This window comes from Tetranychus urticae, chromosome 2 (assembly GCF_039701765.1).
Source record: "Tetranychus urticae isolate SD_2017Ah chromosome 2, NJAU_TeUrti_SD_1.0, whole genome shotgun sequence".
In the NCBI taxonomy this organism is placed as follows: domain Eukaryota; kingdom Metazoa; phylum Arthropoda; class Arachnida; order Trombidiformes; family Tetranychidae; genus Tetranychus; species Tetranychus urticae.
In genome coordinates, this window is record NC_142959.1 from 21,921,169 (window position 1) to 22,065,347 (window position 144,179).

Consider the following 144,179-nt stretch of genomic DNA (forward strand, 5'->3'; position numbering starts at 1 on the left):
AAAAATCAGTGTTCAACTGCAAACTGTTAACAATTAACTGTCAAAAAGTTTTACATGCAATTTTCACACAACCTGTACATGGAAGACAAGAACAAAGGATTCAATACGTAATTGATGAGTATTCCTGCGCCATTATTTTTGCCTCTCTTCTCCTTCTTTGTCAATTCATCTTTCATTTCTCTTCATCATCATCATCATCATCTTTCACTTCTCTCTCTCCCCTTTAATCACTATTATAAATTTTCCATTGCGCACACAACATATTCTCTTCTTTTTCTCAATTTGACTATTTTCATCTCATTTTGCATCCTCATCACTCCCTTAGCATCCCACTTTACTCCCAGAGAGTTGCCGAGTGAGCATCTTCTAATTGCATATTTTCCCCTCTTTGGCTCTCTCTCTCTCCTTTCAACTTTGGGTTTAGTATTATTTCACTTTCCTGTCAATTTAGATTTAATTTTAATCATCACAACTGCTGCTTTTTTTGTTGGCTTCACAAGCATTTCTTGCTTCACATAAATTCATACATTGAAACACATTGCTTCAGTTACTCAACGAAAAAACGTTTTCATTCAACTTTTTGTTGACTCTCTTCATCTGTTTACTGTGTCAGTGTTTACACATCCTCGTGTTGTTGTCTTTTCCCTTCAACAGCTGATCATTTTGTGTATACTCGTGTTTACTGTGCAAGTTTCTTACCTTTTCTGTGCTTGGTTTATCATCTCACTTTATCCATCTTCTTCATCCATTTGACTCTTCGGCTTTTCCCTTTCAACTCACAACGGTAAGCAACTTTGCTAAATTTGGGTAAAAAACTTTCATCTTTCAAGTTGTCAATGAAAATGTCTTGTTACGTGCGTATGAATTTTACCTTCATTTTCCCATTCAACTTGTTTGTTTATCACTTGGTCTTCAAATGTTGGCTGAAGAAGATGAAAACAAATATGAAGAGAGGGAAAAAAGAAAGATTATGATGAATAAAGAAAAGGATTGAGAGTGAGTTGTGAGTGAGAAGATGGTAATGAAAGGCAAGAAAAGAGTTGATGAAGGAGAGAGAGAGAGAGCAAAAAAGAATGGAAAATGAGAAAAGAAGAAAGAGAAATGAGAAAATAAAAAGAATTGTGCATGTTAAGTTGAGTTTATATTCGAGGAATGATGATGAAAGTGATGATGATGATGATGCAAAGATTGTCTCATCAATCGGTAGAGACGATCGATATTGGGAGCAAATTACTTACAATTTTAGTAAAGTGAGTAAAGAGTGAATGAATGAGAGAGAGAATCGAGAGAGAGAGTTTTCTGGGGGGAAAAGGTTAAAGAAATTAAGTGCAAAAAGGAAAATGAAGAAAGATTGAAAAAGAAAGAAAAAATTAAAGAAAGGCGGGAGTTGAAAGAGTAAAGGGGAATTAAAGAGGGAACTTGAAAAATAATGAAAAGTAAATGATGATGAAGATGAGGATGATAAAATTAGTGACTGCCTTATGGTTGCTTGTCATCAAATGAATTCTTTTCAAATGAGCATTCATCAAGAGAGCAGAAGAAGACGAAAAAAAGTAAGAATAAGTTTTACAAGATGAAGAGAGAGAGAGAGAGAGAGCAAAGAGAATCTCAATTTTCTTGGAAAATCATCATTCAATTGAATGCTGTGTGTCATATCCAATCCAAAGCCAATTAAATACCTGTCAACTTGATTCAACTGAGCCTTTGAAGAGTAAGAAGGAGAAGAAAAAAAAGAAGCCGAGAAAAAAAAGAAAGAGTAAAAAATGGTTCAACAAAGTATAATATTGTATAAAACGGATAATGAAAGATGATGAAGGTGGAGTTTAGGTGAGTGAACGAACTGGCGAACAAATGTTGGAATCTGAAGAAAAGGAAATTGAGCAGAAATTAAATATCAAGTATTATTTAGTTTTTCTTCTTCTTCTTCTTCTTCATCTTCCTTTTGCTCCAATCAAGAACTTTTTGCCTGCTCAAAAAATGCATTATTTTATGTTCATTTGATATCATTTTTTCTTCAACCTCTTTTTTTTCCTCTTGTTTTTGCCTCTTCGATTGTGCCATTTCGATAGTTAAACATGATTGTTATCAAGAATTGAAATTGAGAATCAACTCATTTTCTCTTGGGTTAACTTTGTTCGCTCCACTTTTTCTTTTTTCTTCTTCCAAGTTGTCAAATTTTCTCATGTGTTACAATGTCAATTGTTGATTTATCAACATTTCCTTCTGTTCATCATGGTGTAACATTCATGCTAAACAGAGTTCTACTTTTGCATCTCTTTCAATCTTTATTTACAATACAAATGTTTCTCAATGTTAATCATCTTTTTTTTTATTTCCTTGTCATAAACATCTTTTTTTGCCTTCTTTTGGTTCTGCCAATTGCAACAATATTGATTTCAAGTCTTATGCTTTTTTAAAGCCTCTTTTTATGGCAGTTTAATAATAATCAGTTAATTATTTTAATGTGAATATAAATGATGACAATCCTTTCTTTTTTACTCTTTTTTTGAATCATTAAGCGTGATCATCATAATGGTGTAGTTGAGTTCATTTCAATCAACTTATTTTTGTCACCAGATGATATAAAATACTCTTTCTCTGGTTTGGGGAAGATCTGGAAGAAAGTAATCAGAAGGAAAAGTTATTGATGATAAGAGAGTTTCAAGAAATTGAGAAAATTGGAAATTTGGTTAAATTCATTGTGAACATTGAATAATAATGTAAAGTCAAAAGTAGAACACAGATTGACATCGATCGATTTAAAATCGATAAATGGTTAGAGAGAGTAAAGGGAGGAAAGAAGAGAAATGATGATGATGATGATGATGATTTAATGAGAGAGAAAAAGGGAAATAAATGCAAAGGAAGAAAAAGTTTTTACTCTCAATTAAATGATATTTTTTCCTATACAATTGATGCTAAAAGTTATCAAGAGAAGCCAAAATATTGGGAAAATCAGTCAAACTGAGGCAACTCAATGAATTTACCATTGATTGGAATCACTTGCAAAATCAAGTTCAACAAGTTCAAGACTACAAAAGATTTTACCCAATTCTATCTTTTAAGTATGCAAATGATTCTTTCAAAATTCATCACTCCCAAAGAAATCAAAGGGAGTCATTTAAATCCCTTCAAATCCGCCAAGAATTCTAACAATTTCAATCAAAAAATATTCTATTGAACATCTTTGGTAGAAATAATTTAATCACGAAATTGAGGCTAAAAATGACATCGATCTGAATATTAGTATCGTGATTTCATTTTTGCTCATAAATTATAAACCTTTACATTTTCGTTATTCATTAAAATTGTCTAGATTTGTGCGTAAACTAATTTTAACGAAGTTGAAACACTGGATTGTATTCAATGTTCAGTTGTGTTTATGACGAGATCAGAAATTAAATATAATAGTTTAATGAAAAAAAACTAAAGCTACTCGTTGACGAATCTCCTGCTTCTGAACTCAAAACTTGGAGAAACATTGAAAGCTTTTTTGGAAAATGTTTCATTTGGTTTGGCTTGATGCAAGCTTAGAAGTAAGGAATAAACTAAACGTCAAGTAATCAATTGAAATCGAGAAAGTCAATGGAACAGTGTTTATTCAATTCAAAGATCAATTAATCAATGATTTTAGCTTTAAAATGCAAGTTAGTTTAGGTTTTGATCAAAGGCAACTCCAAGTTGAACCTTTCTCAACCTTGGAAATCTTGTAAAGTCAGATTTCTCTTACAATATTCTTCCCTGATCTTGATCCTGACTTTTGTCACCCAAATTGTCTTAAATAACAGAGAAACTTGAACAGCATAAAATATATCACAATGATTTTGCTCTTCGCTAAGGATCACTTCGAAAGATACATTTTCCCTTTCATATAAGTCTCACAGTTTAAGCGAAGAAACGAAACTCAAAGAAAACTTAGTTTCGATCTAACGAAATCACAAGAAAGCTTTTGCACCAGGGAACTGCGAATTAAACGGTACATTCAATGAATATTAAATGTTTGGGTTTTCGTTCTTTCCATTTGCCTCTACTGTTGCAATCGCAATTGCAGCGTACAAATCTATTTGTTTATTGCTTTTCGTTTTATCACATTTCATAGTTTTTCGGCAATGAATCGAAATATTATTGTATTAAATCTAAAATCATTATTCGGTCTAAGAAAAGCATTCAATGTGCACATTCAAGTGCTGTTATTGATTATGTTTAGCAATTAATTGAGAAACCGTTGATCAATCAACCAATTTGAAACTCGAGTAAAATTACTTTTCCTATTCCTGAAAAGTAAATGAGTGCTAAATACGTCAACACTTTTTGCATGATTGTGAACATAATGTTGAAGAAAGAAAGAAAGCAGAATTAAAGTGAAATGTTATTCTGGTGATGAAAATGTCAAAATGTCAATATTGGGTAAAAGTGAACACGAATATTGTTGGTAAATGTAAATTAGATTTACAATTGGTAATCACAATTGTATAAAATAATTGGTTGATAAAGAGTAAAATCAATCAACAGAGTAAACACAGAAAATGAATCAGATTTTTCCATGTTATATTTACTTGAAATGTTAATACAAAATCAAATCATTATCGATTGAGTGAATAATAATAAAAGAAGCAAAGGAATAACCAATGAAACATTTTCCATTGAACCAAATCAAAATTTTCATTTTCATTCTAATTTACAATTTTCCCAATTGAATCCCAATCAATGAAACGTTTTACAAATGAAATGGGAAGAGCAAAGAAACAAAACCAAAGAAAGAACGAAAAAAGAAGAGCAAAATTCAAACTTGAAAACTTGTATTATTTACTGATTAAACATTAAACTTGAGTTTAACAAATCAACAAATCGATCGCAAAGCTGCATGAAAATTGAACACAATTGAAATTCATAAGTTTTCCTTCCTTCACTTGATAACCAAAGTCAATGACTAAAAAGGTATCAATAATCTTTAACTTGGTTTACTTTTACTGGACTCAATGAACTTTGTTTTGCTTCTTTCCTCTTCAACTATTTCCTTCTCTCTCTCTCTCTCGAACTTTCTTCCAGTGACCTTGACCCAGTCTCTATTTTCATCTCACCATTCTTTATCATCATCATCTTTTTCTCTTTTTCTTTCCTTCTTTTTCCATGCTCTGCTCAGTGTGAAGATTCACAGGAAAAGTGGTTAACTTATTCTATTATATGCTGTGGCTGCCTTTATGGGTAGTAAACAACTCGGAAATCTGTCAGACTGTTTAGACTGACTTAACGAGTGAAGATCAAAAACATTGTGCAGTTTTTTGGGGCATTTTCCGTTTCGACTTGAATTTTGATTTTCTGCATTCTATGCGATCGTGCTTTCCTTCTGTAATGAAGATTTTCTTTGGGTTTGCAATCAAGCGATCTTATATGAGTTTATTTTGTGAACAATTTCAGTTCATTTCAAATTGCATTGTCACTTCATTTGGAACTCAACTTTGAAAATCTTTTAGCTGCATTGATGGATTTAAAACAAAGATTGAACTTACAGAATCGAGAAAATTTACTTGAATTAAGAATCATTTAGGCATCAACTTAGTTCAATGATCAGAGGTTTGTGCTTTAATTGTACGCCAATATATGCAGATGCAAGAATAGTCGAATCAAGTTGTGAACAAATGAGAAAAGCAACAAAAGCATGACTTCGGGAAATATCAAACTTCGTTGGATTACGCTATGCAACTCATTTCTAAGTTGAATTATTGATTATCATTCATTTTACAATAGAAATTTGTTTTATTTTGAATGTATTTCGATTGTAAAGCGAGAATTAATCGAGAGTTAAGTTGCATATTGTTTGAGGCAAAGATGCAGCTAAATCATGTACTTTTGAGAGAATCAATGAATTTAAAACTCATCTTTGGATGCAAAAGGCAATAAAACCTCCGAATCTCGTCTTTAGCATACATTAAAACTTTAAAGTCACACTTTTATTGATTTTGCCTTCGTTAAACCACTTGACTCTGAAAGACCAAATCAAATGCCGGCTATTCTTGACTCCAGTGCATTTGTGTACAATTCAAGTAACAACCATTAAACATCATATAATTGTACTTTGTATCCATTCGATGCTTATAATTGCAATTCATTCTAGAGTTTCAATCAATAATTTCAAGAGTTAGTGACAATCTCTGTCTAAAGAAATGCACAAATATGTAGTTGTATTATATTCAGGCTCGTATAACGTTCTTACGACATTTCAGCATGTATACGTTATAATCATTCTATTGTAGCTATTAATTGTGAGCGGAATGATTCACAATCAATGCAATACAAGCGCAATAATAAGCTAATTTTGAGTTAAATTGATGATTGATACAAAATGACTTGTTAGTTACGCTGTTAAAAGCAAAAAGAGTCATAAGAACGAAATCATCAGTTCCCAATTCGTAGTTTATTCATCGTCACATCATTATGGTATTAAGCAAATGCCTTGTTATTTCATGCCTTATATCGCATTGAGACAATCAAATAGCACGATGGAATACTAATTTCTTTAATAGAACTATTCGAATGATATTCAATAGATTATTTGACTAGACAAACCTGAGTCTCAGCACATGCAATAAGCTGAATGGCAAGCATCATATTTGATCATCTTAGCATCATTACCATTGCCGTCTACGTATCAAAATTGATCTGCGACTCCACCAGAATCACTCACTCTCCGCAATTCAACAATTTATCAACCGAATATTCACTTTCTCATTCATCTTTTTTCCAAAAAATTTTTCATTTTGTGCAAAGAAACTTTGATGGTTTAATTCCCTATCTAATTTCAACGTGAATGCTACAAGAATTTCACAAAAGAATCATGAATTAATATTTCGGTGCACTTCTTTTTGCATCAACAATCTTATTTTTCTGTGTCATAAATTCATCTAATATCTCACGAGACTTGAAACTTTGTTGGTAAATTTCATGAAAAGCAAACAAAATGTTTACCAATGAAAAGGTTGAGCATCAATTGATACCAATTGTTGTGATCAAGATTGAATGAGTTGCCACAAAATTGGCATGTTATGAAAATAAATTGAATGCTTTTGTTATTCAAAGCAAATGAACATGTTGAAACGTGTTTCATCACCTTTCATGAGCAAGTAAACAATTCAATGAAAAGTAAAATTGAAAAGCAAGTAAACAATAATTTTGTCACTTTTGGCGCGTAAACAAAAAGAAGGAGAAGAAAAAAAGTTGCAAAGTTTAAACTGATTTCCCATCAGAATATCAGAACGTGTTGACAACAATATTGAAAAGACGTATGTTGGAATAAGCTGAAAGAAGAAAGAAAATGATTTCAATAATGATCATGATCATGCCAACGATGATGCAGATAGTATTAATAAAAGGCTTGAAAAGGCAATAATAGGAAGATGAAGTTAGACATGAGAAGAAAAAACTGAAGGCAAAAGAATTGAGAAAAAAAGAAGGAAAAAAAGAAGAAAAAAACAAAATATTAAACATAATAAAAATCTTCTTTTGTATCTGTTAAGATGAATCTTGATTTTACCCTTTACTTGTACTTTGCCATCATTTTCATCTTCATCATCATTCTCATCTTTTTGTAATTCTTTCTCGAACTATTTTTCTTTCTCTTTCAATGAGTAGCTTTAATTGGGAATGATTGAATATTTTCTCTGTGAATAACTTTTCCAGGCTTGTTAGAATAAGAATAAGAAATAATTATGGGATTGAAAGCTGGGATGCTGAGAAGAAGAGAAATTGGGAAGATGAAGGAAGAAGAAGAAGAAGAAGATGCTCAATGAGTGAATCGCAAAAGTTCTTGTTTCTTGAGAAACGAAAGGGAAAAGGAAAAGATAAAAAATGAATAAATTAAAATGAGTGAGCCAAAGTGATGAGAGCGCATACTAAATGAATTATAATATACACAATGAGAGAAGGAGAAAGAAACAAAAATGAGAATCATGATGATGATCAAGATAGAGAATGGAAATTGAAAATATTGAAAATGATTCCAGTTTCTTTTTTTTTCTCTTATTAAACTTTTTGCTGAATCTTCTCTCTCTTTCTCACTGGGAGTTGAAATGAGTCTCTGTTTCAATCAACCTCCCAGTTGTGATAAGTCTTAATATGAATTTATGCCCAACTGTATAGATGAACATTTTCAATGCATTTGGCTCTTCTTCTGCCAATAGTTTTAGTCGAAAGTGAAACACTTTTTTTTCTGCGTCTAAATTAATAGAAATTAATTTGATTTCAAGCCAAAAGTTCTGATTAAATCTTGATAAGAGATTCAAGATTCTGTTCTCAATCATCCAAGTGTCTGGATAATCTGGAAATGAAGAAGAGATGAAATGATAAAAATTACAAAACCATTGACTTACATATTTATATTTATGTAGAAATGGATAAATTTATATACATTTATTGATAAATGAATACATTGAACAGTTTAAGTAAAAGATGAATTTTCCCGGCATTTATAATCGAGAAAATTACTCTTTTCTCTTTCTTTGCTTTCTCTTCTTCTTCTTTTTTTTGCACTGCGATTCCTTCCTAATCGATAATAGTTAATAATTAGAGATGCAAAATGGAGGGCGATGAGGGAACTGGAAGTGGGTGAGTGAGTGAGTGTGACAGGATGATAAAGAAGCTGATTAGATGTGGAAAGAAGGGAGAGAAAAGTTTTATTATATTTATATATATTTATGTATTGAGAGGGGGAAGGGAATATTGGGAGATCATTGGGAATGGGGGAAGAGCTTTTGAATTTGATTAGATGCGCGATCATATGAAAATTATTACTATCATCATCATGATTCTCTTTCTTTTTTTAACTCTCTTTTTGCTCTTTCTCTCTCTCTCATTCCCTTTCTATCTTTCAATCTCATTGATTAGTGATAAAAGCAGAATTGGGAGTGTGTCGATTGAACTGGGAGTGAAAAATATTATTATATCATCACTGGGATTGAATAAGGTAAAAGATAAGTTTTGTTAATAAAAAGCTAAAAGGGAAAGATGAAGATGAAATAATCATTCATTCATTTACACAGAGAGCAGAGAGAGCAGAGAGAGTGAACACACTTATAAATACAATCATATTTTGGCAGTGAAGGGGTTTAGGGATGAAGAGAAATGAAGAGGGAAAACTGGGAAGATAAGGAGAATTGAAAAAGAAGGGAATTAAAAGATGATGATTTGGGAGTCGAGAGAGTTGGCTTGATGAGAGAAACAAAGAAAAAAATCAAAGAAGGTAAATTGAAAGACAATTTTTGGTATTGTCTTCTCTTTCTGCTTCTCTCTTTATCATCATCATCATTTTTCTCTTTTTTCTTTTCTCCCCCTCAACTTATCATCTTCAACTAATCGATCGGTTTTTAGTTTTTCTTTCTCTTCTTTCTCTTCTCTCTCTTCACTCTCTTTCTTTGCTGTGTTGTTGCCATGGAATCAAACAATTCTCTTATGGGTATTCTTGCCAATCCATAAGGTAAACTTCGCTGGATATGCTTATCATCAGACTTTTCATGATTAGTTGTATTTGTAAAATTAGTGAACATTTGTCAGTTGAGCAACAGTCGATAACATGGATTGAGCAATTGTTTGCGTTTACATTCATTTTTTACCTTGTTCAGTGTGATAATGTCCATGAGATAATAGTTCAAGTGTTCAACAGACAACTTGGATTCCTTTCAACAGAAGGCATCCTTTTTAGGTGAGTTTACCAACTTGTATTTCCCTCCAACCTCCCATGTGTTCCTGTGTCTTGCTCTCTGTTAACCCACAACATGCCTCTAGACACACTCAAAACAAATCACCAGTCATCATCATTATCTTCATACTCGACATAAACAACAACAAACATTATCATCTCATCATTGTCATTATCGTAAACACACTATTTACCAACAACACTGAAGGGAATCAATTTTTTCTCTTTTGTTTTTTTCTTCTCTTTCTTCTTGTTCCATTAATGGATATCAATGAAAGTTAATCAAGCCAATAACACTTTTGGTCAGAAAATTAACTTGCATGTTGACCTTCATGTAACATGATAATGAAGTGATGACAAAGACAATGATCAGATTAACCTCAGAATAGGAAAAGTTTGTTTACAAACAAACTCCATGTTTTACCATTCACCATAGACTTTATCATTCCTTTACTTTCCTAATCTCTTTTCATCTTTACACATTTCATTCACATCATGAGAAGAGTTTCATTCACAAAAACACATTCACATGAAAAGACAACATTCAACTTTCGAATGAAAACATTTTCTTTTTTTCCCATTTTACTTTTATTCTCAACATTTTTCAGATTAAATGTTGTCCATGAATTTGAATTGTTGCCAGCATTGGATGAAAATTTTGCTTCATTTTCTGGTTCTATTGAACACTTGCAATTGAAAGGTTGAACAAAAGGCATTAAGCATTATTGAAATGTTAAACACATGCGAACATTATAAATGCATTTTCATTAATAATAATAACTTTTTTATTTGGTTAAAAAATAGTCTGCCCTCTGTTGATTTAAGAGGAAACTTTTAATGAGCATGCTGATGCATGATAATAATGAGCAATAATAATGATACATCAATAATGAGTTGATAAAAAAGGTTCAACTTGGAAAAGGAGAGGAAAAGGTGAGACAAAAGAGATGAACCTCGACGAAAAGAGAGACAAAAGAGGCTTCAATTTTTCACTCCAAATTATCGATTAGCAATGAAGAGTTTGGACAAAAGTCTCTTTTCACGATTCTCTAATCAATTTATCAATTGGTTCAATTGATGAATCCAGCTTTTGGTCAACTTTGCTCAACAGCTGATTTATGGTTCAATTGTTTACGCATGTTTCCATAGTTTCCAAGGTAAACTGAAACCTTTACCAAACTGACCATGTTATTGATAAACAGTAAATGTCCCAAAAACTAATTTTGTTTTCTTTCAATTTAATTATTTTCACTTTTTCCACTTTTCCTTTTTGTTATTCTTTCTCTTTCTCTCTCTCTTTCCTCTTCTCGCTCTTTGCTTTTTCCTAATGATATTACAATAAAAAATGATCAGTTTAGCCAATGTTTCAAATCAATAATTTATCCGTTCATTTAGCAAATGGAAATACATAAATTATCAATTTTAATAGGAAAATTATCCAAAGTCAAAGTTGCTCAAATGCGCAACCAGCCTTTAAAAGTGAGAGAAAAGTCCAAAAATGTGAGGCTGCTCGAGACTGGTTGCCTTTCAGTTTTCAACAACTTTCGAATTCTGATCGAATTCAAGTTTTATCGAGACGAAAGAATCATTTTTAAGCTTTATGCGGAAATATCCGAATATGCCGCTTTACCAGTCGGATATAAATCATATTCATAACAGGATAGCAAATGAGGTTTCAATAAAAGTTGGGAGTAGCATAACTATAATATTAGTATCCAAATAGCGCGTTTTACAGTCAGACGATAAATAGTATTCATCACAAGGTAACAAACGAGGTTTCAATAAAACTTTCTTTTGCATTGAAGTTTTACATCATTTATCGGATGGTGTTTTCCACATTTCTCACATTGGACAATTTAAATAAATACATGTAGCATGATTTACACTTACCTTCGGAGCAAATTATTAAATCTATTAATGTATGTATGTAATCAAAAATAGCCAGCAAACAATCATCTGAAAGCTCATTGATTGACATAGTTAAAGCAACTTAGAAGTAATAACTTTGATTGACTATACTGTGCGTTTATTTTATCCTTGACGGTCGTTTGTGCTCATAACTTTTAGAGGTCAGATCTGGATGGTATTCAGTCGGTATATGGAATTGGATAACTATAAATTCAGAGGCTCGAGGTCATGCTAGGTCATTCAGTGATTTGACCTCTAATTGACTTTTGAAAGTCGTTCTCTTAAAGTTCAAACTTTTTGTTGATGTTTTGTTACATTCATTCACTGAACGGTACATAAACACTCATATCTTTTTACTCACTTGAGTTATTTTTGGTGCAAATTCGTTAATCTTCCCAACGATATGAGTGATCAACATGTAACAAACATCAACCGGTGTGAAAAAGTTTGAACTTTCAGAGATCGACTTACAAAAGTCAATTAAGGGTCGAATAACTAAATGACCTTGAATGTCCTTGAGACTCTGGATTTATAGTTCTTCAATTTCAGGAATTATGCTGACTGAATATCATGCAGATCTGACCTCTGGCTCGAAAGTTATGAGCACAAACGACCGCTAACAATTAGTGCTCTAATCAAATAGTTGATTTAAAATAACAATTGCTTTTACTAGAAGACCAAACTCTGCAACAAAATCATCCAATAAATTGTATCCAAACAGACTTTTATAAAGGCATCTAAAAGTTCACAGTCAATACTCAAGTTTCAACATGAAAATCGAATGAGAAAAAATCATTTATATAAATGTGTCAAATGATTGAAAAGTTATCACTATTTACAAAACAAATGATTGGAACTTTCAAAACACAAGTATTTCTAAAAAATTCTGTTTGTCCTTCCAACATTGGATCCAGAATGGGCCTTACATAAACGTCTTTAACATCGATAAGGTCGACTTTGAATTTTCTCAATTCAACAATAATTGCTATCCAGAGTTGAAAGATTGTTATTTTTGTCAGATCGAAATTCAAAAGATCTTATTTGATGAATAATCTAATAGATTTTTCCTGCTCCACAAAACTCGTAATGGTCAATATGATGTACAAATAAATGCAAAAAATGATGAAAAATAATATAAATGCATTGCACAGAGCATAATATTTTTACATCTTTTCACTTTGGTCAAAGAGAGATGAGCAATGGAGAATGAAAATGGTTTTTTGCACTTGAAAACTTCAATTTGTCAAATTTTTCATCTCCTTTTTCATCCTGATATTTCTTTATTGCACATCTTTTTATCCTGCTTTGGTCGGGATTTTTCATTCTATTGCTTCTTCTTCTTCTTCCTACAGATGATGCTAGAAGTTGAAGCAAAAAAATTTATCAACTTGTTCTCTCTTCCTTTTCGCCTGATGACGATAATAATGATAAATTATTTGTGGTTCACATTTTGAATGAAATTAGATTAAACAAGATTTAAGTGATCTCAATCAAATTGAAATGAACTAATTACCATAATTGAACAATGTCCAGTAATTTGCTTACCTTCCGGTTCAATCTATCATAAGAAGCTTTCGTAAATCATTTAACCAGTAGAATGACATTCCTGTATCACAATTACCAACATTGGTCAACATTCTTGATATTCATGGCATTCAATATTATTTCGTTTTTTTCTTCTTCTCCTCTTTTCCTCTTTTTTCGACTTTTCTTTTGTATTCAGATACTGATTATATTGAGGTATGTTGTCATGAATAACACTGAATCGAAAGAAAAGCATCTTTTATTTACATAATATCATTTTTATGGTAAAAAATCAACTTCATTATTCATCTTCCCAGACCCAGATAATGTTGAAAATTTTGACCAATTTCTTCTTCTCTTTCAATCGTATTTCTGTCTTTCAAATCATTTCCAAAAATCAAAATCAATCCAAAAACAATTATTCGATTTTCGTCTTTTTCATCAAAAGTTTCATTCAATATTCATTATTCAATAATTACTTAATTGCAACTAATTATCAGTGTTAATGGAAAGAAATGTAGATTTAGCACAATAGATGGAGCCACTGGATCAAATGAAAATTAATATTTACTTTTGAATGTTGTTTCATCTGAATCCTTGAAATTGATTGTTATTCATGTAGAGTGTTTTCTGGTCAAAATTCATCTGCTTCAACATTTACATTTGTCGTTGTTTGCTTTCCTTGGAAAACTATTTTTCCATCTTTTCTTTTCCTTTCTTTTGGGCAACATTTTTGGCTTTAAATGTTTTCCCAATTTTCATCAAAATGACTTCTATGATAACAGTAATGATAATCAGCAATAATGTTGCATGAGTTGTGGTCGGCTTTTGGCTGGTTGTGTAAAGATGGCCAAATGAGAGGTTAGGAGATTGATTGGAAAAGACTTAAGAAAATGTTGAGGAATGAAAATGATGATGAACAAAGTAAATGAGGCAAGGAAGATGAGGAATGCGAAAATGACAATGATGCGTTATTGTGAGAACATGATCATGAAGAAAGAAGATGCTATTGTAAAGATTGGAAAAAGATGAGAACAAGTTCCAGTAAATTAAGAAAGAGATACTCTTGACAGTTTTTTTCTTCTTCTCTCTCTTCTTGACCCAATCAGCTTTGTACACAGATTTAGTTTGATTATTACAGATAGCGTGATCTTGTCTTCTTCTTCTTCTTCTCTTTTTTTATCATCTTCATTACAATCGTCTTAAAGATCACAAAGAATCATTGAGCCTCTCAAGATGATTTAAAGCTTTAGCCTAATGACTCGCAAGAAAATCCGGAAACTTGGCCCAAAATATTGGCATTTTTGGTACTTTTCATCTTTCCTCATCTTTTCTTCTTCTTCTCCTCCTTTTTGTCAATCTCTCTTCTTCTCTCACTGAATTTCCAAAGAACATCATCTTCTAATATGTTCATGATGAACACTTAGCAACTTAGTCTCTCTCTTGCCTCCATTGGATGACTGATTCCTTAAACAATTGCAACAAGCCTAATAACTTGTACTCGGATTGATTTACAAACTATTTTCACTTCCGTGGACTTTGCTAAACACAGACAATTGGACCTCTGTAAACATTAAAACAATCATCGTAATCATCATCATAATCACCACATCTTCCCATCATCTTCTTCTCATCAAGAGAAGAAGAAGAAGAAGAAGAAGAAGAAAAAGTGGAAAACAATTAACCTTCTTTTACTCTCTTTCTTCCTTCCACTGATTCCTATTAAACAATTCCGTTTGCAAAACATCCCAACAAATGGATAAACATTTATCAATCTATTAAAAGCTAACAAACAATTCTCAAAATTATCACGGATAAAACTTGAATCACGATAAAATTGAATCAATCATTTTCAGATTGTATTGAAAGTTATTCAAAAAAGCGTGAAAAATTGAACACAAATTTTCAACAACACTTGAAAGATTGAAAAGTTCATTCGATAGAGTTGAGCGATCAAATGAAAAGTCGAATTTCAATTTTTAGACATTTTCAAATTAAAATTTAATGCAAAATTTTCTCTTTTCTTCTTCCTCCAGAGCAAATCATTGTAAATATGAATGGATCAAAATGAGAGACTCATTTTCCATCTCAAACTATGCTTTATCATCAATATTCATGGAATGCAATTAACGACCAATTAAACATCTTCCAAGACCAAGCAATCAACAGCAACAGATAACACCAATTACGCAGCAAACGAAAAGAGCAACATTTTGATAAATTATTTTTTTCTCGAGGAAACCTCAACAATGCAAATAACAATTACCAATTGAAGTAAGTATTAACCATTTGACCATTAAACAAGCAAACAGAAAGAGTTGCAAACAAAATGATTCTTTGAGTTGTAATGTAACAACGACCACACAGTACAGTTTAACCTTAAAATTATCGATATAAACATTGTTGCAACAAATTGCAATCAAAAGATTTTTCTCTTTCCATTCCAATGAAAACGAAGCAAAAAAACAAAGCAATGAATTGATAATGACCAGTATGAGGTCCAGCAAGTCGAGTTGGAAACACACATTATCTTTCTTGAATCAACATTCAATAAAAATCTCCTGCTGATTGTGTTTATTCACCAGCAATTTTGATAAACAAAAGTTTCCCAACATCGAAATCGAAATGAAAACATTCATGAATGGATTCAATTTGAAATGAAACTTTCAAAATTATTTCAAGACAAAATCATCAATAAAAAGCTGTAACAAGGTTAACCATGAAAATAAATGATCAACTTTTTTCCATGTAAACAGAGAAAGGAAAGAGTGAAAAAAGGGTTGGAAAAGGAAACTCTTCTTACTTCGAAAAAAACGCTCATTATTTTAGCGAAAAAAAAGTTCGAATTCTATTGCATTTCTTGTTTCTCGAGATGAGGTGAAGTGATAAAAGTTTGATAACTTTATGGTAAAAAGAGTTAACTTAATGATTAAGAATCAACAATGATAAATATTACATGAGAAGGCGAAAAGAGTTAATTTTTTGCAAAATATTATTACCATTGTTATTAACTCTGATTATTGTTGCTTTACAATGTTAACTCTTTTCTTGCGTTTTCATGAGAAATGAAGAAAAAATCAAATGATCATTTTGTCTCTTCTTTCATCTTGAACATTGATTTTACATTAAATAGTCTTTACTTTGCAAGTTAATTTTTCATTTAAGATAATATTGCAAATCTTGAGAGATTACAATTGTTAATCGTAACTTAATCTTGACTGAATTAAAAGCTTTTCCTCTTCTTTTCTTGTGCCAACCTCGACTTTTAATGATTACATTCAATTTTTGACTCTTTGCTCGACTTTTTTTCTCTCACTCAACTCTGCCATGATAATCATTTTGAATCATTAAATTGATGATACTAGATTTAATGTTAAAGGGATCAACCAAGAACCAGGAAAACCAAAAACAAGTCAAAGAAAAAGTTTAAGCTTTTTTTGTCACAAAAATTAAAAATGTTTTCCTTCCAAGATTCAACATTTGCCTGAATACTTGATCATTGATAATTCCTCTGAATGTTGATTAAAAATTTCATCAAATAAAGATGATCATTTGGTGAAAAATAAATGAACCTCATGAAAGTGTAATCTCGTGTTTAATCGCAATTTCGAGTTCACAATAATTCCATGAATTTTGTTCATTTGTTTCCAAAAAGACTTGCAACCAATAAAGATGACATAAGTTCATTGAAAGCTCGAAAAATTGAAATCCATTTTTCCTCAAAACTTTCATTCGAAATGCAAAAATTTTCGAAATCGACTTTGTTTTTATAGAAATTTTTTCCTGAATCGGTCATCGCAACTCAGTGTTCTTTCATCAGAAATGCCGCCAACTTGTTCAAGTTTTATTTTTGATGAGAATCGAAATCTTTAAGGTTCGAAATTCAAGATTTTCATGGAAAAATTTCGACTGTTTAATGGACAGTTTTGGCATTTCTGGATGCTCTGAGTGTTTCTTCATTATTGATGAATTTCTTTTCGACTTTTGGATTTATTTTGTTTCTGTGTTTCAATGAAAAAGAGAGTAAATTGAGTGTAAAAGAGAGAAAAATGTTGAGATGATAATGATGATGAGTAAGGATAATCAGTAAAGTGATATGTTTTCATGTTGATTGGCAAATAGGATTTAGTTGCAATCAACTTTTGAAAGGGAATAATAATCTTTCTTCTTGTCTTTACTTTACTTTTTTGTGTTTTTCTTTCCAAAGAGTAAAATAAAGTCAAAGAAGATGATGTTGATGATAATGTTGATAATGGTGGTGATGATGATTGTTTACTCAGAGAGTGAAAAGTTAATGGACCAAAGGTATGATCATCATCGTCATTATCACATGTCTATCAGTGACCAATAAATTGGACAAGTTGACACAGTTAACTGACTTTTCAACTCAATTACTTGAGCTTTTCAAACTTTGTTAATCCAGTCAATATGTAATAACTGTTTTTCCATCTTCTCTTTTCTTCCTCTCAACACTGACCAATGGTCACCTTCAGGAATACTTTTCTTCATTCCTCTTCTTCTTGCAATGATTTAGTGAAAGTTGTCTTTGGATGATAACAAATATAAAAAAAGCAAACTTTGAATCTTTTTTTGATGAGATTGTTTCTCTTTACTAACATGGACAAAGATGAGAGATAAAAAAGGATGAGAAATGGACTCTTCTTGTTCTTCTGTTTACAGTTTTCGCTGTCGACCAGTCTTGACCAGTAAATTATGTTGTATAATTTAATATAAAAGGCAAATGGTAAACATATAAAGAAAACTGTTTCGAGTCGATATTCGTCTTGAAACTGTTCAAGTTGTTTTCCTTCAAAAGAAAATTTCTTTTTTTTTTGTTTTTCCAAAATTACATGTAAACATGGAAAAGCTATTCACATTGGAAACTCAACTTTAATCAACTTCATGATGAATGATGAACAGTGTTTTAGTTTCATCGGCTAATCAAATCAATGGTAAACATTGCGACTTGAAATTGACTAAAGTTGATTGACACCATTTTCACATTATAATGCAATGTTAAACGATTCAAAATTGAAATTGATAAAAATATTTGCTTATTCATTTCAATCAGTTCAGTGGAGCTTTTAATGTTTCCATGAAAAGAAAGAGAGAGAGAAGAGTGTCAACTGAAAAAACTCTGAATGTTGAAAAATGTTAGCAAAAGTTCGAACAAAAGGAATCAAGTTAACAGTTTTTTTCTTCTTTTCAAGTCAAAATCTTGTTCCCAATGAAAACCAAAGCAATTGGTCAGGATAAAGCAATAAAATAGATTGACATGGAAAAGAAGGAAAAGTGGTTAACATGAGGGAATTTTTTTCTTCTCTTGCCAGTTCATTTTCGAAGTGAGAATAAAAAAAAAGAGAGAAAAATTTTGTCCTCATGAAGAGAAAAGAATTGACCAACAAAATGTATAAAAAGAAAACCAAAGTAGGCAAAACTTTTTCTTCTCTGCTTTTTGATCATTTTCTCTATTTGTTGTTGATAACATAATTCATTGACCATCAGAACAAGTGCTCAAATGATAACATCAACAGCAACAATGATAACAATAATGATAATGATGATGTACAAGTGATGGAGATAAAGCTATTGAAAGGCGACCAACCAGTTTTTATTCACCGACCATTCACTTGGACTATCGAAATGCGAAGAGCAAAAAGAGAAAAAAATTCTTCTGTTGATGAAAAGTTAATGGATAAACTGGCGTTATTGAAGACAGATTGAAGTAACAAGAGCCATGAAACCGGAAAAATAACAGAATCTCAGGGTTGCAGGGATTGTCAGATGAAGGGAAAGCAGTGAAAAAGGGCAAAGGCGAATAAAGTGAGTGAAGAAAAAATTGAAAGAATGAAAAGTTCAATAATGTTACAATTGACCAAAAGAAGGTGATGGAAAGAAAAGTTGTCATCATTTGGTAAGTGACCCTTCAGGGTTTCTCATGTCATCAATTTATCGTTTTTTTCAAACAATTCAGAGACTTTTTTCTCTATTCCTTTCAATGTCAGATAACTTTTTCATCGCCATCAATCAATCATAATTTTGTAAACTTGTCCTTTCAAACAAGCTACTTATAAACATGATCCGATTTGGCTTATTGAATGAGACTTTAAACTTATTGGAAGAAACAAGTTTTTTCAATGTTTACCGTTTTTTCAATTTTAGGTCAATTTTGGGTCAAGATTCAATTTTTTATGGAAAATCACACATTCCATTCTCAGAAAATTTATGGAATCCAACAAAATCGTTTCGCATACACAATGATACAAACCAACCCAAGAACATGAATTGATACGGATTAAGATTGAATCAACACAAGACAGATTCAAAAAACTATCAAAAGTCAATTCATGAATCGAAGGTGAAAAGCTGAAAAACATGAGAAACTGACCAAGAGATCGAACATCAGTTCTTTGGTTGTAATTCGAATCTGGGATTTGAATTTTTAATCGAAATAGATTGTGACCGAACTGTTTACCTTTGAACTTATCAACTTGAGACCCTTTTAGCTTCAACATGACCCGAGCGAGAATCTTTGCCCTGAAGCTTGAAAGAGCGAGCTTTAAAGAGAGAACCATTAAAGGGTGAAAACATGAAAAGTTGGTCAAAAAATGAAACACAAATACAGTTGATTCAATTAATTCCTCACTTGATTAAACATTTATCAAAATTTTTAATCCTTTTCAATGAAAATATGAAAACAAATTTACATAAATAATCACAATTTGACCAAATTGAGTAAATATTTTGAGAGCAAAATTTTGACAAAAAAAAGGATTATTAATTACAAGCTTGTCCAGTGACCAAATGGAGCCTATTAATGTTATTAAATAATGATGAATGTTGATTCAATTGTTGACCCATTTTGGTTTGAAAGGGTAAACGAGAGAACGAAAAAAAAGATTTTGATTAAAAGATATTTTCATCGGAAAAGTAAACACGAAAAAAATGAATAAACTTGTTATTAATAAACGAGTGAAATAATTCATTGGGCGACAAAAATGTTGAACATCAATTTATCTTCAGTTGACCGCATGCAAACCATGCCAGTGATGAACAGTTTAATTAATTTCATCAACTCATTCAAAAGAGATAATCATCTTTCATTTATCCTGTTGATGGGCAAAGACAAACAAAATTAATTAGATAACAAGATGTTTGATTTGTATTATCATTTTTGATTAAGGGTAACATGGAATGAATAAACAGATGATTCAGATAACAGTCCAATAAACTTATCACTTTTAATAAACTAATAATTAGCAAATGAATGACAACCCAACTCATCAAGAATAATCATCTATTAAGGGAAACAATTTCAATTTAATGAACAACTTCGAACAAAATTTTGTCCAAGTTTACAGTTGGTCAACATAAATGGCTAAAGATGTTACCTTTCATCACTCAACATTCATCATTTATCATGAACCGATCACAAAATTTATGCTCGGTTTACCTGCTCTTCCATTAATGCTATCAAAAATGGTAATAACTTGAACTCGAGCGATCAAAATGTTGAAACTCTTTTTGTCTTTTCACTATTTATCATTGAAACATTCATCTCGTCATGAGCATCAAAAGTTAATTTAACAAATTATCAGAATGTTGTGCTTCTTCCAAGTGATGACCAAAAGTATAAAATGTAAACTTGCTTTTTCGATGTTCATTTCAAGTTGACTGGGAAGGAAAACATGTTTTTGCAAGCAAAAAATGATTCCCAGCATTTGATAATGGTTGATGAAACACTAAAAGAGTTTGCTTTTCAAACTCAATGGATTGATATTTTTTAATTATTATCTGAGTTTCTGTGGAAGAAAAAAAAATTCACTCTTTACTGAGACTAAATGACTAAAAGTCATTTGCTTACATGATATTAATGATGATGAAAATGAACAATTAGTAACTAAATTAGAACCTTTTTTTCACTTCAATTTTACAGTAAACTAAACTTGTGGCGGAAGTTTTTTTTCTCTTCTTCTTCTTCTGGAAATATCATCTAAACACATTAATAGACCAAAAATGGGCATTTTTTCATCTCTTTCTTTGTCCATGGAACAAGTAGAATTTCAAATTGGATTCATTCAACTAGATTCATGGTTTTGTTGCTCAAGCTTTTTTCTCTCAACTTTTCCTTTCCTTCCTTAAAGTTCACAAAATCGCTAATTTTTTCTCATCCATAACCAAGATGAGTATTCATTGGAACCACTTGAGTGGAAATTTGTCTTTTTTTGACCCTTTTACTATCAATCAATTATGGTCAGAATTTGAAACAATGAAACAGTTTTCAGTTTCACTTCTTTTCGCCATTCAAGATGAAGATGATGAATGTGGAAAATTTTGAAACTCGAAATTCTGTTCGAATTGAAATGGAAAGAATCAAATGGCGAATGGAATAGAAAATGAGAAAATAGAAAATTTCAATTGCAGAATTTCCACGTTTCAACCGATAGATGTCACTCTGTGATGTTATTTTCCAAGAAATTCATGAAATGGTTTAGAGTAAAAAAATGTTCAAAATCATTTTCAATCAATTGAATGGAAAGAAATTGCAATCAAATTCAATTCTAATTGAATTATATTGTGAATAATTCCCTGAGAATATTTATTGAAAGAGATTTTATCAAATATTCTTTTTTTTCAATTATTGGACAGAAAAAAGCAAAACATTTCTCACCTATTTGCTATTCATTACAATTGAATATCAGGCGAAATTATCTTGTTTGTATTAATAAAACTCTTTTGGGACAACAATTGAAACTTTTCATGATAATAAGCAAAATTTGGTTACTCAATGGTACAAATGGATTGAAGGGAGAGAAAACTAGAAAAAATAGAAAAAAAGGTTTTTTCTCTCAAATATTGTTGTTACATGAAAAATTGTGAATCCAAACACGCAAAGTTTCATCTCTGTGATACTCTATATTTACTTGTTTCAATGTGAGTATCAAATTTACTGGTCTGTTGACCAATGAATGAGTCTCATGAGAGTTTTACAAGAATTTTTGTATCGACGAATATTTTTTTCTTTCCATTCTTTGCGATTCACACTTCTTAATACAAGAACATTTTCTCCCTGGAAAAGTAACCAAAAGAAGAAAAAACTTCTATTCTCCTTTATTCCAAATGAATTTCTCTCTACTTTTTAATATCGCAAAACTGGACTGAATCTTTAGAGGATTGAGAAGACTGAATTTTCAGAGTTCATATATTTATCTAATATTAATGATGATAATGATGAGAGTAATGATAATAAATAAAATGGTAATAATGATAATGATGATAAAAGAGAATTGCTAAAAAGAGGAGAGAAGAAAAAAATGACCAGAGAAAAGTCATCAAACTGACCAATTCGTTTTCTTCCTTTGGCTGGCCAAAGTTGACCAGATAAATAATGTAATAATAATAATAATAATCCATTGAACAGATACGAACGATCAAAATGGTAATAATAAACAATAAAAGGCAATAATGTTAATAATGTTAATCTAATTCAACTTTTCACCGGATTATCAAATATTATCAAAGAAGCAATTGTTCATTATTTAATCGTATCATGATGATGCATCATAACCATTTGTGAGCTGAATTTCAAGTTTTTTTTTGTTTCTTTTTTTCTCTTTTTTGCTGTTATTTATTGTCGATTCTGTTGATTCTCAATTATCATTATTACCATTGAATATTTACTTGAATCACCTTCCAATGAAGTAACATGGTAATGAGAAGGAAGAATGAGAAAAAAAGATTGAAATGTTCGGAAACGGAAATGGCTTTGGATATTGTCTGGCTTATGATTTTTTTTCATTGCTTTCAACAGATTTTCATTGAATCGTAAATTTTTCTGAATCAAATGGAAATGTTGAATAATTTGAGCGAAATGTAAATTGAATGGAAAATTTTTTCTGTGAAGTTTGGAGTCTGAGTCTTTGCAGGAGAATCATGAAAGTAATGAACATGTTGATGGATCGAAATTGCGTGCAAGTCGCATCTTTGATGGTCACACAATGTTGCAACGAACTTGTTCAACTTGTTCTTTTCTGGCAACAATATCATTAGTTCATCTGTTGATCATGTTGACCTTTCTTGCTGGAAGGAGTCACTTGAATCTATAGATTATTTATGAGATCAAGTGGTGAAGTTGACCGATGGTCGACAGTAAAGGTTGAAGGAAAGAAATGGCTTCTCATTCTCAATGGACAGTTGGACATTTCAACAAGTTTATTAAGAAAGAGTTGGACTCGAAATAAGGTAAAATGAGAAGAGGAAAAGGTTAAGCAAATGGCTAGTGTTTATTGGTTCCTTTTATTTGGACACAAATTAATTGTTCAGTGGTCAAGGGATTTTAACTTGAAACCTTCAAATTGTTGCTTGTCGCTTCTTTCACTAAATTTACCCTTTCCTTTTACCATTCAATGTAACATTTCTTATTCAAACAAACAATTAATTTTTCCGCTTGATAAATGAAATTTGTTTCCGATTATTTGCTTTACAATATAAATCTTACCTTCTTCTGTCAACATTCAGTAGAAAGGAATGAAATTTTTATTTATTTCTGTGCAAACATTGAAATCGATAACAGGAAAATCTCGAGAAAATTACATTCATTTCTTTTGATTAAAATTCAAGAAATCACAAGAAATTTCGCCGAAGAGTCAAAATTTATTGACTTAAAAACTTAGATTCATCATCGAGCTATTGTCTCAACAAATCGATGAGTTTCTCGATCGAGGTGACTCAGACTTTGTTTCAATTAAAAAGGAAAAAAAATCAGCAAATCATCTAGAAAAGACAAAAACTGATCAGAAATTAGAGTTGATTTGATTCTAATAAGAACTTTTTTCTCTCGATCTTTTAAGTCGTTATTTGACTGATGAATGAAATTGGTGAGTTTACCATTGAGCTGCAATAGATTGTCAGTTGGTTTGATTGGATTTTGACGGAAAGAGAAAGAAAGCCAAATGAAAATGTTAATTATCATGAAGATGAAGGGAAAATGAAAGGAAAGATTGTTCATTGAATACATTTTCATGTTTTCATCTGTTTATCCATTTAAAAAGATGATTTGCAAATGACGAATAAGTTGCCTTTGTCATAATTAAAGATAGCATGGTAAAGTCTTTCAATTTGCTTTGCTGTTCCTCATCACTTGGGATCATCAAAAATTTGACTTCTCTTCTTCTCAATCTCATCATGCAGTCACCCTCGTCCAGATACAATATACTCATGATAGACTGTTAATTAGAGATTTATTTTTGTCATTCACATCAAGCAACTCTTCTTCCTTCTCCATTTCACTCTCCCAACATTCACCTAACTCTCTCTGCATATGATGCCAGGGATAAAATTACTCATGTGGAACAGCATCAAATCAACATCTAAAAAGCAATGAGGAATAAGATGAGCAGAAGAAGAGCAAAAAGAAGATGAACAAAAAACACAGAAAATGCTAAAGATGCTAAGTGATTATTGCAAAGGGAGAGAGGATTAAAAACATCATCAGCCATCAACTTGTTTGATTTGTGGCTTTGTTTCACTCTTCATCCTTTTCTTCCTCATTTTTTCTTCTTCTCTTCCAAAGACAATTCTCATTGATATGGATGCAATAATAATAATCATGAAAATAATGACGATAATCATTCCTTATTACAATCTTTTCTTTGCATTATAATATTGCTTTGTACATTATTTAAGTTAATAATATTAGAAAGAAAAGATGAAAATGAGAAAAATGATTTTCTCTTCTTCCTTCTTCTTCTTTTTTATTATTATACAATCGAGATGAACATTATCTGTGTCACCATTTCAACTGAAACATTGATGTTTACAGCATCCGTTAGTGGAAACAAGAAAACAAATGCAATATTCAAAGTGAAATGTTAAACTTGAAACTGCAATTTGGAAAGCAATTTTTCTAGTTTCAGGAAAAAAAGTAAAAAATTGAACAATTTAAAGATGAAAAGTGAATCATGAATTACAGATAAACATGAAATTTACCAAATTGTTCAATTTACAAACGTGTTTCTCATTGTTATTCAAACGATTCCAATGTTGAGAGAAATGTTGAAAATTGAAAGTTGCCAAAGTTTATCGGTTCTCTTGTTGCTTAAATTAGAAATGAATTTATAAATGAACATTTCGAGTTTACTTTGCCTTTTTGAATAATCGTTCATGTTGATATCATTTACACTGAATAGACGACAAATCATAAGACACAAATAACTTGAAATGATGTTAATGATGATAAGTAAAAAACTTGTAATGTAAAGCAACATCTAGAAATGTTCATCATTTGCCTTCGCTCATCCAACCCAGAGTTAAGACAATTTATTATTTATATTCATTGAGAAAACCATCAACTTAGATGGTTTCATTATCAGGTGCTGCATGAGACGTGATTAAACATGAAACGATTTTAATAACTCATCAAATTCAATAAAGATATTGACGAAGAAGAAGAACCTTTTTTGTAGCAATTTATCTTTTCTCTTTTCTTCTGTACAACTTTATACCGATGAAAGGCAAAGTTGACTTGGTTTCTTGTTCAACACTTGTTAGTGCATAAAATGCATTAATTTATTTACGTTGGTTGAATTTTTAATCATTCAAATGGTTACCAATGAAACTTTAATTTCAATAAAAGTAATCATTTATAATCATTCTTCTTCTTCTTTCGGCGAAATGAACACCTCAAGAGTAATTGATTTGCTAAAAAATGAGAAAATATTATTAACCATTTTATTAGGAAAAGTGTTCACTTCGTGGTTAACAGGATTCTGTTAGCACGTCACAAGACTTGGAATATCATAATTCATTGTTAAGTTTTGATGAAACAAAATCAATTTTGAATGATTACCACAAAGTTCTGGGTCTGAATTTGTTTACTTTTTTCGAGTTTCCAAGTTTTTTAAGAAAATTTCTCATGCAAAACGAATGTATATTTCTGTAAATGTTTCAAATAAGAAAATCTTTAACATTGGTTTCGAGCAGTTATTTTGTTGACGAATTTTGTGCTTCTCTGATTTTAGCCAGATACAATTTAAATGAACTGAATCGAGATTTACGATTTTCGTGGCTTTTCTTACCATTTTTCTGTAATTCAAACTCTAGAATGTTTCATGCACGAGTTTTCGAGACAAAATTTAAAAGCTCAAGATAAAGAAAATTCAATAAATCACTTTCAAAAATTGTGAGATTCTATGAGAATGAGAGTTATCACAAATTTTCAGATTCACCATCCAAACAGTTGTGTTTTGGCCAATATTTTATAGTGAAGGTTAAATGAGATCGAATTTCAATTTTTGATTCAAAACTCTTAAAAGGCGTTATAAATGAGCCAAAAATTTGACCATCTTTCGGCGAGATTTGAGATTCAGTTCTAAACCTATTCCATGAAACCTTTCTAACCCAACAAATGTTGAATTACTTTGCCTTCATGTTACATGATGTTATCATGGAATGAAGATACAAATATTTGGTTTTGTTATCAATTTTTTGTCCCTTTTCCTATCATCTTTGGTTGATGTTACCTTTTGGAGGCTTCATCGAAGCAATAAATGTTACTCAAAGGATTACACCTTAATGAATGGCAAGGGAATATTAATGGTGAAATGATAACCTTTTCTTCACCATCTTTCACTCTTAACACTAAATAACTGATTACCATTGTAAGGTGAACACAAATGCAATTTCCGTAATGAATACTCTTATCTCAATAAATCGTTCAAGATGATGATGAAGTTGATACCTTGAAGTAGCTAACAGTGAGAAGTCAAAACAGAGAGACAATAAAGAGCAACTACAAGATTCAAGTGAACCAGAATCATGTAATGATAACATTCTAGTTGCAATAATAGCAACTCATGAAGAAGAAGCAAAAAAAACAGAAAATGAAGAAAAGTCAATGCGAACAAGTTAATAAAATTGAATCTCATAAAGAAAAAAAAGTTGTCGCGATTAATGAAATAAATCAGTCACAAAAGATTGAAACTTTGTAATTAGAAAACTGTTGATTCCAAGAAATTTAATTGCAATCAATTGTGATTAAAGAAAGCCTTTTGCCTGTCAGACCAAACCTTTAAAACCTATTATTAGCTCGATAAAAGTCTAACTGTGCAAGTTGATGAAATGAGCTTCTCTTGCCTCACTTCGTCTTTGAATAAATTCAACTTTTTTTATGAGCCAAGAGTTATCATGTTATTAGCTTTATTAATAATAATGATAAATTAGGATGTGATGATGAAGATGATCCAAGGTTCAGATTATGGTGAAGAAAGGCTTTAAAATTGAATCGATCGACTTCACAGTTGAAGTTAATCGTTGAATGTTTGAACCTAGATTATCAATGATTCGCTTCTGATTAATTCACCTTTTTTTCGCTTCTTCTTTATTCATTATTTAATATTTTTTTCTTTCAATTTTTGCTTCTCTTCTCTTCTTCTTTTCGTTAAGCGTTTCCATTTAATAACTTGTCTTTTTTATTCTGCTGATGATCCATAATCATTAAGAATTGCATTTGCTTCTGATGATGATGATTGGTGTGACATGATCGTCATCCCATGATCTTTATGTTATTAATAATAATGTTTACATTAATAATTGATTCAAGTAATAATGTTTCAAATGCAATTCAATTGCAAGATGAAATGAGAAAGAAAAACGAGCCAAAAAAATGTATCATTTATATTGATTAACCTGGAAAACAAGTTTTCAACTTTTTTTCTTCGCCGCGTATTTAATCATTTTAATAGCGATAATTGAAAATGAGCAAACGTTAACATTGAACACTTGGAAATGACTATCAATTCAATTATTGTTATGTGAACGATTCAGATCAAGATTCTGTTTCCTATTTGAGCTTACTTTATCAACACTTTTAATCTTAATCTTCATTGATCATCATGATCTTCAAAACTTGATTTCTGTTAATCTTCTTGTTTTGGTTAGTAAAAACTCAACACAATTTTGTCACAAGTAGAGATGGTAAAGATTTTGGGCAGCGATAAGGTGCACAGTACTGATGTGTCCAAAAATTATTAGAAAAATTGAAAACATTTAATTAACTTTTTTTTGTTGATCAAATTATTGGCGCTTCATTCAATCTTTAAAACTGTAGATTCATTGAAATGGCAAAAATTTTGATCAGTCTCAAGTTTATTCATTTCTCATTCAGTTATTTTGCATTATTTTGACAACAAATTGCTCATAACAAGATTAGTTATGACTGGAAAGGTCGTTATCGTTCATCATTGATTATCAATTTGATGATAAATGATTAAGAAACCAAAAACAGAAACAAAAGATTTTATCGCAATGACTAAGTTTATTTACAGTTATTTCATTCAATTTGTTAACTGGCAATTTAATTTGGCCTTTCAAGTATTTTCCTAAGCAAGCATCATCGGCTATTTTACATTATTATTCAAATATTTCAATCTTAATGGCTAAAGTTGATTCAATGGTAGCAAAAATTTCACTTGTGATTAGCTTCAATGAAAGCAATAGACATGATTCATCCTTTTATATAATACGACACTTCAACGATATTGTAGTGAAAATTCAGGAAACTGCAGAAAAGAAAATTGTGGCTGAAATCGATATTAATCGGGTTAAAGTTCACCTTCAGCATTGATATTGCAAAGTATCTCAGCACACCAAATGCTTTGAAAATCTTAGTATTCAGATGTTATTGGCTCGTGTTGGAATAAAAATTTTTGCGTGAAAACATTTCTGTTGACAGTTGATAAGATAACATGGATATTTGATGTTGAGCTTTCAAAATCTCAATGTAATTGAAACAAATGTTTGAAACTTGATTTGTTGACCAATAGAGTTGACTTCATCGCAATAAGCAACTTCTCTGGAACAATCGAAACTAAATAGTTTTGATGTCAAAAACTTTGGAACATAATGCATGAAATGAATCGAAATGGACTGTAAATTGTTCAACGTTACAAATCAATTTCCATTATTTGGATGGAAAGTTTGACAAAACGAAAAAGATCCTTAGCATGGAAACGACTGAAACAAAATTTATTGACTTTATCGCGACTCAAGATCAAATTTGGTTGATCAGTTAATCTTGTTGATTGGTTGTTCCTTGTTGATTTATCAACCATTGAACCAAAAATTAATCTCATATTTGAAATTTATTCCTCATTCTTTTATTTACTTGTCTTCCAAATGACTGTTTCCTAATCCAAAAGTAGCAATAACTTTTAAACTCGTGTACAGTTAATAGGTTTTGCGTTTCCATTCATGAATCATTATCATCATCATTAGTAAACAGTATTGCCATTAGTATTTCACTTGAGCATCAACTGTTAGTCGAGAGTAAAATAAGAGACCAAATGTTTAATTATTTAAAAGTTTAACAAATAGGTGTATAACTACTGATAATCTATTAAATTAGATCAACTTAATTATTGTTCAACCTACTTGGTTACATGTAACAGGGTAAAAGTGAAGGGAAGGCGAAGAGCAGAAAAGAGGTTGAAAGTGAAGTCCAATTTGATTGGATATTTTTATAGTTGAAAGTAACTTTAACCTTTATTTGTAAGTATTTGATGGAAACAGCTTTTTAATGGTCAAATAAATGGAACCAGGATAAGTCACAAAATGAAAACAAATGACCAAAAAAGTAAATCAATTGTCCCTTCAACTTTACTCTTATTGATACAGTTTTCACGTTAAACATTAATTAGAAGAGGAAAAGGGAAAGAAATCCTTTACAGTCCAGTTTCATATGGGAATTGAGAGTGAAAAAGTTTGGATAATTTTTACTCTTTAAATTGAAATGAGTTGAAAGCTATTAGAAAAAAAAGTTTCAAAAAACATTGTAAGCTAAATAGTTAATAAACTTGTTAGGTTCAATTCGAGATCATTTGTTTTCTCGGAAATCGTTTAACCATTCAATAGTTGCTGAATGACAAATTGATTTCAACAACATTTCAAAGTCTTTGAACATTTGTTCAAAATTGTGTTTGACAAGGAAAAGATGAAGAGAGAGAAAAGGGCTTAAAAAGTGAACAAGGATGAGGATAAAGTGATCCAAATGCTGACACAGAAAAGGTTGTCAACATTGAAAGTGTCATCAGTTTGTTCTTGGATAAGTTTGGATAGATTTATGGTAAAGTTTAGATTTCATCAAATCTTGTAAACTTATCAAAAACACTTTAGTCTTGAACTAACAAGTAGATTTGTACGGTTCAGGCTTAAAAAATGATAGATTTCGCTTTGATTCTCATTTCGTAAAATCTTATCATTAAAGGTTTCTAATCGATAAATGTTAAAATATCTTCAAAGAACTTATCATTGCGACTTTCATTTGTTTTTCCGTCCGAAAATGAGGTCGAATAGAAAATTTGGTTTTAATCGTTTTTCAGTATCGTATTGTCATGAAAGGATTGAACAGTTAATGTATCAATTTGGGTGGCATTCAGATGATTTACATCCATCTGAATACGAAAAAGAACGTTAACAAGTTAACTGTACTGATAACCAAATAAACATTATACTGTTAACAAGCCCACTTAACACAAAATGAGACGAGGTCAAGTTCATTCTGTTTCACCTTCTTCATCTTTCGCTTCATCTTTTCATCTTCTTTTCTCTTTCATCTCATGCTGCTACTGTTTTCATCCATTAAAACATCACTTTTGCGTTCATTCGATGAGATTTTTCATGTCGAAGCTCTTGAAATTCATTTTCAAACTGATATTTCAATTGAAATGTAACTAAACATTGAGTTGACTTATTAAGATGGACAATTGATGATGCAAATTATTCTCTATCAATTTGATTCAAATTAAAGTTCTTTTTTGCCTTCATTTCGTTGAAACAACAACGAAAGTAGCATTTAATTTGACCGTAATTCTCTTCCTTTAAGGTTATCTTCGGTCAACGCGACACAAATGATTTTACTCTTGATTCAAGTTTTCCAGTCATTCCATGTTTTATCAACCATTCAGAAGAAGACTCAAGTAGAGAAAAAAAATTATCTAAACTCAACACGTTATACTCTTTCAAGTTCCCTTCGCCCATTTGACTGTCCAGTCGATTGAAGACATCCGGACTTACTCTTTTTTTCTTCATCACCATCATCATCAACAACATCATTAACATATCAACCTGTCCGTGAGTCTTTAAATCCAATAATTGGCCTTCCTTTAATTAACTGGCTCAAAAGTAATAACAATGATTATCAAGCATGCAGTATTATCGTTCCAACGTCCGGTCAATTTATTAGCTCAAGAAATAAAACTGTAATCAGTTAGAAAAAAAATGAGCAGAAGAAGGATAATTCAGTTGACATGAAGAGAAGCGAAGAAAAAAAGAAAGATTAAAGTCAAAGAAGAAGATTGAGGGAGGCAAAGGGGGCGAAGTAACGATAATGATATAAGGTTAAAGTCCGATTCGTTGGTGATGACCGTGAGTCTGTCAGGGTTGGTAGCTGAACAAATGGTTGTGCCTTTGATGAAGGAAGGTTGATAATGGCAAAGGATTCTGATTGGAGTGTGAGAAAAATGATGAAAAACTGAATAATCGCCTGAAAATTGTCAATTGGAAGAGTTGAGGGAATGGGAATTAACATGAAGACAAGAAGGAGGAGAAGGCGAAAACAAGGTCCCTTCAAGGGGCTTTACATGCGTGCATTGAATTTTGAAGCCCATGAAAAATAGTAATTGAAATGGAACAGAAAAAAGAAAATATGAAAAATATTCAATTCTCTCTTCTCACCTTATAATTTTACCCTTTTCTCTTCCTCTTCTCTTCTCTACCCGTAAAGCGTCTTCGCTCATTTTTATCATCACTGATCATTTTGGTCACTCAAATGATAAATTCATAAGCAACCCTGACGTGTTGACCTTTCATCTTCTTCTTTTTCCCTTTTCTCTTCACTTCCTTTTCTTCCCCTTTTCATCATCCTGTGAATTCAATTTCTTATCATGCTTATGATTATCATTTTGAAAGATTAGACTGATACAGATAATGGTTTGACAAAACAAAGAGTAAAGTGAAAAAATGACTTGAAAATTATCGCCTTCAGCTTCTTTTCATCATAATCGCGATAATTACTGTAACCTTGCGTTTTAATTAACGATTCCTTTGATTACCTTTTGTTCATTTCTTTTCATTTGAAACCTTTTTCTCTTCATCGTTACGTGTCCAATTAATGATTAAAATGGTGGCGATTCGCGTAAACCTTTACTATCGTTGCTTTTCATTCAGCTAATAATAATTTTCATATTTTGATGAAAGTAGAAGAAGAAGAAACAATTAACTTTGAATTTAGTTAATTGTCGTTCCATTAAAATGTTTGTGTGTTTTGGTGATGAGGTTGATCGCAAGAACAAGAAGAAGGAGCAAAAACAAACAAATTGGCTTTTGAAGGTTGAATTAATTTCATTGTTAATTCAACAAATTGTTATCATTATCATTAATTGTCATCCCACGTTTCCCTTAACCTTTCAATTGTTCAACAATAATCATTAATCAGGTTATCATTGACAATCATAATACAATTACAGTTTCCAATTCTTTAACTTTTTCGCTGTTATTCAATCACCAATTTAACCCTTTACTTTTTTTGAGAACAAACTTTTTCTCCACCTTTTGGTCAAGATTAAGGGTCACAAGTCAAATCACTGAGTAATGGTCCAAGTGCATCGAGTTTTGATGTTTTGTTATAAAGTCAATGAAAGGCTAATGATATCTAAAGGTTGATTAATTGTTTACAATATCGTTTCAAAGTAAATAATACTCGAACCAATAAAGCAATAATATCAACTAATGATAATAATGATGATGATAATAGCAATAAGATAATAGTAAATAGATGAAAATATCATGAAATGGATGACAGTCAACATAAAAGGAATGAAAATGTTTTCTCTTTTTCTTTCTTTTCTTGTCTTCTGTTCACTTAAAACTAAAACCACTTTTGTTCCACTTGTTTTTTCTTCTTCTTCTTCCTTTATCTCATCTTGTTCGTCCTCCCAAGCTTTGACCATTATCATCTTGATGCTCTTAACTTTGTTCATCCTCAAACAGTCAAACATGATAAATTGAATCGCCTTCGTAAGTGGTGTAATTTTTCATCACGTGACATAATAATCGCCATGTCAAGAGGAAATGATATTTCTTCTTCTTCTCTTTCTTTTCATCTCTTGTTCATCTTTTTTCTTGTGTGTTGCCCTTTTCTTGTTTGTTATTGTTGGTTCAACTCAATCAGGCAACATTGAGCTTGAAAGAATGAAAACTGAACATGATAAAGATGAAAGGATAACATTAGATGAGAGGCTGAAAATGGGAATGGAAACAGATACAGAACATCTTAATGGTCTGCCAATCAAATGTTTTGTCTTGTTGCTCAAAACAGAGCAAAACAATTGATGGTGAAACAATGAGTCCCTCGTATTGTCAACGCTCAGTTTACGGCAATTTTTGGTCTCCAATAAAATCTCACATTAAATCTTGACATTACTTTTAAATGATTTATTTTGTCAAATTTTGAGGTAAACATTGTACTTCCAAATAATCAGACAGCTCTTGAAATCGCTTCAAGTCTAGTAGCTGGCTGATGACACTGTGACAGAATCGAGATCTGAACTCGAGAACTTGGATTTTGGATAAAATCAGATTTTTGGATCGGCTCTTCATATTGATGTTTGATAACGACAAAGACTACTTTGATCATCGTACTTGATGCTTAATTTAGTTGATTTGTTGTCAAATAAGACTGGAAACTGGTGAAGCCCCTTGTGCTGAGATTTAGTCATTGACTAGGAAAATTTTCGGGTTAACTTGACAAGTGTGTGAACCTTTTCATTTCAATTTTTAATTCAATTATTGTTAGTCATTTGACTGATTTGACCAGGAAAAGTTTCAATCTTTTCAGATGTGAACCTATAGTTTTGGACTTTTATTGTAGTCAATTGAAATTTTAGTTAACTTCGTCATTACTGAGTACTTTTCTTGGCACCCCCCCACTCTCCCTCCTCTTTTTATAGCTTCTTCTCTTACACTTGCTACTGTAAATTCCTTTCTTCTTCTGCATTTTTCATTTCTGTTTTTTGCACCTTTAGCTTGATAAATATACTAATGGAGAGACAATTATTGGTCGTCAAGGTTTGTTTTTGAATAATGTTTCTCACAATTTCCTTAATCATTTCTTCTACTTATCATCTTTCTTTAATTTCTGTCAACTCCATCATCATCATCATCATGCCTTCCCCTTTAAATTGCCATTTCTTGAAAATCTAATGAACGAAAGGAATAGATAAACCTATAATTGAACTTGAACATTAACTTTTTTTTGCTTTAAAAAAGTTCAACCAACAATTGTTAATGAACATTTCAGCCGAGAATTGTGAATGCAAGAATTGAAAAAAACCAAAATAAAAAGCCAGATTCAGTTCAAACTCACTTGAAAAAACCGGTAAAGAACGAAAATCAATTATCTAATAGAGGGCGCTACACATATAATAACAGTTTAATGAATGTTTAAACGATGTCTTTTGTGGTTCGCAATACATTAATGATGTTCATCGATGAGCCAAAAAATTTCATTTGAAGCTAAGTAAAAGCTTGAAAATAGAGTTTCATTGAACATGATTTTCGCAACAAAATCGTGAATCTTGAGATCTTGGGATCTTCAATTGAGGTTCGTTAAAAAATAACGTAACCTAACCTTACCTAACCTAACCATCTTCATAGCTACTGATTTAGCTAAAAATAGAGTTTCTTTGACAAGAAATGATTCTGAACGAAGCAAAAATCGAAGCTAACAGTTTAGTTGCTGAATATTGTGATTTTTTTGTTTGAATAAAATTATCTGAATCATTGAAAGGACCAAACATACAAAATTTGAAGCTCTATTATCAAGATTGGTATTGACAAGTTTACAATACAATTTGAGGGTCAACTTGGCTTTAATCAACTTGTTTACTGGAAACTCCCACTTGAAACATTAAATGTTTAGTTGAACCATAAATAATGGTTTGAATGTGTTTGAATGTTAGCATGTAATAAACAATCAATGATTAGTTTCCAATAATAAATCAAAAAAGCCAACAGCGATTCAATTGATTGTGGACCCTTGCTGTTAGACTTGAAAACAACAGCAAAAAAGCTCAAAGATGTTGTCTAATCACGCTTGTGAAAATTGAACGATTAAAAGCTCAATTAATGTGAAACAGATTGCAACTTTTTACACCTTCATTTTTGGAGAAACAAGTTTACACTCTCGATAAATATGATTATGGTAATTATAATTGGATCAATGCAACAATCAATTGATCAACAAAATGATCTTTTGTTTTTCACGATAAATAAATGATAGAAATCTGTTTTTCTTTATTTGCTCCTTTTTTACCTTCTTTCAGTTGATTAACATTGAATGATAACACTTGTTGATGAAAACATTAATTAAGTGATCAATTCTAGTTGATTAAGTTAAGTGTAGGCTTTTTAAATGCTGCTAATCCCATTTGAGGTAATGAAACATTTCAAATGAAAACATTGTTAGCATAAATACCAATTGTCAGTTTAATGGTGAACAACCGACAATTGGTAACCTGTAATTTTCATGTTTTTTTTAATGAAATTACCTTGTGTAGGCAATAATTGCATGTTAGCAATTGGTTAATCGAGACAATGGGAATCAATGTTTCAATAAACGAAACGACAGTGACTCAAAGTTGACAACTTGGTGACTTAAAGGTGAATTGACATCATCAGTTTATTGTAACAATAAATTGATAAGAAACCAAAAATGAGTCTTAAAGACTCAGTGACTCAAATGTGAGCTAAAAATTACCTTTTACTTTGATGATTAGGTTAGGTCAGGTTAGGTTAGACTTTGTTAAACAAAGACTTAACCAGTAAGAGTTGAGATTGATTAATGTGCAAGTTTATCGATGACAATAACTTGACTAAAGTTGATTTGATCCTAATAGATTCCTTGAACTTGTTACTCAAAGGGCATCAATAATTACTCAACAAGATCATGAGACTTTTTTTTGTCTCAAAACTCATGACCTGATGAGATGAAATCAATCAATGCTGACGATTTATTAAAAGTAATCTTTAAAAAAAGTTTAAGCGCAAAGCAACAAATAATATTAATTACAATTTTTTCAGATGACTTTTTTTTCCTTCATTTTATTTCTGATTTTTTTTCCTTGATCGATTTTCACTCTTCTTCAGATATTATTTAGCTTATTTTTCAACTTTGCCATGTTTATAGTTATGATGGTGAGAATGATGAAGATCGCCTCCCAAATCAATAGGAAGTCTTGATAATGATGATGATACTGGCAGTAATAGTAGAGTAAAAGAAGAGAAAAGCTAATATCTTTTGGACCATCACAATTAGAAGACATAAAAATCAAGATTTATTGCTAAGTCTGAAAATGTAATATCATTTTCCAGCCATTTTGGGTTACACCAGAAAAGGTGAAGAAGCAGAATAGAGGGTAAAAAACTGACATTTTAGTTACATGAAAACCACCTTGTAAATGGTTATCATTTGATGTCAAATGTGAAATATTATTTTCTGTATTTCAATAAAAAACGTTTCAGAAACAAGACGTAATGAGAAAAGGAGAAAAATTTTGCAACTTTTTCAACATTCGATTAAATCATTATTATCCATGAAAGTTGACTCATCACGAAATTCTTTTGATTAATTTCAATATTTTGTTCCATTTACAGATTGACCAATCGATATCATTTTACACTGGACAATAATTGGATAAGCAACTTTGAAATTATCGATAAAAATATTTTCTTTCTATTCATCAGGTAAGCAAAGCACTTTACAATCTTTACACAACTTGAAGGTAATAACAATAAATTGTCAATCATTTCCATGCTTATTGAAACTTTCCTGCTCATTGAATCTTTTTCAAAAGTATCATGAAAACCATTGAAAGAGTTGAACAACTTTTCCAACGAAACTTTTCTGATTTAATCAAGTTAAATGTTTCAAAGTTGGTTAAGTAAAAGTCGATTCCTTAACCTGATTAAAGCTTGATCAAGTCGAAGAGACAAATAAATTTTGATTTTTCGTTGTCAATGTGTGGCTTAAATGAGCTCAAAATCATAGTCGATAGCTCAAGCCACTATCTAATGCTTGGAAAAATCAGCTGTGAAAATGAATTCTCGGTGTAAGAATCTTTTTGCTTCTCAATCGATTTGTATGATCTATGGAGATACAATTTTATAGTAAATCCTTCGCGTTTAAAGATATTAATCGTGAAAAGATTTTACTGTGAAGTATTGAAATGAAGGAGACTTTGAAAGGAGTGTATTAGTTGTTCAGGTAAATGGTTGATTGTTGAACATTATGAGAAAATAAAGAAGATTAACAAATTAAGAGAAAAAGATGAAAATGTATTATAAATATCAGGCAAGATTAACTGATGATGAAAATTTTTAGGAGAAATAAGGTTCGGTTGGGTGCATAATTTACTTTCAACCGGATAAAAGGTCAATCGTGAGTTTACTTATGAGTCTTAATGTACGCAAAATGATTAGGATAAGAAGGAGAGAAGAAGAAGGAGAAGAAGAGAATGGCGAGAGCGAAGAGTTGGCTTTTTATGGTAAAGATGATGAGAGATGAGAGATAAATGTTAGCCGTGAAATAAAAGGTAAAAAAGGCAGGAAAAATGGGAATCATTTTTTTATTGCTTATCAGGTAAAACACAAGTGATATAACAATTACACTTGAAATTAACCTGTGTTTATTTTGATTGTTGTTTCAATTATTGGCCCAACTTGTGTGTGCAAAAACTGTTGCTGTGCAATATGATTATGAATTTTTAGATGAAACTAAATGTTCTTGGCCCCGGTTCATGATATTTGTTATTAGTTTTTGTTTCTCTTCTTTTTCTTTTCCTTTTGTTTGCTTGTGTTGGAGGAAAAACAATTGTAGCTCTTTTCATGCTTTACCCATTACCTGTTGGTGATTGGTGTTGATGAAGGCAGGGAAAGGATGAACCGAAGCAATTTCCGTAAGAAAAACAAATCTTGAACAAATCAACATTTGTGACTTGTTTGGTAAACACGAGTATGAAATTCAATCGTAGCAACGAATTTTAAGACGAATTTTCAACTTTTTTTTCTAAACTTGAAGGCAAATTATATTGATCAAGACAAATGTTTTGCTTGAAATGTTGAACTTGCATTTGCAACTTTAAAAGCCATTTATGTTTGACTTTTTTTTCTCAGAGATTTTGCTTTTTCTCAATGATGGGAATTTTTTTCATTTACTTTGTGATATTCAGCTATTTGTTTGCAACTGTAATTATTGCATGAAATTAATTTTTGGTAATCACAGTTGCATAGCATTGCAAGTACAAATTGTTTGATGACAATAATTGATAACAATTTTTTACTTTATCCACTCATTCAACTTGGAATGAGATTTCACAGATTTTCTTGTTCAGAGTATTTGATTACGACTGGAAACTGAACAAACAAATTTTGCTTTTCATGAGTTTTTTTTACTTCTAACCTCAAAGTTTTTTGCAATTTGTCTGATATTTTACTTTTGCAAATGTCAAGTCGAGTTTGAACGAATCGAAATTAATTTGTTGAGAAGAAGAAGTTTGGCAAAATCTAAATTTGTCAGATTCAATGGAATGGGTTAACTTTCAGTTTGCAATATCATTTGTTTTTCTTGATTTGCAATTGTAAATGTTTGGCTCCAATTCAACATTCAAAATGTAACAAGAAGATGGATAAGTTTGATGAGGTTGTTGCTGTTGATGGTAATGATGATGATGATGATGATAATGGTGAATATAAAAGTGAAGGTTGCAATATCTGATTTGCAATCTTTCATTTCTCCATTTTCCTATCATGAGCGAAGAGAGAAAAAATTCATCATCTAAAGTAATTTCTTTCTGTATCATGATAATTAATAGAACTATATGGATGTTTATCAAGAAACAGAATTTGCTCCAGAAAAAATTGTTCCATTTGTAAACAGATTTTAGGCCATGAATTGAGTTTGAATGAAGTTTACGAGATTCACCAATTTCCAATAAATATTGACTTTTGTTTTAAGCTTTTCACTAATAACGATATTTAACTTATGCGTGAGTTTTGATCTTCAATTATTTTCAAATCAGATTGGAACATTGGTTTTGGATGAATCTTGTTTTCTGTTGAATAAATGATTGAATGGTTATTAACATAATAGTGAAATGAATTAAATTCAAGGTTAATGTTTGTTGATTGATTGGTTATCCTTTGGTTGGCTTTAATCTTGATTCAGTAAACCTTTTCTTGCAACTTTGGAAAGTGATTATCGGCTGGATTCATCGTGATTCAGTGTTTAATATTCAAATCAATTGTTCAAGGTAAAGACAATTGGATTGATCATGATTAGCTAAAAGTAATTCTTAATCGATGTTAATGGTTTCTCAAGGAAAATGATGAAAACGAATCAATCAGTTTACTTTGATGCCAAACTTGAATCCATAAATGATTCGTTTTTGAAGAAAAAAAACTTGCTCATGTTCATGATCAACTTGAAATCTCTAAGCAATCCTTTGTTTCTAAAGCAATCCATATTTGATGAGATTTTTGGTTGATGACAAGTTGACCGAAAGACTCTGATGGAAAGACATGGAAAGATGGGAAAAGATGAAGTCAGCCTGATGAGAATGGTCGATTGATTTTGATCATCATCATCATCATGAGTTAATAGATTGCAAGATAAAGAAAGATAATTGTATAGTATTTATATTAATATTAGGTTAATGTTTAGGAATCGAAGGCAAAAATGTTTTGTCATGAATTATGCTCAGCTTCAATGAATCCATATCTAAACCTCATTAACTCATTTGTTTAGTCTATAAAAATATCATCATCAAGAGCATCAGCATCATGTTAAAAGAAAAGAAGGAAAAGAGAGAAAAAAAGCGTTTTCTCTATTAAAAAGATTCGAGTCTCTTTTTTTCTCTCTTTCTGTGTCTTCTCTCATCTGAACAGTTTAATCTGTAGAGTTGATCAAGATTTAATCGGGTTTGGTTGAGTTTGATCAAATAAATGGGCGAAAAGAGAGAGAGAATGAAAAGTAAAGGGAGAAAACGAATGATGATGGCGAAAGTTACGAGTTATGGCCATTACTCTCTGTTGACATTGGACTATGGACATAGCTCATTAGTAGAGATAAAAAGGAGAGAAAATGAGAGGTGAGAGAGAAGATCGAGAGGAAGGAAGGGTAAAGAAGAAGAAGAGAGAAGATAAATTAATGATGTTACTTTTCCTCTTCTTATATTTCTACTGGGAGTTTCATTGTAAATGTTAGATTAGTACAAAGTATTACTCCCAGTTATTTGTAGTAATAACAAACTTTTATATGCAATAAATAAATAGTGAAAGGGAGAAGTGAAAAAAAAGTCAAAAAGTTATCAAAGGTTGTTGAGTAGAAATTGTTTATCATTTTGTATTTTCTATTATTCAGGGATTAAAATGAATTTCAAATGATATTGTGATAGGGAAAATCAATTTTTGATGGAAAATGGACTTTCATTTTTCCCCCTTTTTTGCAAACATTTCAACTTGACTTCAACATTGAAACACTTGTTTATTCAATTTTTTGTCGTAACTCTTGTGGTGGCTCAAGATAAACAAATGGCGAGATTTATCTTCATCAAATGTTGTCTCTTCGTGTTTACTGTTCAACATTGATGAACAAATGATGACAACATGTAAATAATGATGATATTTATTTAAATTTTTTGCCTTCCTTCTCTGGTCACTATTAGGTTGAGTGGTGAAAAATGGATTCTTGAGTTATGAGAGAGAGAGAGAAAAGTGAGTTAAGTGTGATCATCATGTAAATCAAGAGTAAATATGAAGACAAGTTTGTTTTTTTTCCTAATAGTAAATGTTATTTGCATAATTGATTCTGGCCAAGTGAAGCTTGTCGCTGTCAAATGAACTGTTAACTGATACTTTATTGGTTTAAGAAGTGAGAGAAGCAGATGAAACAAAAAGATGATGTCTCCATCTTTCAAAGTTGATCATCTAGAGATGAGTAAAAAAACGAATGGCAAAGGCTCATCTTGTTGTACAATTGATGCGGTAAGTGAAGAGGAAAGCCAAGGCAAAATGTTAAGACCAGAGGGAGGCTTTGGTCACGCTTGGTAGGCCTGTGAGATGTTAAAAGGCGAACCAAAAAAAGATGAAGAAAGACGCTCTTCTTATAGGTAGAAGGATGATCGGTATGATGATGAGGAAGATGATCATGATGATCATGTTGCCAAAATTGTTTTACAAATGTTCATCAAGAGAAACGACTAATTATGATATTTGTTTGTCATTATAATAAAGGCGCAAAACATTCATCTTGACATGGTGCAAGATGAGAAGAGAAGGAGCAAATGAGGATGAAGAATAAGAAGAAGAGGAAAAGATGAGCAAATGAATAGTAATGATTATGTGCGTGTTTGCCTTTACTTGGATTTTCCCTCTTTGCGTTTCGTTTCTTCTGATTGTTACAAATTCCCAATAAGAAATTGTCATTAGTATTAGTTGATAGAATCTACCAGTTTCTTCGTTTCCATCTTTTTCCTTGTTTCATTTTCTCATCAACTACACTCGATTCATCTTTTGCTCCTCTTTTCACTGGTTACTGTTTTACTCTCATCTATAAATTTGATCATCATCATCATAATCTCTGTTTGAGTTGGTATTTTTAGACAAAGAATGTCTTACATTTAAATAATCATCATCAGCATCTTGAATCCGTTTTCCCTTCAAGATCATCTTTTTCGACTCTTCTTTCTTTCTCTTCTGTCTTTTCCTCTTTTCAAGAAGGTAATCGAGAAGCAAGATAACGTTGATGATGATGATGAGGGGAGGATATGGCTAATTGATGATGAAAATGTACAGAAGAGAGCAAGAGAATTTTCTCAAAGATGATTCGCTTTCGAAAGCGAAGGCAAAAAAAGCTGATTTCAAACTGATGGTTATGATAATTTACAAGTTAAATTAAAACGTTTTCTCAAATTTATTCTCATCAGAGAAGCTCAATTCAAATCTGACATTTTTAAACAAATCCAATGCCAAACTGTGCAAATGCATGAATAAGCCATTTTTATCCACAACAAATATTTCAATCAACCAAAAACTCGATTCAATTTTAAGTCTCGTAAATCCATATTTTATATCAGGTTAAGTATTGAAAACTAGAGCTTAACCTTTTGTCATGATCGACAGTTGAAAATATTCATCGATAAGTAAAGCCAAAAACAGTTCAATCTTAAAGTGTGCTTTTCTCAACTGCTTCAAGAGCTTAAAAACTTAACAAAAAACACTTTTTTCTTGAGATCAAAACAAAAGCGAGAAATTATAAAACTCAAAATATCTCAACGTCCTAAGACTCGCTAAATTAACGCGGTTTTAAATGAACTTTAGGCTAATCATGGACATAAAAGTTTACGAATTATACTTTTCATTGAATTTTGAAATGTTCATAGTTGCTTCGACAGCCTCAGTTTTCCAAGAAATTGAAGAACAAAAATTCTAAGTTAATTTGGTAAAAATTCTTGCAAATATTTTCTCACCAGTTAATGAAGTTAGAAACTTGAACCTCTTCGTTCAATCATTGATGATTTCTGGACAAGTAATGCGAAGTTCCCAAATCTAAATGAGAAGTAAAATCCATAATCTCTTTGCTCTAAAAATACGCTTGGAATCGTTATAATTTAATGAGCCAAGGACCAACTGAAGATCGACTGAAAACTCAAAAATTATGGTCAAGTTGATAGAAAAAAACAATTTCAAGTCTCATCATTTCCCTGTGCTCATCGATTACAGTGCGAGTAACAATTTGGTTGACTTTATTTCCTTTGGGAAAAGGCTTCTAAATCAACTTGCCATCATTTAAATTGTTGTTAACATGCGAATCTCGCTCCCTGAGATCATCTTGAATCATCATCATCTTATTCCCTTTCCTGGTCCACCCTCACTCCCCATTGAAAGAGGAAAACATGTTCCACTCTCAATCAACTTAACCAAGAATTAAAATTAATTACAATCAAAGTTTTGAAACTTGTTCAGTTATAATGAGCAAAGTGAACAAGATTAAGATGATAAAGTAATAAGTTAAAATGAATATATTTTTGGGTTTCATCTTTGCCTCTTTTTTTGATGCTGCTGCTGCTCCATAAATTAATTATTTAAAAAAACAAATATCATTCTGAATAATCAGTAATAAGAACTGAATGTAATAGAAGAAGAGAAACTGTCATTGATAAATCACTTCATGAATTATTTCCGTTCAACAATGTTCAACAAACATGATTACCCTAGGAATCGCGAAAAAAAGAGAGTAAAGATGATAAAATTAAATGATAACAATTTCAATGTTGATGATAATAATGATAATAATCATTTATATCTGAACAACTCTTTTACTTAAATAAACTTTACATCATTTCTGTTCTCAACATTTTTCCTTTCCTTTTCTTCCATCCAGACTTGTTCGTGAAAGAATATTACTTTAAATTCATTCTATTTATTTATTTAAATGATGATAATAATAAATGATATCATGATGATAACTGTGATAGATTCTGTTGACAGGGAGTTCAAAGATATGATATTAACTTTTCGCTTTTAGTGTTGAACAATTTTGCTCTTATTAGTGATAATGCAACCTCAATAGAATTGAATTTTGTTAACATTTCCAGTTAATTCACTAAACATATTCAGTTGAAACTTTTCCTTTTTTTTGCAACTTTTCATGTTTGAGCTGAAAAGTTGCAAACTTAATCAACATTTGACTTTTGAAGCTTTCAAGTTAGCAAGTTTGTTTAATTGTAAATTCAAGTTTGAAACATTTTTTTCCCGCAAAAATTATTGATTCTTCTCAAGAGGATTCAACAGTGAACTGAAAGATTAACAAAAGATTGATTGGAAACTTGTTGAGAAGTTTTGATGAGAAAAATTGATAAAATGAAGATTAATTGGAAATTGAATCATTCCAATGAATTTTCATGGAAATCTCAGCTTATGATCCTCTTTGAAAGAAAGAAAATGATGAAAAGAATAAGAGAAAAATTTGACTCCAGACTCCCTGAGGTTGTCCTCAAGATGAATATAACCTGTCAATAGTGCAACTTTGTTCAATACAGTTGAGTTGGAATGTCAATCTGACAGGCGTTTCATGATGAAACTGATAAAATAAAGTAGGAGGAAGGCGACAGGTAAAAGCCATTGAAAGGAAAAAAAGAAAATAATTTCCATCGATTTAAAGTCATATTACAACTTTTCAATTCTCACCGTTAATCCTAATTCATGAGCTCATCATTATCCAAACGTTTATCCTGTCATTTACCTGGAATAAGAAAAGCCAGACATGAAGTCATGAAAATTGTAACATAATTTTTCCTCTCTTTTCTTTATTCCCTTTTCATTAGATAATTTTCCTCCAATAATTTAAACATAAACAAGGTAAAAGCAAACATTGACAATTTTGGTTAGCAATCAAAATAAGGCTCAAGAAGAGAGAGAGAGCAAAAAAGTATCAATTTGAGGGAAAAAAGAGCAGAAAATGAAACTTTAATGATTACATATTATCTACAAATTATGTGTAGGATGAACGTGATTGATATTTATTTATATAAATGTATATATGCATAAATGTTGCCCGTTTTTGTTGGGCTTAATAACTCTTAATATTAATATTCTGCACCTTTTTTACATACTCAAGTTGAACATGAAACCAATCAAACTTTTACTTGGCTTTCCATTTATTAGATTACAGACTTGAGGTAAAACTTTTTACCTTTGGATTCCTTTTTGCTCAAGTTGCAAGTTGAATTATCCTCTGTTTATTAATACATTACAGCTTTTTTATGACTTTTGGTGTTTCCATTTTTCGACTTGTTTTTGTGGTTTTTATTGCACTTTTGACGAAGGCTTTCTGATAGTTTGATGCTCTTTGTTTCAACACGTGCATGATGTAATGGATTCAACTTGAATTATCATTAAACCATCAATAATCGACTTGAGCCATTATCTTCTTGTTTTCAATGTTTGGTGAGCAATAAAATGGGAGCAAACGAGATAACCTTTTATGGTGCTTCCCGTTGAGTTTTGTTTTTGGTTCTGAATCGGTTTAGGTTTTGCAGGTTTCGAGATTTGCCTTTTGCAATCATCAATACCCAATTGACACTCTCGTTTTACCTGCTGTGAGATCAACTTTGAGTAAAGAAGATTTGTTTCTATTGGAATAATGATTATTATGGTGAAGATAGTGATCGGGAAAACCAGTCAACGGGATGTCGATAGACTGGTTCTTCTGTAAGTTGAACATCATACATCACATTTAGTCTATTACATGCATGAAACAAGGTGAGGGTTCAAGTGAAGATGAAACAAGTCAACAAGAGATGAAATATTGGCAGATAAATGTTGGCTATCGGAAAGAAGAGGAAAGAAGAAGAAGAAGAAAAATAATGTAAAAGCGATGGAAAAAGATGAGAGAAAATTAGCTAATATATCACGTGATTTGTGAGTTTCTCTTCTTTTAATGTATTCCAATCAAATGGCCTCAAGGTATCCGCCGATTATCTTGATGTGTAGTCGATAGTCATGATCGCCTGTTAATATAATTCAATCTCAATTCACGCTTTGCCTTCTCACAAACCCATTACAGTCAAACTTAAGTTAATTTTCAGGTAATTTATCTCGATCATATTCAACTTGTAAAGATGCGAAAAAATGCAATAAAAAACTGAGGAAAATAAAGTTCGATCTTGGAACTTATATTCATTGTTAGCGACCATGAGAAAATCTCCGATTTTGTTAACACTGACTTTTTTGACTGATTATTAGTTCATAATTTTGTCTTTTGTTCTCTTCTTTCATGATTTTCTTTCCTTTTTTACGTGAAACTGAATTTTCTTGTTATTCTTCGTCAATTTGTTTTCTCTCTATTTCTCATTTCAAGGCCAATCGATCAAATTGAAACTAAAAACGATACTTTTGGTGCCTTTTCTTGATGTTATCACTGATTAACTTGAAACAAAAAAACGAATCTCATGAATCGTTTTATTAATATCCTTCAAAGAGGGAGGTTATCATCATGAATTTACTTCGAATGAAAAAAATTCTTCTCCTCAAAATGCCTTTCATGTTAGGAGCAGTTTAGTCACTATCATCACGTATTGTTTGAATCGTCATCGTTCAAAATCAATTTAATCAAAGCTAATGTTGAATAAAATTTACTTAATCAATGTAACTTCAGTCTTCTTGCCGTAACTCAGAGCTTCTTATCTGATGTTTTTGTTCAACTATGACACAGGCTCGGCAAGGCTCGAGATCAACTTTTGAATTGCACCAATTTCTCGTCAAAATAACCCAATGACATTGACTTCAAACTTTGTGTCAACCAAACGAATGTTCAACTGACGCTTTTATTCATTTAAACAGATGAAAAATGATAAATGATTACCTGTGTCAGTTTCAAATTAACTTTGCCCTTTAAAGGTTATTTCCAAAGATCTTTTCTCCTTTATTTTTCCCATTTTTCATTACTAATTCCAATAAATGAATGTTCACTTATTGATATGTTTATTTATGAATTTTCAAGATTTGCCTCAAAAATCTCAATCAACTTGAGTTGTTGCCTGTTTCCATTGAGAAGCAAATTTATTGGTCATTTTAGGGAAGCAAAAAAAAGAGCTTTTCATGACCATTTCTCGGTTGAATATTTTGAAAAGCCAATTGCTCATGTTTGAGGCCCAATTTGAGGCCAAAACCGAATCAATTTCATGATAATTTTATTCAACAAACTGATTGCACAAGTGAATGAAGAAGCAATGAAAAAGGCTGAAAAGGAGAAAAAGTTATTGTAAATATGATAAACCCTTAAAATTGATTAGCCATTGATGATTGAAGGAAGAAACGAAAGAAATCGTTGAAACTAATCAACTGTTTAATTGAAAGAAAAGAGTAAAACTGAAAGGTAAAAACAAAAGGTAAACGTGAAACAAACGAGAAAACAAATAATAAATCAACTTGATGTTTACTAATTTTCTAATCAAAACTGATATAATCACAATAAACCAATCAAAATTCAAGGTTACTCTTTCCTACATCAATTCCCGTCTATCCTTGAATATGAATCAAAATTAATTAACAAATTATCCATCTGATTAAAGAAAACTTCAGAAAAAAACAACAAAAACTATTAGAATCAATCAAAATTTCTCAACTTTTCAGAGTTTTCTTTTTCTATCTAGAAGATGGAAAATCCTAATATCGCAAACCACTGGTGGAATCTTTAAGAAGATGATGAATTTTCAGATAAAATTGATTCCAAGTGTCACCAAGATAGTTATTTGTCCATCGGGTTTAATCAATTTTGAGTTTCCTTTTAAATTGAAACAATAATTTAATTTACTTTTCAATGGATGTGCTTTGGAAGAGTGAAAAGTCATAACTTCAATTGAATTACCTTTTCTTTTGCTTTTCTTCATTTTCGAGGTTTGACCTGATAATCGACTAAATTGAAGTCAACATTTGAAATGAAAATAAGTTTGGAGAAACAGTTGAAATGATGAAATAATAATAACGATAATAATGGTAAATAATGGATTGCAATTGAGACAATCGAAGCAATTCAACTTTCGATCAACTATGAAACTTTGAAAATGTTCATTATTATTGTTTCCATTTGTGTTCATTTTAAGGTGAAACTAAAGTAAACATCTAAGCACAAAATTCTGTTGATAATAATGATGATAATAATGGTTCACATCCAGAGTATTTTATGACTTGCATGGGCTCATCTTGTGGATAACGTGAACAGAATTCAATTTATTCACATTAACAATGTAAAACAATCAGCAATCAGTTGATTTGTGTTTCACTGTTCACCTTTTGTTTAGAAGAGAAAACTTTTTTTTCACTTTTTTTTCTTCTCCCTGAAGATTGAACTTCATGTGAGTTATGTGATGAGGTTTGGTTAGCAAAAGAATAGACAAAGTAACAATTTTTACGAATCTAAAAAGTTTTTCTCAATCCAAAAGTTGACCATTTCCAGCTTAATCTCAACCCTTTCATTGCTCGAAATAAAAATTTGCTAATAAAAATTTTCACCAAATTGGAAAATTGTCTTTTCCCTTTTCATGAATCCAACTTTTCTCATGAAAAATTCATAAATTGATATGAAAGATTATTTACTTTTGTTGACATTTATTGACAGATTTCCTTGTCAAGGAAACTTGTTACCTGTTGAAGATCATCAAGATTTTTGACTTTTTTACACTTTTCTTTCATCTCTTGTGACATTCCCATGCAAATCAATAGCCACACTCAATTAGACCAGAACTATCTGTTGATGCTTCTGTCAGATTAAAGTTTCACTGACAATGAACTTTTCTCGTCAAAAATGTCTTTTTACCTTTCAACTGAACCAATTACTTTGATTGATTGATTGAAAAAATTAAAACATTAAATGATTGAAAACGATGAAACAATGATGTGAGAAAAAAGAGAAACTTCGTCAAATATTGAAATTTGAGCCCAAAATATGCTGAACGATCAAAGATGAGAAAAGACGCAAAAAAGAGGGAAAAATATTGAACTAAACTTTTCCATTGATGAAGCATTTACAGTTGTTAAGCATTTAATGAGAAACAATAAAACATGAGTTTAATTTGAAGAGCAAAGAGCAATAATAATAATTGTAATAAACAGGACAAACGGAGGTCATTCACGGTAGTAATTAGCTGATTCGAATTAAGAATGAAAAATTAGGAATAAAGATTAACTTCCTCATTACCTTGGCTAAGCTGAACATGAAGAGAGAGAAGAGCAAGAAAAGATTATTTCACTCGGACATTCAATTCTTACCTGTAAAGTTGACGATTATGATTTGGATGGCTGCTCAAGATGTAATCGCTATCATCATCATCAGTCTTAAACCATTTTATTAACACTGGACTCCCTGTTGCATGATTGCGTCAACTCCTCCAACAATATTTGACCTTTCTCAATGAACTCTCTTCCATCATCATCATCATACTCAATGGACAATGTAAATGTATAGTAATAGTTGTAAAAAAATGAAGGTTCAAGTAAAGGTAGTAAATGGTAGTAAATATGCAAAAAGAGAGACTAGTTGAGAAACAAAGAGTAAGAGTGACACAAGTTAATTGGATGAAGAGAGAGAGAGAAGAGGCAAGATTGTTCGGACAACAATTTACCTTAATTATTGTAATTAACTTTGATTCACGGTGAAAAAATGCATCGCCATTTAACGTGAGTATAATCATAGTGAAAACCTTCAAGAGCTTCATATCAGGAAAATCAAGTGAACAGCGCAAAGAAAGGTTTGAATGAATGATGAAGTAGGTTCATTGATGATTGTAAAACATTAGCCGATGACCGGATGCTCGGTGGACCGAGAAAAGTTTAGAATGAAGAAGATGGTGAAAATGATAAAAGGCAAAAATTGATGTCCTCGGGCTAGTTTTTTCTTCTCTTTTCTTTATTCATCATCTTTTGCTCTCTCTCTCTTTCTCTTGCTTGAGAAAGGGAGAAGACGCTAAATTGAAATGGACAATCATTCTTGATATATCTTATTAACTCACGCTCTTGCTAGATTAATTGATGAGCACCATTTAATTACTCTCTTAACTTGGAAACTGTGATTTGTATTTCCGTTCATTTTTTGCTTCTTCTTATTCTTGTTCGCCATTTATTCATCTTGTTCTTGTTCTTAACAAAGATACTCATCACGCGACATGTTCACTTGTCATTAACGTAACCATTATCATCTCTCTCTCTCTCATTATCATTATTCATTGATCAATTCATTTACAGGCTACAAACTTGTTACTCTTTCATTCACAGCTAACAAGCAAAATTAAAATTTGGTTCATTAAACTTTATTCATTAGCACTTGTTTTTCGCCAGTTTGACGTTTCGTTTGTTTTTCAATTCAAAACGTTTGCCACCATTTAGTTTCTTTGCGTAACGTTTAACAATTGCTCAAACTGTTTCGAGCTTAATGGTCATTTTGATGCGCATATTACGTTCGAAAGAACAATTAGCTAAATTGATTTGATCTTAGTATAAAGTCGCAAATACTGCTTGTTTAATCTGAATGATGAGACAGTTATTTGCTGACTACTGTTGAAGTTGATCCAAGCTCATGTTCAGCAATTCAAGATTCGTTTAAAGAGATGATGCGATTCTAATAAATATGTTTATCTGACTCTTCAAGGTTTTACTCAAAACACAGAGAAAATCATTGAGAAACTGAAGATGTAACAAGAGATGAGCCTTTTGCTGTGAAATTTTCTTCGACTTTTTTCAAACTTTTCCTTTTACTACTTTTTAGTATTTCCCATTCAATTTTGAGGAAACTCCAACAATCGAAAATTCCTAAAACTGAATGCGAACAATCACTTAAAAATGAATTTCCGAGAGAAACTCTGCCGAGATCTTCAGCAACGAATCATAGAAAAGATTGAATTGAAATTAGCCGATAAAAAAGCTTCTTTCTTCTTCTAGAAACCCTAGATTTTCAAGTTCAGAAGGATGACTTAACCAATTCTTCAACGAAATATTTCGTTTCTGAGTCAATATTTCATGAAAATGAAAGAGAATTTTTCTAAGATTCCGTCATTAGGATTGAAAAAACTCATAAAACTGATAATAGTTTTTTCTATGAAAGTTGCATTTATATCTGATCGAGTTAAATCATTCAAAAAAAGCTTACATTCACTTCCAATCGTATTAATCGGCTAATGAAAGAAAGGCGAGATGATTAAAAACGGAAAAGTTCATTGAGAAAACTGCAAATTATTCAAACTGATTCTTAGTTTTGATGTTCAAAAAGCCCAAAGGCTAGTGAAAAGGAAACGGACAGAAGAGATAAAAAAAAGTGTCTTTGCTTTTTCTTCAGTTAATGATGATGATGCCGATTTATCTTCATGTTTTTATTGTGCTTCCTGTTCACGGTTTATTGCACACAGAAACTACCTTTTGAAATCAATGAAGAAAATCAAAGTTTCCATCGTCAAACTTTCTCTAGACTCTCCCACCGTGGCCAACTTTCAATAGCCGATGATAATAGTGAGCGATAAGGGGACTGTCCATGTTTAACTTGGTAGCCTTTTGCCACATTTGTTCACCTTCATCTTCTTACCTTGTAATGAAGTGAAAATATGAAATAAAATTGATCACTTCTTATCATCACCTTCAATTAGTCTTCAACTGACTCTTCCTGCCTTTTTACAGCTTCTTGGCTTTTCTCAATAACCTGAACCTCGAGGCAATTCAAACTTTCGTTTTTTTCTTCTTCTTCTTATTAATACAACTTTTTGATTGTCAAACTAAAATGTAACGATAATAATTATAACAGGTAACAACGAGAAAACAGTGATTTGATTATAAAGACCAATGAAATAAAGGAAATGCTGAAAGATAAAAGTGATGGGAACGGAAACACAGAATATAAAGGTTCTCATCATCTTATTATGATCAAGAATAGTTTATCATTTTATCATCATCAATCTCATCTTTTTGTCAATAATATCAAGAGTAATCATTATGTAATTTGTTTATTATTAGACTCAACTTATTGTCCAAAGTAATTTGATTGAGTGTAAAAAGAAAGACAAAACTCAATTTTAATCGTTTGCACAGGAAATTGATTTATAGCGTTACATTTACCATTTCAGTGTAGAGTTTTCATCAATTTCATCGTTTAACGTTCATTCAATTTAACCTTGATTCTCATGATAGCATCAATTACGACATTTTAGGTGATGTTGAAGCAATGTCATGAAGAGTGAAAAAACTAGTCAAAGTTTGAATTAAGTTAAGACAGTAGATAACCCTGATTGACCTTAATCACTAATTGATACAAAAACATGATAACTCAATATTGTCATCAGATGCTTAGTCACAGTAAAAACAAAACATTTTCAATTTTATTTCTAAAATAAAATTCACAAAATTTGTAGAGAAAATCAGTTAAAATCACATTTCTAATTTTTAAAATTCAATATCGAAAACCGACTTTTCGAACAGCGATTTCTAAAAGTTGACATTTTCCCTCTTCTAATAACATTTTGCATTTTCGTCAATTTCATTGTCTATCAACTAATTCTGAGTAAACTTAATTTACGCTCAAAAACATCAACAATAAACCTACTAAAGATCAGTCCGAGCTAGTTTGATCAAATCCGATCAAAACTCAAGATTAGACATCAAGAAAAAGTGATGAAAAATCAAAAGATTGAAACTTTTTTGGAATATCAGTCAATTTTCAAAGTCTTTTTCATTCAGAAAATTGAACAAATTATTTTTGGTAAAATCATCTTTTCTCTTTTGTTAACTACACAACTTGTATCATTACAAGCACTTGATCCTGTTTTCACCTTTTGCAACACAGAAAAGGTAAACTTTGTTACAAACAGAAATGCAAAGCAAATAAATCTATGAATGGAAAGGAAGAAGATGAAAGATGATAACTCGTGACCGGATTCCATTGAGAGAAAGAAAGAGATGATAATGGATGATGAAAGAAACACTTATTGACTCCACCTTGAATAATGAACCTGTCCATCCCTTTTCATCCCCATCTCTTTCAACCTCATCTTCCTCTTCACCCTCAACTTTATTCCCGTTTGTAATTGAACTTAAATCATAATTATAATTTCATTCATTGATTCAGTCAATTGAATCCTTATCATGATCACGGTTTTAAATCTCTTTACAAACAAACAAACAAAAAAGATGATCATCATTATCATCTTTATGATTTCTTTTCTTTCAAACCAATCGAATCCCGCCTTTTCTCCAACCTATGGATTTTTCATGTAAATGATAAGAGAAGAATCAAAGTTGCTCTCCAAGAGCAATACTTCTTTTCATGAATCAAGTTCCGGATGAGATGATAAAGTTGTAAAACGCTAATACAGAAAGTAGAAAATGAGAGAAAAGCAAAAATTTTGGCAAAAGGCAAAGTCCAAAGTCGAAGCTGCCCAAAGGTCAAAAATCATTTATCGTGAAGCCAAATTTGACTCAACATTTTCCGCTTTTCTGGTTCCACTAAAAGTAGAAAAAGTTTCATCTGTAAATGATATTGACCGAAGCTTTACAACACCATGTTCATCATAATTTAATTTACACAAAAGTTCCATGAATCATAATCATTGGTTTCATTATTGGTTCATTTCCATCTTGCTCTTAAAAAAGTATCGTTCCTTTAACCCAAAAAAGTTAATTTAATGATTTTCTTTTTTCCCTTTCACATCACCTTTCCATGTTTCACCATGAACCGCTTTTCCATGAAGAACGTTTTCTTCACTTTCTAATCAAATTCCTTCTTGCATCCATCTTTCATCAAAGGTAAAACTTTTCACCTTTTCTCTTCATCATGAATTGTTTTTCTTTCGGTATCTTCACTTGTTGTTCATTTCCTTAGGTGAAAAATGATCAACATTGGTTATGGAAGAAAACGCAGAAAAGAAATGTTTCGTGCATTATTTCACTAGAGACTCACGGATTCCCTTTCAGTTAACTTTCTCTTCATCTTCTTCCTCCTCATCCTTCAAAAGACAAAACGCAACGATAATAATCTGAACCTTTTGTTTTCTCCTTAATTCCTACTCTAAATGAGATTGAACCAGAAAATGCACAATGAACATTAAACACTCTTAATAGTCATAATCAACTAATAATAACAACAATTATCTTTGTTCACTTATTGTTAACCATTGTAATGAAAAGGCAATATTGTTTGCCCTTGAAGCACAGAAAGAAGAACAAGAAAAATTCATGTTCAATTGAATCAATTCAAGAGCAAAATTGAATGATATTTATCTGTGCAAATGTTGAAACGATTGTTTTTGATTGCAATCGCAAGATAATTAGTGAATCATTAGAAGAGCCAAAAACATAAACTTGACCAATTATTTTCTCTGAAGGTTAAGAGATTCGTTGAAACAATTTTTTGGCCAAAATGCGTTTAAAGGTAAAGCCGAGCAAAGAAAATAAATATAAATCAAAATGAAAAAAAAACTTAATCGATTGTGAGAGATGCCAATAAGTTTCATGATTCGTGCTAACATTGACCTGTGAACATTTAAACGATTAATGATTCATCTTGAAACATCCTCTTCTGATGTGAGAACATGTAAATACCTTTAAGGCAAAGAAGATGAAGAGTGTGAGAGAAGTTACTCTCCCTTTTATCCTCAGATCCGGTAATAACGTTATTACTCTCACTTGCCCTTGAACCTTTTATTTTCAGGTTGATTAGTTGCGGTGAATATCATTTTTTTTGGTAAATCATTAATAATGATATTACCATCTACAAGTAGGAAAACAAAGGCACTTTAAATAGATCAATGATAATCAATCAATAACGACAAGCAACTTTACGCTCTTCTATGGGTTAGTCCAAAGCACGATTTGCAATCTTTTGTGCTCATGAACTTGCGTTTTCTGATTACACTTTTGTTTGTTTTCAATATTGCAAAGGCCAACATTACTCGAGGCAATCAAATTGCAATCTTCATTTCTTTTCCATTTCATATGTTTTCTCATCTTTCCAAGTCAACTTCATTTCGACCTTTGTTTAGTCTAAATTTTCAATTTTAATCTTTTGCTTCCAAATAAATTCTCAAAGTAATTCAGTTTCAATTTCTGGTTCAACTGACGAGCAAAAGAGATGTTTTTTTCCTCCTCTTTTCATCTCTTCATGTCAAAAAGAAAAGTGGTTAAAGTGAGGAAAAAGTTTCTCTTCGGTTAACTGAAAACAATATCTAAAGCGTGATATATTTACGTGTAAATATTTTATAATTTGAGGTTACCATTTACAGGGTTTGATAAGTCACAATTGATATTGTGCGCTTCAACTTGTTTACCAATATCAAGACAATAAAAGGAGAAGTTAATCTTTGTTACTCCTTCTTGATACCTTTTTCATGATAACATCATTATTAATTCATAAACATGAAAGTAAATTCCCTTTAATCGAACATCGAAATTTTCACTTTCTTCCTTCCTGACCACTTCTAATCACTAACCTGAAGGTGCATCTCAATATCATTGTTATCCTCTTTTACCTGTTATTATCAATAGTCTATTATTATTCTGTCAACACTTTTCAATCAAAGAAAAGAGACTTTTGTCAAAAGTTGAAAAAAAGGAAAAAACTTGACAAATTGAAAACTCTTTCCAAGTTGAATGGAAAGTTGATCAAAACTGGTTTCATTATTCAATAGATTGGTTTCAGTTATTTAATTAAACTTGCAAAAACGTTACTCATCATCATTATCAACTTCAAGGTAAATCGATTGTGTTAATAACTCAGTAAATTACCGATCAAGAAAAGAGAGAAAACAACTGAAACCAATTTTCTTTTTCTCTTTATCATGTTATTATCAGAGAAAATTATTTTCTTATTATTTTTCAAGGTTATCACTTTCTTATCATCATTGATCAGATAAAGGGAGAAGAGAAAGAGAAAAGTTACTTCTAATCAGTTCAATCGAAGTTGGGTGTGAATCAGTATTTTTTTACCCTGATTTACTCAATTATTATTAGAATTATTATTTTCTGATTATATTTGCTGTTTATTGCAAGATTATTATTCTTTACCTGTTGATGAAGAGAAGGAAGGAAAAAAAAGAGATGAAAATGATGGGGAATCTTCATGTTTAGAGGATCAAGATTCTGAAAAGGGATAAAATTCTGATTAATTTCAAGACTGGTTAAGTCGCACCTCATAATGCACCAATCTTTACTCTCTTTGCTTCTCTCTACTTCTTTCTTCCTACGCATTCCGATCATCATGAAAGATAGATGATTCCAATATTCTTCTTCTTCTTCTGCTCGCCGGTCAATAACATTAACACATTATCATATTTACCTTTTAATCTTACCTTTTGTTTTAGACATTCAACAAAATGTTGTGATTTAAGTTTCATTTCATGTTATCATGTTCAACTTGATCTTTCATTGTTGATAACCTTTTCCAATTCGTGATCATTGGTCAATTAAATTTCCTCTCTTATCGGGTGAAACATTGAAAATTCATTTTAGACTCAACATGATTGATGAAACCTGTCACCTTTAAAAGTAAACTTCACCATTTAATTAAATTAAATTTCAATATTCTTCCAACAGTAATCAATTTTGTGGTAAAAAGTGATTAGAAATTGCTTTTTCAGAATTTCCCATTTCCCAATAATCTATAATGCTTTTTGGCAAATGTTTTTAATTGAAAATTGAAAGATATAAATTGGTTTGCATTGATTTCAATTGAGGCAAATGGTCATCTAATTTGAAGGGTTTGTTCAATTGTTTGTTTGGATGTGAAAGTTTCGACTCTTGAAAGTGAGAAATTCGTGAATGAACAATCCCATAGGGAGTGTTGAGGGGAGACTTGAGGAAGGCTTCTGATGAGATGGAGAAGCTTTATTCCTAAAGGTAGGTGTTGATAGTAGATCAAGAAACGTACAATAACAAGTTTCAAGAAGCTGTCTTTTAACGTGCTAAAAGGATGATTGTCAGGTTTGCTTTTTATTACATTGACTTGCTTCTTTTTTTCCTTCTCCTTTAAACATGTTAATCTAATCATAATGGAAGATAATAATGTTAATAAATATGGTAATCATGTTAAATGTTTGGGCAAAGGTAAAGCTTTGCAAAGAGAGGAGAAAAAAGTGATTCAATTGTTGAAGGGAAAGAAAAGGTTATCATTGATGAAGACAAACAAAAGTTGCCAAATGAAATGTCGACTCAATTTCGGGTTAATGTTGTTTCATGGTTCGTCTTTTGACGTTTTTTGCACCTTTGCTTCCCTTGGCTTTGCCTTGTTAATTACTTTTGATTGACAAATTAAATTTTTATCTTTACAACTGAGAATGAAATGTTGCAATGATGAGGGGAAAAAGTTCATTAAAGTCAAATGATGAGTTGGGTCGAGATGAAAAGAGAAAAAAAAGATTTCATTTCCAGTAAATAAGATGAAGATGATGACAAAGATAAATTGAAATGATATGAAGACAACTCGAAAAGTTGTCGAAATGCTACTCGATTCTCTTTCCAAGATTAACCTTACAAACCCAATCAAAACGCTCTAATGACAATAATTGTAAGTGAATTCTCGAAGCGAAAGGTGAAGACAAATTGAGGTAAATTGCGACTTCGTTTGCAACTAATCGACAGATTTTGATTGCGTCTAAAAACTGGAAAAATTGGGTTCACAATAACCTGAAATGGATGATCTATGTAAATGGTTAATAAAACAATGGAAAGAGGAAAAGTAAAAAAGGTTTAACTTCTAATAATGGTTAACCATTAGAGGAGCATTATTCTGATAACCACAAATAACATCATCATGTAACAATGATAATAACATTCGATTCTCTTTTTCCTTATTCTGTTGTTGCCATTCTCCCCTGTTCACCCTCTTCCTATTCATTTCACCATTTGATCCAAATATTTATCCCATAATTTTATTCATATGTCGAATTATCATTCACCGAGAAGCGAAACTATTATTACAGTTTTATTATCATCATTATCATTAATATTAGCATTTCTCATTATTACCTGTGAACACATTCCAACCAATATCATTAATAAGTTAAATCAGTGTTTGTTTAAAAAAAGCGCAGTCAAAAGAGAAGAAGAGAAAAGACAAAAAAAAAGACATTTCCTTGTTCACTCTCTTCTGGAACATTGTTTAACTTGACTGAATAATAATGATGATCATCATTTGCGGTGAAAGACAATTGCGATTCTAATGATTAAACAATGTTGAAACAGAAGGTTGAAGAAGCGAAAAAAAAGATTGAATGAATTTCCTGTTGATTAAGCTCGACAGAAAAAAAGAGTGAAAATGAATGTTCGACAAAAAAAAGGTTATTACCAATGGAACTTAATAAAATTAATTCAGTGAAAAACAAATGGCTCATATCATGGCATATTGAATAAAAATAATGGTAAATATCATTACAAAAAGAGAGACGAGAGAAGCGAAAAAAACTCCCTGCGATTAAATTAATAACCTTTCATTGTGCGAGTTTAATGTTTAATCAGAAGCAAAGAGAAAGGCTGATAAATTGGATCAACAGGATAATAATGAAAATTGAACAAAGAATTTCTTTTTTTCGAATAAAAATTTGTCCAGTTTCAGATCGTTATGTTTTCTATTTCGAGTTCAATTGTTGACCAGAAAATAAAGATAAACTTTTTCATGTAATTATTTTTCAAACTCTGGAATGTTGAAAACTTTGAAAGCAACTTCAATGTTTCATCAAATGTGTGTGTGACTTTTAATTAGATAAAGTTATTAATGAGAGTAAAACGATAAAAACGTTAATACCATTTTAGGAGCTTCTCATCTTGAATCTTCATCTTGAACTTTTCTTGTCTTCTTTTTGTGTCAATACAGTTAATCTGTACAAAGTGCTTGTTACCCTGCAATTGATCTGATGATTACAATAACAAGTTGAACAAATCACTTTTTTTCTGGATAAGCAATACTCTAATCCAGGACAAGATGAGATTTAAAACAAAAAACCTGCTGAGAACATTTTTCTTTCTCTTTACATGGCAAGTCCGATTAAATTGAATTAAATGAACGTTAATTGCAAAATTACATTTACACCTTTTCCAGCTATTAATAGCGCTTGGACTTTGTCAGACATTTAAACAAATTTTGGTTCAACTTTTCAATGAATAAAAGTCATTACAGTTGATTAACATTAATACAATTTCTTGTCCAAATTATTCGGCCAATTATCATGTGAACACACATGAACACATTTTTTGAACATCATTCCAACATTGAATAATTGAATGGAGAGAAAAGTTCTTTTAATGAGAAACAAAGTTTATCGATATTAAACAACTAATAATACCATAAAGCACGCGTCATTGTGAGCAACTTGTATAATCAACCCGTGCCATTAAAAGGTAATCACGTTTACATCAAAAGGCCTTAAGGGTGAAAAAGTGATTTCTTGGTTGGAAGAAGAAGAAGAGACACAATTTATCTGAAAAATTCAACTGAATTAGTTTCATGTTGTTGTTTATTTCTGTTTATAGATGATGGTTAATTAGATTGATGTGAAAAATGAGATGGATAATTATATAACATAAAGTTAATATTGAATCAAATTAAACTCAATTTTCAATTAACTGATGAAACACTCACAAAATGTTTTATTCACTTTTCTCTAACAACAGAAAATGTAATTGATTCTGATGATTGTCATGATTTGTCTTTGAATAATTCATCGGGTTTCAAGCAAAGAAAAAGAAGAAAAAAAACTTGTGATTTACTCTTTTCCATTAATGTTCAAAGCTTGAGGTTTAAGTTGAAAAAAAAGTTGTTTTCTGATCAACAGATATTTGTCACATTTTGAACATTTTTTGGTGATCCAAAAATTGATATTTATGAGCCTCGATAAATCATGAACGTGAACATGTTTATCATTAAATGATAACTTGTAATTTGCAATTCATTTCTTTAATCGAAAAAAAAAGTTTCGAAAGAAAAAAACAAAAGTTTGATAACTTTTTCACTTGTTATCAAGTGAAACCTTTTAACTCTTTTCAATTTATTATCCATTAATAAGTTAATCGTTCAATCGTTGACTGTCAGTTTTCAGGCAAATGCTTCAGGTAAATTGAATTTATCAACATTTATTGATTTAATTGGCTCAATTATTGCAATCGTTAAATCAATAGAAAAATCTTCTTCTTTGAAAATTGTTTAACCAAATTGATTGATTGATTAATTCAAGTTTCATGATTAAATGGTCAGCTTTTCAAGTAAAACTGGTAAACCATTTATTAATCATTAATCTGATTCATGGGGAAACATTGATCTGTTCAATATGGTTAAACCTGAATGAATTAAACTTTACCAGAATATTAATGTTATCATGATGATCTATTTAATAGTCATCATAAATAGAACTTGAATTGCAACTTTAATCAATTCTTTTCTCTCCATTTCACTCAATTATTCACAGATAATCTGAATATTAAATTGTTCAATGATGAGATAATTAGCGATCATCGAACAAGAAAAAGTTGAAGGTTCAGCTTTGAGCTTTTAATCAACTTTCTGCTTCTATTAGCATCCAAATTGAACACTAATTCACTAATGATGAGAGTAATAATCAAATGATAAAAAGCATTATCATAATGATTCGTATTGATGAAAGTGAATATTTTGTTTCTCCATTAAAACGATTATCTCTCTCTCTGAGCCTTAACACCCTTTCAATGGTTGATCAATGAGTTGGTTTTGCTTTTTTTGGCTAACATTTGTTTTCTTGTTGCACTTCATTTTCATCATTAATGTTAACTAATTGCTAAAATTGATTACAATTGAAGAAACCGAAAAGTTTAAAGAAAGGCGAAAAAACAAGATTTTTTAATGATAAGGCGAAATAATAATTATCCAAGTTTATATTATCATATAATCCGTATCATTTAGAGTCACGATATTGATAAAATGTTTCACCTTAAAAAGTTATCACTAATTTAAGTTAATATTGTTTGCTATTATTATCATTATCACTATTTTTTTTATTATTATTGAGAAAAGCGCAAAAATGAAAAATGCAAAAAAGCAACATTGGCTAGAACTTGTTCAATCTTTTATTCGTGACTATTTGGTAAACTTTATCTCTCTGTGAATGAATTTCTGATATTTGTTTTTTCTATTCATCTGGGTTTTAGCGTAGGGTTACTTGGCACGATATGAAACAATAATTTCATGGAAAATGAAAAACCTTTCTTCCAATCACTCGAAGTTAAACAATTGAAAATTTTCTTATCTTTCATCGATAATTAAGATTGCTTTAAATACTGTAAAACCAATGTAAAAGTAAAATGGAGTTTGAAAAGTTAGTCAAAAAGATTCACAGATTTGATCGAAATTTCAAAAATTTTCGATTTTTGAAAGGGAAAAAGCTTGTAAGACTTGAAGATTGGTTGTAATCGACTTCGATTTCATGAACTAACATTTTCGAGTTTCTTCTTCACTTTTAGATTTCCAACTAGAAAATTGAACTTTTTGATTTTTTAAATTTTTTTGCTTTCGATTGTTCTTACGTTCAATTTTGTGCTGATCGATGGAAATGGAAATTCGGTTGAGAAATAAATGAAAATTTCAAAATTTGCCCTTCTTCCGACTGAATTTTTCTCTCAAAAAGTAGGAGAGAACATGTTGTGCTATCAAAATTCCTGTGATGAACTTGATGTTGGTATTTTTATTGCTATCGGCATTGGGCTAACAAGATTCTTGTAAACTGTTTCCTTGCCAATGGGGTTGAACAAGACGGACAAGTTGAGGGGCAAAATATCATATAAATGAATCCATAAAACGTGCTAAAATACATAATAAATAAAAGTTAGCAAAGAGCGTTTTGATGACAAACACAAAGTTAAATATTGAATCAAGTCTGGCTTAAGATTAGTGTTAAAAGGGGTTTTCATTACAAGATGAAAACAAGTAAATTACAGGCAACACTAACAGTGATTAATAAATTAATGAGTGGCGAAACGGTTAAAATCAAGTTAATATTAATATTAAGTTAATAAAAAAAAAGAGATTCTGAAGTTGACTTGGATCGAGTTTCAAAGCTCATTTCAACTTTTCGTTTTCACGTTTCTTCTCATTTTCCCTCAACAGCAAAAAGTATCAACAGATTCAATTATCTTACTGGACAATTGACTTGAATCAATATTAATGGAAATATTATTGCAACCATTTACTCCTACACTCACAAGCTGTTTGGCCAATTGAATGAAATTGAAATTAATAGCTTGTAAAGGAAAAGAGAAACTGAATTACTTGAAATTATCAATAATTATTATTCTCCTAAACTGGTTTAAAAATAATTATTCGTTTGATTTACTGTGACTTGATTGTAACCTCGTTCCTCAATAAATCACCAATAGACATGATGATTAAGATGATCAGAAGCATCAATTTTATTTATAAACTTGAAGACCATTAAAAAGTCAAGTTAACCTTTAAATATTGAAAATGCTTACATCACGAGTGATATTAAACTTATTTCTTATAACTACCTGATTATTTACTGATATCATCTGATTGATATTAAAGATTTACCTTTGATTGATTTAACCTCATCTCTCAGCTTGACACTAGACCAGTAAGAGGGCATCATCATTATCTTTCTCATCATCTTCTAATCACTCGTTTCTTGCAACACAGCCAAAGTGTATGATCAATATGATTCTTCAACTCATCATCAATGAAATGGCTTCAATGTAATCTCTTTCCTTCTCTTTCTCGCCATGAAATACTTTTCTCTCATTTGACATTCTGTAACAGTTTGCTATCAAAAAGTTTCATCAACTATCGATAGCCATTTGCGTGAGCGTCAATGCGTGGTCGTCACCAGAACGATTACCAGAGTGAAAAGTGTTTTATTTTGTTTTGGCTAATCATCATTATCGTTCTTGTGTTTGAACAGTATTAATGAGACGCTTAAGTGCTAACAAAGTTTTTTCAATTAAAATCAATCTCTACATCGTATAAACGCTTCATTTTAAACTTTACATTTCCACATGAAATGACCATCTTAGCAGCTAAGAGACATTTGCAAGTTGAAATCATTGACTTGACTCATTGATAAATATCTTCGGGTTATTTTGCATTATTATTGTGACAACAAATTGACTAAATAAAAGCTTAAGATAATATCTTTGGCTTCAACTTGCTGGTGAAGAGTTGAGCTGAATCACGCAAAAGTAAATATAAGTCCGTGTCCAAGACAAAAAATAGCCGAGTCTAAGATAGAGCTACTTCCATCGATGTAGCTTCTGAAATTGAAAAAAAAATTTCGAAAAAAACTATTTGAGAAAATCAAGATTTTGAATTTTTCATGGAATTTAACAAAATGAACAAATAATAATTTAAAATTGAGCTCGCTCAAAACTTGAAAGCTTTTCGATTTTTTGCATCTGTATGACATTGTTTCGGTAATTTATCATCAGGTTACTTTGCATCATATTTTAACATGAAGCGACCTTATCTTTCAATGGTAATTGGTTTGATTAAAGTTCAATTATCAGCATTTTAATACAACGATTTGTTTAGACAAAAAATGTTGAACCCAGCGAGTTATTATAATATTATCTTTCCTTGAGCATTTAAAATTGTTTTGACTTGCATCTATCAAGCAAAAAGGATGCAATAATAAATTGTCCATTACCAATGTTGAAAGACAATTTGTTTTAATTAAACTTGATTCAATTCTTGTCAATTAGGTTTGCTGACAAAGTGAACAATTTATTAGCATCTTTTATTTTCCCTGTAAATTGAATTCATTTGAAAGCACAAAATTGAACAGTTTTGACAATAAAGTGACTTGAAATTACAATTGATCAAAATTACGTCTTAATGCAAAAATGTTGAATATAAAAAAAGGCAACAAATTAAAAGTGAAACAAATAATTAATTGTTGATAATGCAGTTATCATATTAAAGGCGACATTTTTTTAAAGCAAATATCGCACAGAACAAGCAAAGAATAGCAAAAAAAAGAGTTTCTTAATTGAACTAAATTAGATGGAAAAGAAAAAATAATAATTTCTTTAATTAGTGAACCCATCATGATTAAGTGCATGACTATTGTTTGAATAATGTTTCCATTCGTAGAAACAAAAGCTCACCTGATTGATATACTCTTCCTCCCACTCAACCCATCCTTACCTTTTGCCTCCTTTGACTAATCAATAAATCTTGCAATATGAGCAAATGTTAATACAAATTGTTTATCCATTTAAATTACCTTTTGCAACTTTTTCTTTCTTTTCCCTCAATTATCATTAATATGATTATCTGAGTTTCAAATGAATTCTATGGCCTTTTCTTGTTGATTACCTGTTTGGTTAAACTTGAAATTGTACTTCAACCATTATTTGCCTCAATCAACACCAAAGATGAAGAGGAATGAGAGAAGAAGAAGAAATGAAACAAATCTGAATGCGAAAGGTAAGACAAAATGGTGAATGCGAAGATGAAAAAAGAGAGAGAAAAGATGAAAGATTAACAAATCATGTTGCAATTAATTTGTAGATTGTTAGCAAATCTAAATCACGACTAGGTGTGTTACCTGAAGATGTTTAAATTAAAATTAAGCTTCTCTCACTAAGAACTCACTTTACACTCCTTCTCATTCTTTTATTATTTTCATTCCATCATCTTCATCTTTCTCTAGTTTACTCATCTTCTTACAAGCAAAATTATTAAACTCTATTAAAGGTTTAATAGAATCACCATCAACGCTATTAGTTAACCTTCTTTGGATCAATTCCTTTTGCGATATTAATATCATTATCATGATAATAATCATAATTAATATTATTAATAACTTATTTACATGTTAAATTGAGATTCCTTTATTTCTGTCCGTTTCCTGGTTCGCCACAACATTGATGGACAATCGATTATCGATAAATCTTCTTGAAAAGAAATGAAACTTCAACAAATTATTTCCAGAGTCAAATGAATGTAAAATGAAAACAACTTTCAATGTCAGTAAACAAATGATGATCTAATCTTAGAGTTGTTAGGATCAATCACCTTCAAGTCTTCATCACTGTTTCATGATTAACCAATTTGTTGTTATAATTATGCGAAATAACTGATTTTCATGAACTTTTCAGACTTGTTTATGCAATCAAAATAATCAACTTTGGTCGACAAAATTATAGCTTTTATCTGATCATCAAATTACAGTTCAATAAAGGTTGGATAACATTGAAAAAAAACGATGTTCCAGTTGTTACATTTGAAGTGTGTGTTGCAAGTGCAAGAATTGTTGCTTGCCATGTTATTTAATATCTTGATAGGAAGAAGAAGAAGAAGAAACGATAAACAAAAATATTATATAATAATAGGAATAATAATGGAATCTATAATCGTTTATTTATCTTGTTCTCCCTCTTTACTTACCTATTACTCTTTCATGATCACATTCAACTTACCCTCAATAATTTTGCTCTCATCATGATCACCATCATTATCATCTATTTTACTCCCTCTCCTTCTCGTGCTTCTCTTCTCTCAATCATGAAGATCATATTCCATCACAAGGCAAAAATTAAGATGAAGGAGGATGGTGAAAAGAAGGAGTGAGATGATAGGAAGAAACAAGGTATTGCTATTACATGATATCGCCACATTCCTCAATAGCCTGGGTATAAAAAATGAGATGATTTACACCGTTAATCACTTTGTCATGGGAAGTTTATATTATTATTATTGTTGTTTTTGTTGTTGTTGTTGATGATGATGATGATGATTGTGATTTGTGTTTTACATTGTGTGGTGAGAAAATCTGTTTTAATCCTGTAAACATCACCCACACTCTTGTTGTTGGCTTCATAACCAATCTCCTTTTTTCATCCAACCTAATGGGCTGTGAAATCGACTGAAGAAGATGAAAAGCCAGGTTGACTTGTGGCAAGGAAGAGAGAGAGAGGAAGAGAGAATGGAATAAGATGAAAAGATGAAAGGGGAACAAGATTATTGAGATGGAAAAGGGAAAAGAAACTATCAACATGATGATCATCTTTTAGTACAACAATAACATAGTAACCTTGTAAAAGCTCATTTTTCAAGCTTTCCTCTGACACATGAAAATCTTTATTGAAACTCTTTTTCACCATACTTTTCATCTTTTCATTCACCAATGAATTATGATTTAAATTTTTCACTTTATCCAAATTTCATATTCAAATCAAACATTGATCACCTTAAGCTTTTCACGTACAAAGGCAAAAATGATCCAATTTCAGTTTTCGCTTTGTTAAGGCTTCAAGTTTCACAATTGTCAAGCAAATCCAAATGCACAATTTTTGTACACAAAACCTCAGCTAATTGTTCGAATGGCAAACTTCGATTTACCTCAAATCCAAACAAATCTAGATCGATAAGAAATTATCAAATATTTCTTTTCTTGAAAAATTTTCTTAAATCTGTGTAGTTGCTTGATAACTGTTGATGTTAAATGTGCTGTTAACCAAAATAACAGTTTACTTTCATTTTACCAGCACAGAGTGAAGCTTTGATGTGAACCAGGAAAACAAGTGAATACATTTTTCCTGCATTCACTTGACTCAGTTTTGTTTCAAAGTTTGGATCAACTTAGAAGTACAAATACACAAGATAACTCACTTTTTATTGAAATTAGATCGATATTCATTTGATTACTAACTTTATTGGTTTCTTTTGCATTTGTAGTAACGGCAAAAGATGAATGTAACGAATGGTGACATTGACTAAAAGTTGATCTTGATAAACCTTTTACTGTCTAAAAGTTGCTGCACAAACATGATCGTCTCATTTTGCCTGTTTAACGTGGCAAAAGTATATTTTAAAAGGTGAAACAAATGATGACAATGATGATAACTTTGATGACTAAAAGTTGCGTTAATTGTAATAATGAAATGTTCATCTTTTAACTGAGAAAACCATTTAAAATCTGGACATTTATCATTTAGCCAAGCAAATAATAAAGAGAAAGAAAGAGATTGAGAAAATGGAAGATCATTAAGGTACACACATACTGTTACAGATTAAGAAAAGCCCAAAAAAAAGGTAAAATAAAAACATCAAATAACATTAGAATCAATTGAAATGACAGATTATTGAGAGAGAGAGAAAAGGTAAAAAAAGAAAATCTTCTCTTTACTTTGTTCCACCTTTTTCCTCTTCTTCATGGTTCTTTTCATCACAATCACCATTATCCAATTGAAACTTTGGCTGCCAAACCATTACCATTAAACCATTTTATCAATAATAATAACGTAGCTAATACTAATAATAGCTAAAGGAAAATGACTATTTATCAGAGTTTCAATTAAATTGATATTAAGACCATCAATTGGTTATTATCAGACCAAAATTGAAACACTTTTTTAAACTTACCCTTGAGGCCTTTAATGACCTTCATAAATACCTTTTTCAAAGATGGCAAATAATCTGTAATTGAGCGAGCAAAGAAGAGCAACAATTGATTTCACTTTTCCCTTTACCTTGAAGGTAAAGTTCAACGTCGAGGGCGTCAATAGCGTCACTTGTTGAAGACGGTAAAGAGAACCTTATTGATGTAAAGATTTTTTTCATTCTCTGTCAGATGTAATGCAATTATCAATCAATTATCTGAATAATTCAACACACCCAACACATTAGATTAACATGATAAATGTTCAACTTGATTGCAAACTTTACTATCAATAAAATGTCAATTGAATTTGCAACTTTTTTTGCTTTCCAAATGAATTTTTCATGTTTACTCGATTGGATGAAACACTTTGCCAAACTCGTTTTAGATGAATAATGTCAACCGATTGACCTTTGATTATCGTTGAAGATCTGCCCACACTAATGACTGGTTTAGTATCGGCCTTGGTATTGAATGATTAGAAAATTGAATAAAGAATTTAATCGATTTTCATCTTTTGTGGAATTATGATGAATGTGAATTATCTGAACATCAAGTCGCCTCAATTGAAATGATTTATCAATGGTAATATTACCATTAACAATATTATTATAAACAATGTTTTTAATGATAATGGTAATAATAAAGGGAAGGAGAAGATTATTATTTCGTGATTTCAATGTTTTGTTCAGTTAATGGAAGAAAATTTTCTTCTTCATCTTCTTCTTCAGGGAAGAGAGGAGAAGGAGGAGGAGGAGGAAGATGAGGAACCTAAATTTAAAGTGGTTAACCTGTTGATGATGAAAGGTTGATAGTTTTGGATGATAATGAATTCAAGGTTAGATTGATTTGATTGAGAAGAGAAGAAAAAATTTGTCCCGATTTTTCAATCTTTTTTCATTGCTTTATTTGCGCAAAAAAAGGTGAAACATGAGCACACCTTGAGTTCATGTAAACACTGAATTTTGACCAGAAAAAAGAGAATATCTTTTTGTCATTTTTTTCTCTTTTTTTGTCTAAACTTGCATTCTACAGTAAATTCTGGCCCATTTCTTGTTCGCCTCTTTTGACTCATTCTGTACCAATATCTCTCTTCATGTTGAACAAGTGAATGATGATGAGGGAAGTGATAAGAGGAAAGGCGGAGGAAAAGTTGATTGAGGCTTGAGTTTGTTTCGTTTTGGGAAGCAAAATTGATTTTACACAGTTCATTGATTAATAGGTAAAAGTGTTCAGCTTCTTCATCATTTACAACATCAACAACCTGAGGCTTGCAGTTTTCAGGATTGATTTGTGGTTACAGGATTGCTTGTTAACCTTGCTTCTTCTCTTTTCACCATCTTTCCATCAAATCCAACAATTTTACAGTTTTCTCTTATCATGTTCATGTAATGAAAATTGATTCTTTTGACTGGTTTACCTTTATCTTTACATTTGACAAAAGGCTAAACACTTGTTGAATGTGCATCTGTAAAGTCCATTTGACTAACCTCTTCACTCATGACGATGCTGAGAAAAAATGAAACATTTTCAAGTTGATTTACTTGGAAAGGCTCAAAGTTGTGAGAAAAGTTGTTTGCATAAGGCGAACGAGTTTAAACAATTGATAATGAAACGGACCAATCAACATGTAAAAGGTTTGGAAAGCTGAAGGTTAATCAAAACTGAGCCGATAATTAAAGTTAATGACAATCGTTTAGCAGTAAATGTAAGGAGGAGGAGGAGAGAAGAAGAAAGAATTACATCTTTTTTTCTCTTCATCTTACACAGGATATTCTCACACACAATCATGATGTGATGAACAAAATGAAACTACAAAAAGGGCCATTTAATGCACGTTATACTTTGCATAGCCACCATGGTTGTTGGTAAATTAATGAATGAATTAAGTTTGAAAGAGCACCAGAAAGAGCCGAGAGTAGTGGGAGAGTCGGTGAGATCGTGAGTAAAGCAATAATAAATCAATGTTTACACTTTTATCATTTTCTCTCTCTCAATGATTCGGTCAACTGATTATCGTCAGGTAAATAATGAAACGCGAAAGGTGAACATTTTTCTCCCTTAAAAACCTCTTCTTCTCATTAAAAACATAACACTGATAATGATACTGATTATGATACTGTGATTGACTCAAGTTTCAAAGGTTCTCATGCTATCATCCATTTCATCCATCTTTCCCTCTCTCACGGTGTTCCTACTATTTTCATCATTTTTGAATAAAATTATTATTCGCAGGTTCACTGAGTTTTGGTCAAGAATTGCCAATCAAATATTGAATGAAAACTGTCAATTTTTTGCAGTTTTGCAATTTACCTTCAACTCGACCAACAGTGAAACTTGAACTTGCAATGAAACTTTTGCATTTCATTCAACTTTTCCATTTTCTCAATCAACTCATGAATAGAAATTAATTTTATCAAACAATCGATTGATTAACTTTCTTCCCTGAAAACCACAATAAAAAAGCAATAACTTTTAATAGCCTTACAGCAACCAATCAACACATAGGTTTACACACCTTTAATTGTTGCTAAACAGTAAAAGTATGAAAACCAGTCTTTAGGGTTAACCTTTTTTTCCGTTCAACTTTTCCAATTGTTTCAATTGATAGCATCATGGCAAGAGCAGAAAAGCCAAAAATTGGATAAAAAAGTATTTATTGAACTCAATTGCCAATTGTTTTGCAAAACACTTTTATCCTGAAATCACGTTATCAGCTTAAATTGTGATTAAAATTAAGATCAAGATCAGAATCAAGTTTTCCAATAGCGAAAACAAAGTTGCAAATTTGATTTTTTATCACAATTCAATTGCAATTAGATTCGCTTGTCTTTTCCCATAATTTATTGAGCCAACAATTAACGCTAATCACCGATAGCAGTAAAAGAAACACAGAATCAAAAACAGAATTTCAAATTTCCAAAATAAAAAATCATTTTCTCTGTCAATAACAAATGCAATAAAAAGGTTGAAAAGATGTTTCTCATGAAATTGTGAGATTTGACAATGATCCGCCTTTTGAGAGGAGCAAAAAAAAGTTGATTCATTTTTTGGTGAAATGATAATCAAGATTTGAAACAATTATTTGTAAAACTATCATTTGGACAATAATTTGCGTTTCAAGAAATTAGTTATTCCAAAGACCATGAGATTTTGAATTGTAAACACTTAGTACAGTAGTAAAGTTGGGTGACCTTTAAGGATAATAATAATAGTAATAATTTTGTGAATCAAGAGAAGAAGAAAAAAATGAAACGAATAACAATGAAGTAAAGTGATAATGCTTATCAGTGGTCTTCTTGGTTCTTAAAAAATCTTTTCAACTATTATGATTATTCTTATATAATTTGGGTCCTCATCATTAGACGAGCCATCGTTGCATAACCAATCTCAACTCTCTTCTCTCTTCATCTTCGCTCTCATTCTTGTTATTAGAAGATGATCATCATTTCTTGCAGGGAAAAGAGATGAGAGAAGGCAAACTGTCCACATTTAATGATGAATATTAACTCTCTCTCTGTCTCTCTCAATAGACTCCTTTGCCCTTCTCTCCCAATCGTTTGATCTTCTTAAAGAGACGATGGTCAACCAAGCAGAACAAGAAAATGACCAAGATTGCTCTTCATAATCTTTTTATGTATCTATGTATATGATTTCCTTCATCATCATCATCAGTTGCCTTCTCTTCCCTCCTCCAAGTCCATCAAAAGTCAGGTCATTTTCATCACCAGTAAAAACGCAGTTTACCTTGATTTTTGTCTCCAAACTCTTTACCATCATTGCTTCCCAATTACTATTCTAGACGATGTTAAGAATAATAATAATCATAATCACAGTAATAATAATAAAAGGCTGAGATTGTCTCACACACCAAGTCAGATAATAATGGCTGATAATAAAGACTTGGGTCAATGTAAAGGCGATCTCTTTTCTTGGTGACGTTTGTCTTGTTTCAACAAATTGAACCTCCAGGGGTTATTACACATTATTATCATGAAAATGAGACAAATCATCATTATTGTAAAATTGGTCAACCATGGAAGAAGAACAACTTTGATTTAAAATTTTTATATAGATTCGCAACTCTTGAGTTATTCAATCAAATATGTAGAGAAAGTTTTCATGTAATAATTCTCTCTTTTCTGAACTTCTTTTGTGTCGACTGGGCAACACTGTTGTTGATCATTTGAGCGTTTACAGCGAAGTCAGTGAATCGCGGTAAAATGACAAAACTGCAAAAATGATTGAACCACACCTTGGAATTGAAAAATTGACAAAAAAAACATCATTTTCCTCTGAATCCATTCAATAAGGTTTACTCCTTTTGTCATTGATGAAGGCAACAAGTGAATCTGAATGATTATCAAAAGCGATGCCTTTTTCCGCTTTACCTAGTTTTTTATTTCCATCATTCCTGTCATCATCTAGACTCATCATCATTCTCATCACCAATACAGAGAGGTTCAGTATTGTTGCTAGTTAATTGTGTTCGGGTGGAGATTCAATTCAATGTTGCCTTTTCTTGTTCAACTACAACAACGACAAAACAGTCGGAATGATTGGTTTGATCACTTTTCATTCTCATTCATCTATTCATAATCATCAACCCTGAACCAATCATTACAGCCAATCTTTTCCTATTTACCATTATTATCATTATATTTATTTCATTATCATTCTTTACCTGTGATTTCTTCTTCATCTCTTTCTTATTGACTATTTTTCCTCTCTTAAGGATATTTACCCCTAACCTTGAGTCAATGTGTAAGAACGAACGATGGCGAAGAGAAAAGTTTTAATGCGTATTGAAAGCGGAATTGAAATTTTATTGTTCCACACCCACTCAACACACCCAATAATGTAATACAATTGAACGCCCTCTACCGTTTGATATTAAGATTCTCATCATTTTTCATCATTAACCATTATCATTGGAAAAGAAAAGGAAAAAAAAGTTATTTCCAAACATTTCTATTCACCATTCAGTTTTAATGGTTAAATAATTGTTTCCAATTTAGATATTCGTTCATTCGTTTTACATGGCAAAAAAAGCGAGAGAAAATAATTCTATTCAGTCTTGACGATTAACTGATTGTAACTGCAAATCATTTGAAAGAAACGATTGTTGATATTGCCAATAAACAAAGTATTTAAATGTTTCAAATGTTTCAAATTCGGATGAGAGATAAAAGAAAAAAGTTGCAAGAAAAATGCTAATGATGACAATAATGAAGTCTTTTCATGAATTGCTACAAAAATTGAAAAACATAAACCAATAAACTTTCATCATTTTCATAAGCAACAATCATCAATATCATTATCAGAATCATGATTATCTTTATTTCTTTAGTATCTTTAGTCGTCATCCACCAACATAATCATCTTCAAGTTGATCTTAAGTGAGAAGAAGAAGAAAAAAAAAGATTTTCTCAAAAATCATTTTCTTACCTTTTTTCACTCTCCATTGAGAGATAAAAGGCAGAAATGATGAGACACTGTTAATGACAAGAAAAAATAGACGACTTTAGGATAATGATGTTTCAATGATGATGATGATAATGATGAGGGTCCACTAGGATAGAGGGCGGATAAAGAGTCAGGCCAGGTCAATTGATCGGTTCTTGGCGTCTCTCTCATTCCTCCCTCTTCTTTCATTCTTATTGCTTTTTACGCATTCATTTCTTACTCATCATCTTGAATCTCTTTAGCCTAAAGGTACAAAAGTCTTTACCATTTTCTTGGTCTTTTCTAACAAAATAAGATACTTTTTGTGTTACCTTGATAATGATCACTATCATCATCATGATCATCATCATTTTCCAATGATGAATAATCACCGATGCGTGGGATTTCAAAGTTAATTAAATTCCCTACTTTACATCAACTTTAATTTAATTTCACTTCTTCATCTCTTCATCTCTTTCTCTCTGTTTACCAACCAATTTGCCACCAAATCAGTCGAGAAATTGATTGATTAAATTGGTTCAATCAATCAATCAACAAAAGATGAACAAACGTTGACCAAATCAACATCAACATCAACAAAGTGTTAACAATTGTAATTACAATGATAATGATAATCAGATTAAAGGTTTCAATGAAAGATAATCTTTAACAGTTAAAGAGAGCGAAGAAGAAAAACTCTGAGAGCAAAAAACTGGGCAAGAAGATGATGATGATGCGTTGAAAGTCTTTGAATGAAGAAGAAGATGAAAAGAAGATGAAAGAAGATGAAATGATGAAAAAGGCTGAAAAAAGAAGTTATAGGTTCATTTACTTTTCCATCCAACAATAGATGGCGTTCAACAGAACTGGTTTTGTTGAGCAAGTTGAACATTTGAAAAGTATCTTTCAGTGTAACTTCAACTCTAACTGAGTTCACATCAATTGATATTAACGTATTTTGCTTGTTGAACCATTTTTTTTGTAAACTTACAAACCAGCGCAAAAGGACTCAACTAAATGTAACATTTGCCAATTTTAATGTTTTTTTTCAACTTTTTATTTTCCAATCTCTCTTTTACAACTCAACACAATTTAACCAAAAAAGTCATCCTTTTTAAGAATCAATTGAAATATCTTTTTGCGTTCATCATTAGATTATCATCTCATCATTAAATTATTATCTTCAGTGTGTGTGTATATTTCATTCATTACTCTTCATCATTGTTTCTACACTTTACTTCATCAACTGTTGTTTGTTAATTGATCAACATTGTGTACTTTCAATGTCTCTCTGTGTTCCCATGTTTTCCCAGTGTTTCAGTGTTTATTGAACAAGCTCATGTGGACTATCACTTGACAATTAACCAACATCTCTCTCTCTTTTTTGACTGATGTTGATTTGATGACATTTATTAGCTTGTTAAAGCTCATAAAGTTGATAATTACAGGGAAAAGCTGAGAAAATGGAGAAAAATCAAGTAAACCAATTGGTGAGAATCTGATTGCAATAATTACAATTTAATGATACAAAATGATAACCATTTCCATGATTATCAAACAGTCTCTTTGATCAACTTTGTCTTGACACAAAATTTTTATTGCTATTTAATTATTTCCATTTACATGATTACCATTTACCATTAGACTTGAATCTTTATCATAACTTTATCTCTCTACATTAATAGCAATATTGTAATAATATTTAATAGCAATAAGCAAACAGTAACAAAGCAATAATCATTATTCACCTTTTATTATTATTCATTTTCACAGTTATTAATGTTAATAATTAGGATAAAAACAGTTGTCGATAAATTGACGATTTTGTTTCCATCTTTTTCCAACATTTATTGTTATTCACCTTAACTGTTTGTTTGCCAATTGAATACTTACCTTTCTCTATCTCTTCTCAGGTAGCAAAGTGATCTTTTGTAATCTTTTGGTACAAGAAAAAAAAGTGAGCAACAAAAAGCAATCATGTTATTAATAAGCGTAATAATTGTTTAATTATGATCATCATCAATTTGGATGATTGCAAGAGAAAAATCAAGTGATAATTCGAAGGAAGAAAATCATATTGATGAGAGGAAACAAAAGACGAAACATTTCTGCACAATCTATCAACATGAGCCATTATCTCATTACTGGGTGATATAAATGTAACAACAACTAGTTATTTTATATTATTGATAAATATTGATAATACAACAACAAATATCAACTTGTGATTTTTCAAGTCAACATTTAACTAACATTAACTTAACATATTCAACTGAACGCTGTTTTGGACCAAGTTTCGAGAGAATCTTTTGCAATTTTATTTTTTCTTTTTTCGTCTTCTTCTCGAGCTCGAGTAACTGTTTGCAACTCTGGCTCGAAGTAAAGATCTTTCAATTGACTGTAACGTCAAAAGTAACGTAAAACAGACTCATCATTTTAAACGTAAAAATCAACTTTACCAACCTCGACATTACTCGTCATTGAAAGGTGAAACAATCATGGAAGCCTCATCAAGCCAAGCAGCCTCACCGCCAACAGCTTCAACAGCATCGCCCAAATTGGCATCATTATCATCACCAACATCTAATCAAACTTTATGCTCATCATCATCATCTTCCTCTTCATCCTCATCCTCTTCATCACCAACATCAAATCAATTAAAATCGCCTTCCACCGATAACATTCTCGCACAAAAAGAGAAAGAGGTAAATAGAAGATTTTTTTTTCTCTCCAAAAAGAAAAACCTTTGAAAATGAAAAATTTGAAACTTTTTTCACTTTCAAACTTTTCTTTCATGAATCAGGGAAAATACACAAAATTGGAATGAACTTTTTTTTTCTTTTAATAATTTTCTCCATTTTACCCATTTTCTCACAATTTTTCGACAAATATTGACATTTGATTGAATCATTTTGCATGATTAAACAGATTTCGTCAGAATGAATAATAAAGTTTCCATTGTTGAGTCAAAACTGAGTTAAACTTTACAACATTTTCCTCTTCGCCATTTACCAATTAATCACAATCATCTTAGCAATCCCAACATTTCATGACATAACGTTCAATCAGAACATATAACCCTTTTCATCTAACACGATAAAATACTCATTACTCAACTATCATTATTACAATAGTCTAGTCAACTTCAACTATCAGCTAATTAAAAGACACAAATTGAGGTCAAATTTTGTCATATTGAGTTTATTCCAAGTCAGCAATAGAAGAGCAAAATTAATAATTACAACAAAAATCGCAAAATTATCATCATTCAAGTTCAAGCGAACAACAAGAAAAAACTAAACTCTGATCTCAACTCGAAAATCAAATGAACCAATGATAATTTACTTACAGTAACCACAACATTGGTAACAACAAAAAATATTATTTACCTTTCAATGTTAATATTTCATAAATGATAACTTTATAAGTTGATAATTTGAAGGAGAAGTGAAACCTTTAAAGGTAAAACCATTGACAGGTTATGATAAATGTCTTAGTTCAACTTACCTCCATTCATATGTAAATGTCAAAATAATCCATTTATCATAATTTTTCATTATTGTTATCGTTGATAATATTATTGTAAATCTGAACAATCTTTTTCTCGTCCTTTTTTTTGTCAAACATTGAATACAACTTTTATTATTGTTATAAAAAATAGCTGATAAGTTGAAGCAATTCAAGTCTATAAAAGGTCTTAATCAATTCATAATTGAACAATTAACAATAAGTGTGTCCATTCAATGTCCAGGTTTCGCTTCTTTTCGCCTTTTACCCACAAAAGTAGAAGTTGATTTTTTTACGCTTTGCATCATTTAACTCGACAATCAACTCAATTCTCATTATCGTTAATGATAATCATTTCATCATTGAAATTAGTTTGCAATTGAAATTATTCCATTGAACATTTTTCTATTGTAATTATTTTAATGATGAGAGCTTTTGTTAGCCATTATTAGCCTTGAATTGGCTATTAAGAAATTATCCAATTTAATGATTACTCTGATTATTTGGACTGACAGTTAGTCTCGATAATGTTTTATTAGCTTTAGTTTCAATCTTTATCTTCATCTTCAGTTTTGCTTAACTTTGCTCATTTTACCTGATTATAATCAATTAAAGTGAATAAATAAATAAATGTTGGTGTGTGTGTGTGTTGAGGTAAACCTGATCAACCGGACTTGGGGTTAAGTTAGATGCTTATTGATGCTGTGAAAGATGAGAATAAGAAGTTTTTAAGAAGAAGAAAAAAGTTTCCATTACATGTTGATAGATTTTCATTTGGAATGTGATCCATTTTTTGCAGCTTTCTTCTTCTTCTTCTTCTTCTACTTTCATGATAAATCTTTCAATAATTATGAATTAAAACCATGAAAAATCATCATCATTATCATCAACAACAGCTAATAAGAGTAAATACAACAGAAGTAAACAGTTAATAGAATTAACCTTTTTTCTTCTTCTTCTTCTTTCGATTCAACTTTTTCTTCCTATTTGTGTTTTACTGTCCACTAATAGTTGATGCGTTGGCAGGACAACAGTTTATTCAATTTAAAAGGCTTGCGGCTACAAAACTTGGAATGAATCAAAAAATCTTTTCAATTTTCTTGGTTTTATTTTTATTCCAACATTAACTTCAATCGCATTAAAATTCAGGTTCTTTACTTTTCATTTAACCTCTTAATTCAAACCATTCCAACCAATAATACAGATAATAATCGTTACATTATCACTCATTATTAAACTATTGATGCAAAAAGTTTCAATCAATTAACAAGGTTAATCTAAAAAAGAGTCAAAATTGGAATGCAAAAAAAAGTTGATCATCAAAAAGACAAAAAAATTGAAAAAAAGTCGTTTTCCATTTGGCTAATGTAATGGCTAATGTTTCAAAAAACAAAAAACTTAATTAAAATCAAAGACTGACCAAGTTTGAGATACCCTTGTAACTGACCTTGTCAACGCATTTCTACTTTCATTTCAAGGTAAATGGTCATTATTAGTCTCTTTATCAACTTTAACCAAACAACAATATGAAAGGCCATTTGATAATAATAATCACATTACTATTATTTATTATCAAGGTTGTGTTTTAGACTCGTTATACTTTTTATTTTTCACCCAAACCATTTGACGGGCAATTAGCCACAATTGGCGTTAAGGTGGCATATAAATCAAACATAACACACATTGAACAGCACAAGATATAAACAGTGGAAAAGCTTTTCAAGTGTTGAGCAACATGAATGACGGTCTGATTATTTTTTGTTATTTCATTTTTGTCACTGAATCCAGGCTAATTTTATGATAACATATTGTGTCCATCATTATGTTGATATTTATAAATTTATAGATGTTGTGAAGAAGCAAAACCGTCAACCTTAAATGCTTTTCAATTTCAATTGTAACTTTTTCTGCTTCAGTTTGGACACAATTGACCGTGTTTTCATAGTGTAGGCACTTTGGCACAAAAGTATCATTACCTTTTCTTCCCTCTTCTTCTTCTTCTTCTTCTCACACTGATTTACATAAAATTGACCTTTTGGTCCATCTAACCATTTATCGACTTAAACAGATTGACTTTTGGCTCTTTTTTTTGTATTCTGTCCGTTGTCCTAATTTAAACGATTTAAAGATTAAAATGTTAATGATGCAACTTTTTTGCTTTCCTCTCTTTAGCCATCTTTACGATAATGTTCATGTTGATCATGTTGATCATGATGTTAATGATGCTCTCTCTCTTGCTTCTCTGATTTACCTTTAAACTGTCAGTTTTGTTATCATCATTAGGGTTACACAAGGTTCATCTTTTACTCTGTTAAATACTCTTAACACGCTATCACTTTTGTACTCTCAACGTGTTATTATTGTTGGTTTCAAATGTTGAGCTCTCAACAAGAACCTATATTCAGTAGTAATATTATTATAATAAATGTTTAACTTGTTTTCAGTTACTTTACGAGCTCATTCATGAAGAGAAAATGTTTATCATCATCTTTCAACGAATAGTTACTTTGAGACGCTTTCTTCTTCTTTTTTTCACCATTTGTTTACTTTTCCATTTTTTTCATCTTCTTCTCTCTCTTTCACTCTTCAACTTGTAATTTCATTTGCCCGTAAGAAAGATGGCAAAAAAGGGAGAAAATGATAAAGAAAAAAAAAGTAAAAATTCTGTGTTTACATTTGTTCTTGTTGCTGACGGATAACATTTCATGGAAAAACTCATTTTCATCTTTTTCTTTTCTCTGATTCAGATCTCCAAACTAGTCGAAGAAATACAAAGATTACGCGAGAAAATCAAAACTATGCAAAGTGATAAACCAGAAGGAAATGATGAAGAACTCGAGGAAACTGAGAATCCCGTTTCTCCGTCAAGTTGCAACAATTTATCACCAATAACAGCAAATGCTAAGCCAACCACACTAACCTCTGGACCTTTAAAAACCACCGCATCATTAACCTCAAACATCATCTCTGCTCATGGAGACTTGTTGACCAATCCAGGTTTACTGGGTTTCCATCATGGAAGCGCACCTTTAGAGGGCATCATTTTAACTGGCAACACTGCTGGTTCTGGTACAGGTAATGATAGCAATAGCCGATCAACTGGCAATCATCCGTTGTCTTCATTAAACAACACAACTCTTGGTATTATTGGAAGCGGTACAAATTTAGTTTCCCTTGAAAGTCAACATCGATCTCTTGAAATGTCACTTCAAAAGCTGCAAGAAGCTTTACGACAAAATGTGGACAAATTTATGAACGAATCGCTCAACACTTTAAACATTTCTCGCTGTGTTCGTGAACTTTTATCAATACACAATATTGGTCAACGGTTGTTTGCCCGTTTTGTTTTAGGACTATCCCAAGGAACCGTTTCAGAGCTTCTCTCCAAGCCCAAACCGTGGGACAAATTAACGGAAAAAGGTCGTGACTCGTACCGTAAGATGCACGCCTGGGCAGCCGATGAGAATTGTATCAATCTTCTCAAATCATTGGTTCCCCGTAAAGGTAAGCAATTTAAACTTTCAACTTTTAATGTTACTTGTTAATAACAACACCAACAACTTGAAAAAAAATCATAATCAAGAGCAAAGGTTAGGTGAAGAAAAAAAGTGGACCCACAAAAAAAAGGGCAAGGAAAAGGAAGAGAAAAGCTGAAAGAGAAAAAGTGTCTTTTTTGTCTCTTTTCATCTTCTTCACCTTCTCTGTCTTCTTAAATTTCGATTCTCTCTCTTACTTTGTTATTTTGTCTTGGAAATGATGAAAAATCTCTTCCCTGCTTTTCTTCATTTGTCTATCTGTCGTTTCGTTAACGATGGGCAATTTATTTACCGATTGAAAATGCAAAGAAGAATTGATTTTCTCCTCTTTTTTGACACTCTTTCTCCTCTTTCTCTTCTTCTTCTTCTTCCTCAAATCAAAACCTATTACGTAAAGTTAGATTGACTGAGTGAACCAAGTCAAATGTCCCTTTGCAAATTAAATAAATATAAATATATATGTATGCATATACTGCGCTATTCCCACATATTTCATCAGAATGCAAAAGACCAGCGAAAAAGGAACCAATATCTTTTTGTCAAAGATTTTTCTTTCTTCTTCTCTTCATCTTCTTTCTTCATCTTCGCGCTTTGTATACTTTACTGTGTGCACAAGAAAAAAAAACCTTGGGTAAGAAGAAGAGAAAAATTGTTATCACCAGTAATCGGCTCATAAAACTTCTCAATGATATATCATCGTATTATTCAGGATTATCCCTTTATTTTTTCTTGCATCTTTCTTCTTCTCTCTCTTTTCGTCTTTCAACTTTTGTCTTGCTCCTTTTACCGTACTTATCAATGCACCAACATTGATTATTTTCTGGTCAAAATGGCGTGTTGATTAGCAATGCTTTTTTCTCTCTTTTCTCTTCTTCTTCTCTTCAATATCAAATCATTTCAAATGTTCAACTCACAGCTCATTATTTTAATAAACTGTTGATAATTTTCCACCATTTGGTTCATTGATCTTCCACTTTTTCTGCTTACACATTATCATGTTAATTTTTTTCTTCTTCCCTTTCTTCATCATCTCTTTCATTCATTATTTTCGTTTACTATTTCCATTTAATTTCATTGAGTAGACAAAAAAATGAACCATTTGTTGGTTCCTTTTCTCAGTTAAACAACGTTATTTTGGTTACTTTTGCACTTTTCAAGCAACACTTTGTAGAAACCTCTTTTGACATTTTCTGTGTTTACACTTTAAGCTTTTCCAAGCTATCAGATGATCAATGTGTAAATGTAATTTAATGGTAAACTGTAAATGATACAAAAAAGGTATAAATATATTCATCTGTCGTCATCATGATCATCAAGATACTTCTTCTTCTTATTTTTGCTTCTTCTTCACCTTATTTTGTCGTCCTTCTTTAGATTAAAATGACAACCAATAGAGTGTAATGGATGTGAATGTTGATAAGAGGAGCGATTAGATTTTTGTGGTTAATTGTTTGAAGTTTAGTGATGGCGAATAGTGATTTTTATTAGATTAGACTAGATTGTGGAGTTTGCTTGAAACAAGGTGAAAGAGTTATCGGAAGTTGTCAAATAGGGTTAATCTTATTGAGTTACATTGATGATGGAATCAGTTGATTCAGCCAATTGATCGATGGATTAGCATTGAGAGTGGGTAGAGTTGATGGTAGACTGGCAACAACACTCACGCATTTTGTGGGGTTAACCAAAAGTCAAATAGGTAAGATTGTCATGAATTTTGATACTGAAGAAGAAGACTTGAAAGACTCTCTTTACTTGATCTGTTAAACTTAATATATTTAGATAAAAATTGAAAGGAAAATAGCTGAAAGCAAATGACAACATGATTGGTATCGCCATCGATTTGTCGTTCAAAGTTATTGGGTTGAAATGATAATAAATATCCGTTTCAGAATGTTGTTCATCTCAAGGATGAAATCGGTCAGTCAAGTTGTCATCATTGTGAGTCAACATGAACCCCATAATGTAAAATAACCCGATGATTATCAGCATTTCAATCAAATTCAACTTGAAGTGCTTATTAGGATCAGTGAATCTCACTTTTCAATCAGTTGCTTATCTTTGTTACAATAATGTCAGTTTTGAACAATCATTTTCGACGAATTTATTGCAAATCTTTTTCATCGAATTGAAAATTTTTACATAAATTCTGAAAATCTGAATGAAGGGAGGAAATCACAAAGGGAAAAACATATTTACTATTGACATTAATAAATGGAGCAAAAAGGATGCGAATTGTGGTGAGATGAGAAAAAATGTCAAAAAAGTATTAAACTTCTTTTTCTTCTTCTTCCTCATCATCTGAATAATGATATTATTCCTTATTCATACCCTTTGCCATCAAAATTTTTTATCCAACACCAATCTTTTTTCATGCTTCCTTCCTTACAAGGCATTAACTTGAAGATGAAGTAACCATTGAGAGGTAAAGATGAAGATGAATAAACAATTGGTTGGACGATTATCATCATTATTACATTAAACATTGTACATGTTATTGACTGTTTATTGTAAAAATGAATATCATTATTGAGAGAAAAGAATTTGTATCAAAAAAAAATAAATGAGCAACTATTATTGTACATCATTACATATCCAAGCCGCAATGTGTATAACTCAACTTTTATGATAAAAATGAGCAATCATGTGCAAAGTAAATATGTTGCTTTTAGTGTTTTTTTCAGAGCTTTCTGTTGCTCTCCTCTAACTGTTACTCTGATCCTTTACTATCAGCAGTCAAACATTCAGGCAAATCTATCCGACCATCATCATTATCATTATTTTGTTATTATCAAAACTCCTTTGGTTCCTTATGAGAAGGAGTGAGAGGGAATTTTAAAGCAAAGGCAAGAGAAGAAGAAGAAAAAAAGAAGGCCATTAACTTGAGTATTTCCTTTACGAAACATTGACCGCGACATTGGTTTTTTTGGCTTCTTCTTCTTCTTTCATCTTCCATTTGCAGGAGAAATAGTTTTGTGATGAAAATTGCACGAATGTGGTCATGAATGATAGAGAAAAAGTGAAAATGAGAGGAAAATTTAGAGTGAGCAAAGATGCAAAAGCAACTTGATAGTCTTTTCATCTTTTGGTCCTTTTGCTGCTTTTCTTGATAAATTGGAGAAATTTGGAGAAAAGAAATTTCGAGTCAGGAAATTGAACATTCTCTTGTTATTGCATATCCACATCATTTATCTATTTACCTTTATTTCAAGTATTGCCGGATGAATATGAAGATACCTTTTTTTCGGTTCAATTGTGCAGTCAAATGGTAAATTTAAATCGGATGACATTGAATAAACTTCATCTTCATTGAACAATTCATTTTTTTCCATTTTTTACTCTTCTCTCCTCCTTTTTCCTCAATGTAACGTTTGACGGATTCCTTGATTCCAATGGGCGTGTGACGACAACGATGATGAACAAAAAGCATCATCCCTTTGCTACTATCCACTGATTTCCTATAGAATGGAAACACCATAGAATTTGTTTCTCTTTTTTGTTAAATCTATTCATCAATGATCCTTCCTGAATGATAATGATGATCATCGGGTGACTACGAAATAAGCTTTCTTTTCAAGCGCAACGACAATCAGCAAATATAAGTTGATAACAATAATGAAAATAATCAACAAATTAACCTGGGCGAGGTTCACTCGGCGCTCAATTACATTTTTCTGGGTTTCTTTCTTTCTCCAGGATAGGAACTTTGATTCATTTCATTTCCATCTTCACTGTTACACTTGTTTCATCTATTCATTTGAAACTTTATTTTTTCTACTCTTCTCTTCTTTTCATTGCAATTGAATGGAAATGACAAAAAATGAAGTTTACCTGTTCAAGGTAGGTTATTGTTGGCTTTTAATGAGAATAGAGTTGTTTGAGCTCAACAAGGTTGACAAGTGATTTGAACCTGAGCAAACCTATCATCATGATATTATCTCAACCTACAATCTATCAATTGGTTTATCCAATTATCACCTTCAAGGTAGAATGGGATTTTTTCTTCTTTTCTTATCACCTTTTCAGATGATAATCATTTTGATTATTAAAAGATTAACATTTATTGGTTCAAACACTTGTGCGTGTGTGTCAATCCAGCCCACAGGAAAATGCTCAACATACAATCGAAATTTTGTTTTCTCTTTTTGTCTCAACATTCAATGCTTTTCAACGTTGACTGATGAATCTTTTTTCGCCTCTTTTCCATGTTCACAATTGATCGGGCTTGCTGCCAAAGATGTTGAACTCGATGAATAAAAGGAACCAATTGATAGAGAGAATTTGAAATAGAATTTTCAAGTAATGAGAAAATGAACAACATTGATCCAAGTTGAGATTCTGAGCAACTGACAGAATCTTTGAAAATTGTTATCGACGTCAGGTTATAGGTGATGATGAAAATGGTAAGGAATCAAGTGTGATATAGATCAGTTCTGAATGAGTCTGAATTTGGAGAGAAACGAAAAGTTATTCATGCTCAGAAGAGGTGTAAATAGAAGAGACGAAAATTGGAAAACATGAAACTCAATAGAAAAGAAGAAATGGTTTTCGCAAATTCTGTCAATGTTCAATGTTTGTCGAAATTTTTGATTCCATTTTTGCCTTCAATTTAACATTTGATTCCAATAATGTCTTGATGCTGTTACATGATGTAGTCGAGTCTTTGCTTGACTGAGCAACTTGTGAAATGAATACAAGTCTTCCTTTTGAATGCATAAAAAGGATAAACATTTGATGGGTTCATCATCATCATCATGTTAATCTTTAATCTATCTCTATTTCTGATTACATTTGGCTGGACTGCCAAATATCTTGCATTCCCAGTGAATTAGTTGAATTCATCATCGATTAAAACTTTTTGCTTTTACTTTATTTTCCTTGTATTTTCATTATCTTGCTTTTCGTTTGCTTCTTTAACAATCTTATTCTCAAGTCAATCTTTTGATATTTTGATTTGTCCTGTATCATGAAGAGAATGATGAGGATGAGCATGAGAAGCATGAAAGAAGATGAAGAAGATGGAGAAAGCAGAATAACACTTTGTCTTAATGATCTTGGCGAAGTAACTTTTTTGGCAAACATTGGTTTTTATTATAAAAGGCAAACACTGTGAAGACCTTATTCCTGAAATTGATGATAAACTTGTTTCCTGTTGTTTGTTGTTTCCTCTCATCATGTCTCTTCTTTCATCCTCATCACCATCATTCCAATCATAATCACAAGTTACAAGAGAAGAGAAATCAAAATGTTGAATATTTTCATTGAACATTTACACCAAAATCAATAGACAATAAAAATTAGTAAAAACAAGATCATCTTTAGAGTTTGAGATTTTCATGAAATTCACTTTTAAAATCTTCATTTCCAAATCATTCTCAAGTGTGAAATTTCTATCAGAATAGATTTTCAATTTTCATAAAATCTCTTCAAAAAAAGTTCCAAAAAACTCAAACCTCAGATTTAACTCACAATCAGTCGAGAATAGAACATCTTTCAAAGATTCATTTTTTATGAAAATTCATTTTTAGCAATTCGATGCAAAATTTTGCCAAACAATTTGTTCTGTTAATGAAAAAAGATAAATTTTTTGATCTGATAAAATGTTCTTCTCGAAACAGGGAAATGTCAAGAAACTTGATGCAACATCTAATATTATCATTAATTGAACATTATTCATGGCCATGAAACCAACAATATTGACTGGTTTGGTAAACATTTGTTTACATGGAAGAAATGAAATGTGAATGGAAATAAATGAAGAGAAAGGGAAAAAAACGAAAGCAAAAAAAAATAATCTTCAGAAAAACTGTTTACAGGGAGAGAAGAAGAAGAAAAATGAAAAGGAAAAAAAAGATGCTTTGAATATTTAGATGATGTTGATGATAAGAGATTAATACTGAAATGTTTCTGATATGTTTATATGAATACACACATTGGTAAATAAATATATCCAACAAAATATATATTAATATTACCCTGATGTCAACAATCATTTTTCATCAAGTTAGCCATTTTTTACATTATTATTTACGAGCAAACATTGAACAACAGTAGCACAGCACAAAGCGAAAGGGTTTAACGTGATTCTTTACACTTATTCCTTATCATCATTTCTCATCATCTCTCATCATCTCCCACCATCTATTTAACTTCATCCTTCATTCACTTGATTTTTTCTCTCACTCTTTGTTATCATAAGAAGTTGCAACAAAAAAATGTATCGGAATCCATCATGCTTATATTGTTTGCTTTTGAATTATTATCAAATTTTGTTTAACCATTTAAACCAATATTTTTGTGCTAAACAGCAAAACCAAGGTTAATCCAATTGGAAGGGAAATTATTCAAGATATTTCCATGTTATTCCATTGACTTTACATTCTTCTTGTTGTTCATCATTTTGCATATTGCAATATTTTTCACCCTTTTCTCGCTCTTCATCATCATTCCCATCGCTGTTGATATCCATTTATTTTCGCTTTATGATTTTTCCATCACTTTTCTTCTTTCACTCTTTTTTTACACACATTCAAAGGGGTTTTCAATCCTTTTACTCACTTTTTTCACTCTACAATCATTTACATCCTTTACGCCTTATCTTCATCTCTCTCTCTCCCTGTCACTAGAACTCTTTATTGCTAATATTTATTTATTTATCACGGAATTCACTTGATCGACAATTTTAATAGTTAAATATTATATTAATATCATTATTATTGCCATTATTATTATTGCTATTATTATTTATATGTAAGTTTGGTTAACAAAACACAGTTTCTCATCTTGTTCACATTCAATGCAAGTTGCTCTGCCGTTTTCATTTCAATATTAATATTGAACTGATTGAAATAAATTTGCTTTTTTTGCTGCGCTTCTCCTTATTACAATTTCAATAATTGATCAAAGGCGCTTCTTCTCTCTGTTGGTCTCATTGTAAGTGCAACATTAAATGGCAAAGGGTGATGTTGAATAAGAAATTATCAATTCTCTTGTAATCATTTATTTGCTTTTAATCGACACACTCACTGCTTCTTCATCTTCTCCATTCAATCTCTTTTTACTCATCATCATTAATACAACAATTTTCTTCCTTTACCCAACCATCCTCATCATTATAATCATCAATTTAGCCTCATCTTTAGTTAAACTCGAGTTTGTTTTTTTTTCTCTCCACTTATTATTTATTACTTATTTACACACTTCGACTTTGATAAATAATCCAAAATATAAATCAACAACAAATGATTCAATTTGATTACTTTTTCTCAGCACATCTTGTTTTCATCATCAAATCAACCCTTTCAACTTTTCCCTTTTTCAATCAACATTCACTGATTAAAGTTTCAGTTTAGTCAATTGCAAAGACAATCTTGACAAAACAAAACTTGTTCAATCATTTATCCAACCACAAATGGTATAAGGTTTACCGTGAAAAAAAAGGTCAATTGAATGCGTTTACATGGTTAAAGTAATTTTCACCTTTACCTTGATTCTGTTGATTACATGGTTCCATTGAGTTAACACAACTGGCATCCTATAGAGCTTGAGTCAATTGTATTGGAACAAATGATAGAAGAATTGCAGGAAGATGAAGAAGTAAAGGATGATAAAGAAGATACAAATTGGCAGTAAAAAGATGAAACCTATAAATCAATCTTCTCTTCCCTTCCACTTTCCAGTCAATCATAATTTTTACTTCACCTTATCACACATCTCATGTTCAGTTATCAAAGAATTTATTGAATTTCCTTTCAACTATTGATTAGCATTCATTAAACCATCAATGCAATTCATTGTCTCAACGCAATTGATCAACATTTTGTAACAAAAGTTCAACAATTGAATCGATTGTAAAGACAAAATGAAATCGGAAAAGGTTCTGTTTTCAAAGGCCAGGAACAGTTAATTGATTTGTCAATGAATATCATTTTGACTAAACTGAAAATTTCAATCTCAAGAGAAATGTGGAAAAACTTTATTTCTCAAAAAAACGCAAAAAAAACTTGGATTAATCGCATTCTAACCTTGACCTTATTTGATTAAAGTTAATTTAAATTTAAAATTGTCACAGTTGAAACAATGGAAAATGCAATTTAACTTTTCTCTTAACTCCAAACAAACTTTGCATTAATAAATAAATTGAATTGCGTGTAATGATAATTACAAGATTGACGATAATCATGATAACAATCATCATTATCATCATCATCATTATTGACGCCAGTTAAAAATGTATTCACATCACGAGCTTCTATTATCAACTTTTCTTGTTTCCCTTTTTCCAAATTCCGTTCAAAGTTGAAAATTGAACTCTTTCAATAGTCCAACTTGTCCATCATTTGACTCAATAAAATTACCTTAGACGTGTAACAAGATTCATAATCGCATCATGCACCCTCCTTCATCATCAAAATCATCTCTTTCTTTTGTCTATTTTACCCATTTCACTCCGACTTTCTTCCTCATCTTCTTCTTGATGAACACATTATCTTTCAAGTTTGCAACAACAAAAAAAAGATGATGATAATGATGGACTGCAACTCTCACGATTAAACTCCCTCAACATCAGAAAACATTTTTTAATGTTTTTTTTCGCCATTCTCTTTCATTCTCTTTTTGCCTCTTTCTTCTTCTAAATCTTAATTTAATGCATGAAAAGAAGGTGCTTACCTATGAATATGATGATGATGATGATTAGGAAGATAATGGTAAAGAATGAAAAGGTCAATTGCATTTGCTCACAATCGATAAATAATAAGACTTGTTTTTACCTTTTCCTTTGTTTGAACCAAAATCTAATCATCATCATCTGAATGACCTCTATAGCTTAATATAGCACTTGATCTTATATCATCTTAATGGGAATGGCCTTTTTGAGAGAAAAACGATATTCCATTTCACCTTTATCATCATTATCATCTTATTCTTATTCCTTCCTCCTCCTTCAACATTTTTATAGATCAACTATTTTCATCCTTTACTATTGAACAATTCAACTCAACGATAATCAACAGTTAATAGTTGCTCCATTACTTCCTATTTAGATCGCTTTAACTCGCTCTTCTCTCGTTTTTTCATCATTTCTTGAAATTTAACATTTCACTCGAAAGATGCTTTTCAAGAAACAATTTGGACTCATTTTAATTTTAATTGAGTCCAAATTTTGTCACAATCAACTTTCATTATAAACCAATTTTAATCTTGTTTGGTGCTCTTATTTTGATGATAATTTGCTCTATAATGATCATGGAAATGATTTATCGATTCAAGAATTTTGTTATCAACATTGGTCAAAGAAGAAAAAAGATGGAAAAGGAAGTGAAAGAAGATGAATTGTAAGGGAAAAAGTTCATTTTTTATCTTCTCTTGTTCATCTTCTTGTTTCCTCTTTTTTTGCTCTTCGTCTTTCTCTGATATTCTCTGTCTATCGATGCAATTGAATTGAGCAAGAAGGAGGAGTTGCTTTCGTTGGGTGTGTTTCTGGACATGAGTAGTGATTTGGTTGAGAATTGAGATTCTGATCGTAAAGTCATTGCGATCTGATCCATTGGAAGAACGAATAAACAGGGAAAGAGAAAAGAAGAGAAGCTGAAAGTAAATGAATCGAATGGCGAGAGACAGCAAATAGGAGGTAAAATGTGCTACTCAAGTGGTCACTCATGTCCATTGATTTAAACCAAACCCAATTCTGAACGAAAGAGAGAAAGTAAAGGGAAGAATAAAGTTTCCATGAGAAAAACAGAAACTCCTGTTTTTTCAAACTTTACCTATAACTGAACATGAATTGTTCGTAAGCATCGATAAAGAGAGAAAGAAAGAAGCATTTAGATAAACGAAATTGAATTTTCCAGATTCTTTGAAAGTGTTTCCAAATGTTGATGGAAATGGAAAGAAAAACTTTTGACTTTACCAATTTCATGACATTTTTAAAAGTGAAATAAAAACATTTCAAGTTTAACTATTAAACGTAAAATCGTTGAACCTACTCTTAAAGTCACCCCAGTGACTTTAATCACTTAACATCGTCAACGCCTTTAATCCTCCACTCATGTTGAGGGTGATCAAGATGAGGATGATGAGGATAAATTGAAAAGTTATCCAAATGCAAAGGTCAATACTTTTGACGCTAATATTGCCTTTCAGTTTGGGTTGGAATAAGAAATAAGAAGAAGAAGAAGAAAAATTTTGTTAACTTGATTAGTTTCTTGTTCCTAAATGATTTAAATCACCTTTAACCTAATATAATATTATTTATTAATGATGGTTAACCTGCCCTTACCTGGCCTACGGGTTTGCAATAAGAGAGTTTCCTTACAAGTTTAAGCTTATTTTTGCAAAAGAAAATGAAAAGATGACAAAAAGAACAATATTTTTCTCGTTTTTTTCTCTCTCCACCTCCACTTACCTATCAAAATGAAACATCAAATTATTATAATGATTGTGATTATTAACATTATTATTAACTAATTTCAATAACATCATCAATTTCAAGTTATTTCATTAACTTTCATCTTCCTACGAACTTTTTGTCATTTCGTTTTTTTCTGTGCTTTTCATTTGTATTTGATTAGGTAAAGAGACGACCAGTTTTAAGCAAGATGATCCAGCGGCTGAAGAAAAGATCCGTCAAATTTTGATTGAAGCCCAAGGAGCCATGTTGACACCTTCATCTATACGATCTTCGACTGGCTCATCGGGCGGTGGCCTGTTGAGATCGGGACTCAATCTTACCGGGTCATCATTATCTTCTGGTCTCTTGTCCAATGGTGAAATGATGGGTCCACTGGGTTTAGTTAAAAGGGAAAAATCTGGTGACCTGGAAAGCTCAAGTGATTCGGGTGGCGAGGAGAGGAGTACTCCTGGTGGTCGATCACCGCCGCCTCTTATATCTTCATCTATTCATCATTCGCATCATAACTTTTCTCATCTCAATTCTGCTTCCAGTAACAATAATAGTAATAATGCCATTGACTTGGCCACGGGTTTGAGTGCAATATCTAATCACCATTCTCATCATTTAACCTCATCTTCTTCTCATCCTCTGGTCAACTCTTCTTCAGCTCTTTTATCATCTTCACGGACAGGTAGGAATGGCAATGTTGGTGGTGAAGGTGATGATCAACAAATGTCCCATGATTTGGTTACACGAATTTACCAGGAAGAATTGGTAAAAATTATTGGTCAACAGGTTGAAGAGGGATTCCGCCATCCTCATGGTCTTGCCTTTGACCGAAGTCCAGAACAGATTCGTCAAGCAATCACCATTTATCATCAAGAATTGTCTCGTCTTCACCAACAACTGGTCTCATCGGGTGCTGCTGCTGCTGCTGCTGGTGTGGGTCACCTCAACTCACAGGCAGCTGCTGCTGCGGCTGCTGCGGCTGCAACTGATCCTGAAGTATTTGCTCGTCTTGCCGCTGCCTCTCTAGTCAATGGAGCAGGTTACCTTGGACTTCCGCACATGTTACCCGGTCTTAATTTACCTTCTTCCCGGTCACCCAGTCGAAGTGGCCATGAAGGCAAGGGCAGTCCTGAGCCAGGTCGAGAGTCTTCATCACCTCGCGAGTCTAACCATCAACAATCCAACAACAGTCCCTCATCATCACCACCACCAACCCTTTCCTCTTCAATAGTCAACAATTTATCGCAAACTTCCAACGGTAACGACAATTCTGCCAATCGATCAACTCCCACTCCGGACGATGACTCTTCCCATCATCATCGACACCAACCGCAAACTAGTGCCTTTTCCCTTGTTAGACCCAAATCAGAGCCCAACAGTAAGCAACCCTATTCACCCACCTCAGCTGCTGCCGTAGCTGCTGCCGCCGCTGCGGCCGCTGCAGCAGCAGCAGTTGCCGCTGGTTTACCCTCTCTAAGTGGGCTTGATCTTGGGTCGAATGGGTCATCATCTTCTTCCACCTCTAATTTATCAACTCCAACAGCAACCAATGCAAACACAAGTAACAATGGCAGTGCCAATAGCAACAGTGTTGCCAACAACAATAGTGGATCGGTTGGTGCTGAAGATTTATCAGCCTCAGCATCACCCTTACAGCGAATGCAATCAATCACAAATTCACTTTTATCCCAATCATCAGTCCCTCCTGTCTCATCGACACCCTCACGACCATCGAAAGCCGTTTTACCACCAATCACTCAAAACCAATTTGACCATTACAACAATTTAAATACTGAAGACATCGTCAAGAAGGTTAAAGAACAGCTAAGTCAGTATTCAATTAGTCAACGACTTTTCGGTGAATCAGTTTTAGGACTTTCCCAGGGTTCAGTTTCTGATTTGCTTGCTCGTCCCAAACCTTGGCACATGTTGACCCAAAAGGGTCGGGAACCTTTCATTAGAATGAAAATGTTTCTTGAAGATGACAATGCGGTTCACAAGTTGGTCGCCTCACAATACAAGATTGCACCTGAAAAACTGATGAGAACCGGAAGCTATTCAGGTTCCGCCAATCCAACAACACCAACAACAGCAGCCGCACTGGCCAGTTCAATGGTTGTAAGTAATTCCATGACCAGTAATGTTACCGGTGGCAATACAAATTCAACTGGTTTACCCTCAACCGGTCCAGTTGCTGCACCAACAACACCCTCAGCTCATGCAACCCTTTCACCCAATCATGGTAACACTGCTAGCATAATTACCAGTGGATCAGTCAAAGGATCACCTTCATCAGTTTCATCAGTCTCTGCCAAACTTTTGTCTGATTCAGTGGGACGAACTGATCTCACTTCCCTTGCATCCCGATCAAGTCCAGTTTATGGTAATGGATCGGGTCAAATATCATCAGCATCTACACCTGAACACACGCCCAATGCAACTCTACTTTCAGCTAATCATTCACCTCCAAGAGGTAAGATTACAATACATTTATCTAATAACTTGATACTCTGAGCAACAACATGCTTATCATGATGTATAACATCAAAAGTTGAAAAAGAAAATCAAGAAAAAAAAGAAGAAAAAAGATCATCAAAATCATTATCATGTACTTACAAACATGATACATTAGAGTAATATTTAACTTTACAAGAAAATTTGATTGATAAACTAAATTAAAATAACAGACGAGAAAAGGTTTTCAAAGTAATCAGATGAAATGCGATTTAATTCATTTTTAATTTAATCAACAAATTATTAGCTAATAGATTGCAGTTGCCTGCGATTCTGGATAAACTTGAGTTTTACCCTTTTCTCCCTTTTAGTGTAAAAAGATATCTCAAGTTAATTTGAAAAGAAAATCAAGTTTTCTGTTAAACACAGAGCCGCTCAGTAAACGGTTAAACTGGGCATAAAGGCTTTTCTCTGAATAAATTGCATCCATTGTTTTCTCACATTTTTACTCTCATTTTCAGTTCATTTAAAGTTATCAGGCAACACACACACACACACTTTACAAGTATCGCATTACAATATCAATTGAACAATCGCAAGTTTCAATTAACCATTAATGCACACTCACAAGAGTTGATTGTTGTTGAAGCAAAGTTGCGCGCAGCCAACAAGCAAAGAAATGCAAGAAAATTAATTTTCTGCTAAAATCATTTTCTTTTTTCAGGTTCATCAAGTTATTTAAAACGACGCTATGATGGTTCTACTTCAGGAAGTGAACGTTCCTCTGTTGCCGCTGCCGTGGCGGTTGCTGGTCTCTCCTATATGCAACCTTCAGTCTATGAAATGGCAGCTCTAACTCAAGATCTTGATACTCAGGCGATAACAACTAAAATAAAGGAAACATTAATGGCTCATAATATAGGACAAAAGGTAACGAAATGTTCATTTTTGTCTTTCTGTTGATTCTCTTTCTTTCATTCCTTCTTTACATTTTTGCCTCATCTTTCATGATTGCCATTTCATAAAAAAAGAAGAGTGATTCTGAGGGGAAAAAAAGATAGAGTGAAAACTAATGGGAAAGAACAAAATTTATAGAAAAGAAAAGATTTCTCATCGAACTACTCATGTTCCAAAACTCTTTTTCGATTCTGAATTCTGAATGTTCTCTTTCTTTCTGGATTCATTGTGAGTCTGAACTAAACTTTCAACTCCATTTTATTGGTTGACATCGAGTCTGTCACATTATATCATCAACAACTGATTCTCTCACCTCGATTGCTTTCCATCAACATTAACCTTATTAGCCTATTTATTATTATCATGAAACTCCCCTGAAATGAAAATTATTATTCAGAGCATTCAGTTTTTTTTTCTCAGAAAATTGTTTTCTATTGGAAATTTCGTCACATTAGATGCATTTCTCTCTTCCTTTTCATTTATTTCATTTACTGTCAACTTGACGTTCATTTATTTTATCATTGAAATTGAATTTTCAGTTTTCTTATTCATTTCTTTTTTCATTTTCATTTCCATGAAAATCATTTCTTTGCATTTTAAGGGTAAAAAGAAGCTTCAACAAATTTTTTACCTTAAAATCAACTCTCAATGAAAAAAGGAAAACATGAAAAATGGAAAAGAAAAATTCAAACTTTTCATTCTTCCATTTATCAAATGATCATCTAACATGAATTAGAAAGAGAATCTTTTCAAGCGAAAACATTGATTCATAATCGCATAGAATGGAACAAAAATTTCACTCGAAATTTCTAAAATTTAATCAGAATCGAATTTTGAACTTTTGAACATTATGCTGACAAAATTTTTCTTTCTGTTTCTTTTTACGCTTAGATTTTTGGTGAAATTGTTTTAGGATTGTCTCAAGGTTCTGTTAGTGAATTGTTGTCTAAACCCAAACCTTGGCACATGTTGAGCATCAAAGGCCGTGAACCTTTTATCCGAATGCAAATCTGGTTAACCGAACCGCGCAACATTGAGCGTCTTCAAGCGCTCAAAAATGAGCGTCGTGAGATGAACAAGAAACGGCGAATCAATGGCGATGAAGTTTCATCCCTTTCATCAACCAAATCAAATTCAAATCACATTTCACTTCACGTCGATTCCAACAATGCAAATGTTCATCACCATTTAACCACCGGAAGTAGCCTAAGTAACCATTTACATGGAAGCAATATGTACTCTTCAGCTTTAAACAACAATTCCTGTTCTTCACCTTCATCATTCCGCTCATTGTCAACCGGTAATCAATCATCAACTTATTTAGGCAACAACAATGTGAGCAACATCAACAACAACAACAATAACAATACAATAATTTCAATCAACTGTTCATCGCCTTTCGGTTCATCCTCTTCAACGGCCGCCAAAAAACCTCGAATCTTGTTTACCTCCAAACAAAAAGAGGCTCTCAAGTTGGCCTTTTCAATGGACGCTTACCCGTCAACTGCAACCATGGAATTTCTTGCCGCTGAACTTGACCTTTCCGTTAGAACGATAACCAACTGGTTCCACAATCATCGGATGCGATTGAAACAGCAGCCCAATCAGCCGATTGCCGGAGATGAAAACTCGTCGACTGGCAACACTTCCCTCGCTTACAGTATGGGCCGAGATGGAATGACCTTTGATCCAATTACTTTTAGGGTGGCACTCAGTCAACGACTGAATGATCTTGATCTTACCGGTGATGAAAGTGGCGGCGGTGGCAATGGATCTCATCATAAAAGTTCATCTTATTCATCGTTGAATCTTGGTTCAAATGATGTTCACCATTCTTCATCCGGTCATCTTTATTACAATCCAAATAGTTGTTCATCACCAGCCTCATCATCATATCAGGAAGATGAAATAGGTACTCTAGATCTTTCCATGTCTTCAAAATCTCATCTTCCCTCTTCCCGATCATCGATGCAACAACAGCAATCTTCTCATCATCATAAATCTCTTTATTCAATGGGTGGTAACCGTTCGGTAACTGAAGACTCTGACAGTGAAACGGGTTCACTTGAAGATTCATCTCCTTCTAGACGAGTTCACCATCGATTATCATCTTCCCAAAGATCTCTTCATCACTCATCAAGAGGATCATCTCATCATCATGGTAAAAACAACACAACCACAACCATCACATTGAACGCAATATCAACAAACGCCTCATCACCCGTCTCAGGTGAGCTTGACCTTTCCTCTAGACCAGCACCAACCATAAGTGTAACCATTGCTTCAGCTGGTGTCTCGGTGAGACCCTCACTGACTGGCTTTGGGTCAACCAAAGGGTTCCCTTCAACGGGTAGTTCACGACGTAAACCTGCCATAGTTACAAGTTCAAGTTCACGGCGAAAGCCAGCCATGCCTCAGTGGGTTGCACCCAACATTGACTGTTTCGGTGACGATGAAGAGGATGAAGTGGACGAATCTAATCAACATCGTAGGCGCTTAAACTCACATCATGGTCGATCATTGCACAAGAAGCAGCGATCCACTTCTTCCAACAACAACAGTGATACCAAACAAGACGATCAAGTTGCTCACCAGTTTTCATCGACCAGTGAAACTGAAGAGGATGAAGATGAGCAACAAATCGCTCAAGTTGAAGATAAAGACGAAAATGAAGATCAAACACAGTTGGCCGAAACTGTGGATAAAGACGAAGAGGAAGATAAAGATGAAGATGATGATAAAGAAGAGGATCAAGATCATCCACAAATGACTCAAGTTGAAAATGAAGATAAAGACGAAGACGATACGCAAATGGCAGAAGGCGAAAATGAAAATGAAGATAAAGATGAAGACGAAGATATCGATTAATTAAACTCATTCAGTATATAACTCATAATGTCCCACCTCATTTCAAAACAAAAAACACGCAACAATCGAAAAATTTGATAAGTCAAAATTCGAAAAAAAATAATAAATAAAACTGAAAAACTTAATAAAATAATTGTTCAATCATTTCAATCCTCAATCGAAATCTCAGTAATCTGAAATCTAAATTTCAAAACAAAACTTATCGAACACACAAAAAGCCAAAAATCGAAAAATCAGAAAGCAGAAAATCGAAGTATAAAAAAGCCAAAAATTGCAAAAATTAGAACAAAAAACTTTTCAAGATTCGAAAATGAAAATTTCCACAAAAAATCACGACAAAAGTCGAGCTTTCCATATGCAAGAAATTGGAGCAAAAATGAAACTCTTTCATCTCAATATGGATCTCAGTATTTTATTAGGTTTTTTGCCTCAGTTTTTCAATTAAACTTTTGGTAAAGTTAATTGTTGAAATTTACTCATCAGTGAATTTAATTTGCTTAACCATTATTATTAGTTTCAATGAAAAGTTGAAAATTGACTTTTTTTTGCTTTCCATTTACTTGCACACTTGTATCTTATAATGGTACAAAAATGTTCACAATTAATGTCTGTGTGTGTTCAATGATTCGTTCATTTTGTAGTTAATGATAATTACAAGACGCTCATAATGAGTGTATGGCGGTTAATGAATTGCAATTAACTTTAAAGTTAGAAAATAAATAACAATATCAATAACGCGATAACAATTTACAAATTCATTTAAAGGCTCAAAATGATGTTGTCCAGTTGAAAGCCATTGGCTTGCGAGCCCTTTCAGTCTTGAATAATGTTCATTGTGATGAACAACCTTGTGATATTGTGACAAATAATGAAAGCAATAATAAACTTTTGCTGTGTAACAATGAACACTGATAATGATAGTTAATATTAATAACAACAATAATGGCAATAATAATGATGATGATTATCTTTTAATGATGTGATGAAAATTGAATCAACCTTGGATATTATTCCAATTGCAATGAGTTGATGGAGATAATTTGCAATTTGATTTAATCATATTTTTTTTTGCTAGTAACTTATTGTTATCCAAATTTGAAAGCAATTAACAAATCATTGAACAGCAAAAAGTTTTAATCAGTGTGTTTGCCTTAACATCGTCCTCAGCATTCAATTTTTTAGGTTAAAAGTTGAATAAATCAGTTGATTAACATGATGATGAATCGTAATTGTTGAAACTTTCTATCTGTTTTAATGGATCGACCAATTGTTCCTAATCATGATTTCCTTTAATTTAACCCCAAAACAGGATGTGATTAATTGAATTGAATTGTGAGGCGAAAATCAGCTTAATATGAAAATTTTTCTTGAAACTTTTTTCTTTCCAATTGGACACAAAAATCATTCAAATCAAACTTGTTTCAACAAAACAAAAAAGGAAAAATTTAAAAAATGAAATTCCAACAATTTTCAATTCCAACCTCAACTGATACATTGATATTGAATGCTTAAAAAACTATGCTGGGAGTGAAAAGTTATTATAGAGTTTAAAGTTGAAAAGAATAAGATTAAAAAGATTTTTTTCTCTTCTCTAATTTTATATTCATGATAATCATTGTCATCTTTGAACATTTTTCTTAACATTTTTTTGCTTTTCCATTTTCTGTGATTTGAACAAAATGATAATCACAATAATAATGATTATAAATTCCCTGAGCAAAGAAAAAAAGGAAAGAAAGATGATGATGATGAAGGTGAGCATATCAAATCAATTGTTTAAAGAAATTGAGATGGAAATGAATTTTGGGCTTGAAAATGAGAAAAAAATTATCACCCAAAGAAACAAAAGAAGAGTAAAGATGAAAGTCATCCTCATCATTTCTCCTTCAACAATCGGCTGATGATTTGATAAGCAAAACAAAAGACATTCTCAACTCCATCATCATAACTGTTTTATAAACATTTTTTTGCTTCATCTTCGCCTTTCATCCTTTTAATAAGTTTCAATGTAACAAAAAAACACTTTAAGGGTAACCTCAATTTCCATGAGTTTTTTTTTCTCTCAACCTTTCGCTCTCATCTTTTCCTCTTCCCTGTATCTTCACTTTTCAGCTTGACTTGACTTTCGACTCTTACTCATTGTAAAACCGCATCTTTTTCCCTCTTTTTATCATCTTGTTCAGCTTCTAATTATCTCAACTAGAAATGAGGTAAAAAAACAATTCACAAAACACATTGACTTGAATAGAATTATCAAGAGATTTCTTTCTCATCTTCATCATTATCTTTATCATCATAATCATTTCAAATCATCTTTTGTTTTCCTCTTTTCTTAACCATGATAATATTGAGTTGATGGCTGATGAAGAAAAACAAAAGTCTATTTCAATTCTGTTTTTTTTTCTTCTTCTTCACACTCTTATCCAACTCTTTATCTTCATCTTGCTTCACTAGTAATAAGTTCATAACTTGTTCCTTTCCAATTAAAATAGATGAACACAGAATTAGCGATTCAAAAAATATTCATTTTTTCCATTCTCATCTTTATCACCTTTTACCATAAAAATAATTATCATTAATCAGTCAACAAAAATTTACTTTTTTTTCTTCTTCTTTCCAATTCTTCAAGTCGACATCTTTAACCCTTTTATTCCTTGCTGCCTCTTTCACCATTCACTTCATTTGCATCATTGTTCATCACCGCCAATGTTTAGTCATTTATGAAGAAGCCATAAATGATTGTTTTGAAAAGAAGCGAAAAAATGAAATTTTTCAATTTTGGAAAAGAAGAGAAAAAAATGTTTCTCTATTGGAATCGCTTTGAATCATCATTATCATCATTATCAAGCAAAATGACCTTTTGCATTTTCTTTTTTTTCCTCTCTTCTTGTCCCTTCCTGATAAACTAGCATTTATCGTTTTCCCTCACCAATGAATTAACATGAGTTGTAAGATAAGCCAACCACACTAAACATTCATGTGTAAGACCAAAACAAAAGACCGAAGATAATTATAATTCATTTCTTCTTAATGACATTACCATCGATCCTCTGTTTTTTTGTCACTCTTTTCATCCTCATCATTACAGCATCTTTTTCCTTTCAACTCTTCTTCTCTCTGGACTCTTCCGTTTCACTCCCTGATGTTCCACAATTTGCACAGTTCTAATTACTGTTTGAAACTAGTCACCGAAAAACACTTTGACAACAACATTAAACACAATAGATGAGATTGTTTATGAACAAGCAGCAACAAAAACACAAATGTGTAACAGTAAAGCAGCAGCAGCTTGGGTTAAAAATAATGATAATAATTGACTTTTAACTCATTCAAATGATCAACTGATTTAGGGTCATTTGATGAAGACTGGATATCAAGTGAAAAAAAGGACAAAATGAAGGCAAGCAGGCGATTTGTGATTCCCTCTCGTTTACCCATTTCACTCGTTTGTTATTCAAATTTGTTTAATGATTAAAATTTATTTTTCTATTATTATTTCCATTCTCTTCAGCTTCTTAGTTCAGTTGAATTCAGTTGATTAAGTGAGCAAACAAACGCCCAAATGGACACACTAATGGTTGGTACTCGATGACAATCAACTGCTGTGAATGAGTAACTCTGAGGTCAATAAAATTACATTATTATGTATAAATTATTAATAGCAAGCAAAGAAGTAGCTTATTGAGGGAAAAGTTGTTATTATTTATATTAGTAAATTTACAATTTTTCATCTTCATCAACATTATCAACTGAATCATTAACATGATCACTTGATGGAATCAACCTTTAACTGATTGAACCATTGATGGACTTTTCAACCTGCAAACTGATTATTTGTGTGTTTACGAAATCAAAGTCAATTTTCTTCCAAAGGAATCATCTTGGTTGATGATGTTCCCTTTTGATGATGATGATGATTGGATTGGCATCTTATGGTGCCGATGATGGCTTCAAATGATGATACTCACTGTTAGATTGGACCTCCTGACGATTCCCGTTTCTCTCTTTATTTGGCAAACTCAGACAATTTGGCAAAAAAAGTTGCATCAGAAAATCAATCAAATTGAATTGTGTAAGTTGATTTTCAGATTTTTACTTGTTCTCCATCTTAAACCCGCCGAAAAGGTCAATATCATTTTTAGATGATCGATGAGGATGAAGAGAAAAGAAAGAGAGATTGCTCATCAGCTGATTATCTGATCATGAAACTGATCATCAGTCAATCGGTGAATCAGTAATCAGAAAATCTATTTGGTAAATCATTTGTTATCAAGTCGCAGTCACAAGAAAAGGTAAAAAAGAAGTAAAGAAAAAAAGGAAAGAAGAAGAAGAAAAAGTAACAGACTAACAAATAATCAATCTGATGATGATGATTATGATGATGATAGTTTATTCCAAATTAACCATATTTGAGGTCCAATTTGCCCTTGAGGTGATTTGGCTGGCATCGATAAATTTTGATGGAAAAAAAGGGAAATGTTTTCTTGTTTAAGATGAAAAATTGTGATGAGTGATTTATGAAAAAAAGACTGGAAAAGAAGAAGAAGAAGAAGAAGAAGATGAAAAAGGATTTACTGATTGAAGCAATGAGCAAGGTAAAATGGCAATCAGGTTGAGCTGGAAAAAGTGCAAAAGGCAATGTTTTTCTGATCATCAGTGATGAGGATGCAATAAATGCAAGAAATAAATTCATTTTTACAATCCATCGACCTACATTTGACAGCGAAAAGTAAGACACTAAAGTCAAAAGTCGAAGTCTCATCAAAACTTGAAAATGGTTTACTCTTTCAATTGCAATCATTTCCATCGTTTCCATCACTTTACTGGGTTAACCGAGTTTCCCTTTAAAACCCTTTTCCATAAACTGCTTTCATCGCACTTGTTTGACAATTAATGTAGACATTGATTTTGATTGTTAAACAAATTATTAAATAACCATTTATTGTTTCAACTTGATGATCAATCATTTTGCGCTTATCAATAAAAGTCAACTTCTTTTTTTGGGTAAACCTTTTCAGAAGTGAACAAAACAAAAGATTAATTGAATGTAAAAAGTGATCTGTTGATAACAAATAAAGTCAAAGTCTTTTCTTGTTCATATTTTCATTGTCTAACTTGAGACGCAACATGATCGATAACTCAACTCGTTATCTCGTTAATTGATGGTAAAACAGTGAACATGTTTCATCGATTTTTATAGACTTTATTCTTGTTCTTCTGTTGAAACCATTTAATGAAGAGAAGCTCTTTTTTTTGGTGTAACCGATAACACAACTTTATATAGCGCAACATTGAAACATTCAATCTATTATCATTATCCATCTGATAATCTGTACAATTATCATTCCCTGTGTTGGAAGGCGAAACTGGCAAAAGAACGAAAAAAGTTAATCAAATCAAATGAATAAATAAATGAATGTTGAACTGGAAAAGATTAACCGTAACTGACCAGGGTTCAATGAAGATGCACAGTTTTACCTGAGAAATTCATCAGTTATTCAATTGCCTTTATTTCTGGTTAAATCATAATTTTCTTTTCTCCAGCAAAAATCTTTATCGAATGAGAAATTGAATCATTTTTTCCTCTCTTTGCCCGTTAACCAGTTTAACCTTAATCAAGATGTATCGTAATAACTTGGATAATATTAGCAATGAAACTCGAAAGTTATTATCAGCAAATTGCTCTGAAACTGTTTCATTACATTGAAATGTTTTCCTTTTCGGTTAACATCAGAATTGCGAGTTAATCATTTCACTTGATTATCATCGTTTTCCCGTTTCATCTTTTATCTTTCACAATTAATCGATGGATTAAATGATGCAAAAAGCTTCTCAATAGCATTAATGAGTACAATTATCATTGGAATAATTTTCTGGGGAAATTCATGGAAAAAGAGAAAACTTTCAAAGTTCAACTTGAATTGTTTCAAATCAATAATTGATTAGAAGCGAGGAAATGAACAAAATTCAATTGAATTTTAATTGATAATTTACTTTGAAATTGGAAGAAGAAAAGTTTCTCCAAATCTTGAACAAGTTAATTTAAAGTTAATTGACACTTTAACAATGAACAGCCAAATTGATGTAAATAATGTTCAATCATGTTGATTAACATTCACTTGATTATCGAGATAATCATGAACATAAATATAAATGAATTTTCTTCCCGTTTTTTTCCAATTTTTCCAAATTGAATTTCTTTTTCTTCCAACTTTCATGGCAGACAAATTGTTTCTCAAACGGGAATTTTTAATAATAGCAATTAGATGAAAGTGTTGACAAATTAACTGCCCTTTTGTGGTCCTTTGCTTTTGATTTGTTCATCAATCAATGTTGTTATTTTGCGCTTCTTTCAGGGTAAACAATTTATTCTCAATACATTAATTTAATTTCAACTTGTTCTGAGTTCATCTCTGCTTCAGGCAACTTCATGATTGAACAAAGTTAAACTTGCAATTGATCCTCTAAATCCATTAATAGATTATTTCGTCTGTTCAGTTCAATCAATTCAATGAATAATATTGGATGAATTAGCAGGTAATAAGAAGGAAAAAGAGAAAAGGAAAAATATTCGAATTTCAATAAAATGGAATTTTGTGAATATTTTGTTCAGTTGATTAACAGAAGATGATCAACGGTTAATTAATGAGTTAAGTTGGTTGGAGAGAAAAAAATGTGTAAATCAATTTTCTTTTTATTTTCGCCAGATTCTTGTTCAAGGAATGAAATTTTATTCAATATTTGAAAAGAGTAGAAAAGTTATTGCAAGCAAAAATCATATTATTATTCAAAATCAAATCGCTTATAAGAAACTGATTATCCACTGAAAAATGCCTCGAGTTATAAACGTGTTACATGTTTTAATCATCATGAAGAAGAAACAAAAAGAAAACATTTATTCAGAATAGTTGGAACAATATTAATATTGGATGATTATGATAATAATGATCACTCTTATTATTCATTTAATAGTTAATTTAGAGAAGAAGATGAAAGAGAAGAAAAATGGCCGTTTTTTCTGGTCAACATGAGGTTCCAATCCAATCTATTTAAACTCAATTTATTCGCCGATTTGGCACTTTTTTTCCTCATTCCGGTCACGAGTCGGGTCTCTTCAAGTGTCCACTTTACTTTCAAATGATTTATCATGATTATTGTTTTTCGTTTTCTCTTCTTTCGGTCAATTGGTGAGAGATCAAGTCTGTTCTAAATATTATTCAAGTCAAGCCAAATGTTTATCAACATCAACTTTAGTATAAGTATTAATCGATAATTTTAGAGATGCGAAACAACTGTTAACAGGTAATAAGAAAAGTTATCCGATTTGTAGAGTTTATTCAAAATTCAATTGAAAGTTAAATCGCAAACTTGATCTCTTTCCCCAAAATCTCATCTTCAGCTTTCAGTTGCATTCACAGTAATCGATTGAATATTTTTTCATTGGTTGGCAGTAACATTATGAACGAATTCACAGTCTTGCGAGGAAGATCAAGCATACAAAAAATCAAGGTAATGATCGCTAATGGATAAATGGACAAGACTGGCCATTATAACGAAAAGAATTAGAAATAAGTTATTCTTTGCTATTCAATCGAATAGCTATTGGGCAGACATGACAAAGTATTGCTTGAGATTTCGAGGAAAGTAAAAGGAAAATTGATTTGACTGAGAATTTTATGTTTTCGAATCGTTTGTTTTTCATTTTATGCCAATCAAATACTAGATTTGAAGTATGCAAAGTACGTTATGTTGAATAAATAACCACTTTGATTGATTGAAAACCTTTATTGAGCATTTGATGAGTCATTATTAATTATGCAAAAGAAAAGACCGAGACATGATCAATGTAATACAGATTTACTTAGATAGAACCATGTTACGACGAGAATCGTCCATCTTTACCTCAGTTCATTCAGCTTACGAGTCTCAAGATATTCGTCTTAACCAATCTTAACATTTGTAGAGTTTGTTGAATCTCATTGATCTAATTTTCCACTTCTATTTTGGCTTCAAATGTTTCCATCAAGTGTCACTCATCGGTAGTCGAGTCGATGTTATACTTATTAGAATCAAATCAGTCAAATGCTTAGTCAATCATCTAAATCAATCGAGTTTCACCGAAGTCAGCTCAGTTTCTTGTTCAACAGTAATGCAAAGTAACTCAATGATGCTATTTATCCTTGAATCAACCAAGTTGATCGGTTAGACTGAATGAAAGCAACGTTAATCAAACCCAGCCAATGTAAAAAAGTTCAACTTGTCATAAGCAATTTGAAAGTAAACCATTTGTGCCATTGTTACCATGAAAAAAGAGAGAGAGAAGAGAGAAAAGACTAAATGATTACGATTTAATTTTGTGTATATTATTAGCTTCTCAATGTTACATTGGAACCATTAAAGTATAAAAACGAGTCTCATGATTAGGTGAGTTGGAAACACGGAATTAAATGAAATCGATGGACTAACCTTGAGTGAATCAGAGAGACACGAAAAGAGACACTTGTTTCGAAATGGCAAAAACACCAATTTACTTGTCGAGAGAAAGAAAGAAAAAGGTTCACCGAATGCGAAAAAAAACGAAAACTTTGTCAACCTGGAAACAATTGAGCCATAACAATCCTTGAAAAGTCTGATCAAGTCCAAGGTTAATAACGAAATGATTCAGTTTCCCGTTGATGAGCCAATGTCAACATCTTTTTTTTTGTGTTTAACCATTTTTTTGTGTCCACATTATTATTTCAACTTTAATTTTATTCAACTTTTTCTGTGCCAATTTCAGATTCACAATTTAACATTCATCAAATGTGTTCATTATCATTCACTTCTGGGTTTCATCTCAAAGGCAAATGTTTTTCTCATGATATTTCAACTAATAGCTAATTAAAAGGCAATTTAATTAACATGAAAATGAATCTCATTTAAACAGGCAACAAAGATGAGACAACATTGAACCAGCAAAAAAAGCAACACAAAAAATGAAAGAAAAGTTTCGAGTAAGAAAAACTTTGCCATCATTATTCGACAAATGAAACCGCGAAAAGCGTCATTTGTTCAACTCTACTGAATATGTTCAAGGTTTGATCAATGAAAAAGAACTCAACAAAATTGTTCCGATTTCCATGATCACCATTTGAATCAATATTTTTGTCACCTCAAGTGATTAACATTGAACTTCAAGTTGAACAAAATGGCCAACAACAAAATGTCGATGTTCACACGATTAAAAGTTTTAATGAAATGATTGGTGAAACTTTCACTCTTATCTTGAGCCTACTTTACCTGCTGTCGTTACCTGTTCACGGTTAGATTGTTGTTGGAGACAAAAAGAGAGAAGAGAGAAAAAAGTCAATCAATTGATAGATTCCGTGGATATGATTTGCACGATAATAGTAAACTATTCTTGATGATGATAATGATGATGTATCTTCAAGACCAATCATGAGTTTCCCTTTCATCTTAATTCCTAGGCTATCTGATCGTAAGTCATGCTTCATAATTAGGTCTAATGGTTACGATCGTCTTACTTTTCACAGAAATGATAATGATGGTGAGGGAGAGGGAAACAGGTAAACACTCCAAGGACATTTTACCAATACAGTTGGACGATGGTGAGAGACATCGAGTGAGCCAAATTATGCTCGTGATGATAAAAGTGCAGAGTAAATGTAATAATGTATAAGGTTGACTTGCGACTGGTGAATCAAGCGGAATCAGTGTTACAGTGATTTACTAACAATCAATGAAATATAATACGAGTCATTGAGCGTAAACAAGGGCTGAAAAGAGCGACAAGCAAAATAGTATTATTGTAGTAAAAAGTAGGAGTTAATCAGTGAAAAAGTTAACATAGACAAGTGAGGAGAAATGGGTAAAGAGAGAGAGAGATTTTGATGACGGAAATTTGAAAGGAGATGCGCTTGAAAGGGCCTGGTAATTTAAGGGCCTGAAGAGCACCTTGAAATCGATCTTCGCTTCATTGATACTATCATTGGAAGAGAGAAAAAAATAATTTGCGTCTTTTTTGCAAAAACTCGTAGATGGATGGAAGAGAGAAGGGAAAGTTAAAGATGATTTGACCTGAAAAGAGAGGGAAAAGTTTTTCGTTTGTTTGTAAAATTATCATCTTTGCTTCCCTTTGCTTGGTGCGATAATTATTTGCTTTTTTGCTTCTCTTTTTTTGCGTTTTCTCACAAAATCGATCAACGCTCATTCAAAGGAAGGAATCAAAGTTGATCATTTTATCTTGATTTGTTTGTTACACTTTACTTGGCCTTTCCTGGTCTCACCTTGCATCTTTCCTGGATTACCTGGAAATGAGTTTATGGTGAGTGTGAAGGAGCAACAAAACCAAGGCACATCCAAGGACAAGGACGAAGTTGGCTTCAAGTTTTCCCATTCATTTTCAACCTTTTGCTTCTTTTACCGCATCTTTTGCATAATCTGTTTAATTCATTAGAGAAAAGTTATTTCTATCACAAAATATTGGCAGCCGTCTAGCGCCCACACAGAAAAGAGTTAAGTTAACAATGCTATTGAATAAGTTGGACAAGAATGAGAATCACAAAAATCAACTTAACTCTTCTAAACACAACATTAAATCAAAAACTAAACCAGAAAAAGTGCCTTTTTCTTGCACAAAAATCTTCATTAAGTCCGTTCAAACGTTGCAAAAGATCGAAGAAATGCAAGAACTCTATCAGCTTTCAAGAAATCCGTATGAGAATCGTTCAATTCTCTTTATGTTGTAGTTTCTTTCGAATTCTTTCTGGTAAAAGTTGCTTTACTTTGTCATAAAGACACTTAAAATCATTTTATGCTTCTAAACTAAAGAATCTGTTGAAAAAGCAAAATCGTATCAAGTTTAAGCTTCTTCAAAACTTGAAAATTATTATGTTTGTATGTTAGCAGCTTTCGATGTTTTTTGAAATCGAAATGAAGTCTATTGTACCATGCTCTTGCCTTAGATCTTTATTTCCTCGCAAATTGGCGAATGTATCTTTAATTTTTTCATTTCTTTGGTTTGTTTTAAACTTCTAACCAATCGGTTGGAAATTATATTTAAACTGAAATCGTGTAAAAAGCGTTTTGTTAAATGTTAACGAAAAGTTGATTAACGGATGAATAAAGTTGGAAACTTGTATGGATGTTGTTGTAATGAATTTATGCGCCTTTTTACCTGTCTTTTGTTTCTCATTTTTCACAAATGAAAAGTTACCTTGATCGTTACGATTAATACTTGAACGATTCCATTAATTAGACTTATAGATTTATCATTATGCTCAATATTATCTTCACTTTGCATCCATCTATGAATCCGTAAACGATGAACCATAGCAAGCTTTTAATAATGATTAGTGTTTAGTTGCTTTCCTCTTAACGACCCAAAAAAAGTTCCTTATCCTTAGGTCAATTAAAGACAACCGTTGGTAATTGGGAAAAGAAGAAGTGATTGAAAACTTGTTGATCAAGGTTATTCCCATGAATTAATCACATCCATTTGATTAAGTGAAAAAGAAGTGAACTCAAGATGGAAAAACAATCGTCAAGAAAACTAGATAAATCATGATTCCCTCTGATTTCCAATTTCAATCAATTCCCCTTCTCATCAATAAACTGTCAACCTTTTGATTTGAAAAATTGGATAAACTTGAAAAGCCAAAGCTGACAAAAACCAAGTTCAGTAAAAAGAGAGAAAATTGAAACTCCAAAAGAAATGGAAGAAAAGTTTCAAAAAGTCAATGAAACGGACAAACTGAACAAATGCAAGTGCAATAATATTAATTGGAGCAATCAATTGAACGAAAGTCGGGAAAACATTGAACAGGAAATTTACCAGTTTTAATGAGCAATGACAAACATTGCATTTTTATTGCAAATTACATCCACTGTTCACCTTTAATCGGGTGAAAGGTTGTGAACTGGCCAATGGATCGCTATCAATACTTCACTTGTTAACCGGCAACAACACAGAGAGACACAAAGAGGCGCAAAGTACAGCACAGCCCAAAATGGTTATAAGTTGAAGCTACTAAATGAATGAAGTAAAGGCAAAGAAGAGGCAAAAGTTACGCTTAAAGCTCAATCAGCGGAACCAGTGTTAACCAGTGAAAAGGCTCAATGATTATGGTCTGTAAACAACGAAACGGATATGAATTAGTAATAATATTAGCAATAGCAATAATAAAGAGTGAATTAGCCAAGAAAATATAAAAATACAAATCATTATAATATATCGCAACACAATAATATTGCACACATTTGAAGGTTCATTTTGTTTCCAATGAGTTTTACCTTTTTTCTTGCTTTTTTTTCAGTTACTAATGAACTTTTTTTTCCTCTCAACTTTTGAATCTCTTTTCAACCTTTTTCAACAGTCGGGTCAATTTATTCTGAAAGATGCGGAACGATATTGCAGGTTAAGACATGGTTAACAGACTGACCGTTCATCTGTTTACTTTTGGAAAATGTTTTTTTCTTTTCTCTTTTTTCGAACCAAAATTTGCCTTCATTTCAATTGTTTAAAAAAGTTTTGGCCGAAATTCATTGAACCATTTGGGGTCACATTTGGCCTGATCAAGTGACCTTTACTTTTGCACAATCTTAACCAATGAATTAACCATTTTTCATGTGAATCTGAGGTTTGACTTTTCACTCAATTAAATGATGAAAGTTGCTTCAATGGTTCAATCAATGGAATCGGTTTTTCCTTTGCTCAATCAATTGATTTTATTGAATAACAATTCAACTTTCATCTTGTTTGCCAGATTTTTCATCTTCTCATCTTCATATTCATCATCATTTTCAATGCATTTTTCACTTTCAATTGACACACCAAAGATGATCAATTGAGTCAAAGATTGATCAAGATTTATCTTCAACTCATCAATGGTAATGAAGAAAAGAATCTTTTCATCTTCTGTTTACTTTATCATCTTCCCATGATGATGATGATGTGAAGCATGATACTTGAGTTGAAATTTGTTTATTTATTTTCCAATCTAAATTGTGTTTAAATCACTTGTAAGTGTCAACTTATTAACCTCTCTATTCACTAATGATGTCACTTGATTGTCACTTAATGTCCAAATCAATTGGTAACAATCAATCAATTGACCCATCAGTTTGTCGTTGCCAGCCTTTTCACAATTAACTCAATTAACTTTAATTGTTAGCCAATCATGAAACCATTAACAATCCATTATAATCCAATGGAATGTGATCAATATCAGTGAATTCAAGGAAATTGCATTAAATTCAATTTTCAAATTAATCGTTGAAATGAAAATTTAAAATCTTTCACTCTTCTTGAATAAATTAACAGTCAAAATATATTCAATCAATTTATCAATTGCTGTAAACTGACAAAAAGTCAATTTAATAAAATAATTCATGTTAATATTGAATTTATAAATCGCTTGGTTACTGCAGGTCAATCACTACAATTAATTGCTATTAGTTGATTTGTAAAGCAGTAAAGCAATAAAAAGGTTTCTCATTATTCTTGTTAACATCAATTAAAATCATTGATTCTTCATCACAGTAATCACAGAAAACAATAAAATGAATCAACAGAATTGCCAGTTTTATTAATCATGTATTGGTTATTACAGGAAATTCAAGTTGATGGAATCACAATTTTGATTATATTTTCTAATTTTCATCTCTTATTTACAATGCATTAGTTTACATGATTAGGATTGTAATGATTAGCTGATAGACAATCAGACTTAATGTGTTAACATGTTAGAGTTTTCGAGTTTTTCGTTGTTTCCTAGTTTTCCATCTTTTCGTACTTTTGTTTTTCCAGTTTAAGCTATTTTCATTTACGATTCATCAATTTTTTATTTCGCTCTGTTGGATTAAAGTATGAAATGTAATTCAAGATGAGCATGATGATGGTGATGGTGATGATAAAAACATTATTGTACGGATTGAAGAAAAATTGTATTAAAAGTTTGCTTCTTGTGTAAGAAGTAATAACATTTCTTGTTTCAAACCCTGAACAATTGTCATTAACATGAAATGTGAAGAGTAAAAGTCTCAAAATTTGCTTCACTTTTGCTCAACTTTAATCTTTGTCTTTTCCTCATCAACCTCATCTTTTAACTCAAAGATTATCATTTTCTTTATCCTTCATCTTCATCAGCTTTTCATCTTCTTCTTCTGTTTCTACAAGTTTTTTGATAAAACAATTTTAGTTCAGCAAAAGTTTCTCTCTCAATAAATGTGATGATGATGGTTGTGATGATGGTATAAGGATGAGATGATCAAGTGATGAAGGGTGATGATTTAAGATTACCAAGTTGGATGGGAAGAGGAAGATGAGAGTAAAGGATCGAAAGGATTGTCACCATTTAATAGTAACATTTTGCTATGTTAGGAAAGGAGAGTTGAAATAATCAGGGAAAGAAGCACTTAACAGTGGAAAGTTAAGTATTAAATGAAAGTAAAATTATGATTAGTGTTAAATTCATCTTAAATATTACTATTGTTGCTATTATTATGATTATGATTATTTTCAATCTCAACCTATACCAAGTGAAAATACGAATGAAAATGGTTTTTATTTATTTTCATTCATTTTTCAGGACAATTTAAGGATGAAAATGGTTTCAATTTGAACCTATCTTCAGATGATGGTGATGATGACAAGAGAAATAAAAATTGTAAATCTCAAATGTAATATTTGGTTGATGAAGAAATGAATGGAAAACAAAAGAATACAAGAAATTATATCATTTCACTTATTGTTTTTTCTTCTTGTTCACTTTCAACATTTACATCACCATAATAACCATCATAATAACCATCATAATAACCATCATAATCACCATTATAATCATACTCATAATCATAGGGCTCATTGCAGTCAAAATCATCTGGTTGTGTTAACCTTTCGATGAGATACTTTAGAGTTGACGATTGTTGGTTTGACTGGTCAAATTGAAATGTTGACGATTGACAACTCAGGGATTCCTATTAATTGGATCATGATTTGTAATTGCCACTAATTAATCCAATATTACAATTGAATGATCACCTTAGTCACGGCAAGAGTAAATTGTTGATGGTGATTGATTAATGCATCTTATCCAATGAATGATCACCGAGTAAATTGTCAATCATTGACGGTTTTTCTTTCTTTTCTTCTTGGCTTTTTTTCCCTTTTTTTCTGGTTTCCATTTCTTTATCCATCTTTTGGTTTGTTGGCATTGAAGGACAATTGGATGACAATTTGTTGACAGCCTGTTTAGTACGTATTATTAAAAGTATTACCATTTAGTTTAACACCATTGATTTTAGAGTGGCTTTAATCAATTGTTTTCAATTGTTTTCCTTTGCTCAGCCATTATTTGCTTCATCAAGTACAATTGATAGCAATTAATAAATGACAATTTGGATTTCCCGTCCTTGTTTCAACATTAATGTAGCACTTGCTTCACTGGCCCAGCTCCACTTGTGACTCGGTTACAAATTGGCGCTTTGTCTTCAATTGCGTACATTTACATGAGGATAATCAAACCAACATCAGGATAACCAAAAGATGAAACTTTTTTACCTCAGGAAAATGGTTGTGTTGATTTATTAATTAAAATTTACCATCATTAATGTGCCTTTTCATTGCCAGACCGATGTCTATCCTAATGGTGGTTCAATCAATGACAAAACCCGGATCATTGGTTGTTCAAATTCCTTGTGTTGCTATTAATAAAAACAGTGCAAAAGAAAACAAAAAATAATCATAAGTATCATATTAATCACAATAATAAAAAAACACGCAACAAGCTAAATAACATAAGACTTACCATAGTAAAAGAGAGGGAACAGAAAGAAAAGCTCAAGAAAAATCCAAAATGTCTTCAAATGTAATAAACTGTATTATTAACTGTTGATTGTCAACCATTAATGTATTTATGTCTATCGACGCATAACCAATACAAAAGGCCACATCGAGGTCATACGGGTAAATTAACCTTGAGAAGTAAAACCAGCAAAAAAACAAATGATAAAAAAATCAAGCAAAAATCTGAAAAAAAGCTTAAATTATAACATTAACCAATTAGCCGCCATTAACCTCAACAACTCCATCTAACGGTGCAAACGAAAACGAGATAAATCATCAAAAATTGAAAATTAAATTAACTTAAAATCCAAAAAATAGAAATTTCATTTCCATTTAACACTCAAATTATCAATAAACAGACAAAATAAAAGGCCATTTAATTAGAAAAATATTGGAGAAAAATTTTGGTGAAAAAATCGCTAACTGATTAAGATGAATGAGTGTTCAGTGATTAACAGAAGGAGCAAAGTTAAATGACGAGTCAACAATAATTATGATTGAATTTGATACTTAATACAGTTATCCAAGTTGACAATCAGTTATCATTAACAGGATAAATGAATGGCTGAGAATAAAAGAAAATGTTGAACAAAAATATTTAAATTGTATATTTTATGAGATGATATAAATTATTGTCAGAAGGCAAGAAAATAATTGGACAAGATAAATATTAAATGATATTATTAATAATGATTTGAAATGCTGGAAAACTGGAAAGCAAAGTGTGATTTATTTGCAATAATCAAGGGAAAGCAAGAGAGAAATGATTGAAATGATTTAAAGATGGAGAATAGAAGAAAATTGAAGTTAAAACAAGTGAATTACTGAATCATGATTCTGATTACAACCCTGATTACGATGATAATAATGATGATTGTAAACGATGATAATGATGAAGTGATCTTGATGTGCAAATGATAAGTCGAAAGTTAACATTTGTCTGTTGCCTTTTTTTTGCTGCTCAACAAATAAATAACTGTCTTATTTAATTCAATTGAAATTACAAGTTCTCATTGAATTTGGCTGTGTGTTTCAACTGAATCTTCAATTTAACAATTTCAACATTGATTAACAGATTGTAATGTGAGAATGAAAATGATGAAGATGATTGCATCTTTGATCATCTGGTACAAACTTTATCATCATCATCTTTTACTGATAAACATAAATCATTTACAGAAGATGCTGAGTTAATGTGAAGCCAACAAGACAAGCTGTATTATTTAAATGAATTATGAATTGGAACACTGAAAACTACTATTAATTGGATCATTTTCAAGTGCTCCTGATTGAACTTTTATCTTTCTCTTTTTCTGTCTTTCTTTTCTTTCTTCTTCTCTCTCCATCCTCATCTTCATATTTATCTCTTTCCTCGAAACACTTTCAACTTGCTTCAATCAATCCAATTGTTTCTCATCTTTGTTTCTTCTTCTTCTTCTTGTCCTCTTCTGAGTAACTCAAATGAATTTATTCAATTTTCACTTTAACCATTTCAATCTTTCATCTTCTTCTTTCTCTCATCTTCTTGTTTAGTTGGTTAATCAAATGATGAACGATCATCTTCTTCTTCCTGTCAGGCTAATCATTTTCATTGCAAATTATTACAGATAATGTATTTGACATTGTTTCCAAATGTTTTACAGCCAATAATTGTCTTTGTTTTCATTTCAATATTCATCCATAATTTACAATGTTTGAGTATTTACTTGCATTTCCATGACTAACATGGACTGTAAGCTTGCACCAGAAATTGACGATTAATTGAATTAAAAGTGTTGAGCAAATGGCAAGATATATATTAAGTGTATCTTCATTTTTGCTAAGAATGGCAAATGAATAATTTTTCATTTAAAAATGAAAAACATTGAAAGAGGTGAAATGTTCAGTTTTTTGTATGGATTTAAAAACAGTAACATTGACTTATTCATGGGTTAACATCAATTGCAGCTTTTGGTTGTGAAGATGATTTTTTAAAGTTACCGCTTAAATTAGAGAGAACTGCAAAATGTGAATGACATGCTGCCATCTATCATCAAGTCTAAACAATATGTGAGTTGGTTAAGTAAATTAATAGTATAAGTAGTTTAATTAGTGTAATCAGTATAATTAGCTAAAGAAATGCTGAAATAATCAAAAAATAAACGATATGAATGATCATCGGAGATAGCCTTGAATAAGATATTAAGTTTTATCTCTCTAGATAAGTATTTGCCCAATGTACGCTTCGAACGGGAAAATATGATTTGGGTTTTGGGTTTTTTGATTTCTTAATGATAATCAACTTATTATTACTGTTAGTTTTCATCGAGAGCCTGGACCAGTAAATTGTGTTTGGACAATAGATATGAGACAGAGCGCGAGATGCACTTCTGGTTCCAATTGTAGCAATTTTTAGGTTCTATTACGCAGCATAGAAATGCAGTTAAAATTAACACTTAAAGCGTTTCTTATCGATAACACACGAAAATTTGGTGCTATGAATCTTTGCTTTACATCTTGAGCTTATGCGAAACATAAATCCAAACTTTCAAGCTCATTCGAGGTAACTTCGTTATTGAAGCTCTGACCTTTGAAAGTTACTTTCCTAAGGAAATTTATTTCAATATTTATTATTGATTTTGCTTATTGCTAGGGAAATCACTTTTTAGATGAATTTACAGCAAAGATGGATTAAAATAATTCAATATCAGTCATGAAATTCATCTAAAGTCAACAGAGAAAAGCTGAGCAAAGACAAATAATATTATCGACATTCAAGAAATTGCATGTAAAAGCACATGAAAATATTGTCCAAAATGATATAAAATATTCCTAGCCTTTTTTTAACAATTGTAATCGTATAATCCTTAATTGTTAACAATGTTAACCCATTTTAAGCGTAACCAAGCGCTTCCCAAACTGGTTACAAAATTCAGGTTTTAAAATCGGTGCGTGTTCGGTTATTTGACAAAAGATTAATCCGATATCCGAATTATATTTAAACCATTTTTAATTGCACATTAAGCTAAATTAATAGGAATTTGTTGATTTAGATTCAATAAATTGCATTTTTTCTGTTAGACAAATGTTATCCTCTAATAGATGGCGTACAAAAAGATTAGTAAAACTAGTTGTCGGGTAAAGCTAGTCTTACTTAAATGCAATCCGTAATATGGTGACAGACCCCCTTTCACTAGTCTCCGCCATTTTACATCTTATACAACGTTTCATTTTCTATTGAATTTTTTCTTTAATTTGTATACATTACAGTACTCTTCTAATTAATTAATTTAAGTTAATTCATCATGGATCGTGGTGGAATGAGAGGTATGAGAAGAGGTCGTGGTATGAATAGCTTTAAAAGTGATCGTGATAATGACTGGAGAAATAATAAACCAGTTGGTTACGAAGAACAGCCAAGCCAAGGCACTGGTGGTGGTGGTGGCTATGGAGGATTTAATAATTATAGAGGAGGCTCTGGACGAGGCTATTACAGCGGTGGTAACAGTGGTTTTACAGGCAATTACGCTGGTGGAGGACGAGGTTACAGTGGAAATGGTAATTCATATTCTCATCAGTCTAATGCTGCATCGAACTTTAATTATAACCGACAAGACGCTGCTGCCTGGACTCGATTACAGCCTAAGAATGACATGATTGAACAGAGTTTATTCGGTCAAGGTCATACTGGAATTAATTTTGACAAATATGAGGACATACCGGTGGAAGCATCCGGTACTGACTGTCCTAAACATGTCGAAAGTTTTAAAGAAATTGAATTTACTGAAATTATTCGTCATAATGTTGAACTCGCCGGTTACTCTAGACCAACACCAGTTCAAAAGTACGCTATTCCTGTTATCTTGAAGAAAAGAGACTTAATGGCCTGTGCTCAAACTGGTTCAGGTAAAACGGCTGCCTTTCTGGCTCCAATTCTTAATATGATCTTTGTTAATGGACCTCCTAAAGATATGCCTACTATACGCTCTGGAGCTAAGATAAAACAATACCCCTTGGCTTTAGTTCTTGCACCTACTCGTGAACTTGCTGTACAGATATACGATGAAGCTTGTAAATTTGCTTATAGATCCTGCGTCAGACCCTGTGTTGTTTATGGTGGAGCTGATCCAGTTGCCCAAATGCGAGATTTAGACAAAGGATGCCAGGTTTTAGTTGCAACTCCTGGTAGACTGGTTGATATGACAGAAAGAGGCAAAGTTGGTCTTGATATGGTTCGCTATCTTGTTCTTGATGAAGCTGATCGTATGTTGGACATGGGTTTTGAACCTCAAATTAGAAGAATTGTTCTACAAGACAGCATGCCGCCGGTCGGTCAACGTCAGACTCTTATGTTTTCAGCTACCTTTCCTAAGAAAGTGCAAGAGCTGGCTCGTCAATTTCTTGACAATTATATCTTCTTAGCTGTCGGTAGAGTTGGAAGTACCTCTGAAAATATTACACAAAAATTTTATTGGGTTGCTGAATTAGAGAAAAGATCAGTTCTTTTAGACATCCTTGCAGCTGAAGGATTAAAAGCGGTAGACTCTGGTAAGTGAAAATTTCTTTTCACCTTTATACTCATCTAAGTAAACTATTATTCAAATCCCACGAATTAATTAACAATTTATCAATATTAATGACTTAATTTTTCCTTTCCACCTTACAACAGCCTCTGAATCATTGACATTGGTGTTTGTTGAGACCAAAAAGGGAGCAGATTCCCTAGAAACCTTCTTGGACCGTGAAGGATTTCCAGTAACAAGTATTCACGGTGATAGATCTCAAAGAGAACGTGAAGACGCTTTAATGTCATTTAAAACAGGTCGTACACCAATTCTTGTTGCTACCGCTGTCGCTGCTAGAGGACTTGACATACCGAATGTCAAACACGTAATAAACTTTGATCTTCCAACCGACATTGAAGAATATGTTCATCGTATTGGTCGTACTGGAAGAGTCGGTAATTTAGGAACTGCTACGTCATTTTTCAATGAAAAGAATAAAAATATGGCAGCAGACTTAGTTGATCTATTGACTGAGGCTAAACAAGAAATACCAGAATGGCTAACAACTCTCGGAAAAGACGTACAAAGTGAACAAAGAAACTCTAATCAAAGAAAATATGGTCAAAGAAGGTACGCATTGATTATTTTGCGCTATTTCATCTTATCCCATTCCATCCATTCTTACATCATACTAATTTCAAATTTTACTTTTTCTCGACAGATATGGTGCCGGTGGTTTCGGCTCTCGAGATTATCGACAATTTGACAGGGGTGGAGCTCGTTCTAATGGCCCAAGTAGAAATGTTTCAAATGGTTCTTTCGGACAACCCAACAATTTCGCCGGATATAATGGAGCTGCTCCACCTCAAGGTCAATACATGGGCTACCGTGGGGGCAATTCATACGGCGGTAATTACAGTGCTAGCACCGACTGGTGGGGGGCAGTTTGAATTCATTTCTGTATTGTATGTTAAACATTGCTTTTTCTTTACCAACTCAGGCGTTAAGGCCAAACGTGAAAATTTGATCTTATGTCTTTCTTACCATATAACATGATTCCCTTGTAAGAAAGTAAAAAATCTCAAGTTCAAAACCTTCCAAGACAATTTTCTTCAAGCTACTAATCACCTAAAAAAATTTTGCAGTTTCTTTTTTCACCCAAAGAAAGAAAGAAAAAGAAAGAAAAGAGAAAGAAAAAAAAAACTTAACAAAGCAAAGATAATTAAACTCAACACAACACACAACACACACAAAGAAACAAAATCACATACATTCTGTTAAATTGCAACTCAATCGGAATAAATTAATCCAATTAATTAATCGCAAGTTAATTCAAATGAAGAAAAAGAAATGAGCAAAGCAAAAATTGAAAAATTTGCAAATGAAAAAAACTCAACCAAAAAAAATACACAAATAAGATTCAGCTTTTAAAAGCTTCAATCGAGCTTCAATTTTTGTCTGATAAAGCAAACTGATTACCAATACTTTATCATAATGATCATCATTATCATCTTTTCCCAAAAATCTTTCTCATTATCTTTCTCTCACTTTACACTTTCACCTTTTCACCCCTTTCTCTTTCTCTCTTTTTTTATAATATTAATCTAATCATTTTTGCATTTTTACCGGTAATGTTAAAAGCAAGTAAAACCCAAAAATAAAAAAACTCTCTCAATAGTCAATAGATGGAGCAATCGAATCCATAGTAACCTCTTTAGGTTAACTCAAAGACGAGGTTATACTTTGATAGATGGAGCAACACTCTTAATCAGATATCAGATACTTAAACTGTTATAAATTGAAGTTTTTACTGTAAAGTAAGAAGTAAAAAAAAGTATAGAGTGAAGAAATTTTCTCCTTCATCTTCATCGTCTTCTTTCTTACCAACTATAAATTATAGAGAAGATATTTGTGATACAGAAGTTGAGTTTCTCTAAGAAGTTGTATTTTTCTTGACAGCTTTACCTTTCTTTCTCTCTCTCACACACTTTATCCTCATCTTTCTCTCTCTCCCTTGATCATCCAACAATCAACAGATAATCAGTTTCAACTTACTCTGCTAAAAGCCTAGTACACAACACACAAGCATGAGAAACAACAATAACAAATGTATCCAAACTCATCTCATCCTTTCATAACAAAAACAAAAACAAAAAATTAAATAATATAAACAAACAATTAATTGAAAACAAATTGGTATAACCTTTTGATAATAAATAAACAATAAATGATTAATTAATCAACTTGCAATGTATCCTTTATTAGCGGTAAATGGTTAAAATACAGATTTTAGTGATTCGTCCAAGAGTTTCAAGACTTGACCAAATTCTGGACTCTTCAAGCCAAGTTCAATCTTGATCATCATTTGCCTTCAACCTTTAGATCAAGAAAGCATATTGAACTTGCTTTAGGCAGTGATTGCTGGTTCCTTTGATTGTTCATCTGACATCTTGAAGATTCGTAGGTTGATGGTTTCAATTGTTGATTGTTGCTGATTATTGAAACCCTTATTATCAAGTCTCACCCTTATTTGTGGCTAATTAATGCAGCAAACAAAAAAAGCTTTGAGCAGCTTTCTCCATTTGATTACCATTTAATCTTGAAATTAATCTTGAATCTGATAAATCCCTCACTTTTTTGGCCATAATTATCATTTGCAAGTGAACCCAGTCTTATAAACACTGGAAATCAATCATTTAAATGATAATCATTTTCACTTTGACCTTCCTTTGCTACTTGAGCTGTGAAATTTTCATAACTTTTGCTTCTCTGCGTTTTGTTGATCATCATTTTTAATGTTAACTTGCTTTTACCATGAATTTCCTTTTCTCATTCAACCTTTCCATTAACATTTAATTCAGATAACATATCAATTCAATCTGCTTCATCATTTCTTCTCAATCGCATTTCTCTCTGTCCAAACAGTAAATACATCATTATCTTGCTTCTCCTCATCTCTCGTCCACAGCAGGAAACAATGTTTATTGGTGCAACTTTCACCATCATCTTGTGAATCAACCTTAGGCAATGAGTTCTCAGTTGAACAGAAAGTCTTCTTTTGTTTGAACTTAAAGTAAAGAGAAGAAGAAGAAGAGAAAAAAAGAAGTTTCCTGTCTTTCTCTCTTCATGGGTTACAGATGAATAAAAAAATGATGGAAAAAAGCGAAATGATGAACAAGAAGATAAAAAGACTGATGATGATAATGATGTTCACTTGAAGAGGAAATTTGAAAGATAAATATCGTGTCAGATGTAACTGGTAATATCAATCTTGAAACTGATGAGTGACGTTGCTGTGTTTAGAGATGTCTCTTTGATGTTGATAGTGAAATGAGAGAAGACAATGATGAGTTGATGAAAAAAGCTCACCTTTTCAAGATGATTCAACATCATTTTACGAAAACATTTAGCTTTAATTGCGTCTTTTATTAGCATCTTTAACCGATTCCTTTGATCAATTACAATTGATAACATTGCGCTTTTTGTTCATTAAATTACACTTTTCCTGAATTTACTTTTTCAATCTCTTTAAGTTTCTCATCAAATTTTCAATCTTTTTTTTCATCTTTTCTCATCTTTTGCTCATCTTCTTCTCTTTCTTTTTTTCCTTTCAAATTGCATCTCAATGAGATTCTCTTCCCTTTTCTTCATCTTCTTCTTTCTGTGTCAGCCTTTCTATCATCTTTACCTTCATACAGCTTCTTCATCTTGTCATCCTTTTCTTCTTTCTTTTACATTTTCCTTTTCAAATTCAAGAAAAGCTCATGAAGTATGATTGAAAATATAAATGAGATTTTCTTCTCTTCTCTTCTTTTCCTCCCTTTTTTATACATTTCATCATCATCATCTTCGATCATCATCAATTCACATATCTTCTTTTACCATCATCTTAACCATTTTAACCTGAGGCTTTTCAACAAAAAAACTGGTCCAACAAATGGTGAAGTCAAGAGATGAGGAAAAGTAAAAAGACCAAGAAAACGATCTTCAATCTAAAGACTTGATTCCTTTGGAGTTAGATTCAGGGTTAAGATGTAAGTCTCGTTGCTCTCACCGGATTACAATTGAACTTTTCTTGTCATTTCCATCATCTTCTCATCTCATTGTCTCTTCCATTCAATAGTTAAATGAAAGTCTTGAAACATTTCAAGAATACTTTTGACTCCATGAATCCATTCATGGTAAAACCTACAGCAAATATGCAATATCAACCGAAAATGATGTTCAAATGGAATGAGATAAAGACATTTACAAAGGAAAAATTTTTGCAACAGAAAACCAAAAAACATGAAACTGTAAGACTAATGACTCTCATCCAGACTGATTTAGACGTGAAAATGAGCTTAAAATGTGAACATGAAAAAGTGACCAAAAACTGTCGATTCAGAGCAATTTCATCAAAATTTTCTTTTCATGAAATGATGAAAATTTCCCAAACATTTGACTTGTTTGAAATCAGTGACTTTGAATGATTTTGTTGATCACAATAATATGTAAAAATAATCATTTTGTTTCTGAAAAAAAACGAAACCTAAATTTGCAAATAAGATTCCGTTTTCAGAGAAGCAAATATTCTGGTTACTGTACGGTTGAACATTTGAATAGACCTTTTCTTGGGTTAAATTGACTACGTGACCATAGTGAAGCAAGGTGGACAATAGGGCATGAAAGAAGAGGAAAATTGTTGATTTAGATGAATAACAAGAAGTAGGTAAAAACTCACTTGACCTCAACCAAAAAAGAAACTGCAATGTTGATCATTGAATAGTAACTAGAGAGACAAGGATCGATCCAATCGGCAAAAGGAAAGCAAAAAGTAACAAAATATTGAATTAAAGTCTAAGTTACAAGTTAATATTACATGGTTAAGAGCAGAAATGAAGATGAAGAATAAGATGATGAAGATGATGAAGATGATAATGATGAAAAAGTCAGTGAGAAGAGGAAAAATGAACCACAGAAAATGTTACTCAAGAAGAAGAAGAAGAAGAAGAGAGGAACCAAAGAAAGTATTTTTTTGGGTAGACAATAAAGAGAAGAGAAAAAGAAAGAGAGAGAGAGATGAAGATGATAACTAGAGCAGAGAGGAGGATAAAGCTGAGGGAGCGTAAGTATGATGAGAAGAGAGTGAAAAAGAGACTGCGGAGTGAGACGGGAAATGAGTGAGACGCGAGAATTAATATAGGTAAAGTTATATTCACTAAAATTTCTGGTTCTGCCGGTTCTGTTAGGTTTTGCCATCTTCATCATCATCATTATCATCATCTTTCTTTATCTTTATCTTTTTCTTATTCTTTTTTTTTTGTAAAAAAAAAGTTTCTTCTTGTGGTTTTGGTTCTTCATCTTCTTCAACTTGACTCTCAATGTGAAAATGGTTTTTGCTTGAAACTCTTTTTTTTCATTTTCTTATCCCTTCACTCTGATGCTTTTTCCCTCGTTTCATCAACTTTATATACACTTAGCAGAGTGCTTCATGTTGCACCAAAAAAAGACTTGAGTTTCCCTTGTTAGTCTTGCACTTTGGCAAAATTAAAGTTTACCTTCAACTTTAAGTTTACAAATTTTAGGCCAATGGATCTACAAATCTGGTCTGCAAGCGTTCTAGACTTACATTTCAGATAGAAATTTTACTCTTCTGGATTTACATGATGGATTGAATTTGGGAAGATGCGAGATTATGACGAGAAATTGTTGAATTTAAAAAATGATCCAGTTTTGAGTCAGAGTTGTTTAGATGAGTCGTGTTGAAGAGTAATAAAGGTACTTAGGTTAGCATCTTCATTGCCTCTAAGTTTAACCAACTTTAAATAGACTTTGTCATCGGGTTATTTTGCATTATTGGGACAAAAATTTGAAACTTACAACCAAAACCAAGGTAATCCTTTTCGGCTTTCCTTTATTGAATAGAGATACTTGAGTCTAATAAGATTTATTCAGCCAAATTTAACCATCGGCTCACTTCGGCTAATCTGGTAAAAATAGGTTCAACTCAAGACGACCAAGATTCAAGAGGACAAAAGATTGTTACTGACCAAAGGTTTTATTCAGAAAAAAATTTCCCTTTTCAATGACTGCTTATAACCATGATCGGACTATTTTGTCATGAAAAATTGATCACTACTAATAATAACTTTGATGAGTAAAGTTGATTTTATCTCAACTACTTCTGTATTCAGAGCATTTAATGTTCATTTTTGCTCGACTTTTTCCATTTTCCGATTTCCATTTCTAGCTATCCATTTCTGGACACAACTGGGCTCAATGGGGCAGGTCAAAGATTTTCAGTCAACTTTGAACGAAACGGGAAAAAATTTCCAAAGAAAAGTTGAAAAACTCGCTGGATGGCAGCACCTAACATTAATTTTCATTTTTTTCATTTTTTCATCATTACTCTGGATTGCCATTTCAAGTTGAACCAAATGTTTAACTCATTTCAAGTTGATCATTTACTAATTGCAATATTTTTTCATTCCTTCTCATTGAGGCCCTGAAACTTTTCTTCTTGTCCACACTATTTGGTTGCAAATTTTTTTCTCATTTTTTTATTTGATCAGGTTGACAAGATTATTATCATTATCATTAGTGTGACAATGATTACTATTATTATTATCATAATCATCACTATTGTAGCTATTATGATGATGTTATCGAGTTGAATGAAAATATTAGTCAAGCATAGCATGCCAACTGAATGTTTTCAACTGAACAAGTTGAAGAGAGTAAAGAATGGAACAGAAAATACGAGCGAAAATTTTCTTCCCAAAATTGATTGTTTTCCCAAGTCAAGCGAAACCTTGAATGTTTCAAATCAGTTTCAACAGTTTTAGTAATCATAATTAACCTGTAAAATTGAAACATAATTCAAATCTCGTTTCACCTGGCAGTGGTCAAAGGCATAAGTTGAAAACTCAAACAGATTGAATAATGTCAAGCACTGTGTAACCAATGTAATGATAATCTGATTTATCATCAGAACTCTTTCTATTCATTTCTAACCCTTTTTGCATATTAAAATTTTCCCCAAAATTTAATTTCTCATGACTTTTTCAATGATTAATGATTATTTAAATCCTTTTAAATTTGATTTACTATCATGATAATAGTCATGTGATACAAATCAGACTCGAATTACTGGAAACATCTTTTCACATTTGACCCAATCTCATTAAGTATTACATTAATCTTTAGGTTTTCCTCACGACTCAAGTTCTGAATTTGATGAGCGACAATTTACTTTTTCAATGTAATTCAAGTCGATTTTATATTCGATATTTTATCTGGAAAATATCGCAGGTTCGAAAACTCGATTTTTATGGTAGCTCGTGAATCTTTTAAATTTATTATCGCTGGATTATGCTTTTAAAGATGTTTATGGATTTAATGCTGTTTTTTGTGCTTTTGTTGCCATTCAATGCAGTTAACTTTGCTATTAACCAGAAAACTTGAAAAATTGATTTTCAATGCTTACTTTAATCTTTAACTCTTATGCAAATGAATTGAAATTCCCGACAAGTTATTGTCCCATTTTGAAAATCATTTGACAATATTGATCGAAGTATCGACAGTAAGAAAACAAAGATTTGACTAAAGGTCAATGATTAACTAAAACTTTAATCTATTAAATAAACCATTGAAAATCGGTTGATAACGATTAAAAGATGAAAGTCAAATAGACTGAAGTTGAATGACCCGACTAAAAAGTTTTAATGACCAAAAAATTTCATCATTTCGATCAAATGACGAACAAAATTTTTGTTCAAAACACAACTTCGAAAACTTGACTTCGACATGGACTGATAGCGATGTAAAATGTTTTCTTGATAAAAGTCAATTTCCTTTTTTGGTCATTTCGAGCAGATTTTCAATAATGAATCCCGAGATGAAAGCTCAAGTTGACAAGAAATTGATAAACTTTAAACAACTGAATTGACTGATGACTCTGATTTTAATGAACATTCAACAGCTAAAAGCTCTCAATCAGAGGTTAAAGTTTTTTGCTCTCAACTACTCATCATTTGCAAAGAGGGTAAACAAATTATCAGCAACTGGAAGACTTAAAACCCACCAAAGAATGCAATGCTTTTCGAACCTTATCCTTAAAATGAAATTAAAATGAAAAAAAAGTGGCTCAAATGATCAAGTTAATGATGACAATGATGAGAGTCTACATTATTGTAGAGCAATAGGTATTAAGAAAGGTATCAAAATGAATAGATAGAAAAAGAATTCTCAACTGATTCTCTCTTTTTTTTGTATTTTACTTGAAAGGTAATATTAAGGTCACGGAAAGATTATCATCATCATCATCATATTAACATTATTAGCCCTAGGGTTGATTAAAAGGTGTATCAAACCTTGAACAAAATAGATTTATTCTCTTCGTTTTTTTTCTGTTGCCAAAATTTTCAAAGTTATAATAATTGACGGACAGGTTGGAATATGAAAGGTTCTTGAAATGAAAAAAAGAGAGAAAAGTAAAAGAAGTAAAAAAAATGATGCCCAAGGTAGGGATGAAGATGAAGAGAGAATGATGATAATGATGATGATAATGGTTTGCAGTTGAAAGTGCAAAGTGAGCAAAAGAAGAGAAGAAAAGGCAAAGAGAGAAACTTTTGATTCTCATTTGATGGGCTTTGAGTCTTCAACTTTCACCATTTCATCATTATCATCATTATCATCATCAACTGTTTACTTTGCCTTGAAAAATCTCAATTTCAAGCTTTGGGTGTTTGTTTGTTTATATTTTGCCTTTTAACCTCTTTTCTTTATCCAGAGTCTCAATTGAAGTTGATCAAGAAAAAAATATAAACACCATTTAGTGTTAATACATTGTCACTGGTAATGATTGTATCAAATGGTAATAAACACAATTTGTTTGTTATCATGTGAATATGAAAAGATCTGTTAATATTGAATTAGTTTCAAGAGGAAAGAAGAGCAAAAATGTTATCCTGAAAAGCATAAAAATAATCATTCAATATGCATAATGTAATAATAAAGTCGTAAAAAACGTTATAAAGAGAAGAGAGGAAAAAGAAGAAGAAAACTCATTGGGATTCTTGGTTTGGTGAAGAGAAAGTGCCATGATGAATGATGTATTGAAATGGATTTTAAACAGTTCAAGGTAAGGAATTTAATCAACAATTGAAAGAAAATTTGCAAATGAAATGACAAAGAGTTGGACTGTTTCGAGCATTGACTGTATCAACATTGTTACGAGTACAAGTTGAGACGATAATGATGATGAGAAGGAAAAGGTAACATGAAGCGTGATTTGACAGTATTTATATTCACTTTTCATCTTCTTCTTCTTCTTGTTTCAGTGAACTTGAACCTACGCATTCTCTATTCATGGATACTCACTGTAACTTGATTTTGTGCAGAATCATATTGATCGATCAACTTGAATAAGGTTATGAAGAGAATGATAGGAAGAGAAGGAGAGACGCTTTGAGAGAGAAAAGTGAAAGTTGAGTGAGCCACGGAAACCCTTAAATAATTGCAAGTTCCTGGACAATCGTTTATATTGCTTTACGGATGCTCAAGGAATCATCAGACTCAACCTTTTCTCATTTCTTTTTTTTCATTACATTTTCTCTCTTCTCTTTTTCCAACCTTTTTTCACTTTACAGCCGACAGTTGTTAAGGTATATAATGGTTTAGAGTATTCCATGAAAGAGAAGAGTAAAATCCTCCTTCATCTTCTTCATCATCATATAATCCATCGTCAAAGCCCTACTAAAAGGTAAAAATCCTTTTCTCGAAACTTTTTTTTCACAATTTCCTCTTTGCTAATTTCTTTCTCTTTTTTCTCTTGCTTTTCTCTTCTTCTTTTCTTTTTCTTCCTCCCCATCATCATCATTATCATCTTTCCTTTGGTTTCCTTTTCACCTTGTTTTGCCTTCTCTTCCTTCGTACAATCATTTCCAAAGGTAAGCGTGCTTTTCATCAACAAACGAAGAAACATTTTTTTCTCTCGTAAAAATGAAAGATTACAAAGTCTCATAAAGATGTAATTTTGACGAGAAAAAAATTGATCTTGAAATTACCAAATTAGAGTGATGGCTTGTTATATTGATACGTTTAATTTGCGGTTCAAAACAGATTGACATTTCCTTTAAGAGTCACTTACAGAACCATTTTATAATACAAGTTTCAACTGGGAGGTTAAACTGTGCAGGTTGCGTCCACTTTGAATAATAGCATTTGTAAGTTGGTCAAGATAACAAATGGTCCGAACGGAACAACTAAAATTGTCATTTTTCAACCTAATCATCAAATGACATTTATGAAACAAAAACCAATTAGAAATCAATTTTTCTAAATTTTTGAAAATTTCTCAAAATTGACAAAAATAAGCATTTCTCAGTTTGAAATTACTTCATCTCAAGCTAATCATGAAAAGTCCCATTCTCTGATTGATTAACTTCTGATTAACTATTTTTACAACAGCAAGTTTTGTTTATTGAATCTCAGTGATGTTGATCAACTGATTTTTAATGAACTCTGAATAAGATTTGAAAAGAATTTAAAAGTTTAATTTTTAATCAGATTGTCAGATGAGTTTGAAGATAAAGTGTGAATGAAAAGTCGAAATTTAGTGGACAATTTCTTGGAGAAACTTGTTGAGTAATGAGAATTTGCCTTTTGTAAAGATTCTTTAGCGATTCAAATTTCCTGAGCAACTATGAATTTTGCAATGTTAATGATGGAACCTTGCTCTTTCCTGTGCATCAATGAAACGAGTTTCCCATTTGATCAATAGAAGCTGATGATTAAATGAAACTGGCAAAAAGTGAATAACAATTGACAAACATTTGTTGTATATTTCAATTGAATTGTGGACACCAAGTGAGTAACTGAGAGAGCCAACAGAGAGACAGAGAAGCCATTATTTTATCTCCATTTTCATCATCATTTTCCCTACTTCTCTCCATGGATTCCTACAATATTCATCAACGACTCACGCACAAAGTAAAGTGAAAAAAGCACGAATTCAGCAAGAGAGAAGCACAAGAAGTTTGAGAAGAAGCAGAGAAAAGAAGAGAAGAAGAAAAAAAACTCAGAAAAGCAGAAAAAAAGTTCATTCTAATCGTTAAAACGTTCTCTTCTCAGCTTCTTAAATGCATTCAATTGCGCATATGAAAATGTTCTTTGTCTTGTTCAACAATCTTTTGCCTTCTCGCATTACTTTATGGGCCATTTAATCTTACTCAAATGATTGGATGAGCTCAAAAGGACATCATAATTGAACTCAAAGTTGCACGTATTTTGCATCTATTTATTATCCAGTCTTGTAATGTTGAAACCTTTTCATTTTTACATTAATTTTCAGCCTCTTGTAACATTGTCTAATTACAACAACAAGATGGTGTTAAAGAAGCCAGAATTGATGGTGAAAAGGAGAAGATGGAGAAAAAAACAGAGAAAAGTTGATGATGATATTAAGAGGGAAATGAAAAGAAACAAAAGGCAACAATTGTAAACAAGAATCCAAACTGTAACTGATGATCAGATGAGGTCAGGGATGGTGAAGAGATGGTGAGATGAATAAGCAGGAAATACATGGTTAGCTACTTGCATGGTGATGTAGAGTAAAGGACAGAAACTAACAGAATGCAAAGCAAAATATGATTCTCTCATCATCAACATTTGCACACCGAGTGAGCTCATCTTCAACAATCTATCTTTTTTTCATCTCTTTTCTCACTTTTCCTTTCTTCTTTTCCCTTCTTTTCTTTCTTCTCTTCACCTCACTCACTATTATTCATGATGATGATGAAAATGATTTATAGGTATATGTTAAGTGCATTTTAGAATCATTTAGCCATTTCACTTTTTCTCTCTTTTCTTCCCTTTCTCTTTCAGAGAATCTTTTCTCTCGCCAAATCATCCCGAAATCTTCTTCATCTTCTTTATTCAACTTATCACTCCCTTTTTTACTCCAATATATCATTATGAATCAATCGCTTTCTCTCTTTCCACTCTTTTTGCATTATCATCATTCTCATCTTCATTCCCTGTTTTTCCATCTTTATCTTCATCATCTTTTCCGTGGTTTACCATATTTTGTTTTGTATAATGATATTTGTCTCAACTTTCAAAGTTTCTTTCAATTGTTTTGGACAATTGAACTGATTAATGAATTTTCAAGTTACTTTTGCTCTTTGACCAACACTTGACTCAGTGATGCTTCTTCACCATTGGACTTTAATTTTTCAAGGTAAAACAATTTCAATGATTGAATGGAAATGAAGCGATAATCAGTTTTACTCGATGATTAAGATGATAATGAAGAGGGTTTGAAGGGACAGGATAATGTTCATTGGTAAAGGAGTAATGAATGAAATCGCAAGTTGAAAAGTAGACGGAAAAGATAATGTAAAGATATTGAAAGGGAAGAAGATAAATAAGGAAGTGGGAAAAACTGTTAATTTCATTTTACCATTAATCACAATTCTTAATCCCAAAGAGTGGCAACAATTCAATTGTAATCTGTAATTGTTCAGTGATGAGAAAGGAAAGCAGGGAAAAAGCAGATTAAATTTTGGTTAGTAAAGTGAAAAATTCATAAAGATTTATTCAATTATCAAAGAAACAAGTGTATTACAATCAATTAATCGACTCGAAATTTAAGCGAAAAAAGATGAGAAAAATGCAATAAATTGACCAGCAATCAAAATGTTGAAATGAGAAGAAGCAAAATAATGAATTGATGATGAAAATTGATCGAATGGTCATTAGCAAGGTAAATCTTAAGGGTAAAGGCAGAAAACAAAAGAGAAACAAAATCATCGCCTTCATCATGATCATCATTCTCGTGGTGAAATGGAGTAAATGTCATGCTTGTTGATTGAGATGTTTCAACATGCATCAAAATGACGAGAAGAGGAAAAAATGTGTTACGAAGAAGAAGATGAAATGGAAGAGTGAAATAATAAAGAGATGATGAAGGATGAGTGAAAATCGATGAGTTTTTATCTGGAAAAAGATTCTTTGGTGTTATTTGATGCTCCAAACGGTTTGGCCATGGAACAAAAGTGAACAGAAAAGATGATCATTTGGAAAAGAAGATAAGTGTTAATATGATCAGAAGAGGATAATTAAGCTGATATTGCATTTGATATTGCCTTTTATCTTCTTCTTTCTTCTCGGGACTTCACTTTACTTTAATCCTTTATCATCATCATCATCCTCATCTTCATCTTTCGTCCTTTTTTAATCTTGCAATCTTGAACCATTCTCATTATTAACCTAATTGACCTTATGCAGTGAAAATGGAATGCTTTATTCAATAGCATTTGTGCAAATCTTTGGATAAAAAAAGTGAATTTATATTGAAATTGAAATAATTTTCAGTTAAGTTGCAATTCAATTGAATCTTGAATCAACTTGTGAACTTGTTTTTGCCTCAACAATCAACTTTGAAATGATAACTAAGGGAAAAAGTAGTTGAATTGAAAGGCTTCAAACCATGCAAATCTTCAGTAAACTAGTTAATTAAGGGCTTTTGCTTAATTAGTGAATCTATAAGGTTCATCTCATGCAAAATAATATTGGCATTTTCATCATTCTCCTAGTTTATGCAACATCAACTAATCATCATCATCATCCTCTTCATCCTCATCGTCCCGATAGTTTATTATATTAAGTGATAATGTAATGCATAATATTAATAAAAAGCACAAAACAGAAGCAAGTTACTCGAGTTAACTTGTAAATGTACATTCAAATAGATTATAAGGTTAACCAGATTTACCGATCAAAAGTTGTTTCCTCTTCACATTGATTAACTGATAATTAACTAATCAATAACCATTATGTAACAAAGTTATTTTTGTCTTCAATTCTGGTGATTAATTGAACTTGAATGATATTCAACATTTGTTCACTAAATATGTAATCAGTTGCAGTCAATCGCCTCAACTGGAACAAAGCTGTGGTTAAGCGCCAGTCTTCAGGTGCCAACCAATACTGACTGGCAAATCATTGACTTGAGGTTCAACCTTCACTGCATTGACTGGGTAATGACAAGCTTGATTTAAACGTAAATAAATTTCCGAGAAAAGCAGTTGTTTCTCAGTGGCAGTTTCAGATGTAAATGAAAAGGTGACTTCGAATGCAAAGGTCCATTCTTCAGATGAGATTAGATTAGAAAGCTACAAGAGTGATGCCCGAATTTCTGGAAAAATTTAATCGACTTTACGGGAAAATATTGTAAGTTATAGTTTCTTTTATTGAAATGCATTAATGATGGTCGAGTTGAGAAAAAAATTGATTCCATTCTATAATGATTTCATCTGGAAATGGATATTTTGTTTTCTCTCAACAAACAACGATAATTACTATTTTCATTGTTGATGATATTTATTGGCTTCATTGGCCTTATCAAATGAAATGTTTATTGTAAAGAAAAGAAAAAGAAATTAATGAAACTTTTTGCTCTTCTTTGCACAGGTAACAACTACTTATTAAGCGTAAACTTGCCTAAACTATTTGAGCAGCAACAAGAAGAAGAAGAAGAAAAAGAGATGAAAATTTGCAAGCGCAAAGGCCAAGGTAAAGATGATGATGATGATGATCGTGCAGCAATCAAAAGGGAAAATCAAGGCGTACTCAGGGTCAAAGAGTGAACTGAACATAGGAAAGTTAAAAGGCATCATGAAGTGTCTATGGATGCTGCTGCATCAACTAACATGCAATTAGTCCGTAAAGAGGAAAAGATGGCAAGAGGAAGATGGCAAGAGAGGCTTGGCTTATAGCTTTTCACTGTCTTTCCCTTTTGTGTGAAAAAAAACATCCTCGTTGTTGTTGTTTCATTCATCATCACTAACAGTCAACCAACATGGTAAAGAATCGTGGATGAAAAGAAGAGAGAAAGAGAGAGAGGAAAAGAAAGGAATCCAAATAGATTTTGCTGATGAAAATGATGATGATGATGAGGAAAGTAAAACAAGGCAAAAAAAGATCGTAAATTGCTTTAGCTCCATTTTATTGGCTCAACAAACTTTTTCAATCCATTTCATCTTCGCTTCTCTTTCCCTATTTTTATCCTCATCGCCATCATCATCATCATCATCATCCCTCTTCATATGGACCCATTGAAACTTATTTAAGAGGTAAACATTGAATATAAAAAAAGCCTTACGGCTACTATTTTCATCCATGTAATTACCTCCAATCAATAGGGTAAGCTGATTGATCGACTTGGTCAAAGTGAAAATAAAATAAAAATGAAGATAATGATGAAGAGAAAGGATGGCGAACAAGAAAAAGCCATTTTATTAACTTACAGGAATTACTTTTTGCTTGACCACAAATCATGTGACTTATAACCATGATTATGATCAGGTTAATCAATGATGAAAACATTTGAGTAATCATTTTAAAAATTTCCGATCAACTTTATTCTATAATTTTTTCTTCTTTCCCTTGATTTGCAGCTTAAACTTGAGATAAATTAACCGATTTTTTCATCATTTTTCCTCAAAATTTGCTTCTTTTAATGTTCATTTTTTGAAAAATTGCAATTTTACAATAAAAGTTGAATTTTTGGAAAAAATGATTTCTTTTTCTTTCTTTGTTAATCTGTTTGATTAACATCTCAATTGGATTTGAATTTTCAGGTAATTTGGTTATCAATTTAAAGTCGTTTGCGAAGTGTTAATCAAAAGTTGATTATTTACGATTAAATGTAATTTAATTACTGATGAGCAATTTGATTAAATTGGTTTAATTTTTGTTTTAACTTTCCAAATCAGATTGACTGTTTAATTCAATTATAAATCAATTAACTGATTAAATTGGAATCGATAAATTGATTGGAGGAAGAAAAGGGTCAAATGAAATTTTCTTTTTCCTTGCAAATGAATCGTAAAAGGCAAAAAAATGAATAAAAAATGATCAAACTAATGAAACTGGAGAAGTAAAATTGATATGAAAAATAATTCAGTGTAAATCAAGATTATCGATCGATTAATAAATGGTATAAAAGTAATGATAAGCAGTAAAAGTATGATGGACTCTAAATTAGCCAATGTCCATAAATTGGTTTACAATCAATTGGTGAAGGAAGAAGAAGAAGAGAAAAGTTTGTCAGTTGCAATCTCTAATAACATCAATTCTCATGAAATGCTGTAAAAAAAGGAGTTTCACGCTAATATTAAATTAAGCTGGATAAAGAGTCACGTGACTGGATCAAAGGTGTAATAGTTTTTTAAGTCCATTTCAAGTAACAACGGATGAAGAAAATTGTTGTTGAACGAAAGTCGAGTTTTCCTTTGCAAATGAAATGTAAATACTTGGCTAAAAGTGATTATCATGACAAGATGAACCCACTATTATTGAGTGTAATCAGAACTCAAACCCAATCGATTAATATTGGCAGCAGCATTTATCTGTGAAAACAGTAGCTTCAAGTTGACCAGAAAGAGGAAAGTAAATTGGAAACAAAAATTTGCTAAATGAGAGGCTCTACTGTTTGACCATTCAGGTTGCTGGTCAAAAGAAGGGAAAACAATTACGAATGATTTAAAAGACAATTTTACCTTTCTTTTTGTTTTCTTTTCTTCTTCTTCTTCTTCTTCTGTTCAACCTTTTCTTTTTCAGTGTAAACTTCGATTTGAAATGGTTTTGTTGAGCTCAAAATTTAACCAATTGGCTAGATTTGATGATGATGATGATGAGAATTATGTCTTTGTAGAAGCAAATGTTTATGATTCAACTTAAACTGTGTCGTTTTGCTTCTCTGTGTTGGACACAAAATGAAAAGAGATTCAACCATAAAACTGGTTTACCTGTGTTAGGAAGTGCAGTAACCTTAACTTTTCATTTTCCGTTTTCATCTTTTTTCTTCTCTTTCTTTTCTCTCTTTCCAACTGCAACCCAAGAATATACACAGTTTTTTTTCTTCCCTCACTCTGGAAGATCTTTTCTCCTTCTTTATCGCCCTTTTTTTCATCCTTTTTTTTCATCAGTTAGAACCTAAACAAAACTGTCTTTGAAATCATTTCTTTTCTCAATCTTTTCAGGTTGAACCTTGAGAGAGTGAGAATCACCTTAGGCGCATCCAAAATCACTCGTCTTTTTCATCATCATCTTCTTCTTCACCAAAAGTTTGATTCATTAAAATTTCTTTGTTTAACTTTTCAGAGTTTCCGAGTTTTCTTTAAAACTTCATATTTTTGCTTCAAATTTCGATTTTCCATTTCATGAAAAAATTTAAAAATCATCATAAGACGATCATCGTTTCAATATCAATGCCATTGAAGCTGAACCGATGAAAAATCTCGAAAATGTCGAAATTCGAAAACTTGAATCGAACAGTTTTTGGGCAGAAAATGTAAATTGTTAGAAAACTTCTCAAAGCTTTACAGGTTTGCCTTTTTACTCGAAATTTATGATTGAAAAATATTTCTGTAGACATTGCATGAAGAAACTTGATTTTCGTTAAAATGTTTCGATAACTTTAGAGTTGCTTTTGAAAACTTGGAATTTAAAGTGAGCAAAATTTCCATTTTTATCAACATTCATTTCGAATGGGCTGACGGTTTCCTCTCAAGATAACATTAGTTGAACCAAATGTCCTTTCAAGTGTCCAATGACATTTCACGTTGTTGCTCCAGAAAAAAGTAGCATCATGATAACTAAATTACCCTGAACATGATAACAACTCTAATTATACATTAATATCACCTCCAGGGATTGGAAATAATTAACAGCCTCTCATGGTACTTTTGTTGTTATCAACATTGAAATTGATTCACTTTTCATTTTACCATCAATTTTCATCATTTTACGCTCAAATCTCTCTACTTAGTTTTCCTCTGGTTCCGGTTCGGAAGTTACAGGGTTGACTTGCAATTTTCAACATCTTTAAAAGCAAAGAGAAATGTGTAAAAACTGTCCAACAAAATTACACAATCATGATTCCAAGGTTTCAGGACATTCCAATGGATATTACTCTTGAACTGGATTCAATAATATTTCCGGTCAACCTTTTTATCTAAACATAAAATCATTTTCAAAGAAACTATCAAAATGTTTCAAACACTGAATTAAAAGATGGAAAAAAGTGATAGAAAAAAAGTGAACAGAAGATGTGAGAATCCTGAAAAGGGTGGAAAAGAAAGAAAAGCGTCAATAATTGATGATTAAAGAAGCGTGTTGCGTTGATCATTTTGTTAGCATTTCCGATCAGTTGTATAATGAGGCAAAAATGTGAATTGAATCATTTTCATGGCGAAATTGGAAGAGACTGCCAAAGTAAACAGCAAAAGGACCACCTTTATTTGAACATCTTCTTATGTAAGAGAAAAGAAGAAGAAGAAAAGATGAAAAAGAGATTCTCTTGATTCTCTTTTCTCTCCCTTCCAAGTTTAGCGCATAATATGATTCACCTTTGATTCTCATGTTCAAGTAGTACTTTGAGTACTTGAAGGAATCAAATGGTTAGTTAATGAAGCCTTTTCCAGATTGAAATTGCTTCAACACCTTTTCAGTTGTAAAAAGCAGCAAAAAAGGGTTTGGCAAAAGTAAGGCAATTAATATAAACGGAAATGGTTAATGATTAGTAAAAGCTGTTCAACTTTACCTGAACATTTTTTTGAATTTTCAACATTCATAGCTGAGCTGTTGCCAAGAAAAGCAAAATGCAAACTCAAGTTTCCAATCGATTCAGTTTTGCTGTTTCCGTTTCTTTTTCAATTGCGACTCAATATTTTGATGCATAAAAGTTTTGATTGAAAAATCGAGTTTACTCTTTCAATCAATCTTGAAACTTTCCTTTTTGTTGAAATATCAATATTTTCATAAAATTTTCATCTAACATGGAAAGTTGCGTTTTATGGTTCATTTGCATTTCCATCAATATTTATCAACTTTACAAGATTGGAAATTGTTTGGATTACTAAATAATCTCGATTCCAATGATTATCTTGAAATTAGACTGTCATTGAATGACAAATAATTGTGAATAATGATGAAATGATGATAAAAAAGGGAAAAAATGAAGGTTGATGATGAACAAAGAGAATGATGAAAATGATGGGAAAATGGAAGAAACTTTTTTCTTTCAGTTTTCATCTTCCCTTCAGTGCGATTACAATCTTAATCTGCTTAACTTTGTCATGAAGGAAAGAGATGGTAAAGTTTAGTGATTTTCATTTTTTATTAATTGAAGTTTGCAAACTAAAAATTGATTTAAGGTGAACAGTGTGATTAAACTTGTTGATTGAGGACAACATTGACTAAACTTTGAAAGAGTAACAACAGCTAATACAAGTGACATTGCGCTAGTACAAAGAAAACGAAATTTCGCCTTTATTTACATTTATCTTCAATCGCCTTGCAAACGTCTAGAAATATTTCCTCTGGCAACCTTTCACCAGAAATTTTGACCAACTTGTCCTTATAATGGCTCAAAATTGGATCACTGTGTTGATGAAAGGTGGCCAAGCGCTTCTTGATTGTCTCTTCATTGTCATCGATTCGGCCCGAGGTTTCACCTCGTTTCAATAGTCTTTGAACCATTACTGAATCCGAGACGTCAAAGTAAATGACAAAAGTACATTTGCTGACTTGCTCTTCAAATTTAATTGCTTGATCAACCTGGAAACAGAAGTAGCAACAAAAAAGTAAAAAGGCAAATGGTTGAAAAGGATCGTTTAAGAAGTAAAACATTAAGTAAAAGGAAAGGAAAGTCTAAGACAAAATCAATATTATCAAATATCATGATAATAATGAGAATGAAAATGATATTATATTCACCTCTCTTGGATAACCATCAATTAAGAATCCTTTGCTATTAGAATCATTTTTCTTAATTGCATCCTTCAATAATCCTAATACCTCTTCAAGGGGAACAAGTTGACCTGATTCCATGATTGCGTTTAACCTTTTACCTCGCTCTGAACCTGATTTAACTTCATCACGAAGCAAATCACCGGTTGACAAATGTGTGAATCCATATCTTGAGAGACAAGAAAAAAATAAAAACTTGAAAATGTTGACCTTTTCATTAATTTAATCAACTAATGAATAATGAGAAAAAAATGTCTTTTGAAAAAAAAATAAACATCAGAGTCGAGCTTAAAGTTATCGGGTTTCCTCATTAACAAGACGATTAAACTTGAGCCATTGGCTGACAATTTTGACAATATTACTAAAGTTGATTAGCAAACAAAATTAAAACAAAATGTTGAGCAAAAACCGAAAATCGGACGTTCCGGTGACTTCAAGAGGCTCAAGCTAACATTTAGTAACCTTTAAAAGCTGATTTTATCCTAATAAGCACTTTGATTTGAATCTGTAAAAGCCTTTAGTGTTCAACCTAACAAGTGACAGAAAGAAGGTCAAACTTACTTGGAGACAATCTTTTCACATTGGGTTCCTTTACCGCAACCAGGTCCACCAATGACAAAGATAACTGGTTTATCCGTCATCCTTTGCCTTTCAAATCCAAAGATACTTGAATAAATTAATGGTTAAACTTAAAATATCCTGTAACAATCGACAGTAATTTAACTTTTCTCTGGGTTTCCCTTTAAACAGAGAGTCAACACTGGATTGAACAAAAATGGTGTCGCTTGAGAAGCAACTTGCTTCTCTATTAATAAACTGTGTTTATACGCTTTCCTGGATCCAAGAGGCATTTAATTTTACACACAACACAGGGGAAACATGGAAAACACTCTCAGTTAACTGAATTTATCAATGCACACAATAGCTTCTTTCTGTCCCTTTTCTTCACATTTTATCATGAAAAATTATACGTTGCTATAGTTACCAAGTTTACTTCTTTTGCTCTCTCTCTCTTTTCATTTCTTTCTGGATTCTGTTCATTGAAACTTTCGTGCTTATCATGTTTATGTTGAACAGAGTGAAAAAGAGTGAAACATGGAAATGGGAAAAGAAGGAAACTTTTCTCTATCTTTAACTGAATATTTATTCCTCGATCGATACCAATAATTTTCATTCCTTTTCCTCTATTTTTTTCTCCTTTACCTGAATAGAAAGAAAAAATCATTCAGATTCCGCTTTTTTTGCATTCACCTTATCAATCGACTAATCTTTTGCTTTCACATTTTGTTGTTGTTCATGTTGAGAGAGAAAATTGTTGTATTCAGCTGAAATTGAAATAGTCATGAAAATGAGCATTTCAATGACAATTGAAACAATGCTAATCAATTCAGTTTGATTGCTTCATTTGTTATCATGAACCATGAAAAATCAATCAAAGTAATGGAAAAGTGCATTTCAATCTATCCAGTTATTTGGCGAAATGATAATTTCTAGTCTGATAATCGACTCGCTTTCAACAGATTCAAAGTCGACTTTTGAGCGATAACATTTGGAATCTCATTTCATTTATCGATTTTCAATGTTCTTCTTGAAACTCATCATGAATGTTGAAACTACATTAGAGTTGCTCAAAGGTTGAATCTCATTTTACCGATGAAATCATTTTTTATCAATTTAATGTAAATAAAAGAAATGAGAAAAAATTGAAAATGAAATGCAATTTAATGAATTATCAGCAACAGGAAAGTTAAAACAATGTTATATCATTAGAGTTGAATAATTGTAGGTGTCGGTTGAGAAACGGATATGAAAAGGTAAAAATGGTTCTACTTATTGTTTTGATGAAACTTTGGCTCTTCTTTATTACAAATGATAAATTGTTTAAATTTGAAAGAAACATTTGAACATTGCAATAAATTTGATGCAAAATGATTTGGATTGTGTAAAAGGAAAGAAGAAAATGAATAAAAAGAATCAACAGAAAATCTGTTTTTATAGATTGTTAAAGGATACAGTTTACTTAGTTTTACCTTTTTACCTTCCTTTTCTTCATCGTTGTCATCCTCATCTTCCTAATCATCTTGATCATCATTACAGTCATCCATATCATCCTGTTTCTCATCCAATCTTGTTATATAATGTAAATGTAATGTTGTTTAGTTGAACACCATTGGAAGCAATCAGAATGAGAGGAATGGAAGAAGAAGAAGAGGAAAAAGTGAACGAGTTTGGATGATGGAAAGAGTGAGAAGAATGAAAATAATAATGATGATGATGTGAAGGAAGAGAAAAGGTTGAGTGAGAAAAAGGAGTGAAAGTGATAATATGACGCAAGAACTTTGCTCAATGTAAAAAAATCGATTCCGGGAGAGAAGAGTGTTTGTTATTGTGGGAGTTAAAGTTGCGTGTAGATGAATAAAGGATGAAGAAGAGATGAAGAGAGATGATGAAAAGTTGGATGACGGGAAAGATCAAGGGAAGGCAAGGATGAGGTGAAGGAGAAGCAAGGAATAAAAGACAGTTTACAGTTGATTGGAAGCAGGAAGAGGCTAAAAAAAGGAGAACAAGAAAAAAAAGTAAAGAGTTTTTACTCGAGTTTTGATAACATTTTGATAACAATGGTTCTGTTTTGTCTTTTTTTGTCTTCTCTTATTTTGCTTCTGTTGTTCAACTTATTGCTCTTTCATATTGCACTGGTCAATGTGATCACTTTCTGCTTAACCTTTTTAGTTGCAATCAGGTCAACCAGTTTTGGACCAAACTTGGATGATAAATATTTGGCTAATCAAACCTTGAAGTCGAATCTTGTAAAATGGAAAATGAACATTTTTTTTGTTTCTAATGTTGTGTTGATATTTTGTGTCTTTTTGTTTGCTAACCATTTTTGAGCAACACAGAGAGAAACATGGAAACAAAGTCCATTAAATGGTGGGAGTTTCACCGAGATGAGGATGTAAGGAAAAATGATTATGATGATAAGTTGGAGAAGCTGATGTATGAGAAGAACTGGAACCCCGAGGGGTCAATTCTTAGTAGGATTAGGATACTATTTTTCTTGTGTTTCTCTGCATCTTGTTCCTTCCATCAAAATCATCAAACTTTTTCTTTTCTCTTCTCTTTTTCTCCATGCTGAGGTCTGCTCTTGCTGTTGCCTGAAAAAGTCACCAGGAACTGTTGAGGGAAAGAAGAGGTTGTCATCTTTTTCCAATGAAAATAGAGAAGTAGAAAGATGAGGATCAAGATGAGGATGGAAAGGGAGGAAAAGAGAGTCAGGCTGAATGAATGAAGGTACAGGAAAGAGGAGAAACGATTAACTTTTTATGTTGAAGAAGAAGAAGAAAAAAGATTGGTGTTTGTGGTGTGAAGTTTTATGCTGTTAAACAGACTGGGAAGGCAAATGAGAAGAGCAACAAATTTTGAACCTTTAAATGGATAACATTTGATAATTTTGATCTGTTGATGAAGAAATGTATAAACAAATTATCAACTAGAGATTGGATAATTTTGCTTCTGTTAAATTGATTCTAGTTGCTAGTCGAGTCTAATGAGCCTAAAGAAAATATTCAATCAAATTTTTTTTCTTCTTTTCTCCTTTTCTTTCAAAACATTGGATGATAACAATCATCAATTGCCTGCCGCCAGTGACAGGAAACAATTAACTTTGATATTGCTTAATTATGGTCATCAATTGTAACAAGTTCAAGTCAATCTCGACTCGTCGATTGCCAGTAACATTTAGAGATTCAATTTGCTCAATAAGTTTCATTTTATGGAAAATCTTTCACTTTTCAAGTTCAATTTGTAGACTGATTCAAGTTTGCATGTTTACATGAATCATTGAGTTATTTTGCATTATTTAACAATTACAGAATTCTCGTCTGATTTCGTCTTCTGTTCATTTCTTTTCGGCCTCTTCTCAATCTTTTTAGGCTAAGTTTTTGTTAACCCGCTTAAGCGAAAATCAGCAAAATTTTGGAAAAATTGTGTTCTTTTACGAATCTTTATAATTCTTGTTATTGGTGAATTGAACAATTCATATTATCCAATTTACGTCAACATAAGTATTGTTACAAAACGTTAGCCAAATGGACAGTATTGTTGGACTATTGTTGATTGAGAAAAAGACAATTAATTACGTTTACCATTCTTATCCTTTAAATCATATAAAACCAGTTTTCTGTTAAAACAATTTAGTATTCATTAAATAGATCAATAAGTAAATTACGATTTTGTCTGAGTTGATTCAATATAAACCAACTGGTTATGGGCTCAGTAACGCAAAATGGTCTTAATTCAGGCTCATCGAGTCTTATTGAACAATTTAATGGTGTTGACTTCTTTTCATGGAAATTCAAAATGATGAATTATTTGAAGAGAGAAGGACTTTGGGAAGTTATTGTCAATGAGAAAATTGATGATATTGATGATAACAAATTGGCAGTATTTAAAAGACAAGATGAAAAAGCTCTTGGTCTAATATGTTGCTGTGTATCAGCAAAGTATATTGTTTTGATAAGAGAAGCAAAAAGTGCCAAAGATGTTTGGAATATATTGACAAAAACGTTTGAAAGAAAAGATCTTTCAAAGAAATTGCAGCTAAAACAGAGATTAGCTAAACTTAAGCTTGAAAATGGTCAATCCATCATTGACTTCGTCACTGAATTGGAGAAATTATGGTCAGAAATATCTTATTGTGGTGATAATATTGCTGAAGAAGATAAAGTGATTGAAATATTGAGTAAACTTCCATCAGATTATAAACATTTTGTATCAGCAATAAGAGTAATTCTTGACAAAATTAAATATAATGATTTAGTTGCGAGACTAATCCAAGAAGAAGAAACGTTCAAAGACCAAGCTGAAGCGACTGAAGAAACTGCTCTTTATGTCAGAGGTAAATTCAAGCCTAAGAACAAGAAAAACATTACTTGCTACAATTGTCAAGAAAAAGGGCATTTCAAACGTGATTGTCCAAAACTTGTTGAGATAAATAAATCAGATGATGAAGTTACCAAGACATTGAACAATCAAGAAAGAGTTTTAACAATTATCAATGAGCATGATGCTTCCCATTGTTGGATTGTTGACTCGGGAGCATCAAACCATATGTGTTCTCATCGTCATTGGTTCAAAGATTACGTTGAAACCAAAGGAAAGCAAGTGGTTCAAGGTGATGGAACCAGTATTGATGTTGTTGGTATTGGTAACATTGATATATTATCCGATTGTGGCTCAAATTTTTCATTGAAAAATGTTTATCATATTCCGAAATTGCATCTTAATCTGATCTCATTAGGTCAAACAGAAGATAATGGAGCTGAAATCGTATTCAAAAATGGTTACTGTAAAATCTATCTAAATACTGAGTTGATTGTGATTGGTGAAAGAATTGGTCGACTTTACCAATTAAAATGTCGAGTTCAAAATTACTCATTATTTGCTCTTAATGACAAAAGAAGTACTAATGACATTAATCTTTGGCATCTTCGTTATGGTCATTTGAACTATGAAGCATTGAAAAATATGGTTAAGCACAGTATCATTGATGGTATTACGATGCAAGGTGAAGAAGCTTACATATGTAAAGCTTGCTTAGAAGGTAAAATGACAAAAAGGTATGGTAAAGGTAGAACTCATGTGTCAACTGAAGGTGTATTAGATTTAGTGCACTCTGATATCTGTGGACCAATAAAAACAAAATCATTCACTGGGTTACGATATTTCATTACATTCATTGATGATTGGTCAAATTGGGTCAAAGTTATTCCGGTAAAAGAGCGTCATGAGGTATTTGTTCAGTACAAAATCTATGAAGCGGAAGTAACGACTTTACACAACAAGCAGATAAAAATATTGAGAACTGATAATGGACGTGAATATTGTTCAAATGAATTTGAATCTTACTTAAAAGAGAAGGGAACAAAACATGAAACTTCAATAGCTTACCACCATGAACAGAATGGTGTAGCTGAAAGAATGAATCGAACACTGAGAGAGATGGCTTGCTCAATGATACATCATGCTGAACTATCATTGAAGTATTGGGCTGAAGCTATTGTTACTGCTGGTTACATCAGGAATCGTTGTTCAGCAAAAGCTATTTACAATTTGACTCCATTTGAACGATGGAAAGGTCGTAAACCAATTGTTAGCCATTTAAAGATTTTCGGCTGTAAAGCTTATGTGTTATTGTCAGATGATAAACGATCCAAGCTTGAACCTAAAACAATCGAAACAATTTTTACTGGTTACAGTACAAACAAAAAGGCTTACCGTTTGATAGATCCGAGCAATCACAAAGTTATTCATGGTAAAGATGTTAAGTTTGATGAGAAAACGCTATTGCTTAAACAAAATGATTCAACAGTAAATAACTTTGATCTTATTGATGAAGATGCTAATGAAAGTATTGATGAAATTGATGAACACAATATCAACGCTAGATTTGATAATCATGCATTGGTTACAATTCATAATGAACCGAATACTTTTAATGAGGCTATTAATTCACAGGATAAGGACAATTGGATGACAGCAATTCAAGAAGAATATCATTCATTAATGAATGCAAACACTTGGGTATTAGTCAAACGCCCTGAAAACTGCAATATTATTAAAAACAAATGGGTATTTAGAGTAAAAGATAATTTTGATGGAAAACAATTCAAAGCTCGCCTCGTTGCTAAAGGGTTTACTCAAAGGAAAGGAATTGATTACAATGAAACTTTTGCTCCAGTAGCAAAGTTTACAACATTGCGTTGTTTGATCTCTTTGAGCGTTCAATACGGCTACATCATTGACAAATGGACGTAAAAACAGCGTATTTAAATGGTAAATTAGACGAAGAAATTTACATGGAACAACCAGAAGGGTTTATCGAAGATAATAATTTAGTTTGTAAACTAAAAAGAAGTCTTTATGGGTTGAAACAATCTGGAAGAGCATGGAATTTATTGTTCAATGAGTTCATGTTGAAAATTGGATTTAAAAGAGTACAATCCGATAATTGTTTATATTATCAAGGTGAAGGAAACAAAAGAATCTATTTGCTCATTTATGTTGATGATCTCCTTATATTGGGAAAATCTAAAGAGCAAATTGGTTTTATTAAAGAACAAATGTGTTCTCAATTCATGATGAAAGATCTTGGTGGTGTTAGATCATTCTTAGGTATTGAGTTTGAGATAAACTATGAATCACAGATTATCAAGTTGCACCAATCAAAATACATCAATACAATATTGAAACGCTATAATATGAGTGAATGTAATCCTATTAACACGCCTTGTGATGCTTCAATCAAATTGCCAAAACAAGATGATGATAAAACTTTGGACAATGTTCATTATGCAAGTGCAGTCGGAGCACTTATATACTTGGCCACTTGTACAAGACCAGAAATATCATTCGCTGTTGGCTTGGTTGGTCAATTCATGACTTGTCCGACTGAAACCCATTGGAAGGCTGTAAAAAGGATTTATCGGTACCTTAAGGGTACAATGAATCTACAATTGACATTCAATTACAATGAGAATGATGAATTAATGACTGGTTTTTCTGATGCTGATTATGCCTCATCTACGATTGATCGTAAGAGTATTAGTGGCTCTGTGATTTATTGTTACGGTAACTTGATTTCGTGGACAAGTAAGAAACAGGCTACAATATCACTATCGACTGCAGAGGCTGAATATGTTGCTCTAGCAAACTGTATCAAAGAAATCATCTGGTTACGAACTCTGATTGAGGAACTTTGACTCATTTTT

General features: G+C 31.7%; 3 protein-coding genes and 2 long non-coding RNA genes across 7 annotated transcripts; 3 read left to right on the forward strand and 2 right to left on the reverse strand.

Annotated features, from left to right (window-relative positions):
- The first annotated feature begins 455 nt into the window (after positions 1-455).
- Positions 456-96,415, forward strand: LOC107368955 (homeobox protein cut-like). Of its 3 annotated transcripts, none has more exons than XM_089268364.1 (8): positions 456-784; positions 15,160-15,397; positions 36,830-36,919; positions 74,478-75,269; positions 78,819-79,575; positions 90,176-92,479; positions 93,185-93,390; positions 94,309-96,415. In XM_089268364.1, exons 4-8 carry the CDS (start codon positions 75,063-75,065, stop codon positions 96,283-96,285), a joined length of 5,451 nt encoding a protein of 1,816 aa, XP_089124490.1. In that variant the 5' UTR covers positions 456-784; positions 15,160-15,397; positions 36,830-36,919; positions 74,478-75,062; the 3' UTR covers positions 96,286-96,415. The 3 variants fall into 3 exon arrangements, with proteins under 3 accessions (XP_089124490.1, XP_089124489.1, XP_015792339.2); XM_089268363.1 differs by lacking the exon at positions 456-784 and adding an exon at positions 9,510-9,694; XM_015936853.3 differs by lacking the exons at positions 456-784; positions 15,160-15,397; positions 36,830-36,919 and adding an exon at positions 73,475-74,054.
- Positions 96,416-109,846: 13,431 nt separating this feature from the next.
- LOC107369014 (uncharacterized) lies at positions 109,847-112,917 on the reverse strand. Its single transcript, XR_001570239.3, has 2 exons — positions 112,092-112,917; positions 109,847-111,987 (listed from the first exon to the last, which is right to left on the reverse strand). It is a non-coding gene; the product is annotated as an uncharacterized LOC107369014 (long non-coding RNA).
- Positions 112,918-115,305: 2,388 nt separating this feature from the next.
- Positions 115,306-117,933, forward strand: bel (ATP-dependent RNA helicase bel). Its single transcript, XM_015936886.3, has 3 exons — positions 115,306-116,656; positions 116,778-117,243; positions 117,335-117,933. Exons 1-3 carry the CDS (start codon positions 115,414-115,416, stop codon positions 117,561-117,563), a joined length of 1,938 nt encoding a protein of 645 aa, XP_015792372.1. The 5' UTR covers positions 115,306-115,413; the 3' UTR covers positions 117,564-117,933.
- Positions 117,934-120,155: 2,222 nt separating this feature from the next.
- LOC149094134 (uncharacterized) lies at positions 120,156-123,644 on the forward strand. The gene is made up of 2 exons (XR_016198228.1): positions 120,156-120,647; positions 120,737-123,644. It is a non-coding gene; the product is annotated as an uncharacterized LOC149094134 (long non-coding RNA).
- Positions 123,645-135,762: 12,118 nt separating this feature from the next.
- Ak1 (Adenylate kinase 1) lies at positions 135,763-137,164 on the reverse strand. The gene is made up of 3 exons (XM_015936924.2): positions 136,975-137,164; positions 136,381-136,582; positions 135,763-136,221 (listed from the first exon to the last, which is right to left on the reverse strand). The coding sequence occupies exons 1-3, from the start codon at positions 137,052-137,054 to the stop codon at positions 135,934-135,936; spliced, it is 570 nt and encodes a 189-aa protein (XP_015792410.1). The 5' UTR covers positions 137,055-137,164; the 3' UTR covers positions 135,763-135,933.
- Between the last annotated feature and the right edge of the window lie 7,015 nt (positions 137,165-144,179).

What these genes read in the sequence shown, in the direction of transcription:
- Ak1 (XM_015936924.2), bottom strand. Translation starts at nt 137,054, where the DNA reads ATGACGGATAAACCAGTTATCTTTGTCATTGGTGGACCTGGTTGCGGT. An exon ending in TGTGAAAAGATTGTCTCCAA is followed by an intron (nt 136,583 to 136,974) that starts GTAAGTTTGACC and finishes TTGTCTCTCAAG; the next exon opens with ATATGGATTCACACATTTGT. An exon ending in TTGATGGTTATCCAAGAGAG is followed by an intron (nt 136,222 to 136,380) that starts GTGAATATAATA and finishes TTCTGTTTCCAG; the next exon opens with GTTGATCAAGCAATTAAATT.
- LOC107368955 (XM_089268364.1), top strand. Translation starts at nt 75,063, where the DNA reads ATGGAAGCCTCATCAAGCCAAGCAGCCTCACCGCCAACAGCTTCAACA. An exon ending in TAATCATTCACCTCCAAGAG is followed by an intron (nt 92,480 to 93,184) that starts GTAAGATTACAA and finishes TTCTTTTTTCAG; the next exon opens with GTTCATCAAGTTATTTAAAA. An exon ending in CTCATAATATAGGACAAAAG is followed by an intron (nt 93,391 to 94,308) that starts GTAACGAAATGT and finishes TTTTACGCTTAG; the next exon opens with ATTTTTGGTGAAATTGTTTT.
- bel (XM_015936886.3), top strand. Translation starts at nt 115,414, where the DNA reads ATGGATCGTGGTGGAATGAGAGGTATGAGAAGAGGTCGTGGTATGAAT. An exon ending in ATTAAAAGCGGTAGACTCTG is followed by an intron (nt 116,657 to 116,777) that starts GTAAGTGAAAAT and finishes ACCTTACAACAG; the next exon opens with CCTCTGAATCATTGACATTG. An exon ending in AGAAAATATGGTCAAAGAAG is followed by an intron (nt 117,244 to 117,334) that starts GTACGCATTGAT and finishes TTTTCTCGACAG; the next exon opens with ATATGGTGCCGGTGGTTTCG.